Genomic DNA, 121465 nt, shown 5'->3' with positions numbered 1-121465 from the left:
AAACAAGTCTGGACCAACCCTCTCAATCTGGCCTGCTGCGCTGCCTGACTCTCGGCCAGAAAAACTCCTGGTTTCGAAGAACACACATCGTAGCGCCCCGGTTCATCTCGCCAGGTTCAAGTTACAATGTGCAAATTTTTTCTCTGGAGGCAGCTGAATGTTTTGTGAGTTCTGTCTTGTCTGAGATGGACAAGCTGCCTTGTCCGGACTGTTTTTGTCTGACGAACTCCTACGTCCCTATCGGAGAAACTCAAGTACCCCTTCATTGATACAACTTGTCATGTGTTCATTTCAATCGATTTTCAAGTGGTTGTAAAATTAAAAGTTTTTTACGCAATTGAAGCGTCAATCATTACTCTTAGCTCACTATTTATAATTTATCTGTTACTTTTATCCAACTTTTTTACCCATTTATCCACAAATTTGAGCTATTTCCACCATTCATCCATCACTTTTAGCTATTTCAGTGGTTTAGCCATTAGCTAGCTATAGCAACTTGCACACTCCGCGGCAACATGTGACTTAAAGGTTAAAGGACCTATTTGTAAGTTTTGCTATCGCTAAACAGCCAACGTTAGCATCAGCAAATGTTTACTTACCAGTCTAGAAGAAACACTGAATCAAACTTCATTCTTTTACTCACCAACAGATGTCTCCGGAGGTGGAAAGCAACGCCAACGTTAACTCTTGTCTCTATCACGTCTTTTCTTCTACAGAAATTAGCATGCTAACCAGCTAGCCTCAGCCTGTTTGTAACTTTAATACTGACTCACCGTAGCCTCCAATCTGCCCTGAAGATGTAGTGCTGCTCAGATAGGGCGTATTATTAGCTCTTGTACTATAAAGACAACAATAGCCAAAGCTCTTGTCAAGACTCAATCACCACCACTCGCTCCCGGCAAGAAATCTCACCCAGCAGCAGAGAAAACCTACAAATAGCCCCTTTCAAACGGACTCAGGTCGGTTGGAGGTGTTTACTGTGCAGTCAATCTGTTGTAGCTGTGAGCTCACTGAGTATTGTGTCGCTAAATTTACTAAAGATCAGTGTCACACTAGTTTGTAATCCTAAATAGATGTCTATTGTCCTCTGAAACACAAATATGTCGGTATATATCTTGGTTAAACCACAAAGTTAGAATAAATCAAAATGCCATCTGCAGTCAGCTATCAGTTAGACCTTGCAGTGAAAAAGTCTCTCACTATTTCATCATCAGCATTTGCTTTTCTTTTTTATCCTCCCCTCAAGGCCACATGTGGTACGGGAAGACTGAGATAGTCGAGTAGATGTACAGAAAAGGAAAGAAACAAAAAATATCACACAAAAGCTTCATTTATGCATGTTATGTGTGTTAAAGCGTGTGTGTGATACATGAATATTTGCATCCAGCCGTGCATATGTGTGTCTTTGACGGCAGTACAGGGTGGTGCAGGTGTGTGTCCTTCCACCCCCACCTACTATCCAGGACCTCTTGAAGCCACTAGACTGCCTCCACCATCCCCTCCTCCAGACACACACACACACACACACACACACACACACACAATGTTCTTCCATTCTTCTCCCTATGTCTGCACACTGCTGAGGGCTCTTATTTGATTAGCTGCGATTGGCTTAGTGAAGCAGTGGAGCATTTGGCTCACCGGGGGAGCTGTACACAGCATGCACACACACACACACACACACACACACACACACACACACACACACACACACACTTTCTGCGGGGGTTCTTGGACAAAACACACACAAAGACACATACAGAATCCATGCACTAAAGTACATGTCAGATCCAGCTCTTGCTCATGATTCCCCCCCCCCAGCAACGTCTCCTTCCTTCCTCAGAGCATTGAAGCAATAAACAGATTTCAGGAACAAGGAAAATACAATCATATATAGCTACATCACATATCACAGCTCTTCTGTCTGAATTTAGCGTTACAATGACAACGAAAGCAGAGTATTCAGATTCACACGCGTGAACCGACATGTGAGGGTCACAGACTTCACTGTAAACAGCTTCTTTAACGGTGACTCACTGACGTCTGTTAACCGACCGTGACCTCATCCTCGGGAAATCACCTCTGATTACATAAGGATGACTGCGGAGCGACACCCTATCTACCGGGCCTTAGTTGCGCTAACCAACAAACCCTTTAATAATGGATGCGGGGTCATGGTGTTGGTGAGGATGCATGTCTGTGAAAGGTGTGCGCAAAAAGACACAATACAAACACTGACTGTCATTGTGTCAATGTCAGCCTCCCTATGCCTTTGTCGTCTCTCTATTCATTAGTCAGGGAAGATGCAGACGGTGACAGAACAGTTTCGAGGCTGATGGCGGAGAGCGCTAACACGACACACCATTTTCATAGTCATTCAACCATTTAGTGAGCCCCTGTGCCCCGGGTAGAAGCATCTGCATTTGTTATATCTCTAAAGGTTTCTTCCTTTACTGTAGCCCACCTCATCATGAAGGAGTTCTTTGATCAGTTCACATTGCACGACTACATTAGATTCATTAAAAGGCAATAAAAATAATTACGTAAATGTGTCTTAAAGGGGAACTTCACTGATCTTAAACATCAAAGTCTGTCTGCACGTCCTTCATACCTGAAAAAAGGTCCATACTGTACATTTCCCTGAATGATGTCACAGGAGTCAGAATTCATGGAATAGAAAAAGCTCTGCTGTACTGAGTTTGATCATTTTCTTTAAACTGATAAAAATTGCAAAATTAGTGGAGTACTCCTTTAAAAACCTGTGATGTATACTTTGGCTTAAAACTTTCAAGCTGAGTATACTCTTTCTGCTGATGAAGATAATATGATGTGATCAAAAGCTACAGAGCAGCTACAGATTGTCAACCTGTGGTGTATAGATTACACAGTGGCTTCAATTTGCCTGTACGCACAGTGGTAAACTTCAGATTGCGGTGTTATTAGAGATGACCGCAGTGTGACCAAGTAGGTGCTTCGCTCCCGACAAACTGCATCAATACAGGATTTAATCAGCGTTATTGACCGGCCACATGGGATCACGAACGGTAGAAAACATAAACGACGTGACACATTTTCCATTAAAAGACCATCAGTCTGCTCCTCTATCAGCTGTCACCGATTCACAAACTGAAACTCTAAACGCATGTCAAACACTGAGCCTCGGCGACATTCATTGAGTTCATTCATTTAATCCTGCAGTTCCAGTGGAAAACCACCCACAGCCTTTATATCATCCAAGGCTCTGACCACATCGCTGGAGGTAACAGCTAATTCTGCTCTCTGAGCTGCCAGGCAGATTTCCTCCTTGAGATAATGACCATTTTCCACTCATTACTTTCATGACATTTTAGGCACAAAAACAATTTTTCATGTTCATTTTCCTCATAAGCGCTCAGTCATTTTGGTGAAGTTGCCTGTGTGGGGAAATCTCACCGGTGACGTCAGTCTGTAAGAAAAAAACCTAAACTTGGAGGGAAAAATCATCACATTCCTAGATTCAGTGAAACTCTCTTCGTTATGTTGGAGCGCCACAGGTGAGCTTTGGGTCCCCTGAGCCTGAGTGAGCTGAACAGCCCCTTAATGAGCGTTGTCATTGTTAGAAATGATCAGTCAGAGGCATGAAAAATTAATGACCACACCTGAGATATTTTAGATGAGATATGCAACCAAATGTGCAATGTTTTAAATTGTCCTATACAGGGAAATCTCCAATTGTTCTTGTTTTGAGATTCATACTCACAGGTATGTATGACATAACTATGTTTTCAACACAGGTCTCGAGTCTCAAAAGTAGGCACATAGTGATTATAGGAGATACATCAGCATCGGTTTGTTATTTCGGATGTGTGCAAGGATCAGCAGACAGGATGAGTTTTCTGAGAACATTTATTACTCGCACCCAACTGAGCACGTGTATCTTGTTATCGGCTAAATCTGGTCTGTTTCTGTCATTTAGCCCCGAGTGTAATGTTTGAAAATTCGACGATTTTACACAACTTCAAATTTACATTGTAAAAGTGTAGATTACAGATAATAAATTAACCAAATAGTAAATATTCTTTCTAGGAGGAGCAGGGACGTAATAACTGTTGCACCTGCCTTTCTTGGAAATATCTTAGAAATTTACAACTAAATAGCAGCTTTTTTTGTTTGTTTTTTTTTAGAAAACTATTAGGAAAGTTTCCAGGAATTACATGGAAATGTGAGGATATTTTTTTGGCTTTTTGTCACTGTTAATTCCCATGTCTCTCTCTCTCTCGCTCTCTCTCATCTCTCCTGCAATGACAAGCACAAATTTCCCTTCAGCTGGTTTTCTCTCCCTCTACTCTTGCTCTCCTGTCTCCCTCCCACACCCGCCCTCCATCCACCTTCCACCACAAGGGGTTAATTAAAACTGATTGGGTCGTCTGGGAACACACCTGCCTCTGACAGGTAAGATATCAGGCTCATATGAGCCGTTTGTATTTGTGCGTGTGTGTGACTCTGTGTGGATATGTGCTTAGCACATCAGTCTGTTAGCACATCATGTGCTCTGCTGCTCTGCGTTCAAAGCAGTCCCATTAGGGGTGATAGGTATCACTGTGTCTGTTGATTTATACATATGCATTTGTATGTGGCTTTCAGTATTGCATGTGATTTGTGTGAGTAGATATGCTTTCATGTGTGTGTGTGTGTGTCTCTTTCTCTCTCTCCTTTTCGAAGCCACTTAAGGATCTCATGCTTGATGGCTGATTAGACTGCTCGCTGGAACCAATCGCTGCTTTGCTTTAACTTCACGCCTGTCCGCCTGTCTGTCATGTAGAGAGTCACTGGAGGAGGAGACGTATACATTTTAAACCTCATATAATGATCATCTTTATGAACCCTGAGAAAACATATACAGCACAAAGTATAATCAGTTCAAGTGTCATCACAGTTCACATGAATGCTGATGGAGGAAAAGCCTGCACACATCCACGTAAACAGTCAAATGCTTGAATGAAACAGTGATTAAAAAAAAAAACTCATGTTGGCCCACATTAAGGCTCTTATATTGCGTGTGTGTGTGTGTGTGCGTGCCTATATGTGTGTGTTTATTTGCTGGCAAGTGAGGTGTTTGAGTGTAAAGGCAAGAACTTGTGTTGTATAACAGCAGCTGGCAGGGGAGAAGTGCAGCACGTTGACACGCGCACACACACACACACACACACACACACACACTCACACACACACACTCATGGAGCTCCCGCTGCTGGGTTGGCAAGTAGAACAGTCAAATTAGCCACTGGAGAACAAAGCGATCCAAGACCTCCGCTGGGAAAAGGTGAAGGGGAAAAAAAAAAGAAGCAAAAGAAGAGGGAGAAAGAGACAGAGACTGAGAGGGAGGAGGAGATGGAGCGAGGGGTGAAGAAAGAACAGCGCGGACATGACAGAGAGGAGACAGATCAGAGGCAGCACCGTGGGGCGAAGACACGACTGAGAGTTGTAAATGAGTTGGAGAAAATAAGAGTGGGGAAAATGAGAGAGACAAGAGGTAATTGAGAGAGGGGAAGATACTGAAGAGAAGGATGCTGGGAGCAGAACGAGCCAGTATGAGTGATGACAGAGGGGATACAGGTGATGGTGTAACATGGGGAGATGACACTATGAACAAAGACAGTACAGTGGGCAGCACTTTGTCTTAGGACATGATGATGTGAACATCAAGTCACTTTAAGTCAAGTAAGCTACAGTTTATCAAACAAAAAGTATGACTGCAAATTGAGCTACAGCAACAGTCTATAATGAGCTATAATAGAATGTTTACAGTTATTATCAGTAATTAAAGAATAACTTGTGAAAAAAAAAAAAAACAAGGTGAGAGTAAACATGTTGTCCCTAATGACGCGGTGTGCCCTTCATGGCCAATTAGTGGCCTAACGAAATGTAACCTTAGCGTGACCTGCAATTGTAGTGCACCCTTGGGTCAATTGTTCTCCTCTTGAACATGCTGCAGTGAATTGCATTGCTCATCAAAGTTTAATCCAAATTGACACTCAGTTAGCATGACAAATGCACGAAGTGATCCGCGGTATCGGAATTGATCGACTATCTCACAATATGCAACGATCAGGGAATGGGAGACTTAAGGTGTCTTTTGCGATCCATCTGCAGAATCCATAATGTGTCCTCCTAGTCATAAACCAGTTTGGTCGTGCACCTGATGATGATGCTAGCCAAGACGTTTCGCTGTAGACCAACACTCCGTTAGCATGGCTGAAAGCATTACGGAGCTATTTGTAAGTTGTGCTATTGCTACGTAGCCAGCATTAGCATTAACAGCTTTTTACGGACCAGTCTAGAAAAAAATGTTGCGAGTTCATCAGACTTCATTATTTTACTCACCAAGAGTCGTCTCCAGTGGTGGAAAGCAACACCAATGTTAACTCTTGTCTCTATCACGTTTTTTTTTTTCCTTCTACGAAAGTTAGCACGCTAACCAGCTAGCCTCAGCCTCTCTTGTCACTGTAGCCTCCAATCTGCCCTGAAGAAGTAGCGCTGCTCCGAGGGCGTAGCTCTTGTCATGGACAATCAACCGCCGTCTGCTCCTGGCAAGAAACCATATTCAGCCACATAGGAAACTTACAAATATCCCCTTTAAAGCAACCTAGTTAATTTTATTTTTTATTTTATTTTATTTGTTTGACAGGTTCCCTGATTACCTGCAGAGTGAGGCCGCTCCAAATAGACCTGTCTCATGTAGAAAACATGCAGATTTAGGCATGTTTACTAGTGTCCATTCACCTTTTCATAAACTCCTGTTGGGGAACTATTTGTGCAGAAATTCAGCACAGATTTGGAAAAAAAAAAAAAACAACACTGTGTTGTTGATCATGATACAAATGTTAAAAAAAAAATGTATTCATAGTAGTGGAATAAAATGTATTCATAGCAGTATAAACATGAGCAGAATCTCAAATGTTACACAACCAACTCGTCATTATCTGATGAGCTCTTATTCTCCTTCAAGCCTTGACAGTTTCCACAGTGGTTGAACACACAGACAATGGAACCACACCGGAGTAATTGTTCAGCTTTCAATGGAAAGTACAATGTATATGTACAATGCTGTGTCTGTGAAGGTCTCCTATATTTTCCTCTTGTGCAGCAGCTGTACTTTGTGATTTAAATATAATTCAACTTCATTTTTATCATGAGTTTTGTGTGGTAAGTTATTATTGCAATGCCAATCCTTTTTTTTGTTTGTTTTTTTTGTGAATTTATACCCTTGAGCATCAATTTGGACCTTCACTCTTTTATCCGTTTTAAAGATATGTGAGAAGTGGTAGCACAGTGTGAGACAAGTTGTGCCAGAGAGGCCTCTTTAACATGACACAGAAGACATACAGTCCACTGTGATGCCATGAAAAAGACACAGTTGTTGTTTCTCAGTCTGTATCAAAGCCCTCCATGCATGGTAAGACAATTTGTATGAGTCTAAGAGTCTTGTTATTGTCCCGCCTGTTGCTCCTTGGTTACATTCACAGGCCTTCATGCACAATGCTGAAGTGCTTGCTTTGTGGCTATTTTGAAAGTGACAGAAGTCTGTGGTGCCAAGATATCAAGGCATAATTCAGTCAGCAGAGAATTCAATATAGTCAGCTACTAATCGAAAAAAAAATACAGCATATTATCCAATCAAAATGTTTTTTTTTCATATTGGACAAGGAGAATGGGATTTAGATTTCTCTTTTGTAAATTTGCCTAAAATTCAACCACTGAAATCAGCCTTTTGTTGAAGTGGTATGTCTCCAAAGAGGGGCCGTTGTGTTGACCTTACTCTGAATTCTGATAAGGCAGCACCAGAACCAGCTCCCAGGAAGTGTGTAAAGCAGGACTTACAGTCTGTCTAAAAGCTGGACAGGGACTAGTCTATGTCCACCATTTTCTAAAACTTTCTAAAACCGCTTCCACCGTGGCTGTTCGGAACGAAATTAACACATTTGATTTCAAAGAACTAGTTCTATAAGACTATAAACCAACCTTAAATAATGCACTGTGAATGACATAACATGTAATCCCCAACAACGGCATATAGTTAGCTAATTATAATCTTTAGAGGTAACGCTGAATTAGCTTTACTACTAAGTACTAAGCTCATTAGCTAGATATACTACTTCAGGTTACACACAGTTAAATCAATTCCTTACACCTTTGTGTTTGTGATTGGACAATCACTTTTTAAGGGAGGGGCCTTAGCTAAGGGTCAATTTGTCCAAACAGTCTCAGACACACTTGAAAGATTTTATGCTCCATCATGCTAATGCTAGCTGGGTGAAGCTGCTGTGAAAGCCCAGTTGCATCACTCTTTAATCCAATGAACTGCCATGGTTTCTCAACATATTTCTAATATAATATGCAGGTATAGAATATTATGTGCTACCCATCTATAGATTCCGTATTTTGCCACGATAAAACTTACAACAAAACAAAATAAAATTACAATAAAAAACAAGACTGTCCCACATAGGACAGGAAATCTGAAAAGGGACACCATCAGTTCAGTGTGAACATAGCCAGTTTCTCTCTGTCTCTGTCTTTGATCCCAGAGGCACATTGTTGTGTCTTTTCACCATCTGAATCCACATACTGACCCTGTATAGACCCTGACAGTAAAGAGACAGAGGAGGAGAAGGAGGAGGAGGAGGCAGGACAGACAGACATATTCTCCGTAATGAGCCGGGTTGAGCCCGAGCCAGACCTGGACCAGACTCACTGCAGCTCGGTCCAGCTAATTATGCAAGGCTGCAGACAGCTCTGGCAGACAGAGGGGACGGCAAAAGGAGAGAGGAGAATATGAAATAAAGGAAATGAAGGGAAGGGAAGATCGAGACAGAGCGACTGATACATTTAGAGAAAGCAGATGAAAGACGGGATATGCGAGCGGTGAGGAAGGTGGCAGTGAGGGGAGAGATGCACAAAGAGAGGATGAGAGGATGAGAGGGAGGGAGGGAGGGAGGGAGGGAGGGACGCAGCAGAAGGGCTGAGGTTTGTCCTTTGGCCGATGGTCAATTAGTGGTGGGGAGAGTAACAGGCCACGGCGATCTGTGTCTACGGCCGCAGAGAGCTCTCAGCTTGTTTACTCTTCTACTGAAGGAGACAGCTGGGGCACCTCCAACACTGAGGACGGAGAACGTCATTAGGGGAAATGTTAATGAAGCAAATGTGAGACGAAATGTTTCTTGTGTTTTGCTGGAGGAAACAAGGGATACTGCTCTAAAATTAGATATCCAGTACCTGAAAAACCTGTTATATCTTAGTAAATATCACAGTGACTATACCATGGAGTTTTAAAGGTTGTTGTTGTTTTATTGCAGTATTTTAGTATGTCAAGGACACAGAGAGTGAAAACTAGTTTGTAAGAGGTTAGAGTTAATTAAAAGTAATGGATTAGCTGTCAAAATATCTAAAATAAATGGTGAATAAGCTAAAACAAGTAGAAAACTGGTTGGAGTGGCTAACACTGATGATAAACAGCTGAAATAATTAGCCAAAAGTAATGAAAAAATGGTAAGTAAGCTAAAAACATTGAGTTAAAAGTGGTAGATTCGCTGTTAAAGCAGCTGGAACAAATGGATAAATAGTTAAAACAGGTTAAACGTAGTGAATAAACAATGAAAGAAGTAGGATGGTTGACAGCTTTATGCTAATGGTTACATTATTGAAATAGTTAGCCAAATGACATTGAAAAATGGTAAGTAAGATAAAAAAATATATATATAAGTAAGCTAAAAGTACTGAGGAAATTATTTAAAACAGCTGAAATAAAAACTTGGTTAAAAGTATTGGAAATTGTGAAAAGGCTATAGGTTATTGAAGTAATTAATAACATCCATTTGGACATGATGGGTGGCGCTGATGAAGAGGTACTGAAGTGGTACTTGAGTTCATCTGGGACAGGGATGTGGGGTACATCAGACAGAAGAAGGTTAGGAACCACTTCTGTCGCTCCTTCTTATTGGTTCCTTTCTTGTACTGTATCAAGAAACAACAACTCCGGCTTACAGCGCCATGCTTACTGCCCACGAAGCGTAACAGTAATGTAAGTAAATGTTAAAGCTTTGGGGCGAGTGTGAGACACTTGTTCACGTTCCAGCATTTTCTCTTTCAGACTTGGGTCACACAATGAAACAGAAGAAGAAGAAGAGAAGCCCCATTTTACTATTTTACTCCTGCGGGGGCCAGTTTACGCGTTCCTGGCCAATCTCTATTGAGAGCTGGCTGATGTGGGCAGACGTTCGGTTTGCACCATCCTCTCCTCAGCATTCCTCTGTTTGTCCGCACCTCCTTTAAGGACATGTAGTCTGGCTATTGTGTGTTTGTGTGTCTGGCTGGCTAGCTGGCTGGCTGGCATGGGCCGGGCGAAGGAGATGTGTGGGCAGAATGCTAACTCTGTTTCATTGTGAAGTAGTATCAAAGCATGTGAAGGTCTGTGACTGTGTCTGCAAGACTTTTGCCACATTTGAGGACACCAAGGTCAAGATGTTCGTATATTTCCTTAGAAAAATGACAATAAATTGCCTTGACGGTGCACCATCGTTCTACAATGCAGCAATTTGCCCCTGTTGCACCGCTGTGCTTGTCTCACTGTGGTTAGTGTGGAAACCCCTTAGTCTGCATTTAATGGACAAAAGAAGCAAACACAAATGAGGCAATGACAAATAAACCTTCTCAAGCTTTTGAAGGGGATGGAGGGGAAGGAAGATGAAAGGATGTCAGGAGGCTGTATGAGAGAAACTGTGGACAAAAAGCTTCAGAGCAAGATAGAGACAGACAATCACAAGTGAAAGGGACACAGTGATATGTCTACATCTACAAATGCCTACATTTAAATTTGGGATAATAAACAGCATGCGGGTACTGTAGTAGAAAACTGTCTTTTACTTTAAATATCCCATATATAGAAGATATAAATGACGCATCATATACAAAAAAACTCAAAAATGTTCGGACCTTAGCAAGAACTTAGCCAAAGGCTCTTTGTGTTGTTATCACTGACTTCTTCACCACTTATCACCACAACAGGTACTTGTAAGATCAACATGTTGGAGTCGTAGTAGTAGAAGAACTCTTCCAAACTTTCCACTCAGCGGCACAGTACACGTACCGGGTGAAACGCAGCACATTTCATTTTCTCGATTTCCTGTCAGCAAACAAAGGGGAGACCTCTTTTGTCGAAGCTCCAGTTCCTCCGCTAAACCCCTTCTGTGCTTCCCTGTGATTAGGTTCAGAGAACATCATGGGGGTGAGGGGCGTGAAATCATTTGTGGTTGTAATTATGGGCTCCCCTCTCCAGAGTAATCATGAGCTATTAAAAACCACCCTCGGCTCAGCCCCCCAACAATGCCAGTTAACATCAGTGTTCCTCTGGGAGGCTGCAGGGAAGAGGCCAACTACCCGCAAACTGCAGTGGGCACAGAGCTGTGTGTGTGTGTGTGTGTGTGTGTGTGTGTGTGTTTGAGTGCGAGCGTGTAACGCAAGTGCGTAAGCCAGGAACATGCTTTTGCCTTTTTGAGCACATACAGTAATACAGAAACTAAAGCTAAAAATGCTAAATGTAGACTTTAAAACAAAACAAAGATGCTAACGGGTAGAACAAAAAGTAAAGAATTGTGTTCAAACTGAGAGCAATTCTCAGTTCTTCTTCTTCAGGACAGATTTGAAGGCAACAGTGAGTGAGTCGAGAAATGGGCCGGAGCTAGCTGGTTAGCATGCTAACTCCTGTAGAAGAAAAGACATGATAGATGCAAGAATTAACATTGCTGTTGCTCTCCACAGCTTCGATGAGTAAAAGAATAAAGTTTGATTCTGAACTCACGTTTCTTCTAGACCAGTAAGTAAACAGCTGATGTTGGCTGTGTAGCGACAGCAAAAACGTACTGAAACTGAAACGTACTATAACATAATAGCTCCTTTAAGTGTCACACTATTAAACAATTTCCAAGAAAAAAACAAACGACACGGAAAATTTTAATTTCTGCTGTCGTACTCTGACATCATTTACCTAATCTAAAAAACAGGCAGCTTCAAATTAGTATCGTAGTGAACAGAAAGCTGGCGTGTTAGCTTCGCATTTATGTCCTCCATTTTCTCACTGTGTTGTTGTGTCACAATATCATCAGCACGGGCAGGAGGAATGATAACAGCGACTATTGTTGGACTTGGTGTTGGCTAAACATTTTCATTCACCTATGTTACTAACCATCGATATTTCCTACTTAAATACTAATTATGGAATATGTACTTTAGTGGGAAATGAGGTCAGTGTTGCCTCTCTACCCTTCACTCCCTCCCTCTCTCTGGCAGTTTCATGGGCTTTGTGCTGCCTCCCGTAGCACTCAGGTTGAATGAACACAATCCCATTATCAGTGACAGTCAATTTAACATCTAAATGCCAAGTTTTGAATGCTTGATGCTATGACACAGAGGGCAATTGAAGATCGTTTGCCACAGACTGATTGGTCCACCCCAGCCGGGGAGGGGAGGAATTATGGTGATGACAATTTCTGAGTGAATATATTTGGGATGAAATGTCGAAGTCACTCCTGTGGCTGCAAAAAGCAGAGACACAGAGTGAAAGGGTGACGTACGCCGTAAGATAATCTGCTTCATTACAGCGGGAGAAACCCCAGTCGTGAAGCCTCCTTTCAGTCACATGACAGTGTAAGAATTAAGCTTACGTTATCTGGAGGTGACAGACAGTTTGCCGCTATGCCGAAGTTTTTCAAAAGTTAACATTTACTCTAAAGCGCAGTGTTTTGTTCCACCTATAACTTTCGAGAGGCATGTTTTTCTAAATTACACGTCATCAACGGTGGAAAATGCCAACAGAGTGGTTGGATAGAAAATGTTGGTAATTTTATCAGTATGGTCACGACCGCAGAGAGAGAGAGACAGAGAGAGAGAGAGAGAGAGAGAGAGGTGTACCTCACAAGGTGGTCTGACTGCCCACAAAGACGGCCTACAGCGAACAACACAAGTAGAAAAGGAGAGAACAAGAAGAAGGCCGACGAATACAAGACCGAGAAGAAAGGAAAGGGGTCATATCAGGAGTCCTCGGATCCGACTGTGTGTGTGTGTGTGTGTGTTCGCTTTATTGAGAGAGGGAACTCTGGTGACAATTTCTGTGACATTGTATTGACACAGCATGGAGTGAGAGAACGAAGAGGAGGAGAAAAAAGGGGCTGAGCGAAAAAGAGAAAAAGAAAAGGAGTGAGAGGAGGAGTGTTTATTCTCTTTTCCTTCCCTCCTCAAGTCAGTCTTTTCCCTCCCTTTTTGTCCGTTCAGTAGTGTTTGTGCTTCTGTGTGTGTGTGTGTCCGTGTGTGTGTGTATGTGTGTGTGTGTGTACACACTCACTGCCACACTTGAATCTTTTACTGATTACCTCACACACGTCACGTCTTTCTGGAGGGCTTTTAACGGCGGAGGATTATCAGGCAGCCAGAGCCTTTTAACCCTTCCTCTGCCCTCCCTGCTCTGAGCAGGCAGCTGAAAAATGCTCCTATTATGCTTCCGTCCAAAAATGTGCAACAGCGGTTTTACCTTTATAACAAATAAATACAAGGTTTTGGTGTGATATAAATCAGCCAGAGGAGTGAAGTTCTGCAGCGTCAGCAGCAACAATAAACACCTTGTGAATATATAGTGGCCTGTAACATAACCCCCCCCCCCCCCGGATGCAGCTGCGCAGCATTGTGGTTTTGTCTTCATCACGTCTCCTTCACAGTTTGAATGTCCACTGGAAGCGTTGCAGAGCTGCAGCACTGTCAACCCGCTCTGCCTCAGCAGCCACATTACTAATACATTTCGTTTGCCAAGGTTTTTGGTGTTCTACAAACAGACTGTATACTCATCTGCCCATTTATGTCTGATGTGGTAACAGATATTTTATAGCTGTAATTAATACATTTTAATGATTGTACAAAGCAGGCAAATTAACAACCTCAATTAAATGGGACACAGCTGCGTCGGCTGGACCTTCAGTTTAATCATTTCATCTGAGTTTGCACATGTAATACAGATTGCACTGTGTTTTCAGTGGAGGTTGTTCCAACTGTGTTACAGTAAAAGCTAATGTTACCTACTTGGAACCTGTCTGCTTATCGACAAAGTCAACATGGCAGCGGAGGCTAACCTGTATAGTATACACTACGATAGTAGTAGATAGCATAGTCAGGGTCATTTTTGTTGATCATTAGTGCTCGGAAGAATAGCAAGAGTTTTCTACCTTGGCTTGAAGGTTTGTGTTTGTCACAAAGGGAGTCAACTTGGTAAGGACGGGGTGATGGTATATAGTGTGTTAAATGGCTGAAGTGAAGTCTCATAAAGGTAGATGTTTAAGACCCCTCTGCTAGCTTACATGTGTGCCATCTCTGAGGTGGTCGAGTGTTTGTCTCCTCTCCCTCCCTCCCCTCCTCATGTTTTCCTCTGTTTTATGTGTGTGTCCTGCCCATCCTCTTCCATTCAAACCCCCGTTTACCATTACAATAGCTGCCTGCCGAGACCCTCTCCCATGTATAGCCCTGACCACCGCTGGCTACTGGCAGGGGACCATTCACTGCTGCAACCCACCCCGGACCCATAAAGAGCCTGGCAGGACCGGCTAGGTCCCCCTCCCCGTAAACACCCAGCATCACGCTTGTTGTGTCTGCCCGGGTATAATACCAGGGGAAGGAGGCAGGATGGTAGAGCTGTTGGGTTTATGTACTTGGTTTTGTCAGGGGTGAGGAGGGAGGGGTTTGGTTTTATGTACCCAATAGGATAGAGCTGCAGTTTGAATGGACAGGAAAACTGTTAAGGACAAATTGTTCTGTGTTTAACTTCGAGAGGAAGAATAAAAGAAATGGCGATTATGACCAGATTGTTTCAAAACCAGACATGGTAATAACAGGCTGAGTGCTTCCAATCAGCATGTTAGTATTTTATTTTTCATCCACCTTTAGAAAGATTCTAACTGAAACTTGTGACGCTAAATGTCCAAAAAAAATGTTTCATCCACCTTTGAACAACAGCCGTCCCCACAAACTCTAGAGATGATTCTGCCTCGCACTGATGATTACTAAATTAGAGATGGAAAAAAAAGAAGAAAAAAATAAAACCGCTGCCACAAAATGTTGCCCCCTCTCCTTGACGATGGCTGGAGGTCAGACGGGTTAGCAGGCGACTGTTGCCTCTTTAGCAGAAGCCACACATGATTGGCCTCGTCTGAAGAGCTGTGTTCTCTCCAAAAATCAGTAATTTAGTTGTAGACCATTCACAAGGTCTCCATTTGATTGGAGGAGAGGTTGTGTTTGCGTGTATGAATGTGTGTGCATCTGTGTTTGTGTGTGTGTGTGTGTGTGTGTGTGTGCATGCCTCAGACCTTGGGAGGGCTGGCTGTGCAAGCCCAAGCTTGCCCCGGCGATGCCACAAAGCCTGTCAGAAATGAAAGATGATGGCAGCGCAGAGCCAAGACGCAAAAGGAAGATATTCACCAGTAAGTCTTATGAGAACAAATACACATCCAACCGTCGCACGAAAAGCTGTGATATATGATACAGTCACTCTTATTGGCATTTTTCTGTTACAAAATCTGCGCCTCCGTCGCTCTGTTGCACAGACAGAGAGAGAGAGAGAGAGAGAGAGAGAGAGAGAGAGAGAGAGAGAGCGAGATGAGGAAACAAAGAGCGAGGTGCTTATCTTGAGGAAGAGGCGCATCCAACCATTATTGACGCAGGTGACCCACAGTAAACAGATTGGAGAGTTTGAGATTAAACAGCTGACAAGTACAGGTTGCGTACAGAGCGGAGTGTGTGTGTGTGTTCTCTCTACTTGACACAAATAGAGCTCCTATAAAAAGACACATGATAACAATAACAAACCCAAGTGGAGTTTGCAGATGTCTAGCGACAAGCGATGAGAGGAAAGAGTCTTCTGTTGATTTAACCTTAATCCTTTTTAAAACGTATTGACAGAAGCCGTGGCAGAGGTAGTGATCTGTTGGAGGCGCGGGGGTCGCCTGTGGAATTTTCCACTGGTTTCACCCGGCGAACACAAGATCCTTCATCCTTTCACACCGAGTTCCTCCCTAGACCGTTAAGACACTCGAGTCTGATTCCTCTCAGTTATCAGAGAATGATTAGCTGATTGCTGAAGTTCAAGATCAATTTTAAACTCCCGCTGAAAAGGCTCTTTTCACAAAGGAAGGAGACCAATCAATAGCGTAGCCCATCAACATGAGAATTTTCAAGCAAGTTTCAGAAACAGAAAGTAAGGGAGAAAATTGCACTTTATATGGACGTTGATGATAGTGTTTAGTCGGGCCTCATCTTATGGCGCATTGGTGCCTTCCTGAGACAGTGATTTGGTTGTCAAATTGTATCTCGGACAGGGGAGGCTCTGATTTGTTCCTCTGGAGGAGTAATGGAGGAAGATGAGGAAAGAGAGAGATGGGATGTTAAGACATTTCGAGAACTGGAATCGCGATGATTGAGGTTTATTTGCATTGTGATCAGACAGGATGACTGCTTTCTCTTTGCATAAATTTGTTAGATATCTAAATAGAGGCAAACATACAGTGCATGATTTATTTATTTTTTTGGAAGTCTCGGGATCGGATCCTATTTCACGGTCGTCTTGCTGCAGAAAACGCTGATGATTGACCAACAAAAATGGCCCTCGGCCATGCTCAGGCAAGTGGAACACCATGTCCTGCTGTGAGACGTGAAGGTTTATAGAAGTTGAAGTTAATATAATTTAGTTTGGGGAGGAAGGACATGTGTGAATATGTGTGTTTGCATATTTGCGCTGGTTAATGTGTTGAAGAGTGCAAGGTATGTCATGCTGCATTTACACCAGCCCGATGGAGTTTTTATTTGAACATTTTCTCCTGGAGTTTCATTGGGTCATGTTGAGAACTACCCCCCCAACAACAAATTCAACTGGTAACCATGAAGAGACATAAAGGAATGTGAGTGTTTGTTCTTGCAAGCAAGCAGTCAGTTTGGAGTGAGCTGTTTGTCATGCTGTGTCACCAACAGCTCTCTCTTTGATTGTTGTATGCCAATACAGCCATTCATGAATTTCCCCTAGGGGATAAATAAAGTATTTATCTATCCATCTATCTATAGATTTGTGTCATGATTACATTATTATCACAGGTGCATTCATTTGTAAGTTGCATATACTGTTGTAGTTGTTGGAGCTATTCTTAACTACTGTATTTTAAATACCGTTGAGTAAATTAATCTGTAACAATGCTACATATTTTCCACATATTAAATCTAAACTAAACTTAATCAGGTAGTAACTAAAGCAATCTACAAATATAACCAAGTGAACCAAGGTGGAAATACTCAAGTACAAGAACTTCAAAGTTGTACTGAGTATGTGTGTGTAGTAACATCCCAATACTCGTTATAAATTTTGCAGTTTTCCAATAAAACGATGACAAACAATAGAAGAGAAGTGGATTGTTATGTGTCCTCTCACTGTCACATGGGATGTTGCATGAACAGAAATGTAAATTATAATAATAATAATAATAATAATATATAATAAACTTATATAGCACTTTTCTTCACAAAGTTACTATGTGATTTACAGTAAGAAATAAAAACAGCAATTAAAAACAAGTTACATGAAAATATAAATTATCCGTGTAGTGGGAAAATAAAACAAAAACGTATCAAACATTCAAACGTTGATGAAAACTTTCCGATAAAAGAAGAGTTTTAATATACACTAGAATAACCAGCAGTTATTCCTGGGTCTTACAAATGAATGCACCTGTTGTAAATGAACTATTACGGAGCCCTTAACCTAAAAAAAACGAAACTGCAGAAGCAATATTTAGTTTCAAAGAAAACCAACTGCACAGTAATTGTGATTTCACCTTTACTGCGTGTGCATGTCACTCTCATCCACCTATGCTGAGTCATAATACCCCATCACACCATCTCGACTGACTGGTAACAGCCAGCGAAACCGCTCCTCGGTTCAGACAGGCCCAGACTCGCCTTGTACAATGATTAGTCCTGCTTGTCTTACACTGGACACAATGGCCCCTTCCTCACAGCTATGCATCCCTATTGACCCTTCGCTAACTTGGAACAGAATGAAACGAGGACGGGGGAACCAGACCGTCTCATTAAGAACAATAAGAGAAAGTGCAATGTGGGAGAGCCACATTCCACCGACGACTGTAAGGATTGTGTACAGTGTTGGAAATATGACAGACTGTGCTCATTCACTTTCACCTCACAGTGTAAAAACTACATGTGGGATCATCTTATGAAAATAACCATCTAGTGACCACGACACACTGTCTAACGTGAGTCTGTCTCTGCAAAAATACACGTCTTTAAAGCCATTTTGTAGGTTGTTGAGTTCAAAATGTCTTTAAAAAAAAAAAAAGCCAAACAGTGCGGTAAAATTATTGTTTTTCTTTTTAAAGAAGATAGAATAAGGCAGATTGCTCCTTGAGTGTTGAGAAAAAGTGACTCTTGTTTCAAGAAACATTTTAATCAAGTTGATTGTGCCTTATTTTGGAGGGAGTAGATTGTATGGAAGGTTTTCTGGATTCATAGCAGAGCAAAAGTATTGCCTTTCAATGCAGACACCCTTGTGCCTTAATGACAATGTTCACATGGTGGGAAGCCAGTGAGGGATCACATCTCTGTTGCTGCTCTGGAAACATCTACTGGGTGGAATTATGTTTTATATGGAGGTTCAGTATCTTGCCTAAGGAGCCGGGAATCGAACGACCGACAACCCATCCCCCATGTTTTTGTCTTGCCAATAATCAAACTAAGACATGATTTTGTCATCAGCATATATAATCAATTCTATCCCATGTTACTGTTGTGGAAGATCAGCTCTATAAGCTAAAAACTACGGGACCTAACACCGAACCCTGAGGTACACCCATCGTACTCATTATTAACTTTAACACACTTCCTCTTTCATCTTATCTTTTCTCACTTCATCTTGTTTTTGTTGACATTCTGTTCTCTTCCTGTCCTTCCTCCTGGAGTCCCATGTGTCCTGTGTGAATATCAGATAACAGTTCCATGAAAATGAATCCAGGGAGACGTAACCCACACGGGGATGGTGGGTGGGGGGGGGTTGCGTACACTAACATACATTGAGTGCAAGAAAGAAAGAGAGAATTACTAACCATCAGAGAGATTCTGAGAGGGCATTCAGGGAGAGAGTATTGTTAGAGTGATCGCTAATGAGGTGTGTGTGTGTGTAGGTGCACCTTTGTGTGTGTGTATGTGTGTGCGTGTGTATGTGTGTGCGTGTGTGTGTGTGTGTGTGTAATTAGTGACTGGGAGCCAATGAGTGGAGGATAAGAGCAAGTCTTCAGGACGGCTGGAGGACACATGGTAAGGAAGAGGAGGATTGTCCTCTGGAAATGACAGGGCAATATGTGTGTGGAGGGTACGGGGGGGGGGGGGGGGGGGTTCAGGAAGTAAGTCATATTACAGTTCAGTGCAACATGACTGCATATGACAATCTCTATATCACCTACTTTATGTCAGACAAAGCCAGCACATCCTGTCAAAGCATCTTCGGTTAAGATGTCTGGATTTCCCAAAAAAGAAAAACAAGCACTTGTGTGTTGTGAGAAACGGACACTCAGTCGTTCCTTTCATCGTGTCTAATTGGATACTCGGACTTAAGACGGAAGGAAATGCAAATGAACTGCGACTGAACTTACAGTGAAATAAGATGGACCTTTAATGATGTACTTCTCCGGGGGTTTTTCGAAAAAAAAAAACCTGATATACTGGAAAAGCAAGAACTGAGCAAACTCTACAAGTTAAAATGACAACCTGTAATAATACCGTCTGCGAGGAGCTTGGAACATACCCAAATGTGCTTCAGTTAAAAAGGAGATTTACTGGCTTCTGGGGGACGCTGCTAGAAAGTAAAAAAAAAAAACTAAATTCAGTCAGATAATGTAGAAGCATCTGATTCACTTGCAAATCTCTGGTTTAATGGGTTTCGCAGATTAAGCAGACAGAAAGATGAGATATATTCTTTATCTGAACTGTTTTCAATTGGTGTTTTTTTAGCTCTACAAGAGAAAAGACTTCAAGGATGAAGACTGATGAAGCTGGTTTGCCAAATGCGTGTCTGGTTAACTTCACCACCTCGGATAAAAAAGAGTTTTTTCTTTAGGGAACCAAAAGGGACTGAGTCAACCGCAATGCATGAGACAGTCCTAAACAGGGCAGGTCCTGTATGTGGCTACCTCCTGGAGGCAGTATGTATCAGTGCAGACCTGTTAAGTACTGAACTCGAAAATGAATGTGTTAGTTTAATAGTTTAATACAGAAGAGCTGCAGAAAATATAAGCATGTGACCTTTATGGAGAATTTAAACAGGGATTTTAATCAGAAAGTACCTATGAAATTTAAATTACAGTCAACACCAGAATCCTGAAGGTCATTGGAAGATATTAAGCCCTGGATGGGAATGTAATGATAGTGAATAATAAGAGAAAGCTACTATTTAAACTGTTGTAGTTAATTTGTTTTATATGGACAGAAAACTGCAGAAACATGCTTCATTTTTTCAGAAAGACCAGAGGAAGAAATGCTGAATAGACTGAAGAGAGTCACAGAAGCCGGTGAAACAAAGGCGAGTCCGGACGTAACAGGCAGCCATCGTCTCGAGACAATAAAATCTGAAGCTACATTTGAAAAGAAAAAAAAAAAAGATGGCGGCAACATTCAACTCTTTTTCCAGGTAAAACTTATGTCATTAGACTTAAACACTTCAATGAACACACACAAACACACACACACAGGCAGGAGGAGGTTTTTCACTGTCAGTCCAGGTGGTGTATAGGACCATGTGGTTTTCAGGGGGAGGGGGCTATAACATTACTCTCCATCATCTCTGCCATAGGTGGGCTCATCCGACAGGTGTGTGCTAGGCCTGCCTTCCCCTCCCCCATCACTCTCACACACACACACACACACACACACACACACACACACACACACACACACATAAACACAAACAATCCCCCAAGCCCCCACCCTTCCACCTCTTGGTTGGCCTCCTTCACCTGATGTGTGCTGAGACTGAGGAGTGTGTGTGTGTGTGTGTGTGTGTGTGTGTGTGTGTGTGTGTGTGTGTTTGTGTGTGTCTTGTTCCAGGCACAATGAAGAGAGAGGGTCTGTCAGTGGCCACCTGTTGGCCAGCTGTCAGGGTCCCATTTCAGGGTCGTCTTTCTAGGCAGACACAACAGCAGCTACATCTATCTATCTATCTATCTATCTATCTATCTATCTATCTATCTATCTATCTATCTATCTATCTATCTATCTATCGACGTAGGAAACCTGACTTTCATTTTGTCCCTAAAAACCAACCATCCATTAAAAGATGAGTTGAGGAGGAGGGGGAGGACTGCGTTGTATCTAAGTGTGTCTCGTTTGATTCTGATCAATGGTTCGTAGATACCCTCCTCTTCATGTCACATTAACATCTCTATATGAGCCGTGATGGAGGGTCGGGGGGTGCAGCAGAAGCGTGAGTTGGAGGTGGGGGCTTTGGAAAAACCAAATGATGAATGAGTGATGGAAACATGAAGGCATGAAATGGACAGGAGCAGGAGGAGGTCGTGAGCGGATGGAGTTGGATTGGAGAAGGGAGACGTGGGAGGAGACGGGAGAGATAATTTCCTATGAGCAGTCGGCAGGGGATGGGGGTGGCAGTGAGCGGGGGGAGGAGGTCTAATGGCTTTGGGTGCTGCCTCTATTAGGCCAAGCAGCCAGAGATGATTTTTCAGGATCTTTATGTCGGCAGGGTCATTAATTTGTCACTATTAGCTGCTCCACCAGCTTTTATTGTGACAAAAAAAACGGGGACAGAGAATATTAGCTCACATAGTGTTGTACGCGTAATCTATGGTATTTAGATCTTGCTAAAAGATGCTATGATAAATATTTTTTATAATAAAATGTATGTAAAAATGTAAATGAGAATCTGAAAACAATGTCAGTGTGAAAACGGTGACTCAAAGAAGATCCCGGCCAGAACAACAGAAGATTAGCAACAAAGTTAGCAACTAGTCGGTGAGCACAGCTAGCAGCTAAGCTAGATATTCCCGTTAGGAGTTGAGCAAAATCAAAAGGAGAGTCTATATTGTTATTAGGTAACATTTGCAAGGTCAACAGAAACACGACTCCAAATAAATGCTAATGTTGCTGTTATTGTTATGCTAACATCTGCTGGAAAGTGTATGCTAACAAGTTTATCATATCAGCCATTGTCTGAATGCTAAATATGAAGCTATACCTAGCAGCTGGTTAGCTTAGCTTAACTATGGCGGCCTTGAGAGCTCAACGCACTGCAACTTAAGAAAACACACGCACAAAAATCACAACACAACCAAATACAGGAAGCAGCTAGCCCGGCTCTCACTAAGTCCACCTACCATTATCTCTAAAGCTCACTAATTAACACATCTCCTTTGTTTAATTTGCACATAAACACAAATGTAACAACATTCGTATTCAGCGTACGTGTCAGAGGTGAGGGTGGGGTCAATTCACTCATTTACAGTAACTCTCAATAAGAAAGTGAATAAATAAAATTTCTTTAAAAAGTTGCAGTGCGACTCTTTTTGATTCATCACCCAGGATAATAAAATTTTACAAGTAAATTGTAATATGTGACCACTTGTTGAAGATGAGCGTGGACTTTGGGGAAAACCTAATAGATACCAAAATGACCTAAATGCAAGATTAATAGAATAAGTTTCAGCGTTGTATTTTGAATGCAGATCAGTGCTGTCTGTGTTTGTGCTGTTCAGCCTCTCAGAGCGCCTCTCTAACATAAGTACACACTCATTTAGACTCAATTACAGACAAGAATTAACGAATGCCAGAGCGATTGCGCGTGTGCCTGTGTGTGTATTTGCATGCAGATTTCAGTGTGTGTGTGTGTGTGTGTGTGTGTGTATATACGCACACTCAGAGAATGGGAGGCGAGCAAGAATGAACAGACCCAGTGGTACAACAACACTGGGAGCATCTGGGGGCACCAACAAGAGTTCTGCACGCTAATAAACCTTTCTGTTTGAATTAATGGAATTCAAATCCCAAAGAACAATAAAACAATGTTGTTGTAATTCAAGCTTTGTACCCTGAGCAGCAGTCATGTTTTACTCTTGTACCAGGTTTAACACAGGAGTGCAAGGTCCTGTGTTGCCATCTAGTGGGCATTCCTAAAAAAAAACAACAGACATCTTGACTTACACAGGTATGATAAGCAATAAAGAGTCAGCAATGCAGGAGGACTGTCAGGGATTGCAGGCGGGCGAGGAAACCAGAAGGAAATGGTCCTCAGAAGGAAAAAGAAAAACACTACTAAACTCTCCGCAGAACCCTGGTTAAGAATTATGGAAGAAACTTACTTATTACTTCTCGAGGATGCTGTGGGTTAACTTTAAAAAGCCCTGAAATACCTTATCATTTTAGAGTGTGTGATGTGTACAAGGTAAGCTTTGGTAATACACGATTAGCATGTTCGATCCATAGTACCTCACAACAAATGCTACAGCAGTTCTGCCTCGGTTTCTTTGCACTCACAACCAGAACTTTAGTAGCTGCTTTTTTTAAGTTGAGTTTTAAGTTAAATCTAACATTTATGCTGCTAACTTCAGTAATGTATTCACTAAATCTAACTGGGAAAAAATAAAAAGTAAAACTTTTTACTTAAGAAATTAGAAAATGAAGTCACAAATTCAGCTCTTGGCCTCGATCTGAAAATATCACCTTGTAGACCCACACACCAAGTTCATCTTGAAGGTGAACATCAACAGTAGTTCACCTCTTCTTTGAAAAGGCCACACACACACACACCTTGACTTTAATCACTGAGTGAAAGCCAAGGCCTCTGGTCTTTGTAGTTCTTACAGGAGGTAAGTCATTCAGAAGAGTAGAGTGATCAACAGCTGTGTCTTGTCTTACTCCTCAACCACCACAGTAAAACTCTGCTGCTCCAGGTGAGGCTCGAACTCACAACCTCGGCATCACTCTGCAGGTTACTGTCTTATAAGTACCACGCGCTGACCGATTGCGCCACTGGAGCCTGATGTCAACCCCACAGTGAACAACACTCAACAACAGATTTAAATATCCCTGAAAAAGAGGCCGATTGCTTTGGCCGGTTAGATGTGTTCTCATGCTGAACTTTAGTGGAAGTTTGCTGATGTCACCAAAAATCAGAGAAGAGTAATTACACTGAAGGTCGACCCACCTTAACAGTGATGACAACAAAACAAAACAAAAAACAAAACAAGACAAAAAGCATCAGGAATTCACAGCCAGTTCACATTTACATTTTCACACAGACCAGTCACAAACTCAAAGTCAGCAATCTTTACTCAGCTGTTGTGATCCTGTAGAAACGACTTGAAGCCACTAGAGATCACTGTATCTGAGGGTTTAACTTGAACCTGCTGCACCCGCACGCACGCACGCACGCACACCACAGACACACACCTCTCTCTCTCTCCCTCCTTTCTCGACACACTTCGCTGTTATTCCTCCTGCACACTTGGTTGTCCTATTAATAGTTACGCATACATTCACATTCACATTCACACGCACATTCGCTTAACGACGTGTTGCTTACCTGTTGTTGGGGCGCGCGACACGCCGTCTCTCTCCCCCGCGAGTTCGGCAAAACAAGGCCGTAACATTTTCCTTTCGTTAAATGGTTTGTTTTCGCGCGCTTATGGGAGTTTCCTGTTTGTAATGCTGTTTTCTGCAGCAAACAACTTGTTTCGCTGATGTAGAAATGTTTATTAAATTATTTGGTTAAAATATATTTTTATTTCATAAACTGTGAGAGCTTTATTTAGCCAGAAAATGTGCTTTATAAATATACTTGTTTTTTGTTTTTTTGTTTGTAAATATTAAGCCTGGTGGGCGGGGCTATGGGTTTATAAGGGCCTACCTGGGCCTAGTGAAGTCAGTCTGTTTTTGGTTACAGAGCAGGTAACATGGAGTGACTCTGTAACATATATAGTGCTTTATTTTTGTTGTTTTTTCTATTTTTATGTTTGCAAACAGTTTCATAATTTGCACTTTGGGAGGCTGGAAAATAAATTACACAGACACACTGTCTTCAACTATGCCTGTGTTTTTTTTTAGGAGTTTGGGACAGAACACCCAACTTATCCTCGTCCTTTTCAACATTCACATAAACTTACAAGTGTTGATGTTTTTATTTTATTTTTGGGACATACTCCAGTAAGTTGTTTTCTCCAAGCATCACGTTTAAATTTAATTAACTGTGAATAGATGAAGTCTTCAGCTTTTTCTTTAAGGTAAATTAATAATGGTTTTCGATTAGTGAAAGATTTTAACGACTTCCCTCTTCTTGTGCTGAGGTTAGTGGTGGTTAGCATCAGTGTCAGCGGTGTAGTTTGTTGTTTCTGTTATTCATGATCAGAAATATATCTTCATAACCTTGGTGTTTTTATTTGGTTTTGTCATATTCCTCTGCTAGAATACTCAGAGCTATGTTCAGAAAACCAGTCATCCCAAATTACGCTTGTGATGACCGATCCATCTGTGGGTCAGTTTGGTGTTCACCACAACAATATTAATTCATCACATTTCAAACAAATCTACCCCAATCCTGCTAAAAATATTATTTTCTAAATTATAAGTCCTCCATAAATCCACAAGGTGGAGATGAGTGATAAAAAAAAGGAAAAGATAGTTATGTAATGTTTCCTTTAATACCTGATTAACTGAGGTGACTATGGAAAATGTACATTTTCGTTGCAATATTCTGGTGTGGTGTGAGTAGATTACAAGCTCCAGTGGTACAACAGATAAGTGTGTGGTACAAATAGGACAGACACCAGCACAGTGATGCTGAGGTTGTGAGTTCAAGCCTCACCTGGACCAGTGTGGTTTAAGTGTCTTGACTTCTGAAGGAAACACAGACTGAAAAATGAGCCAAATTGAGTGTTTCATTGTGTTTATTGTTAGGTAGCTAAAACGCGACCACTATGAATAAAAAACAAACAAACGGAAAAACACAAAAATTCACCTCCGTAACAGCGATTCACAATGCAGCAGATTAATGTATAACTGTGTTCTTTACATGGAACACGGTGAATATAAAAAAACAAACAAACAAACAATCCATCTGTGAAAGAAGTGCATTAAAGGCTGTGTAAAAACATATTTTACATAATTTTGTCAGATTGTGAAATACAGTTTCTACAAAGGTTAAGGAACACGACCCATAATGCCAGAAACCGCTGACACAAACTGACACATGGCACTATAAAGACATCGTGTGCGTGGGCGTGTTTGTGTGTCTGTAAGGCACATTTAAGCATTTTAGAGTCTCATTTGTTGGCGAGTTTTAACTCTAAGAAAATCCAGTAAATGGACAAAACAGTTTGGACATCAGTAAAAAAAAAAAAAGCCTCAGCTCATCCTCTGCAGCCTTGTTAGGTTGTAACGCTCCCCTTTGGCCACTGGGGGTTGCTGTCAAGTCACGTAAGAAGAGAGGTAACTAATCCTCCAGTGTGACTGGTCACTGATTAGCCCAGCTAGAGATCAGTCACACATATAAATCAATTGTTAGTCCTTTCAGTCAAGTTTTGTTCCCGTGCACGTGAATATTTTTAGTCAGATGCCTGGAGGCTTTCATGCCTTTATTCATAGTGGGTCTGTTGTGCCTTTCCAAACGGTACAACAAACAAGTTTGAAATTCACTGGTCCACATAAGAAAATCCTGAAATGCTGCAGCCGTAGTTCCAGGAGAAATGTTCCTGCTCAGTCACAAGTTGCACTGCGGCTAAATGTGCATTTTATTTTTTTTTTCAGTTGCCTCAACGTCCAACATTTTAGAAATGTTGCAACCCGGTCCAACTTCAGCGCTCTCCCAGAGACAGTCCAGCTGACACTTCGAAGGCCGGCGTTCAGAGGAGGTGCGCGTTCAGGTCATACTTCTCACAGAACTTGTCAGTGATGGGGATGCAGGTGAGGTACTCACACCACTCGCACTTCACGGGGTAGACGTAGAAGAGAACAGCCAGGGCGGAGAGCAGACCCAGGAAGACCAGCAGGAAGACACAGATCTGGACCCGCTTACGGTACATATCAGAACGCCCGAAACTAAAGAGAAGAAACCAAGCATTATTTATCTCTATCTCTCTGTATCTATTTATTCACAGGGAGGGTACAGATACAGTCTGCATCCCTCTCTTCACCTACCTGATGTACGGCAGGAAGGCAAAGGACAGGAAGAATCCAGATATGAATCCGCAGATGTGGGCAAAGTTGTCAATCCATGGAAGCAAACCAAAGGAGAAGAAGAAGACTGAGATGGCCAGCAGCTTGGCAAACGCCCACCATGGTCGCTCGAGGATCTGCCAGCTCTGAAACAGCTCCACAAACAGACAGGCCAGGATACCGAACTGGCTGCCTGCAGGACCCACCTGAGAGAGAGAGGGATGAAGAGGAGGAAGACGGTGAATGCAGGGACACAGAGATGTTATGTCTTACATAGCTCAGTTCATCAAAAAACAAAAACTAGTCCCTGATAAAGTCCTGAGAGGAACATAAACTGTTAAGAGCTCAGGGGCTGAAGTGAAGCCCTCTGACACAGCTACAGTCTTTTTCCCTGTGCGGCACATGTCTCTCTTAAATGCTACAACTATTTAAAGTGCAATATCTGTTTAAATGAGACTTTTAGTACATCCAATAATGAAAAAGAAAAACATGAAAATGCACAAATAAAAGTAAAAATTTTACAGATTTTGCTAATTTTTTTGTAGCAACCCATTTAGCCAGTTATCTCTTATTATGCAGAGGTTGTTGTTGTAAACAAACACAGTAACAAACATCTCTTTTTATTCATTTAGCGTAACATGGCTCCACATGCTACTTACCTAGCTGGCTAACTAGCTAGGAGGGGGGTTGCACATCTTGGTTTATCAGCAACAGCTAAAGTTGGCTAGTTAAGTCAGAGCTGCTTCAACAGCCTGAAGATGTTTCTTAAGGATCAGCTGTTCTGCTAACAGCCTGTTAGCTAGCCAGTTAGCTCCGGTTGCTACCAGGAGCTTACCTGGTAGCACTTGTTTAGCTTGCAAGCTTGAGTGAGGCAGGAATTATGAATTTGAGAGTATTAAATTTATTAAATTAAATGTATTTATTCATGAATTAATTTATTTACTTAGTTCACAAAAGGTTTATTTAATATTGAACACCGTGGGGTTCCAGAAGATGCCGGATCATGTGTATAGTTCTGTTTTAGGGTGACATTGTACCTCCGCTCTGTAGGGCAGGAAGATGGCTGAGGCCAAGTTGCCAGTGATGCCGCTCAGCATGTAGATGATGGAGATTCTCAGCCAGCCGGCCAGCTTCTCTATGTCCCTTAGCACCGTCATCTGGAACAACACTGACACCAGGCAGTGCAGGATCCTACAGACACAGATAGCCAGAAAGTTATTTTTGAACGTTATAACTTTTTACTCTTTTAACCGATTTGTGATTTAGGCATGTAAAACAGTTGTACTCTCATGTCTAAATACCGAGGCCTGTTCTGAGATAGACAAAAAGAAGAAGGGGAGTTCAGTCACCCAGCATGAAGAAAGAGTGACAGCCACAGTCTGGAGAACTGGTCTGGGATCTCTGGATTGAGAAAAGGCAGCAAACCACACACATCATCCATACAAGCGACCTGGTGGAGAAAGACAGTCAGGAGAAAAACAGTCAGGACTGTAGATCCACTGCCACCCTGTGGAGGAACATGACATGTTGAGTTCAGTCCAAAGTCACAGGAAACCACAGGCTCCAGTGGTGCAATCGGTCAGCGCACAGTCTTTATTCAACAATAACCTGCAGGTTGGGAGTTCAAGCCTCAGCTGGTGCAGCAATGTTTTAAATTCAAGTGCATGCATCACAGATACCGTCTGGGCTGAAAAAGCCTTTAGAATGAATAAAAAATAGCAACTGTTGTACAGATTCATGAGGATTTGAGGAAAAGAAAAGGTTGTAAATACAGTAAAAATGACTGTGTCCTCTCTTTGTCCTACCTGTGAGCAGAGAGTAGCCTCCTCATGGAAGTAGCCGTGCATAAAGTCACAGTATTCTCTAGAGGTGATTTCACATCTGCAACACCACACACACACACACACACACACACACACACACACACACACACACACACACACACACACACACACACACACCATAAGCTTCATCAGCAAAAGCTCACAGAAAAAAAGAAAAATCCAGGAATTAATTATTCAAAAACTTTAATATACTTAAGATTTTCTTTATCATTTAATTGAGTGCTGGGCGACGTCGCCTTAAAGGAGTTGTTCAACCGTAAGAGTTTCAGTGCAGTTTCACTGATCTATGACTGTATAGACTCTGTGCCGAAAACTTCTCTGTTCTGACATCAGAGAAAGTGGCGAAAACACAATAAGCATGAAAGTGCTCAAAAATGAAGGTAGTTAATATTGGTACATATGCAACACGGCGACTCCTGCGGTGCCCGGTGACACTGATGCTCACCGTCCTTTGGTTCCAATGCAGCAGGGCCGGCCTGTGATGGTGCAGTCTATGTGGGGGAGGTTGGTGTGATTTCCAGAGTTGTACCTTGTACAAACCTACAGGGAAAGTTTAAATTTAAATATAAAAATGCCAAAATTAGGATCCGGGTGAGGGCAGTCTCCTTTGTGGTCAACTTTTATAGGCTCCCCCTTCACTCCCTACTGCAGTGTGAAAATTCGGATTATGTCGATACACATTTATGGTCTTCAGACATGAGCAAATATAATTATACTCACTGGCCACTTGGTGATGTCATCAGGCCACTCGTGAGGTGAAACCGAGGCTGGCTCCAGGCAAATTCTACAAATCACAATCAAGTTCAAAATGACGCACACGGAGGAAAACGATGTCACAGTGCCGTTCTGAAACATAAGGATGATAATCATTCAGACAGCATTTCTTTTAATGTTACCTGGGGTCCTGATGGCAGACTGAACCATGCTGGCGTAGTTCACCGTTCAGATGGGGAGCACTGGGGTGCTGAGGCCACTTCACCCACACTGCCAGGGTGCTCTGCAGTACAAGACGAACAGAAGTAGCTCAATCATCATCTAGTGGCTACTTGAACAAAAATACTGCAACAAGAACCTTTTTAAAATGCTCTATGTGGAGTTTAACTTGCTACTGTACTGTCAAATATGCCTTCTGTGTATAAGTTCCTCCAGTGACACCTTTAAGATAGACATGGCTGAAAAAGGCCAAGTAACAGTCGGTCTAGAAGTTTGACTGTAAAGACTCTGGTTTCACCGACCGAACACTCCTCTTGTAAAGTCTGCAGGCAGCCGGAGCGATCGTTCCTCACGCAGCAGCCGGACTCTCTCTCTCTCTCTCTCTTCTCCTGGATCAGTTTCTGGATCTCTTCGTCTTGACGCATGCAGGGGGAAAACTTGGCTCCCAGGTGGATCAGTGCCTCCTGCGGGATAGTGACATTACAGCTTGGTGAGGTCACGGAGACGGGCCTGGCTATGTGAGATTAAATGAACTCAAGTGACCTTTCATCAACACCACCACTCATCATGTTAGAGACCGACATTGTTACGATATCTTTCTGTGCACAATTGAATAGTCAATAGTCTGCTCGGAGCGGCAGAAGCGAATATTTCGACTGTTTATCCTTATTCTATTTGTAATTCATTTCTGCCATTTCAATCATTACCATCAGTTTATCTTTTTAATTGAATGATTTTTGTTAATTTTTTCATTGTAAATAGTAAAGATGGTAAAAAAGAAAATACTTACCGAGCTCGGACCCACCCAGAAGTTTTGTTGTTGCACAAACTTAACATTTTCATAAACTCCTTTGTTCCTCAGCACCTACAGAAGGTAGTTGTATCACTCAGTCATCCATTTTCAGAGAAGATTCAACACAGATTCACAAACAGAACCAATCTGAAGATGACAAACATTGTGAACTTCTACTTACAGAATCGACAGTTTCGTGTTGTGTGAAGCCCACAGGGGCGATGCCGTAGATAGCCACAGCCAGAATGGTGATGAGCAAATGGACAAATGTGATCCAGTAGGTAAAGAAAGGCCTGAAGGAGAGAGAGGAAAACTATTTCAGGCTCCGTTTGCTGGAATATTGATGAAAAACTATATTTAATTTCACATCAGAGGACAGGAAGGAAAAAAACAGAATCATCTACTTTACCTGTGATCATCCATGTCCTCAATCTGCCTCTTGACAAAGCTGTCAATGCGCTTGCGGTACGTCCGGTTTGTGAGACGGCCGACCATGCCGAGCCCATACGGCCTCTTCTCTCGGGCAAACAGCTTCTTAACGGGAACCACGATCCTTTGTCCCCGCTGCTGATGGTTGTTGACACTCACCACCTCCTGTTTCAGGCGAACTTTAGGTTGCACCAGACAGCCATCTTTTGTCTTCCGCCATCCTCGCTCTAAAGGCCTTGATTTAGGAAGAGGAAAGAATCGCAAACTGATACGTAAGATGGAGAATTTAGTCAGTACGTAGTATCATAAGACAGTGTCTTCAGTGCTGCTGAACTTGTGTGAAGGGTGAGAGGTTCATGTGCCTATGAAAAAATTCTGTAAAAATATAAACCCACAACATGAGGTGACTCCTCTCCAGTTCATTCCTATCCAGCGCACTTCCTGTGAGCTCGCTCTCATCCAGCTGTTTGATGGCCGCCTCCGATGGTGTCTCAAAAACATCATCCGCATAGGTGGACAGCTCATCGTGCAGGCCCTCCTACAAAGACAAACAAATAAGTGAGCAGGAATTCAATATAGTAAATATTTAATAAATACGCTCAGACCACAATTAAGTGCTTTGAATTTTTACTTTGCTTTGCCCAGAGAACAAGAAAATACTTATGAATGAGCTTAATAACTTTAGTGTAAAAGCATTATTCAATCAAGCTGTGATGTCATTAAAATTCAACTCAATAAATGTGTAATTCATTTGTTAATAGCACTAGTTTTACAATATTTTATACCTGAATTCTATAAGTCAACCACAAAAAACTAGTGGAGACACAATCTTCTGTAATTTTTATCTTGTTAATTCAGGTGAAAATAAATGAAAGGTTAGACTGGCGGTGTGTGGAAGTGTGTCCACTGCTCACTCTGGTGAAGAAGGAAGTGTCCAGATCATCAGGAAAGTCTACAGTGTCGTCTTCGAAGAAACTAGGAGGCATGAAACTCCGTCTACGATGTCGCCCTGTGGTGCTATCACCCAACGTCCGTCCCTAACGCACAGAAGAAACACAAACATCATCATGTACCGGTGTCACACTGAGCTACGATGATATTTTCTCTGATAAATGATGCCAATAATGGAACATTATTGAAAAAGTATATCATTGTGACAGATACTTACTCAGGGTTTTTACTACTGTTAGCAAATGAGACCATGTCTGACATTATTATCAGACTCTGCTCACAGCAGTGGTGTTGTAGGAGAAACACATGAGTATACCCTGAGCCTGAGCGTTTATCTGGAGGAATCCCCAGCAGCGCGTGCCACTCTCTAAATACACCAACCTATGTGTGTCACTGGATTACCTCTCTACTTAATATTCTGACCACAACCCAGCAGATATCTGAGCATTCGCTGTGTATTATCATGGACCATCTGTTGGTGAATCCCTGCTCTCTGCTCAACATACACTAGTGGATTCTACTCCTGTAACATATATGTAAGAGTTTAATCCACAACACGACAGCTGAGCTCATGTTTTACATTACATGCCGACGCACACACATGAACACACGGACAGAAATGCAAATACGCAGAAAAACACTCAGAAATTAATCCCATCCATTCATGTGTGTAGGAGACAGAGACACATCAGCATATAACGGATGGAGTTATTCAAAGAATCTCTTCACAGAATCATAATATAATGGACATTAAAGTGTGTGCACATGTATGGAAACTCAGTGGGATTAACTGTAAAGCATTTGTTTGTCTATCTTGAGCTCAATCTCCTTTTCAGAGAAAAAGATCACAGTCAGTTATAGCCTATAATGTAAATTATAGCTGGTCCTAATGTGCATCTACATTGTGCAGAAAAACTAGTCATTTCAATTTCGGGGAAAACTGGTGTTTGGCGGCAGCTTGGAGCTTGAAGCACAGGCTTTGCAAAGCAAAAAGAGTATTTGGTGATTGAGAAGTCTTTAAGATTAATTCTCATTTATAAACAACAACAACAACAAAAAAAAAAAACACCTTCATAAGTGCGGCTGCTGCCTTGAGACTCATGACAGCAACAGACTCCCGCTTGCGTCGTCGCGGCAACCGGTTGAGGGCGGAGCGGGAGCTTGAAAAGGAGCAGAGTGAGGCGGTGCCGGGTGTGATGGGAGTTTGCGGGACACTGAAGCCGTCTACATCTTCCACCATGCGGAAGGCACGACCCCGGGCCAGTGGGTCTACGATCTGCGCGCACGCACACACACACACACGCACATACACACACACAGGACTTTTCATACTTGGACAAGCCACATACAACAGTAAACACACAGCGAAAGAATAGTGAAGAGAAGGGATGCACATAACACACATCTGTACTAGGGTTGGAATGATGTATCCAGCCGAAAGCAGCTTTTTCTTAATTAATAATTAAATATCTAGTAATCAACATTATTTTTTACTGATTAAATTATTCACAATAGCAGTAAAAGATTTGTCTGTTATGAATTTGCATCATCACCGGAGCCGCTTCATGCAACAATCATTAGGCTAACACTGAAACGCTTATTAAATGCGCTTATAATAATGAGCAAAAACATTAGCTCCTAGTATTAGTCGTCAAAAACCCATCAATCGAACCCTAGGCAAGATGACCGAGCTAAGAGGTAAAGCAAGCACCGTAACTGCAATGTGTAATGAGGAAAGGGAGTGAAAGAGTGGAAGAAGTTAAATGAAAGAAGTGAAACAGGAAGAGGTGAGTAACTGTCCCGTTCGTTCCTCGATCCGTGCAATGTGCCCCAGGCGCTAGCCTACCCTCTGCATGCCATAGTGGTGGTGACTGGGGTGGTGGGGTGGGAGGTAGAGGGGAGGAGGGGTCTCAGTGCTGGCCAGGGAAAGGTTGTCCTGGCTGTGGAGCTCCATTTCCCTCATCACCTGAGCCTTCAGACCCCCATACAGATGGCTGCAGTGCTGCAGGCTCTTCCTCCTCCATCGCTGGGTGCTGTCGCTGTCTTTGCTCACCCCGAACCAGTCAGCCGTACCTCTGCAAAGACAATGGACTGTGGTTAGTAAAACTTAAAATCTGAATATTCTGATATGTTAGTCGGATTTAGGGCATGAGAAATTACATGTTTTGTGGCAGAAATCAATCCACAGGTATCATATTTAATCTGTTCACAAGACATGCTACTGGCTCTGTGAGACACCGCTTACTCCAACCTCTCCCACCGGGCGAACAGAATGACAGACGTGACAACAAACTGTTGACAGAATAACTGCAAATGGAGCTAAATCAGTTAAATCACAAGTATCCAGTATTAACACTAAAACCAACAACAGAAACTCAGATCATTTTATTAAAGCTACACACTGGTTTCACTTGGTAACAAACTGGTACAAACATAACACACACATAACACAATAAAAGTAGCTATTGTAGTAGTAGCATAAATGCTAACGTCAGTATGCTAACATAATCACGGTGGCAATGCTAACATGCTGCTGCTGAGCAGGTATAATGTTTACCATCTTAGTTTAGCATGCTAGCTTGCTAACTTAGCTAATTAGCACAAAAAATGATCTATTGTACAATTTATTCTCTAGCTATTAAAGAATAAAAAGTATATGTATGTTTTTAAGTATATACATGAGCTGTTTTACCATTTTATTGCAACAACACTTCCTCATCCAGTTATATCTCGTTATCAAGCATGTAGCTAATTCTGAAAGTCATGAGGCAACTAACAAATAAAATAAAATAACATATACTTATTGTCTATTTCATATTATTTTTATTTTTGTCCATAATTTGCTTTAGCCTTCTGAAGCTGATTATTCTTTAACGGATTGAAATGTACATCCCTCCTAATTAGCAGGACAATATGCTGATTAGCTGATTGACTGCAGCTGGTCGTTGGGGGGTAGTTGACTCATAAATTGGGTCATTTGCTGATTGCTTTCTTGTGTGTTCTGTTGAAGAGCGCCATACATCTAAAAAGACAGACATCTGGTTTCGCAGTCTTTAAATATGGAAATCATTTTCTACGGAATAGAAAGCCAAAATAAATAGTTTAATATAATTAAGACAAAAACTTTGACCAGTTTGAGCGTGAGTTTCGTGTGTTAAAAAGAAAGAGTGAACTGAAACAACAAAAAAAAAAAACCCAATAAAAACAACCTTTGGCTACAATACAAAGAAAATTTACCAACGCAGATTTACTTCAATAGCACAGATCTGCTTTCCAGATGAAGATAACTGATAATGAAGAATCAGAACGGGATATGGGTCCATCTACAGCTGCAATCCAGCTGATTGACAAAAACATTTGAGACAAAGAAACCCTCATGAATTCAGCTCCCTTCCAGCATTTTCTTCTCTCATCTCTCCTTATCTCTCTCTGCGAATACGTGCACGGTGCATGTTTGATTGTGTGCACGGTGTCGGCCCAGCTAAGAGAGGATGGATGAAGAACACTGTCTTGTGTCGAAACGCGACCTACTGTGTTCGGTCAGCAGGGAAGAAGCAGATGGACGACCTGACATGACTGTCGGTCTGTGTTTTGAATTTAAACTCAATAAATATGAATTCACCGTGCGCATCCAGGTACTTTTTTTTTTCTCTTTCCATTAACAGTGCCTGCGTGCCAGGCTGTGTTGACCGATCAGGAGGGGGGAGGCCACGCTGGGGAAACTGTTTGGAGAGCAGAGGACTCAGTAATAAACACTCAGCCCTCGTCATCAAGACAGACGCCAGCTGGGGAAGCCTTTTAAGGCTGCGCAGGGGCAGGCGAGGGGCGGCGTGGACCTGATTGTTGTCCTTCAAGAGAGGAATGTCTTAGGAAGAAGACACAGGTTTGGGAAAGCAGAGACACATGGGGGTCAAAGTGGGCTCTTTAACAAGGAGAGGGGGAGATGCAAACAGAAAGGAGGAGGGAGACAGTGAGAACCGGAGGAGGAGGAGGAGGAGGAGGAGGAGGAGGAGGGGAGGTCGTAACATGAAATGAAAACGATGAAAAAAAAAAGAAAAATACAATTCAAGATTGAACTGATGGTAAAACATGATGCGGCCACATTTCAGGCTGGATGACATTTGTTTGTGTTTGTTTAGATAAGCGGCTGTTTGTCTGCGTGCACCAACAAGCATGTGTCACATTCGCCCACACGAACCTCAATAAAACATTCAGCACTGCTTGACGACAGCACAAATCCATCACACATCAAAGATTAAAGCGTTGTTAAACCACATGAATTATTAGCTTCCAGATCTCTTCCAGGTAAGGCTGGTGCACACACATAGCAGCAATCAACCGTACTGTAATTACAGGCTTAGACAGCCTTCGTTTCATCTGTGAGAAAAGACCAAGGGGCAAAATCTCAGTAACAAATGCTGCCACTGAACAAACACAGATCGCAGCAAATAGAAAAGATAAAAAATATGAGCATGGATGATAGGTAATGAAGAAAAACAGGCAGAGCGCTGCACAGGGTCAAAAAGCTACTGTGGGGAATGTAAAAAAGAAAACTGAAACCAGGTGCTCTACCAGGATGATGCCGGTGATCAGGTAAACTAGAAAAACAAGTTGCAACCGTATAATGGCAGTCAGAAAAAATGATCTGATTGTAGATGTGAAACTAAAAATCCTTTATTAGTATATGGATACTCTCGGAGTTTCATCAGGGCATGAGTGCAATGAAAAACAGGTGTGCATTTAAAGGCTCAACAAGTCACATGATGTGTGGATTAAACCACTTCAAAACAATTATGACAATAGAAACAACAAGAAATTAATTGAAATGTTTGTTTCTTGTTGTTTCGTTTCTCTTATTTCTTGTCTGTCTATGTCTATATCCATGTACTAATAAAGGATTTTTAGTTTCACATCGATCAGAGTGCCCTGGATATTTTTCTTTTTACATTTTTACAAGAGTTATTACACTGGACAGATGTTTTTTTTTCAGTTTATCATGGATAATAGGTATTGAATTTACTGAATGGATAAATCAACAAATGAGCAGGTTTTTTTTTATTATTCCTTCACAACTGTAAAAATATATACAAAAGTACAAATACGATGTACTACTACTATTTTATACTTCTACTCTAATTTTGTATGACCTTTTTAAAAAAACACAATTTGATCAGCTTCAACCTTAAAATGCTGTTTACATGTTAAAGCATCAATAAGAAAAATCTACTATATAATATAATGTACATTATAACACGGGGCCGTTCTGCTGCATAAGAACTTATTTTGGTACTTTAAGTACATTTTGCTGCTAACACTAATATCTGCCTTTACCTGGGTACATTTCAAAGGCTGGACTTTTACTTTGAAAGTATTTTTAAATTGTGGCATTTCTGCTTTTACTTAAAATAATAGTTAATTTTGGGAAATACACTTTCTAGCCAGCAGCTAGTACTGCTATACTGACAGCAACAAAACTCATCAACTGGCACCTTTAAAGCTCAGTAATTAACATGTTATATCTTGCTTTCTTAATCCGTCAAAAAAAGGAAAGTAATCGACGCTCACCATCTCTTGGCTGTAGTTTCATATGTGACATAAAGATATGAGAGTGGTGTCAGTTTTCACATCTAACTCTGCAAGAAATTGAATGAACACATTTCCCATATTTCCACCACTGCTAAAAGAGAGCGCTCAGCAGTATTACACGTATACATGTGGATGTTGTCAATCATGAAAGACTAAAAACTATGTAACATATTGTCTTTTAATCTCAGCTAAATTCGATATTTTAGTTTAGGAAAATCTTAATCCTTGCACGAGGAATGCAGCTTTGTGCAGTATTTCCACTCACTGGCCAACGTGTCACATGTTGACTCAAATCAACGTTTTTTGATCAGTATCTTCTGCTCTGGTTGAGCAGAATCACGGCACACTCACCTGTCCAGAGAGCTCCAGGTGTGGTTCAGGGTCTGGGTCATACCTGAGTGGGGCTGGGACTGTGGAGCTGTGTCGCCTCCATTACCAGCATCACTAACATCCTGTCCCCGTTTACCCCCTGACCCGTATTAAACCCTGATCTGCTGAACGCAAACTGATCCTCCGCAGATCACACATACGATGTTCCATGAGGGGATTTCCTGAAATCCAGGCCAGCGGTACCTTGTAACGGTCGCTGTTACGCAAGGAGAGGATGATCGCCACATGTGCAGACCCTGTGTAAGATCCCTGTCCTGCTCAGTGAGCGGCCGGTTAATCAACGGTTAGAGAAATGCTGGCATCGGTATCCTTGGGTCAGACGGTGAATGTCCTGATGTAAAGAGATCCACAGAGGGATTTCCACCGGCTGGACCGACTCATTCAGGGCGCGATGAGTGGGAGGACCTCAAATCTTCTGACCTTGTGTCCTGAGCACACAACTGAAGTTTCCATATGACTGTGTTTGTGTGAGAGAGTGTGTGAATGTGTCAGTGTCTGGCAGGCCTCCCAGTATCCATCCTCAAGAGGTTGCATAAAAGGATGTGACCTACTGGGCAAAGACGACAGCGGCTCTGGTCCTTGTCAAACTGAATATTCTCCCCCATCCAGAGCCCCAACGGTCACCATCAATGAGGTCCTTCTCTCTCTCTCTCTCTCTCTCTCTCCCTCTCTCTCTCTCTCTTTCTGCCTTGTTTTGCAGGAGTGTGTGTAAACACCAGTTCTCCCTCTAACATACCAGCACTCCACAGGAAATGGGAGATTAGAAGGAGGGAGAGAAGAAAGATAGAACATCATACACATGAGGAGGGAGGAGAGATGGAGGAAGGGCGCTGGGACATGCCTGAACATGACACACACACACACACACACACACACACACACACACATGGAGTAGGAGTACCACGAAGGTCTAGCTTTTTCAAATCATAGCCCGTAGTGCGAACCGCACCTTGCTTTGCAGCGAAGACCTTCGTGTCAGCAGTTAAAAGAATTTCAAGATGAATGGCGCCTTGACATGAAAAATGACTCATGCAAAGCCTTCCTGTTGTCCTCTGGATCGACAAACCCCAGGGCGCCCTCCCAGTTACCCTACAAGCCAGTAGGGTAGCAAATCACACACAGACAAACACTTTGTTTGACTAGTAAAAGATTGATCCTGTATTTATAACCTCCTTCAAATACCTCAGCTAACCCCCCAACAACTCATGTACACATGCACAAACTTCCCCTAAATCCCATTAATTCTCTTGCAAACATCAAATGAATTAACTCACTATCTCTCTCGCTCACACAGACCTGGCCAGTAAACCTCGGCGTGATTAAGTTAAGACGATAAGACACTCCTTTGAGGACAGAGTCTCTAGGTTTTAGTCTCGGCTCCGCGTTCAAACATTTACATTCAATTTAGCGCCGTGGGAGAGGCCCCGCTTTGATGTGGCCCTCATGCTCTGTGAGGCACACATCGCATCTGTATGAGTAATTGTATTATTTTGTCTGCCTCAAACCATGTGGCGCTGTGTGTCACCTGGACTGACACAGATTACACCACTTACCGTGCATTCCTCAAAGCATCACGGCACAAAGGCAAATGCAACAGTGTGTTTCTGGTGTGCAAAAAAAAAACTGAGTCAATACCAACATCAAGGGGAGAAAAATCATGGTCAAATGTGTCATTCATCATCAGTCCTTCATGTGTGGTACACCTCAGATAATAGATTCCTCAACCCGCCTTGTGCATCAGTACATAGTTCATTTCTCTGTTTTTGTTGCCGCTGGTCGCGTCGAAGAAAGGTCTCGTCTTTAGAGTCAACAAAGAAGCCACTGCATCTATTCTCTCCAACAAACTTCCATTTTATATGTTCTGAAAATATACGACAGCACATTCTTTACTTTAGACCTGCACTGACAGATTAAGCTCCACACACAACAGCGATGAGTCACCTTTTAAGTTAATGTGGCGAACTTCATAGAGAAGAGTTGCTTGTTTACATATCTAGCTAGTTATAGAGCAACATTAGCATACGTTTGATTGAGTTGTGTCTCCACCAACTCCTGCGGGAAATATGTGGCTATTTAACCACTAAATGAATCACTATGTTCGTCAGCTGGTCTCCAACTAGCTTTGGACCTTTGGTGCTGGAGAAGTCTTATAATCTTAGTCCCCACTGTCTAACAATCAGCATGATGTTTCTTTCTGTGCAGTATATTCAACAACAACATGCTGTTTCAAACAGAAGCAGACACCTTCGAACTGCTGTCATCACATCCCTCCCTCCGTCCTCCACCCTCTCCTGTACCTGATGATCTGTTTGGGTATAGATGAGCGTCGTCGCGTCAGTATTTTGGGGATGCAGGACCGCCTCCGAACAGTCGACACCCTCCTGGGGCTCCTCTGGCCCTTTGGGGGAACTGTGTTGACGCGCTCAAAGCGCACCCTTTTCTCACTTCACAAACACCACAGCAGGAAGGGGGGAGGACGGGGAGGCAGTGGGGAAACATAGATATAAAAAACAAAAATGAAGCAAAAGGGGGAAAAGAGAAGAAGAAGAGAGAAGAGAAGACAGCAAGATTAATTTGTGTTAAATCAGAAAGGAGACCACAGCTCAAGTTAGTTTTGTTAAGGAGCTAATGCAGAGAATTATTGAGATTATAAGACATGCAGAACTCACAGGAAACTAGCAGCTGGATAAATTCAGCAGAGGAAAGAAGAGAACCTCTTAAGAATCTGTGTGTGTGTTAGTGTGTGTGTGTTAGTGTGTGTGTGTGTGTGTGTTAGTGTGGGTCTAACCTCTTGATAGACTGTGTGATGGAGGGCAGTCTCTCCAGAGGAGGTCTGAGGTAGTTGTTTGAAGTCTCCATGGCAGCGATGCAGGTCTGAGGGTTTTCCCCTGGCATGCTGACACTGCGCAGACGCTTTACTGGCTGCAACACACACAACAGATGAATATGAGGATGATGATGATGATGATGGTGCAGACACACTCAGTGCCTGGCTGCACAAATGTGAAATAAGTGGTTTAAAGATCTAAACAACTCCTATGAATAGTTTTGCAGTTCTGACTTGAATGTGATTGCTGTGTTTTTACCTGGGTGTGTGTGGGCGAGTCGTCCGGCGTCAGCTGGATGGTGGGGATGTCCAGTTTGAGCCATGGTGGCTTCTTCCTCTGCAGACTGCTGTTCCTGCTGCCCGGTTCATCCATGCTCGCTGCCTCTCCCTACTCCTGCCAGCTGGACAACACACACACACACACAAACAGAGAAATGGGTTTATAGGACAATTCACACAGTCAGAATACATGATACACATGAGGGCTAAAAGCTAAAATCCAAAACTTAGCAGCTTTGCTGAGTAATTACAGACAGAATGTGCATAAATAATAATCAACACTAATCCATGCCTCCCCATGGTGCTGGGGTTGGCACAGATAAAGAGGGTGCAAACACATGCCTTATTATTTTCACTGCTGAAGTCCAGGTTTTTTAGATAAGCTGTGATAATGGGTAAATTTGATTTGGATTGAGCCAAATTGACTGTGGTTCAATAAAAATATGCTTGTTATTTGTTCAATAAACACATGCAGACGCTGCATCTACACGAATAAGCTTTTATTTGAATAAGTCCATAAGAAATGCAGCAAAATTAAAACATTAATTTCATATAAACCAAGATGAAATTAATGTGCGTTAATAAGCACCAGAGCTGCACCGCCGTCTGTTGCTCCCTCAACAACTACAGACCGTGTTTACTCTGATTATCTGATTAATCTCACTGATGAACTATTTCCACTGCGGTGGCATTTCCTACATCGAAGTCCCTTCTGCGATTCACAGCCCCGGTTAAAACTTCACTGCTCCAGGTGAGGCTCGAACTCACAACCTCGGCATCACTCTGCAGGTTACTGTCTTATAAGTACCGCGCGCTGACCGATTGCGCCACTGGAGCCTCTGTTGAGCAGATAATGGGGTGGTGTTTTGGAGGGTCAGTGTAGCGCAGCTGTGCCTCAACGCCACAAGATGGCGCTAGGATCCTCAAAGGCCAGGCTTTTCCTGTTATACTCAGGCAGACACTCGCATGAAGAAAGACACAGAGGACACAAAGGGATGCTATTCCCCGCTGTTGAGTGTGTTCCCATCCTCTTTAAGAAGAGTTTTCATTCAAGGATGTGGTCTGAGTGCGGCAGGCCGCCTATTAACATATAGAGCCCGACAGATCGAACGACTGCCACACAAACTGAGGGAAAGCCACGGAGCAGAAAGCCGCAGCCTCCACTCATCCTGTTGTTTGCTGGTTAATGGGTTTATGGGTAAAGGGAGACATTTGGAGAGTGAAAGGGGTTTTCCTGGTGAAACTATTTCACTGGAAGTTGTTTGGGAATAAACGCAACATATTTCCATTTTCTATTTCAAAATCAGTGAAGTATCCGTCACTGGTGCCACATAGTAACAAGAAGAGGAACAAGAGGAAGAAGAACATAAGACGACATGAAATTAAACCGACTTTTTATGTGTATTTTGATTTTTTGTTTGGCCCATGTGCCATTTGATAACATGAAGGGGACGAGGTCGATGACCTATACTGCAGTCGGCAAACAGGAGGCGATCCAGATGTTTCGGATTCACCTTTTGGGGAGGTGTCATGTCCTGCGTCTTTTTACACAGTCATCATTTTAGATGATTTTAGACACAGAGGCAAATTTGCAGCTTATGTGAGATTATGGTCCAGGCAAAAGGAATATTCATCAACCTCTGGTAAAGGCCTGTGGCTGAGCTGACTAAAGGCCATGATTGATAGTTTGCAGTAGCTGGCATGTCTGCTTCTCTCTATCATCTGTCAACACAAGTGGGCTTTTCCAAATGTATTTCTCCATTCACCTCCCTGAAATGACATTTAATGTGAAAGAAATGTCTCCGTGCTGCAGCCTCAGTTTGAGAAAACATTAGTATTTCTCCTGTCTGGTTGTGTTTTATATGTTCTGTGGGCCAAGGGGAAGTCAATGAGCGGGAGTGAGGGGACTATTACTGGATAATAAGACATCTGCATGCGGTTCTGGTGAGGTGTAATGAGCGACCACCGAGGAGGAGCTCCCGTAGATCTCAGCTGTGAATCATTCTGTGATTCATGGCTGTGAATAAAATTACAGGCTCCCCTCTCTTGCCATAAAGTCATTAGCTTAACAATAATCTGTTCCATCGTACGTAGACCTGGAGCCCATGTTCAGACTTCATGGCCAAAGTCAAGTCTAACGAGCTCAAAGATATTCAACACTGGCAGCTGGAGGACTTCTTCATACACATCGACACGGACAGTACGGCGTGTGCTTCCAAACCAAACAGTCAAAACAGACACAAACACACTCACAGTTGCACTACGTCCTTGAGCGGAAAATCCCCTTTCGGTTACTCTCACTTGTCAAACACAATCAGCTCAGGTGTCTCTCCACAAACTGGCTTGTCTATTTAGATAGTGATCTCCTACATTTCCCAGGAGGCAATGCCCCAAAGAACAGGTGTGAACTTGTGGATCTCAGTCAAAAGGAAGGCGCTCGGACAATTAAAGAGTGTGATTACTCATCTACAAATAGGTGTAGGTGTAGTAGAACAGCAAGAGCATCATATGTCATCATTAATTTTTTCATGCAGTTTGCAAACACATCAAACAAATGTTATATACTGATCTACTGAGGTTAATGGGGGTGTGTATGACTGTAGTTCTGCAACGCATCGTGGCATGATTCTTTAATGTCAAAGTTTCATACTGGATTGTTTTAGTCTCATCGTAGACAAAATCTTTTTAGCTTCCTGGCTTTCATCAGTTTGTGTGAGAGATTAGTTATAGAGGTAATACGTTAAAAGTTAACCTAACCTAAAAAAACTTAACATTAAAGCTACTATGTGTAGCATCTAAAAAAGTCCCACTTTTGCACCCCCAAGTGGTGGTATCAAAAACTGCAGCGGGAGAACAGGCAGGACTAGCACAGAGTCACATGAAAGTTTGCACAGACATTCATGTCCCCCAGAGGACGAAGCCTTCTACCTTTGGTAATCCCGACTTTTACTTTCGTGTCATCATGTGGATGAAATGTTTGTTTTCGTCCTGAAATATCTCAGTTCTCTACAACTGTTTGATGGATTGCTTTTAAATTTGGTACAGATGTTCATGGTGCCAGGAGGATGAATCCTAATGACTTCGATCATCCTTTGTCTCGTCCTTTAGCTCCAACATGCATCTGACAAATGTGGTTTGAAGTGAAACACTGTGTCTTGAGAGCGATTGGATGGACTGACATAAAATTCAGAACAGAACTATAATATAGATTTTTTTCTAGCATTAAAATTTCAGTTTGACAAATACTTTGTTTTATGACTAAATAGCTACAAAGCTAATGACATTCCCACCAGCACATATATCACATAGCACATAGCATAGCAGCTTTAAACTCTGAGTCAAGGCTAAACAAGTAGCATGTGAAGAGATGCTAAATGCTCTTCTTCTGAATTACCTTACACATAGTGGTAGGTGTTAGCACACACACACACACACACACACACACACACACACACACACACACACACACACACCCTCAAAGGATGAGTGGTACAGCTATTGGATGGATGGATGAATGGACTTTGAGGATTCGTATCTAGATACACTACATACATTATGTAAATGTAAACACACAAACAGACCAGCCCGGTGTTTGGTCATGAGGAAAAATGTAAAACTAAAGGTGGATTATACAAAGTTGACTGTCCATGTCAGTGTTTTGGTCTCTCTGTGGCCACATGTGGAAGCCCTGCGCATTCTCCTACGGTCACTGAGGATAAACACACCCCTGCAAATAGAAACTTTCACCAGAACAATCCATAACCACATCCTTTGCTTATTCTGCGGTGATGATACACACTCTGTGTTTGTGCGAACACTGACATGAACAGAAACGCTCTTAAGAATGTACAATACAGCATGAATATGGACCTGCAAACCTATACACGCTCTCTCCCTCTCTCACACACACACACACACACACACACACACACACACACACACACACACACACAGTGTATAAACACTCACTTGACAACCATTGCTTCAGTCTCCCACGTCAGATTTTTACAATCCTCCATACGGCTGAAGAAGAAATGCCGTGTGGTCCAAAACCAATCTCCTCTTTTTTCATCTTGTTTCCTACATCCACCATTTGCTCTTCCATGATCATGATCTCGTTTTTTTTTTTTCTCGAGTTGGGTTTTCATGCCAGATTAGGGGCTGTAATCCCTGTGCTGTACACCACATGACATCATCCTGCTGTCAGGCCTCAGAGGCTCATACCGACCCCTGACTGGACAGCGACACCGCTGCGATGGTGTCATCAGCACCCAGCAGGAAGCGGTGTCTCGGATACCCGCACACGCATTCTCAAAGCAGAAAGACTGAGAGTTAAAGGGCTTTAACATTTAAGTAATGCCATTTTTATTTTACTTGGGTTGAGATTTATCAGCCAAAGATAGAAAATCGTCTTGCACCTTTAAAGCTATCTTCCTCACCTTTCCTCTCAGATTTAGATCCATATACTGTGCATGGAAGATTCAGTAACACAATACCGAGGCAGAAAGGGCAAAGGTAATTTATCATATTGAAAGAAACTCTAATTTTGACTCATTTATCTCATTTGCACCACCCATAATGTTAAGTTACAGTTGTGACCTTTCGAGAAAATATCACAGGAAATGTGAAGCTTCTGTGCAGCGCTGCAGCCTGTGGTGTCTATAGGGGGACAGAGCACTGGTGTAATTGGATCCTCTTTACATACAGTGACATTTCCTGACATGCTGAGACAGAATGAAACAAAGGCATCACTTTGGCACTGAAGCGAGACTTGTCCCGACACTGCTTGAGACTGAGGCACCAACTCACTGTGACGGCATGTCAGAAATCTTTAATATTCAAAGGATCTTTATGTTAAGTAGTCCAAAACCTAATCTCTGCTCTGTGTCCTTTTATTCTCTAAATCTCCAACCATCCCCCTCTTGTTCCTTCTCTTTCTGGTTTTCTGTTTCATGTCTGCACCTCCTTGCAAACTGAAGTTACTTTTTTTCTGTAAACACTGCTGCTTAAATTTTAATACTGTCAGAATAACGGTAGGACAAAGCTGGGTTTCGGCAGGGTAGGTTATTTTATGGTGTATAAATAAAACAAACTTTTTCACGACTTGTAATTCCTCAGTAGTTTGTGAAAAAGGTCCAGTCAAACAAAAGAAAGAGTCAAAGTGAATGAATTCTTGTGTCTTTGTGTAATATTTGATTCTGATAATCTGGTGACTGCTCACAGAGCTAGTTGGCGAGCTAACCACCAACATGCTCGCCAGACGGGCTAATGCTAATCAATCGCAACAGCGCTCCAAGCTTTTTTCTATTTTCTCTTTGCCGGTCCATTTACTCACCCGTGGCAACGTGTTCATTACTGTGCACCGTTTCATTCAGTACAGAATTACTGAGGGACAAAAAGACAAGCTTGCTTCGAGTCATTCAGCTTAGCTAGCTAGCTTAGCTCGGTTGCTCACACAGTTTGTTCAAAAGTATTGTGTGTATTTGTACCATCAACTCCTGTCTCACAACTGTCAACAAATAACTGCTTTTCTGTGAAACAAAATCTATACTCTAATGCGTGGTGAGGTTTGATAAAAGTGAAAGATGCAACACAGAGTAGCTTCGACGCAGCGTGTCTGTCAGTGACCTCAGAACTTGTTGCAATTGTTCTTCCAAAAAGCATCTACAAAACAAGACAACATGTTGTTTTTGGCATTTTCTGACAGAAGATGAGGTAACCAGCTCTTTTCCCTGTGCCCTGCTGTCATGCCATGTCCAGCATGAAATCACATCACGATTTCTCATTCAAAATAAGTCAGGCAATCAAAATCATAATAGTTTGTTTTGCTGCCTCCAGGATTCTGTGACCCGTGTTAAACTGCTGTCACCACCAGTAACAAACATGGTGGAAAATCAACAGTATTTTTCTGTCCAAATCTGTTTCTCATCTGATCCTCATCAACAGCTGCCAAAATCTTTACTGAAAAGACTGTTTTAAGTCTAATATGAAGCAGAATAAATCCGAACGGCCTTGGATACTTTGGCTTCATTTGTGCAGGCTCTGTTCAGAAAGCCAGACTTTCAGGTCCGAACATATATTTATTTTGTTTTGGCAGGTAAATGGTATATCAGTGGGAAGATTCACGCTCTTTTCTTTGCTCTGAAAGAGGAAGGCGGTGTGAAGCTGACAATTACCAGTACACTTCCTAGTTAATTGGTTGGGGACTCGGCGGCAGATTAATGCCCAGACAGCCCAGGTAGGTCTGAACCTCATTACGCCGGCATTGCTCTGCTCTAATAGGCACTACAACCTGCCCAACAGCACCTCTGGGTGCATTTTAACTTTAGTGTTAATGCACTTTTTGTCAAGACACTGATTTCAGCAGCTGTGGTCATGGGAACTGACTGATTGCAGCCTTGAGAAAATTGCCTGCTCCAAATTAAAGGTTAAGTCTTCAACTTCACACTGGTAAGCACACTACACACTGCGCTGATGGCTGCCTTTAAAACAGACGACACTTCCTCAAAACTTACTTTGTTTGACTGACAATCAAAAGATAGGCAAGTGTATTCAATTAGCAATTAAAAGAAATGGAGAAAAAATACATTCAGTGTTATTTATATAATGGGACAATGAACGAGGTCAGAGATTCGATCTTGCTTTACATCGGAAACTCATGAAGAAATAAACCTAAACTGTTGCATTCATGAAAATTTTGGCTCTGGAAGCTTCTGAAAAGTCTGTATCTTCATCATCCAGTTTGTTCTGACGTAACAAAGCATGAGTAGGTCGCATAGATTAAAAGTGAGTTATGCCGTGTGCTCCCTCTTGCCCTCCACCCCTCCCCCCCTCTCACCACCACCACCACCACTGGACTGTGTACGCTCTGGGCTCTCATCTGTGCCAGATGTTACAGTCATAACACAGTGGGTCATTTCCTTTCTGTTTGCAGAGTCCTGCTGCACTCTGAGTGTGTGTGTGTGTGTGTGTGTGTGTGTGTGTGTGAGTGTAATCTGCTGCTACCTACGCAAACAAACACAAATAACTGATTAAACATCTGCCACAACAGAAGCAGTATGTCAGTTATGGAAATCTCCATCTCTGAGAGAACAAACAATATGGAAAGAAATGATATCAACAGAGAAAACCTGGGAGCATTTATCATTTCCTGGCCAACATTTTCATCTAAATTCTACTTTTTGATTTGCTGAGGCTTTCATGACTCCACATTATCTATTAACCTTTTACTGATGATGGGATTTGGGAGCAGACAAAGAGCATGATTAAAGCTTATCTCTACAGAAAACCAAATGTCGCCATATGGCCTCGTTGATTCTCAACTATCTCACAGATTTATCTCTTAACTCTGGTGTTATAGGAAATTTGTTTCTTTGATACTTACTAAAGGTGCAGCACGTGCACTGGTGTAACATATGCTCCGGGCTTTAAGACTATTAAGCCTGAGCCACCCAGAAACCAATGTTTTGTGGACATTTATACAATAATTGACGCAGATACCAAACAGCCAGCTAAAAGCCTTACAGGGCTTTTAATGATGAAAGAAAACAGACGCTGACTGTACATGACACAACATTGATTGGTTCAGTAACTCAAAACGATAACATCAGTCTGGAGTTTATTCACTTACATGTTTGTACCGACAGACACGTACAGTGGGGGGTCTTAACGAGCCGAAGCCATCTGTCTAAACATGATTTTTATTGTCTTGTGGTGTCTGTCTTTCATCTCGTTACCGCAGATTACGCGACAGTGAGCGATTCATTAGTCAATCAGCCACTGTGCTGCTACTCTCCCGCTCTCGTCAGTGTGCAGGGATGCTGGAACATGTGGCCACCCAATTACACACACACACACAGTACAAAACCACACATGGAACACACACACACGCGCACACACACACACATGCACAGGATGTGTGGTACTGTATTTTTATACCACTTTCAAATGACACCTTGGAATAATTCATGGTAAATAAAAAAGACTGTAGTCAAGCTGATTTAAAGCTTTGTACATGCCAGGATCTGTGTCACTGCTTGTCTTTCTTCAAATTAAGCCCATATTTCCAACCCCCCCCCCCCCCCCCCCCCGTCACAAAATGCCTTTGAAGGCAATGAAGGCTCGTATCCACTACCCACTCGCTGGTGACACTTGGATTTCTCATTCACTTCACTGAAGAGGACCAACATTTACAAAGTGATTTTTCCAGTTGCCTCTCAATCCGTGCACCATCTGCCATTGTGAGAAACTCTGTGCTGTAAAACAGTCAACCAACTTCAAACGCGACCCGGTGGCATTGTAGAGACTGTAAGTCTTGATTGATGGTATCATTTGTTTACAGTAAATAAGAATGTAATGGTTTATTGTTGATTAAATACTAAATCTAAGCATTAACAACAGCAATAAAACGTCGTCTGTCATTAGGAGCTACGATGCCACAGTTGGTCAGTGTGTGCATCTTGGGTTGAGTTCAAACCACACCTCGAGGATATCTGTGCAATCATCGGTAATTATCCTGCAACATCATGCACTGATCAGTAATTGTGGGAATTGTAGCTGCTAACTTCTCGGCATATTAAAATGCACCATGATTAGCTCTGCAGATCCATCATTGATTCCTCACATGCTGCAACCTTTGCCCAACCTGCCTCCACTTGATGCTTGGAAATACTGCACATTCCTGTGAAGAGCCCAAGTACCTTGCAGCCCATTTCACCCCATTCAGTTCAAGCTGCTACAGCGTCACAGACATGAGGTCAAGCTGGTTGTGCTGACTGGTTCCTATGTGGCCGAGAGTGCTGCTGCAGTTGTTTATGAAGCCACACAGTGCCGTAGCATAACACGTATGCAACCATTACCCCATAAATAATACATATAAGTGTATGAAATATTTACACTATAAGAAGCAAATCACATATAAAACCTAAACAGGCCTAAACTGTACTGTGTATGTATAAATATATACCAAAGGCCAATGCATAATTCAGTTATCTGACTCAAACAGCAGTTCAAACGTTAGCAAGGCAAGCTAGGTATTGTACTCTAGATTGGCCGGTTTGAGCAGCCGTAGAAAAGCTGGTAAAATTACTGAAATTACAAATAAAGCACATGTTTTCATTTCAGCAGTTTCCTCACAGAAAAGTGAAATCAGTGAGTTATTTTTTCCAAAACTCAGGATTGAACTAGTTGAACTGTTCACACAGAATCGTTTCGTTTACTGACAATTTTCGAGCAAAAATGACAAACATTTGAAGTTTCCAGCAGCTGCTCACCTGTGAAAATCTGCTGCTTTTCGTTGTCTTACCATATAATAAACTGAATATCTTCGGGTTTAGTTTAGCTGTTCTGATCTGATGAAACTTCCCTTGGGATTTGTGACAGATATTTTTCTATTTTTGTGCATCAAACTGTTAGATGCAGCAATAAAAAAAAAAAAAAAATCTTTTTCAGTTGTGGTTGAAATGAATGTGAAGCTTATATGTTTAAGGAAGGTGTTTTTCTTCCTACGTTAGACTGTTCTCTGGCCTTAATAAATAAGGGAACAGCAAAAAAAAAAAAAACAGCTTAAATATACAGAGATAAACAGTTGCACAGACAATCAGAGCAGATCAGAGGTCGGGCATACACGGTTTGTCTGCCTTAAGCGCAATCATGTCTCTCTACTACTCAGCCGTCTAAGCAGGAGAGATTTAATTGGCAACTTGAAACCAGGGCAAAAGCAGGGAAAGTCAAAATCCACAGCTACACTTCCCCCCACACTTGTCTTTGCATAATCAGAAAGTCTCAGATCTTTCTCACAGTCAGAAATATCTCCCATGAAAGTCATTAAGGTATGATTAAAGGATTGGCATAGGCTACTGCTATCAAGTGTTTCCTACTGCAGATTGACACGTTGCCTGTGGGGAAGCTGCATTTAAATTTCACATGCAGGAGAGGCACTTAGTCTGGCATTCATTCAAACCTCGAACCACTGCACCATATATTTCTGACGAAGCAGTCTGCGAGTATAAAAACCTTGAGGTAACTGCTGCGAGTGTTACAACACCTCAAATGTTCATGGCATAAAAAATATTCAAATATCGAAGCTTTTCAAAAGGTTCTGTGTGCATTCATCATGGCTGGTATCTTCTAACACAGCGTTAACATGACGATAAAGCCGTGGCCTCAAGCCTCACACTGCCTCTTGTCTGCAGATGACCTGGGTATATGTGACGGCAGAGAGAAGAGGAAAACACCAACAGATGGAGAGAGATGAATAAAAAAAAGCAGAAAAGGGACTTGATGTCATGTTGGGAGAAGATGAAAGGAGCGAGGGGGTAGAAAGCTGGGAGCAAAAGTGGAAAAAAAGAAAGACATGCTGCACCAAGTCAAAGAGCAAAAAAAAAAAACAAAAGGAAATCCACTGCAGCAAAGTGGAGAATAAAGAGCAGGATACTGTGCGGAGGGAAAAGAGAGATGGCTGCGGAAGAGACAACTTTTTATTTCTCCATCAAAAACAGTTGGCTACCTCGCACATGCATGTCTAAACAACATGTGACAACCATTTGCATAGTTTCAGTGTGTGGGCATGCTGCGTGGTTAAAAAATGCGGGACTATGTGCGCATGAGTTTGTGCTTGTTAATTCATACCTCTATGCATGCAGTGAGTGTGTGAGTCCGTGTCCGTCTGTCTTTCTGTGCCAAACATCTGCATCAGTTTACCTGTTTCTGCCTCTGAGTCACGGCGCACAGTTTGGTTTTGGTGAAGCTGCGGAGGTTAACAGTGCATGAACCTCTGCCAGTCCGTGTATCATCATGAATGATGGGTAAATGTTACCTGAAACCGATTTTCAGACACTTTCCTAGACACATTAGCACAAAATGCTTTTTACCTTGCAGTGCAGATGGTTAAACAAAAGCTTTAAGCTGCATGATGTTTGTGCCGCTTCAGGGCATCGGAAATAAGCTGCAACCACAATATCGACGTATTATCACCTTTTAAGTCGACCTGATGACGCTAAGGCTACGTCCACACTCCTGTTTTAAAATGAAAACGATCTCTGTCTGAATGAACGTTTTAGATCTGTATCAGAAAAAAACTCCATTCACGCACACGCTGATGTAAACAGAAAGAGAGTTGTCTACTCTGCAGTTGGTTAGTTGCCGAAAATACTACGGACGAGCAACAGCGAAGGCAGCTGTAGCGTTAAAATGCAGAACAACAAAGTCGGTAACACTTTAATACATTATTCATGTTGCATTCACCACTGGTAGTCATGACTAATAAGACCCAATCAGCCAGCCGCCGTGGGCGTCTACATGATCGTTTCCAGACTAAAATGCAACCCTGGAGATTCAAAAACTCCAGGTGTAAATGTAGCGAAAGAGACGTGTGAAACTAAAACTAAAATCGGTTGATAATTATCTGTCTATCTAATTATATGTGGATGTGTCACTACAAGCAAGCACCTTCATTTTACACGTAGTCATCTGTCTGTTGACACGTCTCACTGTTAATATAATACTACTGGTTATAGCAGCTTTAACTTTTCTGATCTTCCTCACAAAACATAATTATCATCATCATCAAACAGGTTTTACAGTATTTTATAATGTTATCAGATTTGAGCTACAAGAAAAACATGTCAATAAAAGTTTTGGTTAAAACAAAAATAATTAATTGTCAGGTTTAACAGCAACAAACCACTGATAGCTGCAGAAAATCCAGCAGCAACAACTTGATGGAAAAAGCTTAAAAAGCTTAAAACAAAACAAGCTCATAGCGCAGTCGCCTGCCACAAAATGCCACTGGAGAGAGTATAATGGTTCCTCAGCGCCAGTGCCAGGTATAAGTCTTAAAAGAATCGCTGAGTTTTCTCAGCAAACAGGACATCTGGTGACGCTAGCCACAAGAGACTGCAGGATGAAGTGACAGAAGATGAGGGGATGAACAATAAAGGGGAAGAGAAACAGATCAAAAAGTAAGAGACACAGAGCGTAAAAGAGATGGAGGACAAATCAGAAAGAAGCACAAAGTAATGAGCAGAAACCTCGGGAGAAGGAGCTGAGACTGAGCCGCTGCTTCAGAGCCCGACAACAGCAGGTGCAGGACGCTGTAAAAATTTGATTTTTCTCAGCTTATGTGCACTGGAAGTACAAAGGTCTTTAAATTTGTATCTAAAATCTAGTTAAGCAGAACCTCGAGCCATCGTGTAGCTCTGTCACATGAGAGGACAACTCAGGATGGTTGTGTTGTTGCAGAGGAGATTGTGTGAGAGTTAAAGAATACTGTGCGTGGTCAATATAGCTCAACATCTAGCATTTAATCACCTTTAACAACAGAGTTTGGCGTCCATGTATTTGCGATTTTAAGCACTTCCTTATTATTAAGCTCCAAAGAAGATTTCAGGAAAACGAAAATATGGTAATTATAGTAATGTCCGTGTGCAACGTTACATGAATAATAATCCTAAACCAAACATTCATGGTGATTAATACATTAATACATTTGTTTGCAGACTGCAGGTACTTCAACACAGGTAACAACAGTTCTACAACCTCTTTGGTATTTCAGTATTTTTACTCCAAATAAGCTGTAATGAGAAAACAGTACAGTTAGCTCAATTTAAATGGAAAAAAGCCCTTTTTTTTAATCCTGCTAATCAGCTGCAAGCTAACAAACTTAAACTGAGCACAAACTGATGATCAGAAGCAAATTGGTCCCTTTGAGCCAAAAACAACTGTCCCAAGCAACTGTGGCAATGTCTTTAGATACAGAGGAGTCTTAATGTGAGAAACCTTATCACCTGTTAGCATTGCTAACGTTCAGCACTTCCAAAATGGCTGCCTGAAGGTGTGTTAGTTCCCAATCACGAGTTAACAGAAATACAAGAGTGACGTGAACTTTGTTCTTTCACATGCTTCGTATTGTGTGCAGCCTCTTCCACTTTTCTAGTTTCTGTGTGCTCTTCACATCTTTGTTTTTATTTTTTTCATTCTCTGACCCTCTATTCAACTCATCAAACATGACAGATTTAGCTGTGCTGCCGAAACACTCATGCACATCAATGACGATGATATAAAAAGCAAGTTCATACATGCGTGCTATTCTTACTTCACAGTGAACCCTTTTGTATAAATTTTTTTTTTCAAATTCCTTGTTTTCAAAGACGACATTTGTTAGAACAAAAATAAATGTGACTGAAGTGAAAAGGTTTTTATAATATTTACTTTCTGGAAGTTAAGTCTCTGCACCTCTGATGAAATGTACAAAGCATTTTGTCCTTCAGTTTCTCTTCTACATAGGGAGGGACTTGGTGCTGAGAGTAAAGAACAAAATGCTAAGTGAAAGTGGAGCAGCAGAATATCCCCAGAACAAACAGACAGACACTACAGTTTCACCTGAATAATATAGAGTAAGTAAACAGTAAACGTTTGCACTCTCTCATCAATCATACAGGAGGCTGCAAGAGACACAGCAGATCTCTAAAAGATGCATCATTGCTTAGGTCCATGTTCAACCTTCTGGCTGACTGCTCCGCCAAGGACTACAGACTCACTTCCAAAACATCCATGAAGAACTCCAAAACAAAACAGGGCAAACTAAAGTTGTAATTATGAGGTTCATGTAATTGAGGTCAAGTCTTTTTTTAAGCCTTAATGTACTTAAGTACCATTTACCAAGTACCATGTTTTTACCCAAGACTAACATGACCATCAAATCAATAGTGAACAACAACTGATGTTATGTTTGTTTACTACAGGAATTATCAACCTCAAGTTAAAGATGGAAAAAAAAAAAAATCCTTGCCAAACTGCAGAAAAGATAACATTAGAGGCCACATGTTGACCACATCTGCAGAATTAACATTGGAGTTCACTGAGTTATAAGAAAACAACACTCTGAACGACCCCATTTCAAAGTCTACCCAGAATTACGCACTCCAAGGATGGATGTTGTTTATCTAAGGAAAGTTGCCTGAGCACAGAAGCAAAATCTCCCTCATCAATCACTCAGTTGCAACAACAGTTACATCTTTACAGAGTAAAGTGATGCAACCACCACGTTACAAATTCAACATGAGGAAGATTTCCATAAAGTTCAATATATTTTTCATTTGTTTTTCCTTCAGTACCCGTTCTTGCGATGCGATATCCACTTGTAGCATAAAACAGCAATAATCTTTGTATTAAACAATGGATCCATGTCTTTCTCAGCAGGCGACCAGCTACGGTCAATCTCAGCCTTGTACGTGAGAATTGTTGATGTTGATTCAGTCCCATGGACACAAGCATCATAACTTCTTACCACTAACTGTCATGTTATTGCGTCTTCAAAAGACTCAACAGGGCGGATGACCTGAAGCTTCAGAGTTTACTCATTAAAGCCATGTGGTTAATTAACGAACTTTCTTTTGCTCCCCTGTTGTCACGTTTTGTGTTTGTCAGGGGAAAAAGGGATGAGGTAAGGCAGTCCTATAAAGAATTATACACAAACTGAATCATGCAATGTTATTTTACTGCACAGAGAAGAAACTGGAAAATACTATAAAATGATGTCACTGACCCGGGTTTTGGGTCACAGCAGCTGTGTGAAGCATTTCTATCAAAGTAAATGGTTTTGTGGTAAAAATGCGTCACTAAAACTGTTAAAAACGGACATTACATCATGTTATACCAAATGTAATGTTTCATCATTTTACAGAAATATTTCCTGGGTCACAGAGTGAGATTGGTATCAATAAACCAACCCCAAAATATAAAGCATCCAGTACGCTGCACTTTACTTTAACTGCATAGAAATGTCTTATTGTCCATTCAACGGTAATGACAGGACATCCTCTGATTATCCCACTTAAGGTTAAAGGTCACACAACCACTCACGTTGTCATAGCATGAGTCTAAATATAAACTGTACCAGCCATAAATGCTGTTTTAATCACTTCATCAAGTTTATCTATATATTTATCAGCAAACATCTTCTAATGTGAGTCAGTCAAACCCGGAGACTTTAAATTGCTTAAATATGTCACTGTAGTAAACAAAGTAAACATGAAATAACACCGTAAAGAGAAACAGACAGTTTTGTCTTAGCTGCGTGGTGACAGGAAGGTCACCGTCACAATAAGTGTCTAGTCAAGTGTGGCCTCGCCTGGAGAAATGAATAGGCCTCCTCAGCAGCCATTCATCCCTCCTGCCATCCCTCCTGCCATCCCTCCTTCCTGCCATCCCTCCACGCAGCCAGTAAACCCATGCTGTGAACTCCAATACAACAGCTTCCTCTGTTGGCTGGCCTTGTATGAAAAGTTAATGGTAATTGCCCACAGATGCCACATTAGGGTAAGATAGCGGGGGGAGAGAGAATTGGCTCTGAAAAGAATACTCGGAGGGAAAAATGGAAGTCATAATTGTGGTTTCAAAGAAACAAGAGAGGAGTTATTCAAGATCATCACAGAGAAGTCTGCGGAGTCCCTCAGGACAACTCTGTCCAGGGGACTGCATTGTCATCAGAAAGACATTGAAGACGGGTTTGGAGACCACTTTACGCCACATAATGGTCAGATTAAAATTCCTTTTTGAAAGAGAGTTTGCTATTCATCCAGAACTTTTGTTACAAGTTCAAGATAAAGATCTGTTTCTATTGAATAATTTCTTTTTAGGCAAAATGAAAGAAAAGTTTTAATGGACAAAATCTCTGCAATGGTTAAGTCAACTAAAAATATTGGATGCATGGTTAATATAGATTAATGGTGAAATTGTTATAAATAAATGGTTAAAAAATCCAGTTTATGCCAGTCCAAATGGAACCTTTATATAGTTATAATATAATAAATAAAAATAAAATAAAAGTAGACACAAACAGCCCAACCAGGTGTGTGAGGGGGAGGGCTGTGTGTGCATGTGTATCTGTCAACCACGACCTTTAAAAATAAACGACCTGCTTCAGGTCATATGTATATGAGGAGCTCAGAGTTCGTTACACTGTGCAGCCATTTGCAGACACAAGCAGCTTCAGATACTCTTCTTATGTTTGTCAGGAATCCCGTTCATGCAGCTTCAACCCCGCAGATTGAAACCTAGTTTGCATTTTACTGAAAACATTCATAAGATGGATGTTTTCAAAGTAACTGCGGGACTGTAAATCTGCTCATTATGCATCATCCCATACCCTTATGTAAATGATCCACTTGTGACCTCTCAGTGACCCATGTGTCCACTGTACAGTCAGTGATCCTCCAGCCACAGTTTAACCTTCCACAATCTGTCTGATGTGCAGTGCTTTTTTTTTTTTTTTTACTTCTACAATCCCTACAGCCGTTCTATTTCTGTCTCTATCTCTAGGCTGGAAAAGGAAAATTAAACCAACAACACGGAAGTGAGTGTGTGACTTTAAACACTGAGGAAAGATTACAATAATACTGGCTCTCAATAAGAGGATAAGTATAACTGCAATCTATAATTATGTCAAGGAAATCAGTAAAGACAGCCAAAAAATGAGAATGTGATTCCTGAAATATAAAGATTTTTCGGGTTCCCGCTTATTTTGTTTCGTAAAAGTAAAAATAAAACACACGCGTGAACTTGCTTTGTATTTTCATCCGTATCATCTGTGAGTAATTTGCTTGAGTGCTCTGGCAGCGCAGGTGTGACTGTCACACTGATAAGTCCCTCCTGGTTTTGATTCAGCGTGACGATGAACAAAAGTGAGCGTGACACAAAAAAACTGAGAGAGAGACATGATGAGACACAGAGACAAGAGAGATGCAAAGAGGGAGAGGATTAGAGAAATCCTTTTCCAGATCGCTGGGGATCAGGTCAAATCTTCATCATTTTGTCTTTCGGGGGACGGAGGGTAAAACTAACTGCACGACAGCTTCAATTACTCAAGCCATCACCTGTCAGTCAGAAAATCCTGTGAGTTGGAGCGGAGCACAGTCCTGACACTGCTAGTCTTTCATGTAGCAGCTCAGAGTTTTGAGCTGTTTGCTGATTGTGATCTTTAACTATCCAGGTCTTAAAACCTGTATTAACAGTTACCTCTGCAGGTGCAGGTATCTCTTCCATCTGCAGTGATGATGTCACTGTCAAACCACAATTACGCAGAGCAGATGTGCTGGTTATATTTTATGTGCAGCTACCAGATTATTGCAACTTAACCACTGAAACCTCAGCGCGTATGTGCACATCGAATTTTTCTTTGGTTTTGAACGACATGCATGACCGCAAAGTGCGAGTCGCATTGTGCAACCGGGTCCAAGAAAACAGCTGTGAGAGTCTACGGGTATGATAGGTGCTGCTTGAGGCTAAAGGTTAGCATGCTGATGTTTAGCAGGTATGTTTATCATGTTCACATATCGCTAGCAGGCTAATGTTTAATTAGCACTAACCCCAAAGCTGAGACTGACGGACCTGATGATGGTGCAAGAGTTTAATTCATAGGACTATCTAAGTGATAGTGATAGAGTACGATGAACATCCGTGCCATATTTCGTGGCAATCCTTCCGATAGTTAGACATTTCACTCAAGACCACAAATGCTAAACTGCTAAAGGAAACATCAAAGTCATTAGGATTCATCCTCTGGGCACCATGAATGTCTGTGCATCCAATAGTCAAGGAAATACTTCAGTCTGGACCAAAATGGTGGAGCACCCACCCGTTAGACTGAGGCCACGCTACTAGTACGCCTAAAAAACTATTCAAATGAACTGGTTACAGCTCAAAGCCTTGTGGAGCCTGTGTTGAAGGGAAGACATTGCTTTGCTTTAGGGGGCCACATGCTTAACGACTGAGAATCTCTGTAAAAAGATTGTGTTTTACATTTTTGTAAACTGAATATCTGTGAGTTCTGGACCGTTGGTCAGTTCCCTTGAGCTCTGCAAAGTTGTGAAGGGCATTTTTCACAATTTTCTGACGCCATCTGACACCATTATAACTGATACAGCAAGAAAATGAAAGAGAAATATTCATCTGAATGCCTCAGTTTTATCAAAACATGACTAAAATGGTCAAAAAATATTCTGTCAAAAAGACAGAATGTGAAAATGGGTTATACGCCCAAACTGAAGCAGAAAACAATCTGATATAAGTAGCAATTTCAAGTTGTGTAAAGACTTTCAGATAATGCTTTTATTAGTTTCTTTAGTCAAAAGCACCCGTCACTATTCTATGCAGATTTCTTGACTAGATGAAAGAACAACTTGTGCAGTGACAAGTAGCAGCACAAAACACAAGAAAGATAAACAGTACAGCTTGTAGGCACTGGAGAAGATCCACTCATGGGCGTGCTGCCATGAAAAATGCATTGTGAAAAAGCTGGAGGGCTCCTGTAAAACCAAACCAGTTTTCCACCCTGATGCACCCAGAGGAGGGCTCCGTATAAACATGAAGGTGCATTGCTCTTCTGAGAGCAGCGGCCCAGAAATAAACCTGCTATTGTCACTGCCGTTTTCCTACCCAACCTGTTCAAACACGCTTAACATGGTAACCCCAGCGTGCCAGGGGAGAGAAACCAAAGAAACACACCTGCAAAATGCCACCGTGCTTACAGACGCCTACTATACTTTCACTGGTGTACACAGAGCAACAGATGAAACATCTTCCAGGATGCTGTCAGCTTCCTGTTTAGAGGTTGAGGTTGTGTGTGTGTGTGTGTCTGTCTGTGTGTGTGTCTGTGTGTGTGGGTGTCTGTGTGTGTGGGTGTGTTCTTTTACTCATGCCTTCACACTATGTGTAGCACTTTCAGTTGTAATTTAGAGAGTCAAAGTCACCATTTACAGTTAAGATTATAATTAAGATTCGTTTTAGGTTCTGGGAAGGGTGGTTGAAAGATCACTTCAAAATAAAACTAATTAATTGAAAATAAACACTTCCTTATTAATATTTTAAATACCAAACAATTAATCAATTAATCATGACACTCATCACATTAATCAGAGATAATTTAAATTTTAATAGCTTTGACGTGCCAGAATTACAGATATTTTGCCAAACCTCTCAGGGCCATTCACCCTCATGTATTTCTTAAAACACATAAAACAGCTGGAGATTTGGTTGGTAAATAGAAAAAGTCCATCGCTCTAAATAGAAAGCAAGTAGTACAGCTGTCGCAAAGTGGTGAGAGAATGCTATAAAATTTAATGTTTCGAAGGGAATATTCCAGTGTTCAGTCAGGGATACTGCGTTTTCCCTCCAAAATAAAACATTCAATCAGCAGTTAACAATATGTGCAGTCGTGTTAGTTCCATTACATTCTGTTATTCAAGATAAAAACACTGGAAAATAATGCAGTCACTAAATAAAGGAGATAATAATAATAACAGCTATAAGCTGAAGTCTAGAGTCTGGAAAGTGTGTGTATGTGTGTAGATATGAATCTTCACTAATTTCTTCTTGGCACACTCCATTAACTCAGCACTGATTCTCCACATACAATTAAGTACTGCAGGTCACAGGTTCAAACCCTGGCCTCCGGTCTCCCTCAGTAGGAAATCTGAACGGCTACTCCACATGTGTGTGTGTGTGTGTGTGTGTGTCTGCTTCCTACCATCTTTCCAAACAGGAAGCCAAAACAAATCCTTGATGCCACAGGTCAGTGGTTTAATTGTCTCTGTGGGATTTCTGTGCAGCCAGCAACCCAAATGGTCCCCTTCATCTCCACAGCACCGGAGCAGGCAGCACTTTGAAATCGATTTATCACACTCACAACCCGTTCATGTGTGTGTGTCAGACAGAGAGAGAGGGAGCGAGAGAGAGAGACTTGACACCCACACACACACACCTGTTCTCACTTTCAGCAAACCCATTTGACTCCTCACATGACAACCTGACCAGAGGCTTCACAAAAAATGCCATTTTAAATTTTAATTGAAAGGTTGGAAGTTAGTCCAGATGTGCAAAACTCTCCCAGTAAATACAAATCACATACACACCTAACAAGGTTACCCCATGCCCCCCCCCCCCATGCAAGACTCAGGAGACCCCACCCAGAGACCCCCATGTGCTGCAGCGCCGTTTCAAACCTGCATATGTGCAGTGAGAGCGAGATGCTGACGGCTCGCCTTCACACCGGGGCGTGCAGTAAATGACAGCCGGTGTGAGAGGCGACAAGACTCGGTGTGACACACAACTGTTCCCCCGCTTACCTTCAAACTGAGTCCGGTTCCCGTAGCCCAGTCCAGCACCGACGGCTCCACCGGTGAGATGCTAACGCCGGTCACTTCATAAGTTATCCCTGCCACACATCACGCGGACACGAGGAAGAGTAGTTTCACTATCAAGCGCGATGTGAACGAGGGTAGTGTTCACGTGACATAAAAGATGTGCGATATCAGTGAAGTGAAACCTCGGTTTCTGTATGAAGCAACACCGGGGGGTCCTCTGTCTGTCCTTCCCGCCGCCCACGGTGCTGCTGCTGCTGCTGCTGCTGCTGGATGACAGGTCATTGACTGACTGACCGACCTATGCGACCGACCGACCGAGTGACTGCCTCTCCGCCGGCCAGCGTCACACTGCCGCCTAGCGGTGATACCGAGCAACTACAAGCCTGCAGAGTTCCGTGCAACCTGTCTGAAATCTGTTACTGCAGGCTTGTTGTAATTATAAGACTCTACACAATTGAGTAATAGCATAGTATTGGAGATATCATCTGCTGTATTTCTAAGCATTAAATACTGATTTTTACTGCCACACTATTTAATTAAAGAAAAATATACTGGATATTGATGATACTGACGGATGTTTTATCTCACAAAATCTACAAGTGCGGAACACAACACTTCATGGTGACAAGAATAATAAGCAGCAGTGTTTGTACATGTGTGGGTGTTTAGTCAGATACTTCACTACCACTAAAGGAAGAAATACTGTCCCTGAGCTTTTATCATATCCCAGATGGCGATTTTCACTAAAATATAATGCAATCTAGAGGAGGGAGGGCGAGCTGGTACAGAAAGGTATTAAACCTTTATCTCGTTCACTGGTTTTGGTTTAGTTTGGTGGTCGGTCCTCAAGAATCTGCAAACTGCATTTTAGGCAAGAGTCTCTCAAACATTTTGGCTTCATATTCCCCAGTGATATTGGGGATTTAGGAAAATTGTAATGAGGGGAGTCAACCTGATTATTTATTAATCTCATTGAGAAGTCTTTATGTATTGAGATACATTAATGTGTTGAATATTTAATGGGGCAGGTGTGTGTTGAACATCTTTTTGTGTATTGGCGTTGTGAGTGTGTAATTTATGTGTGTGTATAAGCAAAAGTGTAAAACAGTTTGTGTGTTTCCTGAGTATTTGACCATATTTCCTCTTGCTGCAGGTTTAGTTGCAAGTTGCTTGGTTACACACAGCTCTGCATCACTTTAACACCAACCTCCTCCTTCTGCTGGAGGCCGGGACAGGAAGCAGTGCTGGCAAGCTTTCTGACAAAATGGCCCATATCTGGGGGGGAACTAGGCCTAAACTATTATATATGTGACACCAGTAAAGACAGGAGAAGGATGCCTGTGCTAGGATCCTATTTTGGAATTTGAATTAGTTTTCAGTTTTTTTTTGGAGGTGTAGTTTTGTTTCAACTTTTTTTTTTTTTTTTGCATCAGTTGTAGTTTCATTATGTTTTGCAAGTTGGTGTTTAAGCTAATTTACAATTCACACACAGTCTCGCAGGTGCACAAGCACACACAAATGTCTGTCCACATGCAGTCTACACAATGAATTCTTGTTTCTAAATTCTATTTACTCCAACACTCTTTGCTCTTTGTTGTGTGGCACACTGAGTGAGAGTCACATTACGTGCAGGACATACAGAGAGCTGCTTTCCCTTTTGTAAGAACTGATTACAATGCGTAGCTGCAGAAAACAAGCTTCGAGGATAATCAGTGTGGGCAGAAATAGGAGGGATTTACAAGGTGCGTTCACGCTTCAGGAGGCTTTTATAGACATTAGAGGGAAATCTGTTAATTCAAATGAGGAATTAATTACCCTTTCTTGCTGCTCTCCACATTTTTTCTTTAATGTTATTTACACTTTTACTTTTAAATCCTGTGGTTAACAGACTAATAATGAATTGACCACTGTTCGCCCACAAGTTCCTAAATTGTCTTGTCAGTGTTACTTACAAGTGTAATGAGTAATCTGAATCTTATGAACTGATCCAGTGGTATTAGAAGAAACAGTATCTATACTTTCTTTTTTAAACCTCATATCTCCACCTTGTGGAGTAATGAAGGAATTATAATTAAGAAGAAGATATTTTAAACAAACTTGGAGGTGGGACAACTTCCATCTTTATGCTTCTTTTCTTATTTTGGTGACCTCATCCAACCCCCACCATATCTCCACCTGAATTCAACTTAAGAACTGATCTAATTGGCCAAAACGATAAGCCTCACTTTCCAGGAATTTTTACATCAGTTGTTCGGTGTTGCACGCAGGTACATCAGGCTCCAGTGGCGCAATCGGTCAGCGCGCGGTACTTATAAGACAGTAACCTGCAGAGTGATGCCGAGGTTGTGAGTTCGAGCCTCACCTGGAGCAGCACAGTTTTAGCCACATGGTAGCTTAGGAAAATAAGGTGGTGAACTCTAGACAGCTCACAACAGTCAAAGAAACACAGTCCAAGTTACTAGTCGTCAAAGGATAAGCCAATAGATAAGGTTAGCTCAGTTGGATAACTGGACGTCTTTGGCTACATGTAGCTTTAACTCTGAGAGCTCAATGCACTGCAACTGCAAATAGACAAAACAAGCAAATTCACCAAACACCTTAATCAATTTGACAAACACGTGTGCTGCAAATACTCATAACACAAGCAAAGACGAACACAAGATGCAAGTAGCACAAAAAAAGTGATGAACCTGGCTGGGACTCAGTTCTTTGTGACTTTTTAAAAGTTAAAAGCATCGAACAAAAATTGCGTCCCAGCCAGGCTCATCACTTTTTTTGTGTCCCCTGGAAACACTTACGTTATCATCTGCACTACTTGCAGCGCATTTGTGTATTTGCTTGTGTTGTGAGTATTTGCAGTGCGTCTCTGTATTTGCTTACCTCACGTGTATTTGCATGCGTTTTTCTTAAGTTGCAATGATTTGAGCCTTCAGGCACAACGCAAGGTTGAGCTCCAGTGGCGCAATCGGTCAGCGCGCGGTACTTATAAGACAGTAACCTGCAGAGCGATGCCGAGGTTGTGAGTTCGAGCCTCACCTGGAGCAGCAGAGTTTTACACACATTGTAGCTTAGGAAAATAAGGTGGTGAACTCTAGACAGCTCACAATAGTCAATGAAACACAGTCCTAGTTGTCAAAGGATAAACCAATAGATAATGTTAGTTCAGTTGGATAACTGGACGTCTTTGGCTACGTGTAGCTTTAACTCTGAGAGCTCAATGCACTGCAACTGCAAAAAACAAGCAAATTTACCAAACATCTTCATCAATTTGACAAACACGTGTGCTGCAAATACTCATAACACAAGCAAAGACGAACACAAGATGCAAGTAGCACAAAAAAGTGATGAGCCTGGCTGGGACACACTTCTTGTTCAGTTCTTTGTGACTTTTGAAAAGTTAAAAGCATTGAACAAAAAGTGCGTCCCAGCCAGGCTCATCACTATTTTGTGTCCCCTGGAAACACTTACGTTATCATCTGCGCTACTTGCAGCGCATTTGTGTATTTGTTTGTGTTGTGAGTATTTGCAGTGCGTTTCTTTATTTGCTTACCTCACGTGTATTTGCATGTGTTTTTCTTAAGTTGCAATGCTTTGACCCCTCAGGCACAACGCAATGTCGAGCTCCAGTGGCGCAATCGGTCAGCGCGCGGTACTTATAAGACAGTAACCTGCAGAGCGATGCCGAGGTTGTGAGTTCGAGCCTCACCTGGAGCAGCACAGTTTTACACACTTGGTGGCTGAGGAGAAGTTAGTGAACAACAGACATCTCACACCGATCACGCCAGTCAACACAACACTTGTTCAAGTCACTGGTCATGAACTTATAGATCATAATAATTCAGTTGAATGACTAGATGTCTTTGACTATATGTAGCAGCTTTGATGTGCCTGCTCAACTTAAACTTCAAATACTTCTGTGATGTTAATCGATGTTTGCCGGTGAAACTGAATAACTGACGGGTTGTTTTCTATCATTAGACTATCAACAGTTGGTTAATACACACAACTGTCTGTTGAGCTCCAGTGGCGCAATCGGTCAGCGCGCGGTACTTATAAGACAGTAACCTGCAGAGCGATGCCGAGGTTGTGAGTTCGAGCCTCACCTGGAGCAGCATAGTTTTACAATGGTGACTGAGGAAACGACACTCCTCTAAACAACTCACACTGATCACGATAGTCAACACAACACAATCCAAGTGACAAGTCATCAAAGAATGAACAAACAGATCACGATAATCAGATTATCCAGTTGGGTGACTGGATGTCTTTAACTACATGTAGCAGCTTTAATGTTGCTGCTCAACTACAAGCCTTAGACTATGAAAAACCAACCAAGGCATTACCTCAGCTTTAAGGGGAAATACTTTAATCATGTTACTCAACAGTCAGGTAAACAAACAGAGAGGTGTGTCGAGCTCCAGTGGCGCAATCGGTCAGCGCGCGGTACTTATAAGACAGTAGCCTGCAGAGTGATGCCGAGGTTGTGAGTTCAAGCCTCACCTGGAGCAGCACAGTTTTAAACGCAACTTAAGAAAACACATAGAAATAGACAAAACACAAGCTAATGCACTCACAACACAACCAAAGACAGAGAGGTGCTGCAAGTAGCACAGACATAAATGGAAGTGTTTCCAGGAGACACAAAAAAGTGATGAACCTGGCTGGGACACACTTATTGTTCAGTACTTTGTGACTTTAAAAGTTAAAAGCATTGAACAAAAGGTGCGTCCCAGAATTCAATTCAGTTGAATTCAAAACTCGCCACAGTTATGTTAGCAGTGACGGTTTACCGGCAGCAGGTGATGTGATAACACATATCACCAAATGATCACTCAAGACTAATCTATATTAACTCATAAAAGTTATCAATAAAAGTTAAGACAGACCTCCACGTGTTTCTTTTAAGTGACCCGAGGTCAGCATGTCTAAGGTGGGCATGATGGAATTTCATTAAATCACATTCAGTACTACAGTAAAACATTATTCACTCATTTATCATGTTTTGTTCAGTTCAGTTTCTCTATGAAGACCAGCCATAAAGTCACATCACTGCCACCTATTGGACAAACATGTTCATACTTTAGACCAAGTACTGCAGTGCAAATGCTCAACACTAAAATACATTTTAAGGCCTCAAAACAACATGTTCTTGTAAATAGTAGTAGTATAATATATAATTTAAACAAACACGTCCTGCTAAACACGGCTATCCGTGTGTTTGTTACATGGTAGATATAAAAGCATGGCTGCACATTTTCTTACATGGGCCACATGAGATCTTGTCAGGCCCTCATCGCTTCACTGGTAATTCTGCAAGTTTATATATAAATATATAAATCAATAAAAAATGCAATAAAAGCCATTTTCAAAATCAAATACTGAATTTCTGTTGGATCCAAAACAGGAGTCACATGATTTTAATTAATCTACTGAATTTCTAAAGTGAGAATAATTCAGATTATGAGCGTATTTTGTTGCTGTTGTAAACATTACGCAAACATTAATAACTTTGTTAGTGTGTTACAAGCCAAACACCAGTATCAAAGCACCGTGAAACAAATCTCACAGGAGTTTTAAAACAGAATCTGCTGCATGTTTTAGGCATATGGCTTGGTGGGTGGAGGGGGGGGGGGGGGGGGGGGGGTCGCGGTCGCGCAAGATCAACATAAATACTGTACAGCCTTCCTGGAGGTGATGGGAGGTTCCTATATGTGATAACCTCAGAGGCACAGACTTCCCTCTCTCACCCACCCTGAGCCTTTACTCTCTTCTGTCAACAGCAGCCAAGTTTCCCAGGAGGTTGTCAACCACCAGAAAAGTATCAAGAGGCTGTTGGTGCCAGTTTTGATCAGCGATGTTGAGTCAGTTTTGTGATTTCTCTCAGTTATCTCACTCCAGCTTTAAACCCATCCAAACCTGTGAGCAGCTGTGTTGTGAAACATGTGGAATTTCTTTCTTTCTACTTTTGACAAAACACCTGAAAAGTGTTGCCTCTACAACTTGTTTTATTATTGACAATCAACTATTGTCCATCAGATCAGTTCTCCACAAAACCATCTTTCGTAACAAGAGCTGATCACTTTCCTGTTTGTGCAGGTTCACTATTTGGGCTTTGGTATGTGATAATATGATTAATTGTATGTTTTGTTTGGGACAATATAAACTGGCATGACACAGGCTGGTTTGCCTGAGTTTGAGGCCCTGTGTGAAGACCTTTGTTATTTCAGCTGACACTGGTGGAAATAGGTCACATTTCCTAAATTAACATATGTTCAATCAGATTATCACACTGCAAACCTTCGGCCTGGTGCCAGCATTATATCATAGACTACCTCTCATGTAAATAAGCTTATCACTCAAAAACGCAGCACTCCTTTTCTTCACAGCCACTTTATGGGTTGTTCTCAATATCCCCCTGTATAGTTTCAAATGCCTCATTAAAAGACAAAAGCTGGACTTGGACAGCAAAGGTAAACTTCTCTATAATGCCATGCTATATTGATCACAATGGTATCTAATGCATTCTGACCTCACGCCAACTGTCCTGTAACCAGCAGCTTATGGAGCTGCAGATAGCAGCAGCTGAGGGACTTTATCTGCAAAAGCCTGCTCCAAACTGCAAAACATCGTCTGCATTGAAACCCCAGACTCATATACAGTATAACTACTACTGCTTTTCACACTTAATGTAATATTCTGTTACGAAGTCAAGGTGTGGAAAGGGAAACTGTCAGAAAATAAAGAGGAATATTTAGGCTGAGAGTTTTTCTCTCTCACCAAATCCCTGTTTATTTAACAGTAATTAAAGTTTATTGTCTGAGATGAGAGGAACAAGTAGGGAAAATTCACTTTATTTAATTGTATTTTTATTTTTACATTAATCCATGTTGTTATTGAGTGGCTGAGAGGAACAAGCAGTATCTAAACCTATTAAATACTCTTTAAAAAAACTGAACCTGGGGAACCCCACACCAGCTGCACTTTCAGTGTCAGCCGCATGAATGATATGGTAGAAATAGCCAGTGTGACGCACGTTAAGCAGCAGATAGCGCGGTGGTGTGCAGCCCCCGCCCTGCCCTGGCTGCTGTCCGATAAGGCAGAGGAGGAAAACAACAAGGCTGATGCCTCAGACTTTTACTATTACACCTCCTTTTCTTCACATAGGAGGAATTGTTACTTGTTACTGCTTTTACTCAGCATTCTTGTCTGCGTTTGGCTTAACCGCATTAATGTGGTGATAAAATGGTTGATTAACAGCTTCGTCACCTGTTGTGAACCTCTCTCTGACCTCAGCTGTAAAGCCGTCTCACACTCTGGATATTCAGCTACAGTTAATTCTCTGTTGTTCAGTGCAATAGGCTGCAATGCTCTCAAAGAGGGAGAAAGAGCTAATTGCAGAAATATGGGGAAGACTGACTCCTGTGGCTGAAGATATTGGCTCAGATGCGCTTCTTAGGTAGGTTCACACTCTGTTGTACAGGCATTTCTAAAATGTAAACTAGCGTGTATTTGGAATAAACTCTCAGGAGATGTCATGTGTATCTAAAATTATTAAAGATATTAAAATGATATATGGTTAGAACAGATCAAACAGAAGTAACCTGCCGCTCTTCCACAGAAGTATTGCTTAGAAAAGTCTGATGTGTGTTGCTAAATGCTCATCAATGAAGATCTAGGCCCCAACTATTGATCCGCTTACTTTTGATGTTGTATTAAAAAGTGAAAATTGACCATTTATTTATGACTTTATCAACATGTTTTCCTGGAGAACTGATTGACTATAACCATTTATTAACGAGTTATTAATATCCATAACTTTAAAAGATGGTTATAAAGCATTGGTAAATTATTTACTAACAATTGATAAAGTAATTAGTTCCAGCATATTTGGGGAAGTGGGACGATGGAGGACATGCAAGTAAATTACAATTACACTAATGCTGATGCACAAATCAGAATTTGCTAATTCATCAAACCTCAGTGGTTTCTAAATGCTGCCAGTGATCTACAAACAGTGATGTGAAATGTTCAAATGAGCGTGCTGTGATAATGCTGATGGTGACAGTGATGATTGTTGCAGTAATGAGAAGCAGCTTTTGATGCTTTTAGCTTTTCGGTCACAAACATGGGCAGAAATCCATTAGCAGCCATTCAGATTCATTTCACTGTTCCCGTCTCCTCCTCATAGGATGTTCGCCTCTTACCCAGGAACCAAGACGTACTTCTCCCATCTAGACATCAGTGCCCGCTCTGCTCACCTGCTCTCTCACGGGAAGAAGATTGTCCTGGCCATAGCCGAGGGAGCCAAAGACATCAGTCAGCTCACCGTCACCCTGGCCCCTCTGCAGACCCTGCACGCATACCAACTCCGGATAGACCCAACTAACTTCAAGGTGCTGGTCCTTAGACAGAGTAGAAAATATACAGATTAATCTCCACTGAGAAATGGTTATTTACTGAAATGTGTGTCTCTTAGTGTCCAATGTTTTTTTACTCTTTAGGTTTCTCTCTAGGTTTCTCTTATGTAAAGTCATTATCAGTCCATATCAGACCAAATCACACTGAAGTTAGAAGGACTACTTGTTTAGAGATTCAAAAACCACCTGTCAATCAAACTCCTCCTCAAAGCCAGTGTTTATGTGAGATATCTTTTCTATAAAGTAAACTCAGGTTTCATATATTAAGTATTTGCACAACAATCGAATGATTCCTATATAAAATACTTGTATCATGCTACTAGATTCTGCCTGATCTGCAACCTTGTTGTTAGAGCATTGTAGACGGTCTGTCTGATGTGAGTGGTGGTGGGGAGGCCCAAAAATGGGGGCTCGAAAATGACACATTGCTTCAGGTGGACAGTAAGAAGAGGTCTGATACAAAATGCTGTGAGTGGTCACCTGCTGTTTGTTTGCTGCAGGGATCATTGTTATTCTGAATCTTATTATAGATGGATAGGAATAGTGTTTTCTGATTCACTCCCTGCAGCTGCTCCAGACCACAACATTTTTTTTTGTATTTGTAAGCTTTTAATTGGGCCTGTTTCCTCATCACCGTGAAAATCAAGTGTATGTATTGATTCACATTTTCTTTATTAAAGAGATCTAATGACGGGCATGAGGAGTGTGTGCCACTAACAAGCTTTTACAGTGAAATACCCACAAAAAGAGTTGATTTTAAACCCTAAGTCAATTACTTTTGACATATATATATTACAGGTTAACAAAACTGACAGCAGCAGCCATGTTAAACCAAGGATCCTCGTGTTTTATAATACACATTTATTTACTCTTCATCCATTCTTTGTCAGTAACAAAGCCTCACCTCTCCTGCAGCTTTTCTCACACTGTATGCTCGTCACCCTGGCCTGTCACATGGGCGAAGACTTCACACCAGTTGCACATGCAGCCATGGACAAGTACCTGTCGGCCTTCGCAGCTGTGCTCGCCGAGAAATACAGATGAGACTCAGCCACGTGTTTCTAGGAAGTATACGAGACATTTATGATGCTATATGATATGAAATATTTATGTTTGTGTAGTTGTTGTTATTGTGTAAGGTTTTGTAATAATAAAAAATGTGCAATTAATATACTAGAGTTTGTTATGCTGTATAACAATATATCTTCAAGGACTTAATAATGCATAAAAAATAATGTGACCATAGACTTTATATGGAAAGTATCTTTACATATAGTTTATAGCCATGTCTCAGGCACTCAGGGACTTGCACAGACATTTTGGGGAGCAGGGGCTCAAAAAAGGGCACCTCTCATAATGTTTAATACTCAACATATTTCTACAAAATTATCAACTCACACAGAGACAATGGTCTTCTTCAATATTCACTATTTCTAGTTTTATCACAAGAGCAAGCAACAACAAAGGAACCTATGGCACATTGTGCATGTTTTCTAGTCTACTAGTTTCTAGTATATATTTAGAATAACTGACTGCACCAGGGAGAGGGACATAGTGAACTAAGGATTTTCAAGAATAACTCGTTTATTTTTGCACATCACACAAAATGACTTAGTTACACTGTGTACCTGCAATTTCTTCCTTTCATATTTGAGGGAGGTCTGTCTTTACCATGTATCTGTTGTCATTGATGACGATCTATTATATAACAAACCAACAGAATTAATAGTTATTAAATTAGGAGCCTACAATTAAAATGATGCAGTTAATTTTTAAGGCAGGACACTACAGGCAGGTTTTTTCATGTACTGGTCAATTTTAAGACTTCAGTCTATTTAGCATCCATAACATGTCTTCTTTCACACCAATGGAAAGAAAACCTCCAAAATACACATTAAGGTGGTGCTTGTTTTACCCTCTATCTGTTTACATGTTTAGATTTCCCCTCAATACACTGAACAATCTGCATTTTTAAATATAAAATTTCAGGGGGAAATAGTGTCTTAATGTCAACAATTAACTGGGGTGAAATCTTTTAGTTCATTTTTTTTATCCTATTCACATGCAGTGCCTTGGCAAATGTATGCAAATTGGCGCATTTTAATTGGTTAACGCCTCATTTGCATATAAACGTGGTTATTAGATACAAATTTTACTAAGTTCACCTGTAGTGTCTCCCCTTAAGTACAGTACATTAGCCTGTATGCCTACCACGATAAACAATGATATTAGAGAACATTTATTTTTCTTTAAAAGGACTGAACGAGTGAGAAAGAGAGAGCTAACCTTAGCTAATTAACTTATTACATTAGCTTAGTAGCTAATGTGTGTACGTTGGCAAGACACAAGTTAGCTATATTTGTTTTAGTCTTTTGGCTAATTCGCTGTGAACTCGAGGCACTGGCAGCTCAGTCCCCTCGTTCATCACCACTCACCTCAACACAAGCCAAGGAAAACCAAAACCGCAACAACGGGAAAAGTTTAGGCGCTGGGAGGTTCTGCCTCTCTGACGTGACGGGCTGTGACCGCGTGCTCACGGCTGTGCAGGAGATGTGGAGGGAGGGAGGGTTACGTTTTCCTTTTATAACTTTTAGACACCGATGGAAAATTGAAAAAAATAAAATAAGATAAAATATTTTAACTTAAAATGACAGCTTTTATCAACAAAAACACGTTATGAAAGACTAAATGGAACAGGTGGGAAACATTCAGAATACTGACACTTCACATCAATCCTGTAGATGGCGGTATTGAGTCTTCCTACCGCCAATTCAAGCGACGAAGAAGAAAACGAGGAAGTCGCTGTAGAGGAGGAGTTCACCTACCGTACTCGCTTTATTTACAAATATGGAATAAATGTCTATAATTTCTTCAAAAGTGCATTTGCCACAAATTGTGTGTATAATGTTAACAGTTTATAATGCGTGTTCAGAATATATAGTATAATATATCGTTGTTTTCGTGTTTAGGTCAACTTTTCGGAGTTGCAGTGATGGCAACAGTTGTAGTGTTGTTAGCTTGTTTGGGGAACTGTAGCATGGTTAGCTAGTAAGCCTCCCGCGGTTTACCGGGATGGTGACCTCATGTAATTTCCCGGGTTGTAAGAGCACAACCAAGCTGCTGTCTTTCCCCGCCGACCCAGTGCGGGCTCTCCGGTGGCTTGCAGATCCTCGGGCTGCCAGAGGACGCTCGGACCACCAGGCTGAAAGTCTTCATCCTCCACTTCTCCCCGGAGAGCTTCACCAACTACACCCAGGCTCAGATGGGCTTTGCCGTCCGGCCGCACCCGACGGAAGACAACCTCTCCGGAGGGTTTGCCGGTGAGTGCTGGGGATGTGCCTGAAGCTGAACCAGTCCATCAAAGTGGATCGAGAAAAGCTTAATTTCTTTATGCTTCATTTGAACATTGCGACATCTACTGGCCACAATTTAAAATACATACACAAACATTTGTATAGTACAAATTAGATATCAGTATAAGGGAAACCATGATTGTATTTTTATTCCAAGCATATATTTATAGTAATTACTGTAAAGGCAATCAATATCTTTTCTACACATCCAATATATTAATATCAGTCAAGTTAGGCATAATATTTGTGTTTTAACTTATTTGAAAGTTCTTAGTCTAAAGTTCATAAAGATGTGGGTTGCCAGACTGAGGAGCGTGTAAATCATTTCATTCCAAGTGAATGTGGGAATCCTGAAACATGAGTAATTGTCTCTTCTTGCTCAGCTTTTACATATTTGTGTTGTTTATTCACAGCTATACATTTACACTTTTTCCTCTTAATTTTGTGACTGCAAACTACACACTGGTCAAGAGTTTTAGATATGACCCGTGCTCTTATCCTGGTAGAGATTCAAGCAGCTATTATGACACTTAGAGAGCTACAGATGCTGACAGGTACTTGGGATAACAGAATAAATAATTGTTTTATTTTGGCACTTAAGATTTTCATTTTCCTTTTGTATTCCTCCTTTTTTTTTCTATAATTGTTTGTTTAAGATCAGAGTCATATCAGGGGCCTCTGGAGTCTCAGAGGAGCTGTCCGTAGACTCGGTGTCAGAAGAGGAATCAGTGGAGTCGGAAATAAAGACTGTGACTGTAAAGATAGAGACAGAAGAATATGAGGAGCCTCTGAGCTAAAGTTGTGAACCTGAAGACCTGCCTCTGCAGCTTGACAGACAGCAGGAGAAGGTGACGAGGCATTAGCCATGCTGCTGACAGCCAAGCAAAACAAGGTAACTCCAATTTAAGTCCTGATGCTATTTCTAATCATATTTTCCATAATCTACTTTGCAAGTATTTTCAGTATTCATTAATCTGTCTTTTTTCTCCTCTTTGTTTTTGGTTTAGTTCCAGCTGTTTATTGCGGTGTTGCCTGTTGGAAATGCTCCTTTCAGGGGTGTCTGTTTCCCTTGTCTCAGAGAGGAGGCATTTGCAGTAATGCAATACTCTTATATACAATGATCACGTAAGAAAGAAAAAAAACTCTTGCTCATATATTTTTAATGCCACACATAAAGAAGTTGTAACTTTCTGTTTTCCTGTTTAGAGCCCCATATCATCAGGAGAGCTGAGACATGAGAGGCTGCAGGGACACGTATGTTACTCTTCAGACTGCAAACAATGCAATTCATATGTTCACCTAAAGCAACAATATGCAACAAAGCAAAGACACTAGCTCCTAGCATCTGCATTTTAGCCCACAACGGCTGTGGGTTCAGAGGTTTTTGGTCAATCACATTAGCTGAATGCTGACTTGACATGAGTCTGTAGTCGCCACTTCTGGCTGCAGAGGCCGCTGTTCACCAAGAGTTGCATTGTCTTGCTTTGAAGTAGATGTAACCTTCCACTATTGCCTGTATTCACCTTTAGAAATGTATTTTTTAAGTGCAGGTCTTGTTTTCAAACTTGGTTTAAAGAAAATTAACAATGTTACATACTGAACTGTCTCTGGAGCTGAAATGAAGTTGTAATAAATACTGAGCTGTCGCTCGTGCTTAAATAAATGTGTAATAAATTCCGGAGCTGTCTCTGGTGCTGAAATCAACTTTATAAATGCTGAGCTGTCTCTGGTGCTGAAATAATACACATGTGATGCTCTCGGGAAAGAAGCATACTTAAGACAACCTTGGGATCTTCTTATTTCCTAGTTTTTCCATTAAGAACTCCAAACCATTAACATCAGAATTACTGCATTTACCACAAGAAGATTAGAAACCGCAAAGACCAGTAAAATCAAACACACACTCGTGTAATGTGACTTATGCCTACGTGATTGTGATTTTGTGGAAGCATGATTCAAATATGCTTAAACATTTCATTTTGCCTTGGCCGACTGCAAAAATAAAAAGTGAAATGCCAACTAGTCCTCAAGTCCACCTTCATGAGACGTTCAAATGGGGCCACCTGCTGGTTTCAACAGGAAGTTACACGCTGTGACTTACTGCTACACCACCTTGTCTGGGTGTATTGATAAATTTGAAAAACAAATCTATGGCGGCCGGGGTCAAGAAAATATTGCTGATTTTGCAATCAAGTATTGAACATTTTGATTTTAATGTCCATCAAAGTTTCCATGGGCTAGTTAATTAGAATTGAATTAGGTTTTAGTTTTTGAATTGTTTTTGTTTTAGTTTTACTTTCCACTAAGACATTTTTCTTTCATGAAGTCAGCTTTCTCAAACCTCTCATGCAGCCACAAATCATTCGGTGGTGAGAGGAAAGCACAAAGAAAAGATGGTTTAAAATAAAATGCATCAACATTCAACATGGCAGATAATATGTCCAGCTCTCTCTGCCTGTTGAAGTTAATGATTCTAGTTTCTTCACCTTATTTGTTTTTCTCTCGTGGGTCAGGTGTCGTGTGGCTTTGACCGCCATTCTTCACACTGAGGCTTCGGGAGGGTCGGAGCTCTTATCGGCTTTGAACTGCAGTCTGAGATAGTCGAAATGTGTGGTGAGTTCACGTGATCCCCTTTGTCCTCAGCTGACCCTGAAAAACACAATAAGTATGAGGATTCCTTCAGTCTGCATATACAAAGAGCCTGCGCCCACAGTCTCTAATCATTCTTATCATTTTTTAATAAAAGAATAATTTGTTAAAAATATTCTGAAAAATAGCTCGTTCCAAGAAATGTGATCTAACAAGTGAGAACACCTTGAGAGGTTTATTTGCGCAATAAAAAACATACAATGCAATGTAAATATAGAAGAAACAAATACACATTGTCCTAAAAAAACAAACGTAAGATAAAAAAAAATTAAGTTTTCTCTTGCCCAAGTTTAGAGAGATTCTCATTTCATATTTGAAATGTTTAAATATCATATTTAAACCTAGACACAAAGAAAAGTCATTACAGGTTGAGAATGACTCGTGAACTCTTGTGAACTCTGGTTCTCGAGAGTTCAAACTGTGCAGCATCGAAACAAGTTTAACTTAACATCTAACGGTTGATTTAAAGTCCTTAGCTGACGTTGATGTTAGTTACACCTTCAGTTGTTTCTAATTCCTCATATTTTAGCGCAGTGATATTGAATATTGGGATGAATGACATGGTGCTTTCTACAGTAGATGTGATATTGGTGAGGACGTGATGCATATGGAGGGGTGTTACCTGTGTGGACGAGTAGTTTCATATCGTCAACTCCGTAGTATCTTAGGCTTTACCGCTATGATGCGCCCTTTGACCTCATACCGATCCTCCAATATGTTGCCTAAAATCAAAGTTAAGTCCGTTTAATTTTTTCTTGTCATCTGAGCCAGTACAGTGAATATTAGGTGGATTCGCTAATATAACATGAAGGAAAAGGCGACGTTGTCTTCTGCAAGGCATTCCAGTTCAATGAATAAATACAGAACCTGAACCACAGTAGCTTACACGTGAATAATTTAACATTAAAAACTGACGCTGAGATCAGCAGAGGTTCACTGTTTGAGGCCCCCAATGGCCCCTCACACTGCAATGCAATGACAACTATAAACCCCCTTAAACCTCCAATAAAGACACTATAAATCCTGTCAGTATTACAAAGTATCACTAATCTGATATATATATATTTGATTTTGATAATGTTGAATTAGTATTATGGCGGTTTAGGGTCCAGCCATTACCAAAGCTATGGCTGTGCGTAATTACGCACTCATAAAAGAAGAAATGGCGCAAACAAGTGGGTTCAGCTTTGCTTTAGTGGGCTTTTATTTCTTCATGAAGGAGACACATAACACATGTGAACAGACGTTAGAGATCTCCCTCGGGTGACCAGGGGCGGAGGCTGCTGGGGTTTAGTGGTACTGCCTTCCCAGAGCGGACACCACCACGACCAGGAACTTCTGCCAGGCGGCCTGGGTGTCTGGGGTGAAGCCGGCTCCCATTTTGGCGGCGATGACGATGGTCAGACAGTCAGCCAGCAGCTGTTCAAAGAGGGGGGTCATTTTATATTCGTTTACGTGGATTTGTGTTCATAAGTGAATTTAGCATCATGGAAAAGTTTTTTAAAATGTTTGTGCATAAGCCAAGATTTAAATATGAATCTGCTCCCTTTGATTTTTCTGTAATATTTTCTGTGGTGTAAAGCTTTTTTTTTCTGTGATGATAAAGTGAAGTGAAAGATTTTGCATTAGAGAAAAAGTTTCAGGATGGTGAAACTTTACCCTGAAGTTGTCGGGGTCGACGTGCAGCTTCTCGGAGTGCAGCACGCTCAGCTCGGCGTAGGTGGCCTTGATGTTGTCCATGTTCTTCACAGCCCGGTCCAGACCGTGCAGCACCGTCACTCCATGGGCTGCGATGTTGGGGTTGGTCTTGATGGCCTCAGCGTTGTAGAGGTTTCCGAAGGAGCCGAAATACCTCTGAGTCCAGGGGTAAACGATCAGACACCTGCGGGGGGGGGGGGGGGGGGGGGCAGGTGAGAAGTTAGCAGGGAGTTGGAGGATGAAAGAATTCTCAATGCATTTTTCACAAAATGTGGCTACAGGCAAATGATTGCAGTTGCATTTGAAGAGCAATGTTGTCCGTACCTGCACAGAGCCTTGGGGCCGATGTCGTTATAGTCCATGTTGGCAAAGATGCCGGAGATGATGCCGCGCTCCTGCTCAGTCCAGTCAACCATGGCTGCTCTTGGTTCTTTGTGTTCAGGCTTAAAAACAAAAACGCTGAATAGTGCAACTGTCCGAAGAGCGTTTATTTAAATGTCTCCGAGCCCCCCCCCCCCCCCCGCCCTGAAGGAGAGGACGGCTGTGATAGGCTGGAGATGAAGCGTCTCAGATAAACCGCAGAAGTCACCAGAAGTTTCTGGATGTTTTGATATTGGTTTGATCGCATTACAGATTTGTATACATGCCAAAAAAAAAAAATTGGAGTCAATGTCGAGCGATATGAGCACAAGTCAAATTTGAGAGGGCGATTACTTTTGCAAGATGCAGCTTTACGGGGCGATTAGAAGCTGTTAGATACAGAGTCAAACTACAGACGGATCAAGTCTTTGTGCATGTGAAGGAAAAACTGCAAATTAGAACATTTAATATATTTATTCAATTGTATTTTCTTGTTTGAAATTAATACGTTTCCAAACAGAATTTCAAATCAGGACAAACTGAACATTCAACTGTTTAAATTCAGTTTTTGGCAAAGTCTTTGCAGCCTTCGCTCTGCTCCTTTAACCTCATTTAACTGGCAGCACAGGCCTTGTGTTCTGCACTACAAGAACCAGAACTGAACCAGAAACTACTTCACCGAGCTCTTTTAGCTGTATTATTGCACATTAAATCATCATTTATTGAAGTTAAGGCCATAACTTTTCCCTCATAGGGAAACCACATTATTAATGCATTCATTATTTGTTAAAATACCAACTTACATGTGTTAATATTTCAGTGAAAACAGCCTGAGAAACAATGAATAACAAGTGTGAGAATCCAGATTTATTTCAATATAAATATCAATATCCATATTAGTCTAATATTTGTCAAAGATTGTAAAAATTAAATAGCTGAATTGCATTTATTGCTGTATATCACAAACATAAGAGGCTTAAAAAAAAAATCAAATATAGGCACGTGTTCTTCTCTTAAATCATGAAAACCAACTTCAGTGAGTCTGAATTTTTAAATGTGAGTAAATTGAGCCAAACGTGCGTGTTTGCCAGACTGTGGCGGAGTGTCGCGTTATCTCTGAAGCCACACTGGCGTTATCTGCAGCAGCGCCCCCTCCACCCACACACTCGCTGCCCACATCCACAAATGTTTTGATTAAGAAAATACTTGAGCTCGGTGATAAAGGTTTGGAGCAATATTTCACCCCCATGATAGGAAACACATTAATGACCAGAGCCAAAAAAAAAAAAATGGTCGAATTAAAAAAATTCAATCACTGATAAATCTTGTATGATTTACACAGCTGCGACATGATACGGTTGTATCTGTCTTTTTTTAAATTGATTTCCTAATGCAATAATTAATGCGTTGCAGCCTGCTGTGGTTAATGTAAAATACATGTTTATTAGCCGAATAGTTTTGCAGTCCTTTGTTTGCAGCATTTCCAATCTGTCATCTGATTTTCTGAAACCTGTATCCTTAAATGACCTACAACATTTTTCTGTCTTAATAAATAAAACGCAGGTTTTTTTTTAATGTGGGGATTAAACAAATCCCCCAACATGCACCTCGTGGGTCAAATGTGTGGATTTGGTCTGGAACCATAGAAAAAAAAAAAACAAAAACAGAATTAAAACCTAATATCTTGTGTTTGGCCTGTGTTGGAATCAAAAACAACACTTCAAAAACAAGCTCGTCAACAGAGAGTTCTCACTCTGTACGAAAATATTGAACTTTCCTTCTGTGGTGCAAGAGTTTCTGCTGACTGATATTTGGTGAACAAGCACCCAAAGGCCTTTAGCACGTGGAAATGTAAAATCATGAGTTTTTTGCTTACGCAGTTTTTTTGTTTTTGTTGCATTTTCATCTGAGCTTAACTTGTTTCAGGTGGAAAATGTGTCTGAAAACTTAAGTTGGGTGTTTAGTCTTGTAAATCCCTCTGTGCACGTGTGAGCTGCTAATTTGATTACTATTACTATTTTTCCCGCTCTGTTTTATGTCTCTGAGTTTCTGCACCTGACATCTCTGCTCCTGACTCCTGTGACCTTAGATGTCCTCCCGGTGAACCCTGCCTCACCTCTAACTTCTATATATCAGACCGTACGATCACATGTGCAGACTCTTGCACTTGATACGTAAATGATCTTATTTTTTGCCAACTGACGCCCACGATGTGTCCAGCTGATACCACCTCTCCGGCTGGCATCCGGCCACTGAAGGTTCTTTTGGGCGTGGATGAAGGGGTCCCATCTGCGTCAGGGGACGCGGTTTGGCATCCGTTCCCGTGGGTGGGACTGCGGAGCCAACTGAATTTAAGTAGAAGTCCAAACTTACCGGGCATCGCCATCAGGTAGAGAAAGAGAGAGAAGCAACATGAGTTTGACTGAGAAAGACAAGGCTGCAGTCAAGGCACTGTGGGGCAAAATCTCCAAGTCAGCAGATGCAATTGGAGCTGATGCAGTGAGCAGGTGAGTGTCCTGTTTACCTGTATTTCAAATTAAAACCAGAGATAGTTTATGCCATGTTTTTTTTTATTCTTTACTTTGATTCTGCAGACCTCATATCACGGCTCTTGTTAATGGAGCATCGGTGCAACAAAATCTCGGGTCCAACCTGTGATATTGTCTCACTTAGGAAAACTTATTAGGTGAATTATGTTTCTTTGGTGACTGCTTCACTTAGATTATCTAGTAACAACGTGAAGTCAAACCAAATTAACAAAAAAGAAAAAGTGATAATCCTGTGCATTGCTCGTGCGCTCTAAATCATTAGATTAATTTGAGATCGTTAAGGAGTAAATCATCGTAGTCATTAAACATATTTTCAGACCACAGATACAGGATGGGCAGACAAGGATTTACGGTAGTGTTTCTTTTTTGTAATTATAACCAAAGGAAACCCTATGCTCCAGGTGAGGCTCGAACTCACAACCTCGGCATCACTCCGCTGGATACTGCCTTATAAGTACCGCGCGCTAACCGATTGCGCCACTGGAGCACACACACTGTCAAAAGGCAGTACAGAAAAAGTGATTAGAAGTCGCAATACCGTCGTTAATGTAATGAGTTCAGTGCTGTTGCTTTGTTTTACGCTCAGCTGACTCAGCTCTCCAACACACCACTTCACTTTCCCTCCATCTCCACAGGATGCTCAGCGTCTATCCGCAAACCAAGACCTACTTCTCCCACTGGCCCGACCTGAACCCCGGCTCTGCATCCGTGAAAGGCCACGGAAAGAAGGTGATGAGTGGAGTAGGTCTGGCTGTCTCCAAGATCGACGACCTGACCGGCGGCCTGCTGGAACTCAGTGAGAAGCACGCCTTCCAGATGAGGGTGGATCCGGCCAACTTCAAGGTGAGCCAGGGGTCACTTACATCATATGCACATCGGGATATCATGATATCAGTTTTGTGCTAAAATCATATTCTAGTAGTTACTTTCAAATTTTGCAAAAGTTATAATCTTCTCTCACTAACATTTGTGCGCACCTTTACGCGCGGGGGAGCTTGGTTTACGCACAAATTACGCATGAGTGCTTGGGAGGGGAATATATTTAACAAGCCATTCAATTTCAATCGCAGTTTTAAGTCTTAATTTCTGTTATACAACCGAAAGAAATCTGATAACAGACTGAAATGTTCCAGACACATATTGGGATTTTACTGTTGTTCTATTGAAATTATCTAAATTGTTAAGATCGATCTTTGCAGTGGAGACCAAATGTTTTTCTATGAAATTGTTTCCTCTGTCCACAGTTGCTGTCCCACTGCCTTCTCGTGGTGATCTCCATCATGTTCCCTAAGGAATTCACTCCTGAGGCCCACGTCGCCTTGGACAAATTCCTGTCCAACTTGGCCCAGGCTCTCTCTGAGAGGTACCGCTGAGCGGGGGATGCGGTCTGCAAAACACGACCATTTCACCAATGGTGAAAAATGAAAGAATAAATAGCATGCCGCCAAAAACTCATGCAACGGTGTCTTTTATGTCTCCTGAAATGTTTTATCACTTCAAACCTGCACAAGGATCAGCAGCCTATAAAGTCTACAGGTAGTTTTTTTTTTGTGTGTGTTTTTATGAGCAAAGGAACAAATGAAGAGATCGACCATGTTCCATCTTTTATTTCATACAGAAAAATCCACACAGTGATCATACAATTTGACATAAAAAGAAAGAAAACTACACATTGAGAACATGACATTATGACATGATTCAAAACTGATGACCGGACAGACATTGTTCACAGGTTTATTGTCGCCTGGGCAATAAACAGGCTAGAAGGTGTTATGATTTCATAACGACTCGTAAATTATTATCACCGAGTATGAGCCTGAAATAGAAGAAAGTGAGACACTGTAAGTCCTCTGTTTTCTCTCACGTCATTTTATTTATTCATTTATTCAATCGCAACATCCAGTGATACCTGGCTTCTCTTACCTGAGCAAAGCAGCAGCCACCAGACCTCCTCCTATGGGTCCGGCCCAGTAGACCCAGTGGTAGGTCCAGTAGTTTGCCATCACAGCCGGACCGAAAGCCCTGGCAGGGTTCAGACACGTCCCTGATACATCACCCCTACACCGTCAAGAAAAGCAGGCGACATGTTAATCATTAATATGATTTGACGTTTTTGTCTGTTAAAATCTAAAAACGTCTTTGGTGACTCAACTTTAGCAGTAAAAACGACATAACGTTAAAATGTTATAGTACAATCTATAATAATGTGGTTATATAAAAAATATATTCATATACAGTCAAACTGAGCTAGATTGTCATGGGTACACATTTGATCATTTTTCTGGTGGTAGGATCAGAGATATTGATTAAAAAAAGATACCTATAATATGTAATAATAATATTATTATAATAATATTATAATAAATATATAAATCAATCTATAAATTAATGATTTAATGATTTAATTAAAGTAAGAAAAAAAATAGAATTTATGAGGGATTGACCCCTGAATTAAATTATATTAGATTAAATTAAATTAACCTAAATTCCTGTTTGTCTCTGATAAGATGAATGTTAAAGAAATCTCAAATTTTTAGTTTGTAAAAGGTCAAAATTCTCATCTCATTAATCTGATTAATTTTTTTTAATTTTTTTGGAAACATTTTACTTTGAAATAAATGTCAGTCATTATCATTTGGCTGATAATATCATGACTCTGGGCTGAAATGATCTCGAAGTAGTAACTGACTTTTTGAGGGGGAGCTGGTCACTTTTAAATCAAATTGGGTGTAAATGTTTAACACGGCGCAGGCTCAATAAACCCTTTATCTCACCCTGCCAGGATGCAGATAATGACGGTGCAGCCCACCAGGAAAGGAGCCATTGGGGTTTTTGTCTTCTTGTTGATTGCCACCAGCAGCACCACCATGGTGACCATGCAGGTCATAGCCACCTCCCCAAAGATGGCCCCGGACAGCTGGCTCTCTGACTTGAGGATATCAAACGCTGCTCCTGTGGCATTGTGATAGCGCTCTGCAGGGGTCATTATCTATAAGACACGGATAACACTTTTAATTACCTTTCATATGTTAGTGCACAAAAGAGCCTGAATATACATCCTTGCAGAAGTGTCACTCTTAGTATGTGGTTCATTCTCCAATGACCTTGGACATTCCAGCTCCAAGGACTCCTCCAATCAGCTGGCTGACAAGATATGGCCCCACCATCATCAGCTCCATGCCCCCGCACAGGTAGATGGCAATAGTGAAGGGAGGGTTGAAATGGGAGCCACTGGAAGGAGGGAAAGAAGCGACAAAGGAAAAGTTGAAAGCAAAATTGGAAGCTGGTTTTAAGAAGATGCGATCAAGCGAACTGCACGAGACCCTTTCCACTCCATGTATGAGTCCTCTGAACGGCCGAGGTTGATCATCATGTGGCGAATAACACAGCAATACTCCGAGTGGAAATGCAACAGCAATTTGATTCTGTTTTTTACTCTCTTACCTGATGTTGTCCATGACCGCCACCATCACCGCCACAGCCAGCCCGTGCACCAGAGCCGGCTGCACCCGTCCAGCTGCTGGCACGTTCTCGATGACGGACACGCAGCCAATGAAAACAAAGAACATGGTCCCCACTATCTCGGCCAGGCAGGGCTGGAACAGCGTCTCATATTTGTTGGGGGGTCTGGACACAGGTGGTTTCTTGCCTTTCTCCATAAGAGTAGAGTCTGTGTCTTCCATTTCCATTTTCTCAACTCCCATTTTTTTTTTTTGCTCCCCTCTCGTTGGACTCTACCTCTGTTCCAGGGTGAACGCTCACAGATGGCTCAGAGATGTTGGTGCTAGCCTGCCTGTGTACCTGCAGCACTTAGACCGGAGCCTGTCTGCAGGAGACTATATCAACTGCAGTGCGCAAGGTGATGTGGTTATTTATAATCATCACCTGCAGCTGACACGCTGAACTTGAGTTGCACCACACGTCATAAAAGAAATCAAAGGTGAAGATTCATTATGTCAATACAATCTCTCTCTTTGACACCTGCCAAGCTCCTTGAAAGCGACCTCAAATTGACCTTTTGTAAAAGGGATGATAGGGTGCAAAAGGCATCAGCCGTTCAAGGTTCAGCACAGTCTGTCTGGTCAGGACGTGTCTTTTATTCATCATCACCATTATTTTATTTTATTTGGATGCAGGAGTAAACCTGGAGCAACCCGTAGTAACCTACATAGATAAGATAACCCTTGACCAAGGACTTTACACTGTTGTAGGTTCGTGCCGTCGAGCGCTTTCCACTCTACACATTTACTCTGCACAAATGAACATTATATCAGACTGAGTGTTTTCACATTTGAAAGTATATTTTCCATGTACATTTTCCAGTATTAGACTCCAGTATGATTTTCAGATCCTGGTACTTTACTTGCATGTTTCCTTCTATGCTGAGAGAACTATTGTTTTACACCACATTTATTTAATCATCATCATCATTAATTTATTATTCCTTATTAAAATAAAATACATTGTTTGAGATCCAGTTGTTGTTGTAACTTTATATTGTTGCGGTGTACGGTATGTATCATACGACAGTCCTTCTGCTTCTGATACTTTAGAAACATCTTGCTGATATGTTTTACTTCTATGCAGTGCTTTTACACTTTTACATTATAGTGTTGCTTTTTTTTTTACTTAAAGGGTCTCACCATACTTTTATCACCAGTGATGCCTAATAAGGGAATATTTTTTGTGAGAATGGTGTTGATCCCTTTGGGGTCATAGAGGCCAAACTCCGTATTTTATGATGGTTCGTCCCTTAATTTGTCAATTTGCATTTAAACGTGTAACTTTTAATTCTTATTGCAGTATTTTTTAAATAAGCTGCTGCTGTATGTATATGATTTTATCCGTGACTGCATTACTTTATCATACATCTTTAATGCAGCAAAAAATATTACATGCAGTGTGTGATTGTTTCAGTCTTGCATACTAAGTAGTACAACCATTATCATCCATTTTCCAGGATGCATATAGTATGTATAGTTTTGAAATACTTCTGTTTTAAACAAAAAAAAAGAAGCTTTTCATTGTAACTTACTGCCATGTTTTAGTTGATTGAAAGACACCAGTTTATGATTCTAATCTAGCTTTATTGTATGGTGTGGTGCCCTGTCCTTGCACTCTCTTTTAAGTAATAAAGCTATCAAAGCACGGTTTTCCATTCAGGACTTTGACCCAAACAATGAGTACAAAGAGACTATAAATAGATAATTATAGATAATCATTTGTATGAAATTGTAGGAGATTTATGACCAAATGTCTGTGGACTTTTTCCAGCCGACATCAAACATGTTAAGTCCAAATTTGGAGTAGCGATCAAAGCCCTGTCATATCATCAAACACTTTATTGAATGGTGAAATACAAACATGTCATTGCCAACAGTAACAGCTGATCCAAGTACAAATACATTTGCACACATTTTGCTGACGAATTAAAAAATGTTCTAATCTAATAGTTGGAGAAATGTTCGTTAATGTCAAAGCTGTCATCAAGTCAGTAGGATTTTCCTTTCTCTCTTTTAGATATTCACTTCAGTACAACCCGAGTTTTCTGGTCACCAAACAACAACCTGCAAAAAGAAGCGATACTTCAATTACTGGTCTATCATGACGGCACCGCACACGATTCATTATCAGGTTGAGAACATGATGGATCACCAAACGGGCACACTATTACCACATAGCTAACGTTAGCATTAACAGCTGTTTACTTACCAGTCTAGAGGAAACGTTGAAATTTCAACATCAAACTTCATTCCTTTACTCACTAAGAGCTGTCTCCAGTAAAGTAACGCCAATGTTATGTTCTTTTATTCAAGTTAGCATGCTAATCAGTTAGCCCCAGCCCGTCTCGTCTTATCTGCCCTGAAGACGTAGCATTGCTCAGAGGGCGTATTATGACCTCTTGTCTTATTAAACGCACCGATGGCCGAAGCTCTTGTGAAGCAACAATCACCACCCCTCGCTCCCGGCAGGAAACCATATTTGGCAGCAGAGAAAACTTACAAATAGCCCCTTTAAAGGTAACCTGTGGGGTTTTTATCATGGTTCGGATTCAGCAGTACCAAAACGCAATGTGCATATGCTTGAAGTCTTACAAACATGTTGCATTTTCTTTTGCACAAAACATTTGTAAAGCTTTTCTTTTTAAATATTTAAGATCCAACTCATAACAACATTGCTCCATAGCAACACCAGTGGTCATAAACTCCACAGGGAACCTTTAACTGTCATCACCAGCTATTTCTGCATATAACCTCCTTAAGGTTTTATTGTGTTCAAAAACTGTAGAAAGCCTGTTAAGCAGCATCTGAATCTTAACCTACCAGTGTTTCTCTGACATATACACACCTGATGAAGCTGACAGTGAGGAGTGCACCGCACGTGGGTCCAACCCAGTAGATCCAGTGATGGTTCCAATGGTTGGCGACCAATGCAGGACCGAAGGCTCGGACAGGGTTCATACAGCCTCCAGAAACCATCCCTCTGAAACAACAGACAGCGCAGGCCGACACTGAAACACCAGCTACTTTCAAAATGTTAACACACTTTTTGTCTATAACAAATAAAAGTTGATAAATAAAGTTCATTCTTACGCTAGCAAAATAATTTTATGCTTTTAATGTTAACAGTGCAGTGTGCAGAAACACACAGTATTACCTGAACAGTATTCAGTGTAATGAACTGTAATATGAAGACAGTCTGGAAAATAACTAAGTACATAATATTTTTTTTCTATAGTTAAAATTCAAATTATCTATATAATTATTAAAAAATAAACTCAATATGATGCTTTGTACAACAGTAAAATACTGCTTACACATTCATGCATCAATAATAACATAACCAGGAATTAAATGATGATAACATTGCACTCAAAGGGACAAACTTTGGATCAAGTGGAAACACAATCAATCTTTGCTGTTGAGTGATGGTTACGTGAAAACTGTCCCTCGACAGATGTTAAACATTAAACTGACAGTGAGCCAGCTCGGTCAAGGTAATAAATAAAACCTTTAATGAATGTTGGCATCCATCTGATAAGTGATGATATACACACGGTAGAGGAATGTTGTCGTCAGAGCTGTAGCTGTCATTATGTCATCTGTATTTTTTTCTGGGGATCTAACTGAACGCCCTGGAGGAGTTCAGATGAATCAATGATTGATCGGTATGTCGCCACCTGGCAGCATGCAGCAGTCAGTTCATGTCTTCATTTCAATGGACTCATCATTTTCTTGTATAAGTATTTCTCTCGAAAAACAATCTATATATCTGTTAAAAAAAGGAAATATAAACAAATTTCCTTATGTGACGACATGCATCAGGTACAAGTAAATACATATACAGTTTATATCTTTTTGCTCTTGTGACCTTTAGTATGTATGAAATCCTGGCTGCTGTCCAGGCTGTGAGAGGACTGGGAGTGACTCTCTGGCCCTCAGCACCAATCTACTGCTACTGATTCCTACTGAGCCACTTACCCGGCAAATATGTTGGCCGTCACAGTGAGGCCGATGCAGAAGGGAGCCCACGGTGAGCGGGTTTGCCTGTTGACGGCCCCCATGCACACCACCGTGGTGAGGAGCAGAGTCATTATCACCTCTGCCAGCGTGGTTTTACCCAGATCAGTGGTGCCGGGGTGAAGGGCTCCTCCGAGGGCAGCGCTGTAACTGCTGGTGGGGCAGATTGCCTGAAAGCAGAGCGAAATGAATATAAATCATCCAGTGCACGAGGAACATGACTGGAGAGAGAATGGTTTTCACTTTTAATTATTTATTTCTACCAAACAAAGTCAGGATTAAAGGTTTATTATCGAACATTTTAACATTCTTACTATACAAGTTAAAACTTTAAACCTTTTTTTTTTTTTCAATTCTGGCAGAAATGAGCTTCCATAGATATTTCCTTACCTTGGCTAAAGAGGCACCAATCATCCCTCCACACATCTGAGCCAGGATATAAGGCACCAGCCGGAGCAGCTCCATCCCTCCACACAGGCAGATGCTCAAGGACACGGCGGGGTTAAAGTGCCCCCCACTACAACAAACATAGACAACTTAACTCTGTGTCTCTGAGCTGATAACAACAACATGAGGACTTTGTTAAATCAAGACTAAACTAAAACATCATGGAGACCTTTCTAATATTGTAAAAAAAAAAAGCTCACAAAGACAAAGAACACTGAGCATTCAGAACACATAAAGACACTGACTGTCATCAGTTTTTACCTAATTTGTCCAAACACCGTGATGAGCACGGCCAGCACCAGCCCGTGTGCCACAGCAGGCTGGAGGACGCCACTTATTCCCACGTTCCCCACCACAGACGCACAACCCACAAACACGAACAGGCTGGTCCCGAACAGCTCGGCCAGACACGGCTGCACATGCTGCTCATACAAACATCTCTTCTTGTCCTCGTTGCTTGAGCTTCTCTCTGCCTCCTGAGCTTCCAATCCACCGACCGTGAAGACCTCTGCTTTGGTTTCTGTCCCGGACATGTTGATGTTTCTTTTTCTCAGGATCACTTGTTGCACTGGTGGACCGCAGCCTGCACTGGGTTTGTCTGATGAACGTACACTTATGTATATAAGCCATTCTTGGGATGATGCATAAAGGACATACGCACATCCACATTTTTTTTCTGCGATGCCACAACTTCCTGCAATTGTTTATACTCCCCAGACTGTTGGCACTCCATCAGTGGAAGCTCATAAAATGATTAGTACTGTCAGAGAACAAGCACATAGAGATAATTAGATGAGGATGACCTGTGTCTTGTTACTCAGAAGCGCAACAAAAACATTTGTTTGGTTTGGCTGATCCCGAACATTTGTGGGGGTTTTTTAATCAGTTAACTCAGTTTAATACATCTGAAGAATGTGAACTTTAAACTTTATGGAAAAGTTTTGCGACATAAAACCAAAACAATGAGATGAATAATACTAGAAACTGTGAGTAACTCAATTCTGAGAAAAGCTGAATGTAAGATAATTAATAAAACACTTTATGCATTATAATCAATTGTCTATTGGTAGATATTCAGTAACTAAAAACCAGGGATGGACTGTAACAAAGTATAAATACTTACATATATAAGTATCTGTACTTTACTTCAGTATTTTTTCTTAGGAAACATATGATTTTTACTCCGCTACATATAAAAGACAAATATTGTACTCGACACTGTGAAGCAGAGCTTTCAGTCAGTGGAAGGAGTTTTCTTTTTATTTGGAAAATGTGACAGACCTGTCGCTGTGTTCATCACAGGAGAAAACACAATCACAGACGAGGCAGAAGATTCTTCATCAGAGCACCACGGCCTTATCCGAAGTCCATGTTGGAAGTTTTAGAAATAAATAGAAATGAATTTCTTTCCTTTTAAATATTTGCTGTGTTTACTGAGACCAAACGTCATCACTGCTGACAAAAAGAGAAATATTAGAACGACAACAGGAAACTCTTTCTGTTGATTCAGTTGTGTTTTCACGGCCATGTCTACGGGCTTTGTTGTATATTTATAAGCCTTTCATTCTGCAGGTTCTACAGTTGGTCACTTCATTCAGTCGGTTGTTTCAGAGTCATTATGTTCTGTAAATGTACTGTGGATCAATACAATGCGTTGACGTTGTATTTCTGAATACTTTGGTATTTTTTTTAAAAGTAAGCACTTCAGTACTTTAACTCAAGTAAAACTTTTACTGAACAACTTTCACTTGCATTAGGTTTGATCAGGATTATCTAACACTGTGTGTACTGTACGTTCCCTCAGCTCGTCCCTTCCACTGCAGATAACCCAGCTAATATTAACGGATATTAACTGATATTTTGATATGAAGTGCAAAACAAAACACATGAACGAAGATATAGACATTGTCTTACACAAAAGGAAACTTTTATTCAACCGCACTTGAACAGCATTCGTCAAATATAATCTATTACAAACTAATCTGTCATGTCCTCTGTACTGTTTGAAAACTAGTGGCAAGAATAGAAAAGATCTGAAAGGCCTGTAGATGGATGTGATGTATTTCTTCTTGCAGTTAGACACGAGTTATTGCATGCGCGGTGTGTTTGTGAGTAAATGAGCCTGGAAGTGCTAGTTCACCAATAAATAAAATTAAAATGGCACATGAAATCCAAACGAGGACAAATGAGCAGAGTTTGAAACAATATTTCTGTGATTGTTAATTTGCCTGTAAACAAATTAGTAAGAGAAACATGATCGATTATACTGTTGGTAATCCAGTGCCAGTGTAGTGACAAACCTCTTCACAGTTCTCGACCTCGTCACCTCTTTATCTTCAACACGGACTTGGTTACAAACGACGCTTGTGAAATCACATTCTGCTGATGCCGGGAGTTTTTTCCAAGCGGAACAACTCCCAGACAACTGAGAATATGGGTTTCCTCTTTCCCAGTAACTCCTTTACAACATCTTCCCCCTGCTGTTGATTTTGGCGAACACACTCGTTAAGCGCGTCCTAACAGCGGAGCAGCTCCACACTCAAAATGCCAACTGCGACAGACCTGAGGAAACAGAACATGACCCGTTCTTGTAAATGACCACAACAGACACGCCAACTGGGCGGCTGGATGGAAATATGAAAAAAATGTGACACATATGAGTAACACAAAGTAAATAAAGTGACAGGCAACGTGGCGCCGTACATGTCAGAAATGATCCTTGAATTGAGGGACTTACTACATCAGCTTATGTATACAGTAATTAGCATGCCTGAGATGTAAGAGAAACATAATGACCCATTACCCAGGTTGAGTTTGTCCTTGGCGGCCCAGCTGATGCTGTAGTGCTGAAGAAGCTGCTGCAGCAGCTCTTTCTCGTCCAGGAACTCCAGTCGCTCAATTCTGCAAGGAATTAAGAAAATGTGGTGTTTCATTTCATCTCGCGTGAAAATCTTGCTTAAAATCTGTGGAACGCCCCTTTAAGCTCACAGCGCTCTGGTACACAAAACACCCCTCTGAACAATCATATATGATAAGAGGATCAAAAAGTGAGGATGGGACAACTGTGGTGGGAAGAACTGATCACAATGTGCGAGATGAAAGACGAAAACGTATAAATCGTACAGTAAATCTGACAGATACGGCAGATACTGGGCGATGTCAAGTCTCTCGTTACCTTGCCACGTCGTCCTGACGGAGCATGCTGTAGATCGTCATCATGTCCAGAGCATCGGCATGCTCCCAGCCGGCCTTCAGGAACCGCTCCTTCTGCAAACACCACACATGAACAGTATGATATCTAGATGTTCTGCAAAATAAATCACCGAGCAAAAGATCTATGAGCAAGAGACCCTCAAATCACTCTTCACCATTAGTTAAAACAGATCGTGTTTTCTTCATATCTTAGTATCTGTTTGTAACTTCGATGGAGATCTGATCATATTTTAAGATAAATCTACACATAACTGCAGGTAGCTCCAAAGGGTTCACTTACTTTTCTTGTATTGAACCCTAGAGAATACCTGAGAGTCCAGGGATTGGCAGAGCTCGACTCCTGCCAGGGTGCACTGTCGGCGCTGCAGGTTCTCGATCATCACCTGGCCAAATCGATCGCTCATGTTCACCTGGAGACACGGACAACGTTGAACGGATGAAGTCTTACGTGATGTTTCTGAGAGAAGCTACATTACTGAATCTCAGCTTAAACACACAAGCGCTTCTGTCCTTTCAAACACCTTCCCTCGTGCAAACTGCAGATAAGTTTGTTGAAGTTTTATCCACTAACAACTGAATACAACCATACTACTACCAGGTACTTCCTTGTGTTGTGACATGGATAACAGAAGCCGACACCTGTGTTCTTCTGCTGTGGGTGTTTGTTTTGTTTACCTGTTCGTAGTTGATGAACATGGCGGTGTGGAAGGTCTCCGCCGCCCAGTTAACGAGGTTGGAGGACTGGGAGGGCGTCATGTAGACCAGCACGCACTCGGACAGGAGCAGTGTGGGTAATCTGGAGATGAGAACGTAATATATAAACACATCCTGTGACTAGAAAGCGCTCGGAGAGATCATACCGTATTTTAATCTAAATTTTTTATAAGAAATGCGTGAAAGTAAACTAATTATATAGAAAACAGCGACACCAAAGCCATTTCCTTTCCACCAAATGTCATTGCGATTGGTCAAGTTATATAGCACCTAATTAATAAGCAGATAAACATGGCATCCTTAGTGAGTGTGATTATCAAACTGTTACACTCCCATCAAACAAACTGCCTTCAAACCAATAAAAACTTTTTTATCTTTCATACTCTTGTTATCTTAAACCCACTTGCACTTCAGTGTCTGTTATAGTCACAGGGGAATATTCCATTTTCACTCCAGTCTTTAGTGTTGGCAGGCAGACAGAAAGATTCACACTCAGCAGCTTCCTGAAACAGAGAGCCTCGCTCTTTGTGAAACCTCCACGGATAAATAAAAATTACGTAAAAATGCCGTTATGAGCTGAGATGAGAGAGTCCGGCAGCGAGGCCTCTCCTCGCCATAGAAAACTTCCTCTCATAAAAAAAGAAAAAGGAAAAGGCCTGTGCCATCCAACTTCCAAATTCATCTTTGTCCATTACTACTGGTAAAATAAATAATACTGAGGGCTTCAAAGGTTTTTTGAACTAAATTTAACTAAGTTACAATGGATTCCAATAGTGCCAGTTTTACAATAGAACAAATGATCAAAACCTCCTCAGAAGCTTTGATTACAGACAATGCGTAGGTGGCTTTCAAACCTACGGGGTGGGGGTGGGGGTTCATGTTTGATACTCAAGACGTACATTTTAGGTGGGGTATCCTTTCAAGTGAGGCTCCAGACAGTCAGACATTACATCTGAATGACAGCCATACAGTCACTCTGTAGAGTAAGTCTGTTATCTAGAGTTACTTACAGTGAGAAAACACATAGATAACACAGATAAGCTTCAATTCTTGGATTTCCAAAGACATGCTGGGAAAAAAAGAAAACTGGTAGAGAGCAGTATAATGACCTTACACTTACACTTCGTTCAAATTCTAACTCATTTGCTTAGTATGACTTATATGGAATATAATATTGAGATCAGACCCGACAGTGTCTATCACATACTCTGGGTTAAGCTGGAACTTCTTCAGTTTTTCATCCAAACTAGAGATGTCTCTGAGGTCTGCTCCAATGATACAGTAACGGTCTGAGTCCAGGCTGTGGGCATCTGAACCAAACAAACACATACGCACAGTTAGAGAGATTTTCTCACATGGAATGAAGGATGTTTGGAGCTAAACCTCATAGATATGTAAAGCTTACGTGGTTTGTGATGTATGATTGTAACTTATGTTATACCTAGCAGTAAGGAGTCTGTTGAGTGGGTTTCGATGATGGGTTTGGACAGCGGTGGTTTTGTCCTGGTCAAAAGAAAACAACATAATTCACGATTAAAACTACTTATCATCAATTAACCTAAAGCCATTCTACAGTCAGGCCGTTTACATTCATCAGGATACATTTATAGTCCTGTGTCAAAAGCTCCAACAACCATCGTATTTATACAATTAGTTGCTACTTTATTAGGTTAACAGCTCAAACTAAAGCAGTCTAACACAACAGTCCCACAATAAATCCTTCCTTTCTGAAGTTTACAATGTGTTGTAACTGTTGTAGAGTGTTTCTAATGTACCCAATACACTGGCAGCTAAGTATATGATGTAACAGGCTAAAAGCTATTACACTGAGCTCATAATAACACAAATAAGTTAAAGTTTTTAGATTTTTTTTGCATGTTAGCCTCAGTTCCATGATAGTAAATGCAACACACATTTTACAGCAAACAAGCACTTGTGAGTGAACTATGCAGCTGCTTATACACAGCTTATCCCAAGTCACTCTTGTTTTATTTTATATCTAACAGACTTAACATAAGCTGTTACTGCAAGACACACGTGTGTTTAGCACAGCGTGTAAATTTATTACCAAAGCTGAAGGAATTCCTCTGTACAGCAGCTGTAAATGCTGAGATGCTGTTTCCTTTAACAAAGACCTTTGTCTCCCTCTACAGTTCTCTACGCTACATGACAACACCAAAGCTAGAAAACATGAAACACTGGTGCTACTTAATGTCCTGTTGTGTAGCAACAATTAAATATTAATCATAACCTGTTATGCATAACATTTTCATGAATTAAAGTAACTACAACCTAAGTTGTAGTTAATTTACAAATGCAGTGAGACATGTAAGACAGTAAATCTACAAAACTAAAACTACAGAGAGACCCTGTGGCTGTTCTGTTTCATGTGTGGCCCAGTTCGTCTTACTTTATATTGTGTATTTTCCTGGCCACAATGGTAGGAAAGTCAACTTCAAAGAACTTCCGTGGCATGAGATTTTCATCCTAAAACACACACATAGTAAAGATGTGTTTTTTGAGGATAGATAAATTGTATTTTGATGCAGTCGCATCAAATCAAATAGAATCAAACTCCACTTTAGAGCGACGGAGCTGCAACGCTGCGAACCTTCAGTCTCCAAAATGTGGTGTCCAGCCCAGCTCCCAGGTTGATGATTTGACAGTCACATTCTGCTTTCTTTATAAACGCATCAAGTAGATGGTTCACTCCTTGAACACGAGCATAGTAGCCTGTCACATCAGACAATGAAAATAAAACACATACCTTAGTCATGTTACATACAAAAAAAAAAAAACATTCCTTAGATCATTTTAGCACTGTGGCATTTAAAACACTTAAAAATGTACAAGATCACAAATATGGAGGACAAAAGGATCAAAAGCCAACAGCATGACTGGGTTAGTGGGAGAATTTACTGCTGACAACTCCTCACTAACAACATTATAAAGTGAAGCGTTAATAGCTAGTTATACTGGATATTACACAATAACCTTGTGATTATTAACTGCTCTATTAAATGCACTGCGGTGTATTGCTTATGAAGCTCTAGTAGCTACAGGCCAGGCTCATAATATTTACTTGCGATCCTTTCATTTACAGTCTGTCATCTTAATGTGATGACAATGAGATGTGTAACTCACCCCTGTTGATTTCAGGTGCCTTCCTTTCTCCTACAGATCTCACAAAGTACTGGATATATGGGTCCTTCCAGTAGCCTTTACTGGTGGCAAACCTAAACACAGATTATATACAGATTATATAACATTATATATATGTATATTATGAACAGAATGAGGAGGTGCCACATAATTGATGCTCCCTTAACTAATATATTTTTTTATAGTGATTGCTATATGGTCAGATCCATCCATAAATCTCACCAAGGGCCTAATAATAAATTATGGGGAGCTGACTCAGTGATACAGTGATTGAAGATGATACTGATGCTGGTTACCTTTTACATGTGGTTGCATCGTCACATGTCGTCCTCACTGCTTCATCTGCAGTATCCGTGTCTGTGAAGGGTTGCCGTGCTGCCATTAATGATCCTTCTCCTAACGTTATTTGGTCAACATTAAAACTGTAAACGTTGCATAATCTCATCCACCTGTTTTAGTCCCGGTTTTAGCTGCTACAAGCTAACTGGCTAACTCAATTTGAATTTGACAGGTTTATTTAACAAAACAAGGACGAGAAACAATGAAAGTGAGAGCATAGTCGAGTAGCTCAGGTTCTTGCATGCAGTAAATAAACTACGAGTTGGATGAAAATAAGCAATTTAAGAAAATGTAACGATATTTTCCGGCTGAAAACAAGTTGCTCGCGGCTAGAAATGTATTTACATGTTTGACCGGAAGCAAAAGATCAGTGCTTCCGGTTGGTATTTTTCACATTAAAAGTATCACTGGAAACATTCATATTTTGCACAGGAATAAAATAAACCTACAACTAAATGCGAAGACTTACACAATTACAGCAGTATTTCTTTTTTTAGGAAAACAATTAATTCAAAACAAATTTTTTTTTTTTTTTTAAACCCACTCCATGTATGACTTGAGGTTACAGTATTGATCATTGATCATCGTCTTTTGAAATAACTTCCTTTCACCTTGCACAGATTGATTTTTAACTTAAACTAGACAAATACTGTCAGTATGTCTGCCAAAGAACAGACAGTGGAGTATGTCTTACACAGAGACTTACTGGCATCACACTTTGTCTCACACTGAGTTACAAAAAAGGAGATGGGAAACATTAAAAAGGTTCAGACATCCACTAAGTCCCACATGAAATATCCAAAGCCACTCTGACACACGTCTTTGCAAATTGTGTGGGAAATAATACCACCACAAAGCAGGGGCGGAACCAGACGTCGTAAACATTCGGGGCTTGGCACAACTTCAAGTTCAATATTCAGGGGACATGTCCCCCTCGGGAATGTTTTTCCCCATTCACAGCAGCTACATGCTGTTTACTGTATCAAGCCATTTGTAAATCATTTGGGAAAAACATGAAAGTTGCCCAGGAAAAAAAGTCATCCTAAGCCTGCATCATATTTTGAATCTAACTGTTCTCTATCTCCATCGCTCTGAAACCACAACACAACAGATTTTAACAATGACTAATTTTCACTACTGTCGCATAAAATTGTCTGATGTTACTATTTTGAATTATATGACATAGATGGGGAACTACATTTAAATCCAGACCATAATAATATGTGCTGCTCTAACTGAGCAGACATGGATCCACAACAAGACCAAGTAAATGTCTTCATGACTCTAAACTGAATATTAGACCAACAGAAGAACATTTACTCTAATGATATTAGATTTATTTAAAGAATAGCATCATAGGATAAACAACATGGACATGTATACTGTCTGATATTATCAGACAGTATTTTATTTGATCTTTATTTGATCTACTCCGGATCACTCTGTTCTCATTCCCTCCTCTTTTGCTTTCAGATGCTTTGAGGATGGAGCACTATCATAATCATTGATTGTGCATTTAAAGGAGAATCCAACCCTTTTTAAAAATTCACATTTGTTATTCCTGTGTCCCAGAAAGAAATGGTGAATATTTGTGAATGTGCAACACTCTCCTCTAAAGTAAGAAACCAAAGGGAGAACCTTAAAATGTGCAACGTCATCCCAGTTTACTCTATAATAATGAATGGGGCTCTGATGCTGCAAGGCCTTAAAATATGTCTAATTTCTTACACTACAATGAGTATTTTAAATTTTAAGCTTTATATCCAATTCAACATCTGGATGAGACCTGTTTGGGGGGGACTCTACACAGCTACTGTAGATAGCTGATGGATTTCTGCTGCTGCTTGTGGACTTGATGCTGGTTTACTCTGTGTGTAAATGTGTATTTTAATAAAACAGCATGTTATGTAATCTGATTCCTGACGTGGGGAAAATATCAGGAAATTAACAAACGCCGTTGAGGCCCAGCGTCAGAACAGTAGGTCTAATGGCCGTCCGGCACGGGCGGCTGCTTCCGGCCTGGTTGTGGGTTGTTGGACTCGGAAAACTGGTCGGACCGCATTTGAGCCGGATCTCTGGGCCCAGACCCGGCCGAGTCTTTCTCCAGAATAATGTGAATAACAGCAGAAGAAGAAAAGTAAAGTGGGGAACAAACAAACGCAGAAACTTTTCGTACCTGTGACAGTTTCGGAAATCGGACGAACAGGAAACGGGGAGTGGAGGGAAAAACCAGAGATGCGCACATCTGTCTGCTTTAATGGTCTGCGCACATACGGGCATTTGGCCGAAAGGCGCCAACTTTGCTTTAAATACGGAAGACAAAAAGCAGGAAGGCTTAGCGCGTAGTGGGACTTCTTGTAGCCAGATAAATACATTTTGCAAACACACAAATTACATTTTGAAGAAATAATATTTGTGAGCAAATAATAACGTAACCTGAGCAAACTAAAATCTATTCTGTGCTCAATAAATCTATTTCTCTGTTTGCTATTATCCTCATAGTCGCACAATACTAATGTGTATCACTCAGTTCTATGAGAAGCTGCTAGGCCAAAACTGAATACTTCACTTGCACATACATGCATATCATCAGGCATATACTGTACATACATATATACAGTAATGAATGTGTAGGGCAGTGGCCTAAATAAGCCACTGGGTGTCGCAGTTGTTATGTTTATTCCTTTTTATATACAGTCTATGGTTTATTCCCAGGTGAATCCTGGTTTTGGTGTTGTTTGACCACTGTGGTACACTGTAGTTTTGAGCTGTGTCCTGAGCGGGACGCCATCTTGATTTTTTTGTTTTCTTCCCTCACAGTACAAGGTAAGCAGCGTTAACAGCAGCGTGCATCATCTTACAATAACTTCATTTCTCATAATTATCACACTTCCAGTCTTCTGTTTAAACTGTGTGTAAACAACATGTTTGCCATGGGAGTGAGCTCCTAACCGCCATACAAACTGGTAAAACGGATCCGTTACATCTTGTGATCACTTGTTTTCCGATACAAGTCGTTTTCGTTCAGACCGGCAGAAGATTTGTCCCAAAACTCTGTGTGTAAAACGCAAATCAAGAAGCGTAGAGAAAAGAAAAGTGATTCAAAAATGTTTGTTTGAAAGTTGTAGATATTAGGAAGATATTCACTAATGCTTTTCATTTATTTGTAAATTAATTGAATGTTTGTATTTGTGAAATTTGTTTGTAGATCCGTTTTATATTTGCAAGATATTTTAACCCCTTCTTTAACCCTAACCCTTTACAGATCTCACCTTTACTCACTGATTGTCAGTCAGTTCACATAGATAATACTGAGACAAAATCTACTTTAGAGCTCCATTGATTTGCTGGTCCAGTCAGAGAGACTGAGGGGAAATGACACCAAGTTTTAATAAACTTCATATAAGATTCGGGACTTTTGGGAAAACATCCGGAGCTGGAGCCCCATAAGCCGCCCCCCCCCCCCCCCCCCTCACTCCCTTTATGCTTCCATCCAAGATTAACTAGTCAACTAGGTCAGCTTCTTCTCTCGAGTACAGGAAGCTTCAGTGAAGCAGCTCTCAGGAAGTGCTTTCCGTTCCATGTGATCACCCTCTTAATGACTGTTGTTGTTGAAGCTACTTGACAGCAAATAGCAAGTCAGCTGTTACTCAAACATTGCATGTGTGTCAGTTGTATGTCAACCAATTTTGTCAATGAATGTCTCGTGTGTGTGTGGTGCTGATAATAATTTTTGCAGCAGCTCTTGCACAACGTGGAGATAATAGATTCAGTTAAGAATGATAAAAGTTAAAATATTGTGCTATCTCTGTTTTTAAAAAAAAATCTTTTTTCCATTTTCATTTTTCACCATGCAAAAGAGTAAAAATGTTAGTCCTGATGTGAACCACAACAAAACCCTAAGACTGTACATGTCAGTGTTTTGTACAGCAGGTGGTGTTACCACACAACCAATGGTGTGCAATCATTCCCCACAGTGGTTTTCCAACAGGACAGGATGCAGAGGGAGAGAGGTTAGATATTAGCAAGCAAAGCGGACACTTATTTTATTGTAATCTATTTACTGTATTCCCCACGGTCCTATTCCCCATCATTCGTTTTTTTTTTGTGGCTTTTTCATGTTGTTCAGGCGACAAAGGAATTCTCCTTTTTGTTGTCAATTCAATCATGTTCTATATAGCGCACATGTTTGTAGCACATCTGTGTGGTGTGTGCATGCACCAGTTGTAGTATGTATAGAAGTACATGTGCATCTGCTGCCCATGTGCAAGTCTGCAGCTGTCCTTGCTGAACTGTGTGCTCAAGCATGTGGATGTTGTGGTGGTGGACAGTCGTGTAAAAGCAAGAGTTTTAAAAAATGTTGACACTGAACATAATTTGGGGTTTCGCAGAATCGCCCAGAATCAAATTCTTGTCCACCAATCAGAAGCTCGGTGGTTCGATCCCTGGCTCCTCCGAGTCCGTAGGCAAGACACTGAACCCTAAACTGCCCCTGATGGCTGCTCCATCAGTGTGTGTATGGGTGTGATGTATGAATGTGTGAGTGGACGTGGCAAGCGCTTTGAGTGGTCGACACGACTAGAAAAGTGCTGTAAGTGCAGTCCATTGTGTTGTATTAACATGGCAGCACACAACAAAACGTGTGCTGTCTTCATTTTTTTTCCATTTGAGAAATATATTCAAAATTCAATTTATTTTTATCAGAAACCATTTCACAAGCTTTTACCTCCTCACGTCTCGACTGCTGCAACAGCCTCTTCACTGGCTTCAACCAAAAATCTATTAAAGGGCTCCAGACTGTACAGAACTCAGCTCTCAGACTTTTAACAGGATCCAGGGGAAGTGACCACATCACACCGGGTTTAGCCTCCTTGCACTGACTCCCTGCAGGTTTTAGAGTTGATTTTTAAAGCTCTTCACAGCCTCTCGTCATGTCTTATATCTGACCTTTCAACAGCATATGAAGCAGCTCCTCAGACCCTCGGGCCGAGGTCTCTTAGTTGTTCCTGACAGAGTTGACAGAGCTTCCACAGTCAGAGCCTCGAGACTGTGGAACGAGCTGCCTGAAGTGGTTCCAACATTTCCCCTGTACATTGCATTCTATCAAAATTGTATGTAAACAGCACACTGAGGTGGGACACTGGGCTACTGTAAGTGTGTGTGTGTGTGCGTGTGTGGTCACGTGTCTTTTTGTGTTTGTTTATCAATTTAAAAAGGTGTTTGTCATCATTCAGAGACCCACACAGTGACTCATTTCCACCCGTAACACCAGCTCGGTATAGAGCAATGATTTGTGTTCGGTGTGTCGCTCTCTGGTTCTACTGTCAGACTCGGTGACAGCCATATTTTTTCATTATGTGTCATTTTACCTGGAGGCAAAACAGTGTGTCATGCTGACTGATTTATATTTAGGCCGCTTTCTTTCCTATAGATCTCTCTGAGCTAACTTCAGCTGTTTGTACTCAAGGATGCTTAACCTTTAATTAATGCTTCCATGTTAAAAAAAATTTAATTAATCTTTATTAACCGCAGGCTTCTGAGGTTACAGTAATTAAACCTCTACTGAAAAAGCTGAATCTTGATCCAGATGTTTTAGCCAAATATAGACCTGTATATCCAACCTCCCGTGTTTATATCCAAGATGCTTGAAAATTATATTGGTTTGTATATGTATCAGGATTCATAGCACAGAGACGGCACTGGTGGAAGTTACTAATGACCTCGTGGCCTCAGACGACTCTATACTTGTCTTACTGGATCTTAGTGCTGCATGTGGCACCGTCAACCACAGGATTTAATGACAGAGACTGGAACATGTCATTGGGGTCAAAGGAAGTCATATTTAACACCAACACAAATGTTAGTCATTATTATTCTTCTTTTTACAGTATTATTAATTGGTGCTGCAGTACATACAGCTGTCATTGCTCACTCTCTTATCTCTCCACCATTCCTCTCCTCTCATCCCAACCAGTCGAGGGGGGAGACGGCTGCCCACTTCGGTCAGAGGTTTCTTCCTAGTAAAAGGGAGTATTTCCTCTTCACTTAGGTCAAGCACTTGCTCATGATGGGAACTTTTTTGTTTTTCTCTCGACCTTACTGTGTAAAGTGCCATGAGATAATACATGTTATGATTTGGTGCTACTGACAGGGTGGTGTTTGGTTCTTCTGCTTCAAACAAACAGAAGAAGAAAAATCCCCTCCGTCACTCCTCATCCTTATTTATTTCAGTGTTATTGAACACTGCTTCTACTAAAGCTTGATCGATTTTAGTGTTTAAGGATGAAACATACAATTTTTAGAATAACCCCACTTTTTTATTCAGTTATTCTTAAATATTTCTTAAATTCAGTTTAAGACTCGTCAGGGTTGAGACGCCTTCTAATCACTGGGACCCTAAAAACTCTTTAGGAAAACCAGTCTAATGAAATTCTTAATTGTGCTACAAGCTCTTTATACAAAATAGTATATTTGGACTTTTAATGAGGAATAAATGCGATTTAATTAAACATAATTAATAGATATGAGTATTAACAAAGAAAGCATCAAGAAAGTTTTATGAAGTAAAAAGTTATATTGCAGTATTAATTGTATTTTGGCCAATTTAAGGCAGCTGAACAATCAAAAACACAATGTTTGATGTAGCAGACGTGTTTTGACACCTTTCTCATCGCATGTGAAAATTGAACCCACTGCTGGTATGAAAATTTGGATCGGTGCAGCTTTAAACATTGCTTTGGATAAGGGGGGGGGGGGGGGGGGGGGGGGTCAAGGTAAACCCTTGATCCTAAATACAGTGTTCCAGTTCATCAAGAACACAATAAAAGCAAACGTATGGTGTTTCTTATCAGAAGTAGCCCTGATCAAACGTCTATATAGAGCCTTGGATTAGCGAGTACAGCCTTGTGTCGACTGCACACTGTGCAAAGCTTCGTCCTTACTGAGTAACTGTGTCACAGTCCAGAGGAAATCCCAACAGAGCAGTAAAACTAGGACCGAGCTTGAGTTCCCCTTTGAGATTAATAGAGAGTTTCTTCTTGGAGTGTGCTCATATAGAACATACTAAGGGAATGTCCTGTACAGCAAACAGCTTGTATTGTTTGTGCTGTTGAGATATAATGTGCAAGAAGTCCTCGCTGTAGGACAGAGTGGGGCTTGTAAGGTCAGCCCTTATGGTCAGTGTTACGCTTCACACGCTGCTAATAGTAAAGGTTAATGATCGGGGAGCGGTGACATATTCCATGGAATCTTCCACGGTTCTGTTCAGTGGAACACACGCCATATGTGTTTGTTTGTGCATGTGTCAATACAGGACACGTACATTTCACGGGGAGAACAGCACAAATACATGACCAAAAAAAAAAAAAAAAAAGGAAGCACATAAAGCACCATCAAACACATAATATTGAGAGAACAGGTCAGGTGGAGCTTTCCCTGTTTGCGAACTTGTTTTTGTTCCTATCGTCACGGGTCCCAGAACACCTCCGCCCGTCTCACACGCTCTGTTATCCTCTCCGTCTGTTTGGACTGTTCTCCTTCTGTTTGTCTAATTGCTTTACAGCTGAGAAGGAAAGACACAAGCTTAGAGTGTGTTGAAAAATCTGTTCCAGACCGGATCATCTGCACATCATAGCTATCTTGAACATCTGGTTTCACAGGCTGCAGGATGTTCTTTATTAACCAGAAGCTCAAAGTTCCCTCGTCACAATTTACACTTTTGTTTATCTGAATTACTCATAAAAACCACAAGTACATTAGTGTTTGAACCCAGTCGGTGGCCTGTGGGTAATATTTTGATTATGACATAATGGCCTCTTTAAAGCTGCTATAAACAATTTTTGTTATATAATGACAATGTTACAAAGACAATGGGAAAACATTGTGAAAGGGGTCGTTCTGAATCTGCTGCTCCACTTAGCTTTAGCTTTATAGTGAGTTTCAGCTCATTGTTCAGCTGTCTGGTTCATGAATTTACTGTTTTGGTTCATTCTCACTGCTTATTATTATCATTTATTATTGTCATTCATTTTAAACATGTCTAACGTCACATTCTGGGAAATTGGTCTCAGACTTTTGGATCTTACTGTTTATAATATCAACATCCGTTGTCAGGCTTTGGGATTAATATATATTCATGTAACATATGTCTACAATATAAATACATACATACATACATAAATGTATATATTTGTATTGGCTAGATATATATGTCAATATATGAAGTTGTTCCCATTTCTAATAGCATTTAGCTGCTAAAGATAATCAGATGTTCCCTCAGGAATTGATAGAGACCACAGATAGAACTAAATGTGAGTGAATATTGGACTTATATCCACCAGGTGGCAAGAAACTCAACTCCACTGCTAGATGTGTAAATGGACAAATAGGGAAAATGTTGAATTAATTTATTTGGGCTACTACAGGCGACTGCTTTCGAACTACATTTTTAATATCAACATATTTACACATCATCAGCCTCAGCCTCACAGCAAATACTGGCAACATCAATAAAAATCCCGTGTCAGATCAACTGATATAGCCGTATATATATATGCTACTGTATGTAGCTAATAGTATTTTCTAGTGACAACACTACAGTTTTCTACGTCTACGTGTGTGTGTGTGACTCTGTGCTCGTGCACACCGTATGATTCCCCTTGTGTTTGCGTGAGTGAAATATCCCAGATGCTGGTATGTTATATCCCAGCCAGTAGATAGCACGTTTTTACTCGTGCGTCCACAGGCAGCATTCAGTCGGTGTGTTGGTGCAGCTTCATGTCATGTGTCAGTCCGTCTCTGTCCGTGCATCAGTCGTCTGTCCATCTCTGTTTGTGGCTAAAAGAACAGGACACTGTGTTTTGCTGAGCTGGTGTTATGGGTGGAAATCAAACACAGCAAGTAATTACTGAAAAAACACACGCCCACACTCAGTTAACACAGATAAGCTTATTTTATGGTATCTGGTTATGTTGCCCCAAAGTCTGTCTCCTGTCCAATGTATTTACAGCTTGTACTGGTTCTGGTTTAGTTTGAATAGAGTTGTTTATGTTTCCATTCCTCCTATACTATCTGCTATGCCTACTTCTGAACAGTTGTTTATTTCTGTTTTGTTTCACAGGTTCAAAACTGGTCTTTATTTCTGCTCTTTACACACGCTTTTCTATAATTCATGCCCATAACCCGTATCCCACCGAAAAGCTGTTTGATCTGATGGACGAGTGATGCAACTGTCACCAGGAAGGCAGATGAATGTCGAGTATCGAGTTTCGAGAATAGACATGGCAAATCTTATGTGTTTTATTTCTGGGAGTCCAGCAGAGTTACTGGATATTGTAAGGACTGAAATATGTAAGAAGCTTTTTATAAATGGAATGCAAATATTACGGTTATTGGCACCAAAATCATATTCCCAGCAGCAGCCTACATATTTTACTCAGATTAAATTCTTAAGGATGGAGTATGTTGAATCACTAAAAAATGTGATGTTATATGTTGATTGCTGTGCAGGCTTCTACAGATGATTTCAGCCTTAAAAGAGCATTGCACCTCTATAACATTCTCATACTTGCAATGAAAACTAAGAAAAATAAAGATAAAAAATCAGGACTTTTTTTTTGTGTTGTGGGCTGGAAAACCAAAACAACGAGCTTAAAGGTGTTCAGTCGTTCAGTAGAGCTAAGGCGAACTGCAGAGAGATAATTCTCAATAAAAAATATTGTAAAAAAGGAAAGTTTTTCTCGAGCTGTCATTTTGCATCAATGTGCAGCAGAGTGAGACCTCCATCAAGAACAACCGATCCCAGTTTGTATGTCACACCGTGTTAGTTAAATGATTATTATTTTCTCAGTGTCAACACTTGAACGAGGAAGGTCAAAGACAAGTGGATCACACAAGAAAGAGAAGTTCATCATCCCAACGTTGATAGGACTGAGCTGAACCAAAAGATTAAATAACAATGTACTTCTCCTTATCTCTCACTGCTGGTTCGTAGGGCAGACGAAGACTTTGTAGTATTTCTGTGAAAAGCTGCTGTTAAGAAACCATTAACCCGTGTCAAGCTTACAAAAGATTTGACTTCATTTTCTTTTCACAGTAAGACTGAAGTTTTCATTAAATATTGGAATTGAACAAGCTGTTAATTAGATTCAGATTTAAAGCGCTTCATTCCAGGTTTTTTTCATTTCAGTGTTCCTTCCTTTTTTTTCTTCAAGGAAGGAACAGTTCGGACTGCCACACACTTATTCACGTAATCAGTGCGAGTAAGTCCTTCTCCGCTGAACGTCCCTGGAAATATGAATCATTTCTGAGTAAAGCTGAACGTTTTCTGCAGAAACGAGAAAAAATGAAGGGGTGCAGGGAAATAGATTGGTATGTGAGCCAGTGATTGAGTTGAACATTACGATTTAACAGAAGTTAAACGCGGTTCAGCTGTAATTTTGTTTGACGCACAATGTCAATTAAAAAAAGAAACAGAAAAAAGAAACAGACGGCCTGCATGTCGGCTTGGGTTGATAAGCGGCGTGTAGCGTACTGTTGATTATGATTAATTTCCTATGTGTTCTGCTGGTACAGGAGGGACAGCGCGGCTTGTGTGTGTTTGTCAATGACTGCCTTCATGTGCTGTGTGTGTGTGTGTGTGTGTGTGTGTGTGTGTGAGAGGAAATGGAAAGGAAGAGCAGGTAAATTTCCACAGCAGTGGACCAGACCACCACATCACTCTGCCATCCATCTTCACAGAAGAGCAGATATTGCTGTTGACGCGCTGATGGCTGTAGAGGGAACATCTCTTTATAGTGCTGCTTCATTTCCAGGCACAGGACTGAGCTGGAAAATTTTCACATTAGGCGGCTCACGTCACACATATACACACTGGTGTCCATTTCATCCCATCCAGTTCAGTTTTGGTATGTTAAACTATTATTATTATTATTATTATTAATAACATAGTTTTTGTTAGTTTAGCCTGAAATGAAAGGGGAATGGGAACTTTTGGAAAGTTTGATTTTAAAGCTGCATCACTATTTTTTTCTCTGAGACCTTGTTTCTTTGATCTGAAATGGAAGTAGGTGTTTTTATTACTTTGCTTTGTGAAAAACTCTCATTTTGTAGGCTACAACACATACTGCAAATACTCACTATGTATATGTCCCATATGGTCTAGCGGTTAGGATTCCTGGTTTTCACCCAGGCGGCCCGGGTTCGACTCCCGGTATGGGAACTGCTGTTATTGATGAATTTCCCCAGAGGGGATAAATAATGTATAATGCATCTATCTATCTATAAAATATTAAATATATATTGTAAAAAATATATATAAAACCTTTTTAAAATTGGAACAGTTTCATATTTTGACATTGTAATGTAGAAGCTGCCTCTCCTAAAGAGAATAAGGTTGGGCGCCAGACAGGCAAATGGTAATCTACCTTAAACCTATCAAATGTTTAAATTAGTTAAGTTCCATTAGAGAGAGCACAAATACCCAGCTGCTTGCTTACTTCAGTGCTACAAAAAATAACACAACCAAGGTGTCTCATTGTTCCTATATTAAATCGGTCAGCAACCACAAACGATGTCACGTTTCGATCATCATCATCATTTGAAATGAATCATCAATACCAGTCTTCAGAAATCAGTTTACAGAAATGAAACAAATTAAATTCACTCAGTAATCAGGCTCATAATAATGATAGTCAAAGACTAGAGGGTGTGTGTGCAAGGGAAGGAGTGTGAGTGGCCAGGTGTGTGGTTTATGAATGAACACAGAGCAGTTCAGCTCAGTTCAGTTCGTAGGAGTTCTGTGGGGGGTGGGTGTATGAGGATGGGGTGAGAGGGTGTATGGAAGAATGAAAGCAATTGAATGAATGAATGCAATGGAAGTCAGTGGGGGGGGGGTTGAGAATGAGTGTAAGTGTGTGTGGGCATGTGAGTCAGCTGGAGAAGCCTGGAGAATGAGGGGTGAAGGGACTTATCTGAAGGAGTGTGACCTTTGACCTGGACAGAGAGAGGTGTTTCTCTGAGATCCAAACCGGCCTGAGACTGTCGCCTGTTCCCCGGAGCTCAATCCTCTTCTCCTTAAACCGATCCTTTGTTTTGTTTTTCTTTTGCCACCTCCAGTTTACTCAGAGTTTTCAGTTCTAGATCCCAGTACTGGTTTCTTTTCCTTCCTTTCCTTGTCTCACTTCTCACACTGTTTCTGCTTCAGCCTCCTTTGTTCTCCTTTGCTTGAGCTTCCTCCCTCTCCCAGCTCAGGTGTCTCTGATGTGTAACCTCTCCTCCCTCCTCTTGTGTGTGATGTCACTTCCTACTCACTGTCCTGCCCTGCTACAACATATATGTCTAGTCCATACAAATCTGTTTGTACTTATACTTCTACCACAGATATACATTATGATTACTAAGAAACTTGCACTTGTATATATAAATGATATATGTATTTTAACATATCTGCTCACAACATGGTATACAAATTAAAATTCATCATAAAAAAATAGATATATGTGCATATATACTATTGGTATTTCATATATGTTAGAAACTTATATCTTCATATATCCACAGGATGTATATATAATAATAATATTATTGATTTTCTGTTTCAGTAATTACACCAATGTCACAGAATTACTCAGACATCATGATTCCTCACTTTGAAATATATAAAAAAGTCTTTATTCATTCATTACACATATGATGGCTGATTACATTATTAAAATCAACTACAGCTGCTTGACTAAAAACAGAACGTTCATTTTCTCATTAGCTTTTTTTTTTTTTAGCAAATTACATTTTTTAGAGCCAGCCATGTTAATGCATGTAATGTCTATTTGTTTAGTGATCCCCATATTACGTTCAAAGAATGAATCAGTGAGCTGCTAAAAAATTTTTTTTTCTCTATGTACGACTTGATTAATGAGCCATTCAGTGGTGGTATTTCTCTCATAAGCAGTATGCTCCGTGACTCAACAGGCTGTTGTGAATTTTTAATATCAGTGGGTTCAATTTGTTTTCCATCATGTGGCCATTTTCCAGGAGCTATGTTCAAGGCAGCGAAGTTTTCCACAGAATAAATTAGGATAAATAATGCAGTGAGATCGGAGGCAAAAGAGACTCAGAGCACACCAGTGCAGGAGATGTGGAAATAGAAGATGACGCAAAGAACACAGTGCACATTTATATCTTGTGTATATGTATGTGTGGCCTGAGAAGAGAGGTGATAAAGAAGGAAAGCTCTGTGTTAATACGCTGATATTGGCTCACAAAGTCCCTCTCCGGTGTGTGTGTGTGTGTGTGTGTGTGTGTGCATGAAAGCGAGCGAGAGAGGAAGAGCTGTCACAATAACTCCTGCATCACTCAGCTCTGAAGTGAGATAAAAGAACTAAAATTAGAGGACAAAGTAAAGAAGTGAGAAAATTTAAAAGCAGAGAAAATATTACAAAAATACCTTCTTCTTCTTCTTCTTCTTTTGTTTTTTTTACATTTCTAGGAATATGAATGTTTGGTGTGAAAATATGAGCGCATGTCCATCAAGCTGCTGCTAATGGACTTTCACAGGGATGTCCTGTGGATTTTAAACCTCAGGAGCGACGGAGTGAGACTGAAATAGCAGCTTGTTCGGGGGGTTTGTGTCGCACCAGTCTGATAGTTGTGTCCTGTTCTTGTCTGTTTCTCTGGTTGTCTAATATCCTCTGTCCGGTCATTAAAAAGTGGTGAATATTACACTTTATCACATTTGGAACTTGAGTATTCGCTGGTTATTACTCTTCACCCGCTCTAACCCACTCCCCTTTGTCTGTCTTTCTTGTGTGTATTTTTATGTGTGTATTGTGAGCATGTGTGTAGGAGAGGGAGTGATGAGCGACTCTGACTACATGTGTCTGTGCCAGGAAACTTCACACACTGACGTCTTTGCTGAACAGATTGAGGCTGCTCTACACAGAGGAAGGCTCACAGTATGATGCTGTGCATTGATGCCAGGTTGTCACTCCTCAGTCAGAGTCAGTATGGTAATCCTTACATGGCGTTCCAGTCATTCCCCTGGTGTTTTGTTTGTTTTTAGACACAGCCTGACGCCGCGTGTCGTCATTAGGCTGTGGGAAACCCGCTCTGTCACATCCGCAACACACATTTTGTGTATCTATGGACTATACACTAAAGTTAAAGGGTAGCATATGAGTAAATACTGAATACTTTGACATACCTTTATCCTTATGTTATATTATTTAATCTGAACTGATCTGTGTCGTTAGCGCTGCCTCAATTATTCAGTGTGAATAATCTAAAAAAATAAAGTGTGAAATACGTCACGTGTGATGAAATTAATTATTTTGAGCCTCTACTGTACGCCGAAGTAAAGGGAGAGTAAGTGATTCTAATCTACTACACTTTTTGTGGTATTCAGTGAGTATCTCCTCATGGCCTGCTGTAGCTGTCCGCTCTGCGCGCCCTGGTTCTCCAGATGGGAGATAAAGAAAGTGGCTTGGACCAACAATTTCAACCAGGAAACGGGGGCAAGAGAAAGAGCTAGGTGCAATAAAATAAAACAAAAGTACAGCACATGTAACAAACAGTTAACCCAAAGGTAAATCAGCAAGGCTATTACAATACAAAACATGAATACAGTCAATATTATATAGAACCTAAAGTAAACAAACCACTGTATTTAACAGATGATTTTATCTTGGCAGTGTGGGCTGAGCTGAGGACAACTTAAAGAGAAAAGCAAGCAGACAAAAAACAAACACGATCATTTATGTAATAATACATGAAAGATAAGTGTCTCTGTTTGTGTCTGATAAACTCTGAGTTAAATCAAATTTGCTTCGACTGAGGTTTATTTAAATATCATGCACGTGATTTTCCATTTAATTTAATTAGTATTTATCAAACATTTAGTCAATTATCGATGGTCCAACAGCCTCGTGGACGGGCCCCTCATGCTTAATCAGTGCAATAAAATCAATGTTTGTCCCCGGGGCCAGTGGATGATGTGTAAAAATCTGTGCGATTGTCTTGCCTCATGCCTCAGTTTGTACAGACGTTAAGTCCCTCTTCCAAAACACAGAATCAACAGCAGCTACAGTCAAGTGGACGGGTGAGATGCGGAGGATGAAGTCTCATTCAGTCTGGCATCTCAATCCCTCCTCACTCCTCCGCTAACTCAGACAATTTCCTCAAGTGTTGTGATGTTATTTTAAACTGGCTGTGTTTCCATCTTGTGCGAGGGATAATTTAGTTTGGTAGATGATAAAATATAGACCATCACTTTCACTTTTCTAAATTTGTAATGCGTATGTCTTGCGTTTGTGGGTCCATTCTGTTGTTTGATATAATTGTCTTTTTACCGGAAGCTGGTTAAATATATAAATCACACATTGTTCTCAAATGAAGTTATTTCCACAGCAGCCATGAAGACAGCAGAAAATGTTTCAGCTATAAAAAAATGTTTGATGTTTTGGGATGCACTTATTACATTTTTGAGCTTATTCATTTCTATCTCCAGAGATCTACAATGGCCAAGATGTGAAACGCTGTCTTGGAGCCTATGTCCTTTGCAGGAATGTTAAGAGTCAGAAGTCACAGCATCTGGTCCGTGATAGACCCAGGAGAAAGACAAAAGCCTCCCCGGAGGAGAATGGGAGAGTTGACGGTATCACTTTGAGTGGTCAGTAAGACTAGAATAGCGCTAAATAAGTGCAAGTCCATTTAACAGCAGAAGTTTTTCGTGCCTTTGACAGTTTCGGAAACGGGGCGTGCAGGGAAGAACCAGAGGTGCGCACATCTGTCTGCTTTAATGCACTGCGCACACACGGGCATTTGGCCGAAAGGGACCAACTTTGCTTTAAATGCGGAAGACAATGGCCGTCCGGCACGGGCGGCTGCTTCCGGCCTGGTTGTGGCTTGTTGGACTCGGAAAACCGGGCGGACCGCATCTCAGCCGGATCTCTGGGCCCAGACCCGGCCGAGTCTTTCTCCAGAATAATGTGAATAACAGCAGAAGAAAAGTAAAGTGGGGAACAAACAAACGCAGAAACTTTTCGTATCTGTGACAGTTTCGGAAATCGGACGAACAGGAAACGGGGAGTGGAGGGAAAAACCGGAGGTGCGCACATCTGTCTGCTTTAATGCACTGCGCACATACGGGCATTTGGCCGAAAGGCGCCAAATTTGGTTTAAATACGGAAGACAAAAAGCAGGAAGGCTTAGCGCGTAGTGGGACTTTTTGTGGCCAGACAAATACATTTTGCAAACACACAAATTATATGTAAAGAAGAACTTTTTTTTGAGGAAATAATACCGTAACCTGAGCAAACTAAAATATATTCTGTGCTCAATAAAGCTATTTCTCTGTTTGCTATTGTCCACAATAACTATGTGTGTCACTCGGTTTTAGTCAATTCTCTGAGAAGCTGATAGGCCAAAACTGAAGATTTCACTTGCACATACAAATATACGGTCAGGCATATACTGTACATACATGTATACATACAGTTACACATGTGTAGGGCAGCAGCCTAAATAAACCACTGGGTGTCGCAGTTACGATGTTTATTCCCAGGGTAATTGGGTTTTGGTGTTGTTTGGCCGCTGTGGGACACCGTAGTTTTGCGTTGCTTTCCGTGCGGGACGCCATCTTGGTTTAATGTTTTCTTTTCTCGCGGTACAAGGTAAGAAGTGTTAACAGCAGCATGTATCATCTTACAGCGGCTTCGCTTAAATCACACTTCCAGTCTTTGTGGTTAAAACTATCTGTTTACAACATGTTAGTTAACAGTTTGCCATGTGTCTGAGACGTGAGCAGTTGTATTTCCTGTCTTAAGTTGTTCGTGATATTGGCTAGCCGGCTAGCTTTCTGTGTATCACTGTATAGGATGTCTAATCTGATACACACACACAAGCTATTCATCTGTTAGTTACTTTAGCTTAGCCGTTAGCGCTAGCGTCTTTCTCTCTCTCTCTCTCTTGCTCGGTGTTTCTTGGACCAACAGAGTGAGCTCCTAACCGCCATGCAAAATGATAAAAACGAATCTGTCGCATCTCATCTCAAAGTGTCGGAGCCTCCGATCGGTTAATATGTGTTTTTAAAAACATGTTTTTACACGAAAATCTGATTGGACAATGAAAGTCAAACTTTTTAAAATCTTTTTTACCTTTAACAGTACCTGCAGTCGGAGCTGTGTGGCCGATGGGAGCTTCCTGCATAACTTGCACTTGAGTTAATAATGGTAAGTGTAATGAATTTTAATTAAAAACGTTACTCAACACTGTATTGTGAACAGCTGCCTAAAATGTCCTGGTTTGCCGTGTGATGGAAAGCTTATTTTATTTAGTATAATTACGTGGTTTCTTGCCGGCAGACCTCTGAGCAGCACTATGTCTCTGGTTAGCATGCTAACTTCAGTAGAAGAAAAGACATAATAGAAACAAGATATAACACAGGCATTACCTTCCACCATTGGAGAGTTTTTTTTACAGAACACAATAAGTACATCTTAGTTGCTTAGAGCTACTGTTTGAAAATACATTCCTGTGTCCTATTCCTATATTCCAATACCTAATTCTGCATTACCACTTTAATCATTCAATGGAATTCTGTTGTCAGCATATTTATTTCCTGTCAGCTGGTACAGCTGTGACATTAGAGCGTGGGACACTAGTCTTGGATTAGCGGGGCTGCTTCTATGAAAGACGTTTGTAAATTAACTGCTGGAATGATCTGATCACATGCAGAGTGGTGATAGTAGATAAGAGGATTTTCAGTACAACGTCCAGATCAAATGAGTTGATGTAAAGCGCCCTTGTGATTTCATGCCGTACTGTAGCAGCTGGGGACTGTTTAATATGAGCATATTTCATAATTCTCCCCACTGTACTGCTGTGGATAAGTAACACACTTAAATGTGAAAAGAAATTCATCTATGAAGAAAGAAGCCTGCAGGCTATAATAATAGTGACTGTCGGAGCCATAAAGCCACAAAGGTATATACAGTAACACTGCTGTCTCTTTGAGGGCACTTTATCAATGTGACATACAATGTAGATAAGATTAAAGGAAACAGAATAGAGCGAAGATGAGAGAATCTGTTAAAGAGGCATTGATTTATAGGAAAATGTCATAGTTTGAATGCAAATTTCAGTACATGTGGAACTTACATAAACCAGAGTCCTGACATTTAGGGATTTAATTTCCGTTTTTATTCCTTCTTTATAGTATATGGTAAAAAGTAGATCATTTTCTCTGTGTGCAAAAGTAATACTTGCCTGATAAAACCCCACCCTTTTTTTTTTTGGTACTCACTACAGATAGTTAGCTTTGATATTGACATCACCAACAGCAGGTTCAAGCATCAAAGAAAGACAGTGGGAAGGAGCCATGACTCATTCTACATCCGTCTCGAACATGTGCTATATGGCAAGACTTGAAGAGGGGGAACGAAATTGATCAGATGCACATTATAGTGACATCACACACTCATCACACACTCATCACACATAGCCACAGCGTGATAATTATGTGTAGGGCTCCTTGTTCTTGTTTTTTTTGATACTGCAACTCTGGAAATTTATGTTGAATATAAAATATCTGGTACATTTACACATATGTTGCAAGTACACACAGAGTTGTATGGAGACTCCTCTCTCTCACACACACACCCTGACTCTGTAGTCATGCTGGTGGCGTGGCTCTGGCAGTGTATGGTAATGTTGTTCTGTCAGTCTGTCCATCCACCACTTTGGTTCAGACTGAAATGTCTCAGCAGTCGCTTGGACGGATCTTCTCCCTGTCGAAACTTGTCTGTTACTGCATAGCCACTTTGCCTTGCAGCCGACCCTTCACTCATTTCTCAGCATGTCTTCTCATCTCATTGCTCAGCTGCTTTGTGCTTTTCTCCGTTCCTTTTTTCTCTCCCTTTTTTTGGCAAGTTTTGCACGGCACATAAGAGTCCTTGATCCGATCTAATCCTTCCAGCGGAGTGACTGCTCTCTTCTGTTCAGATCGTGTTGTCTTTGAGCAGCAACGGCCTTACTGCGGTTCTGTCCCAGCTGTTTTCTCCTTTTGCTCTTACGCACATGGATGCTTATCAGTGTGCAGGAGTAGCAAAGGGCGAGAAACAGTTAGGCCTAAGATCTCCCCAGTTTCTTTTTTGGCAGGGATTATGATCCGGCAAAGCAATAGTTTCTATGCCAACCTTGCTTTCACAAAAGATAATTACACCTGTCATTCGCTTTTGTTGCCACTCACCTGCTGCAAAATACACATAGAAAAAATTCCAGCCATTCATGCTGCAGAATATTAAAGAACATCCTGAATCTGCTCGTAAATGCAAATGAATATTCAGTTTTCTCACTGTCTGCATTTAGATTGAAAAAAAACAAAACAGGAATAGATGACACTACAGACACTGTTGTCCATGTTTCCACTTATGAAAAGGTTTACAAGCTGAGAGGGAGACTCATTACATCTGATCTCTGTTCACGAGTTTACATAGTGGCCATGAAAACAAATACTGTGTGTGTTTAATTTGGTGTGAGTGGTAATATAATTGATTATTGCCATATGGTTTATAGCACACATTAAAAAGGTGTGTGTGTGTGTGTGTGTGTGTGTGTGTGTGTGTGTGTGTGTGTGTGTGTGTGTGTGTGTGTGTGTAGTACAGCTGTGGGAAGCTGAGATGTTGAACACTGTGGGAAGGTCACAGGGGAGAGAGGATATTGGGAGGGAGCATTCTGTGCCTGGAGCTGGGTTACGCAGATAAAGTCTGTGACCTTAAATTACCAATGTACAGCCATACACACACACACACACACACACACACACACACACACACACACACAGAGTTATGAGTCCACTACCAACAGCTAGGTGTTACTGTTTACAATGGACTCTCCCATCGACTTAGAAAAAATCCTCACCGATGACATTTCAACTTATTCCCAATTTTACGCTCAATATGTATTGTTGTAATTTTTTAAGAGTCACACAGTAGTGGAATTGGCAATTGCCCAAATTATGGAAAATATAACAAATGGTGCATTGTGTGACGCTGGATGAGATTCTTCAACACTGTGATATATTGAGATATTATGTTAACCACTCTCTGTCCTCCCAAAACAATCTGAACCCTCCCTTCAGCAGAAACTGACCCGCCTCCCCTTCTAATTATTTTGGTACAGTCCCTTACTAAGAACAAGTCTCAGTTAGAGCAATGTTCATGAAAATGATAAAGACCCAGTAAGTCGTCATTATGCAGAAACTCAGATGACTGAAAATATAAAAAAAAACAAAAAACAAACATTTTATTATCCCAGTGTGAACTGGTCCAATGATACAGCACATTCTGCAGCTTTCTCTGGACAGGTATGATGTCATGAATGACCCCAGTAATGTGATGCACATGGACATACACACACGTAAATACAGTATCATACCCAAGCTTGTTATGTCACTGATAAAGACACTGTCAATGGAGACTGCATTACAATCTCTGCCCCTCCTTTGACACTCTTACCTTGTGCCCACTGTTTGCTCTTGTAATTGTACTATACTACACTGTGTGCACACTGTACGCAAGTCTTAGAAAACACTATAACCCTGAACTATATGCGCCTACTTCGACTATTGGTGACGGGGATAAACTGGGGAAAGTACACCTTCTCCATTTGTGAGCGTTTTAAGCGGAGCAGTGGAAATGACATTAGTCCGGATGAAGGTTAATGAGATGTGACAAATTCAGGACATCAGAGGGGATTTTTGAAGTGAAGTTCACAATGACGTTGATTGTGTTTTTTCGCAGTCAAATGACTGGTCACATACAGGGGACAAGAACATCCCTCTTTACAAAAGTGCGAAGAAAAGTTCAAACAAACCGTTAACTGTGTAATTAATTTCTTTTCGTGTTGAGCGTGACGGGAGAAATGGGGCATGACGATGGCTTTTGTCACAGAAGGATGCAGACACCATATTTATTTGTACTACACTTAAACGTTAGCATTAACAGCTGTTTACTTAACAGTCTAGAAGAAATGTGAGTCCAGCATCAATCTTCATTCCTTTACTCGCCAACAGCTGTCTCCAGCAGTGGAAAGCTATGCTAAGCTAACCTAAAGTTTGCATGTTAACCAGCTAGCCCCAGCATGTGTCAGCCTGTCTGGTCACTTTCTGATAGCAACTCGCTGTAACCTCCAATCTACCCTGAAGACATTGCACTATTATAACCTCCTGCTCCTGGCAAGAAACTTAAATTGTTTTCTAAAAACTGCAGATGGTAAACACATGAAAGCTAATATTACAGAAGAAATCTCCAGCTTTTCTTCCCAAGGTCTCCTTCAGCAGCAGCAGCAAGAAGTGATTGAAATTCTTGTTTTACCAGCTACTAACTAAAGTGTGAAAGCAACCTGGCTCATGCTGCTGATTGATATCCATGTATCCACATGTTGATCCAAGTGTGTTTTGTGTTTTGTGTTATGTATGTAAATGGCGTTGTCAGCAGGACAGATGGAGAAGCCACTACACAACATTTCTTAGAAGCAGACGAAATTCGACAGTATTTTGAACATCTTGACCTCCTTTCCAGGGATCTCAGAGCAGACTGCAGAAATACTCTGCTTTCGATCAGCTGTCAGTTCACCACAGCAATGCAAATTTCTATAACATCACATGTTCTGACACTGACTTTAGAAAAGCAGTTTTATACTTTCATAGTTAATTGGTTACACTGGGCAGTTATTCTTCCCTTTGTAATGTGATCAAATTAGTTCAAACTTTACTTGAGTTAGATGTAAAGGATGGTACTGACTGAGTGCGACTCTCACTGTGATCAACAGTAAGAAAATAGTTTATGAACAATATTGAATACACTGTTCTTTTCTTTGTTTTGTTCATTTCAATCGCAACTTTGTCTTGAACTTGGTCAGAAGAACTTAAGTTTGTCTTGGACTGGACATAAATGTTTTTGACTGTAGCCCTGGAGTTTGCCTTTAAACTTCTTCAATTGAATCCAATTCTATGAAAGCAAATAATATCTATAAGGAATTCGATTTTGTTTTTGCGTCATATCCTAGTTAGTACATCCTGTCCAAAGGCTTTCCACATACAAGGGAGGAGATCTGTTTGCTAATTGGTTCTAATAGATGTTGAAGCACTCGTCACACTTGAACACTGCAACACCACAGCCAGCACACAGGACGGTACATAGCAGGATGTTTCATTAGCACCGGAGTGAAAAATAGAGAGTACACCAAACTCCTTTTTTTAGCCAGCGAGAAAAAGCAGTAAAACAGCATCCCATCTCCAAAAGCTGATTTCCCCAGAACAGCGGCATTATTTCCTGCAATTTTCCTGCACTTACATTTCTCTGCAGACTATCTCAAATCAAAAGGCCAGCACGCAGAAGAGCTCCTCATGTGTAGTGACGCAGAATCTCCTTCTTAATGCAAAGCAATTAGGCCCTAACTACCAGTATTTGTTTGTTTTGCACCAGAGAAAAGAGAGAGGGTGGGGAGAGGAAAAATGTCACCCAGACTGACGTATGTGACACAGAGAGAAACTTGCTTGTTAAAAAACAAAAATAGTGCTGTGATTGGGCAATTTACGCATGTCACGTGATATATTTGCATATTTAACAGAAACATATTTTCAGTCACTTGCTAGATGACTCCACTTTTCTTTTGTATTACAAATAATGAAATGACTTGATTAAAATGTGCAAAAAAGTGAAAAAACATTTAAACTTTTAGTTTCATCAGTCCGTAAAACATTAAATCGACGTCCTCGATTTCACCAACAACGTGTAGTCAGTACCAGCCTTTCCTCGCAGATGTAAACATTAGCACATGGGTTGTAGGATATCCTGTCCCTGCGTGTGACACCATCCACCTGCAGGTATTTACTGAGGGAGGAATACCAAACTAAGAGTTACTGATTAATCCCAAATGATCATTTAGTTGTTGACAACTACACTGGACCATTACAGAATAACTGAAGAACAAACTGACCTAGACAAACAGAGAGAGACATTTCAAATACGTGCACATTACCATGTTATTCTCTTATTTCAATCTCAAGAAACAAGGTTTTATTATATTACACTTGTACATATAGTAAAGATATCTATATGATGGATTTTTATATGGGATAACATGTTAAGACCATATCTTTCCATTCTGGGAAAATGATCTCAAAACTTTTACAAAATACATAAATATTTTTCCTTTTTCTTTCTAAAATGTTTAATTTCCTTAATACTCTATTATGTATGTGTAAGAGTCATTGTGGACTTCTTGACTAACACAGCCCGCTCAGAAACCACAACTTACTAATATTTTATTCTGTTAAATATCAGCGTTTGTTCAGTAGTTCCTGGTTTGAGCTTCGGGCAATGAGTCATCTAAGATCAAGACTTGATTTTCACAGCTCGAGGAGATCACGTGCGGCGCTAGCTCGGAGACAGCTGACGAGTGTTACTCTGACGCAAATGAAAGTCAGCAGAAGTTCAATCACGCTGGATGACATTCACAACTTCAATGCATTTTCTGTGCAAAACACGTGTCGCTGCTGCAAAATGTGGCCACCCAAAAACATTGATGTTAGTGTGAAGAATGGCTATCTCCATGCTAAACCAACTGAAGGCTGTGGGGAAAATAATGGCCCTGTGTTTTCATGTCTTTGATTCAGACTGCCTCTAACTGTTACGGCTGCGACTCTAATGTATTCCTTGTGTTTCTGCTGTTTTTCCCCTCCCCCTGTGTTTGCTGTGTCTCCTCTTACTATCTCTGTGGATTTGTGTATGTATCTGTGTTGTGGGTGTGCCGCTATCCATCTACTCATCAGCTCAGCAGTATATCATCACCAGACTGTTGTTTCAGCCAGTTTCAGCTTAGACTCTTGTTTTCGGAGTTTGTTCCTCGTGTTTTTCTCTGAGCTAACCTCTGTCTCCCTCTGCTCCAGGATCACTTCATGTTTGCTTGCCTCGCTCGCAAAAACATCACCCGCCACCCAGAGCAGCTCAGCTTCACCGGTCTCAGGCTTCCCTCTGCCCTTCACCCCTCCCGCCTGCTCCCCTGGTCATTCCCTGCGTTCAGCTGCCAGAGTCCTCATGCCCTCACCATCGCCTGACGAAGGCGTCCTCGTGAGACAACACGAACAAACACTTTGAGAATCTTTGAAGCTGTGCACACTGCCTGCGTCGATGATCTGCTGTGGCTCGCACGTGTGTGTGTGTGTGTGTGTGTGTGTGTGTGTGTGTGTGTGTGTCTTCAACTACCAGCTCTGTCTCTATATAGAGTTTGCAGGTTACTGGAATGTTTGATTTCTTTTCAATATACATTCCTTCCTGAATTATTCTTGACAGAAAACTTCACTAAAATGCCACTGTCTCCACAAGCAGCTGCTAAAATGCTTAAGAAATATGTTTATATTTTGTCGTGTTTGTGTCATTTTCAGATTCAGTCTAGATATAGACAACTGTAGTGGAAGGTGTCCGTGTTGCGTAACGTTGCTGCTGTGATGTCTATATGACAATCAACAGGTCTTGTCTCTGTGTATTTTTGCAGATGGTGTGGATAGAACTGACATTTCTTCATCTTCATCCTAATCTTAAATGCTAACGCTAATGACCCAACTGCTCCGCTTACTACAACAAAGTTACAAGACATTTACTGTATTTCTATGAAAATACTTATTAATAATTTACAACTTTAAAAATTTACAACCTTAAATGTAACTTTGTTCTGCCTGTAAACTGAATACAACAATGCTTCATTGTGTTTTGGCCTCATCTGAATTTTGTGAAAACCACATGAATTAAGCACATGCTGTGCAGTTTATCAAAGCCATCTTTAACGTTTCATAACTGTGTCGTAGTTGCAGTCCGTGAGATGGCAGGCAAACAGAAGGCAGATCCCTGTTTGTGTCATTGCCGATAGCTGAAATCCTGCCTTGACCCAGATAGTAGCACCTACGAGACACTAAACACAGAAGTTACCTCAGGGGTGTTTCAACAGGTGACCTAAGCTTCTATTTTAGGTCAGAGCTAATCCACCGTAGAATCGATTGTTTTCAGCACACTAACAAACAGGTGTTAACTGCAGTATTCTATAATACTACAACAGCTTTGAAGGTCGCTGGTCTCCTGCTGTTAATCATGGAAGCCCATTGACTTCTACTGACCTCATTGCATTTCAGGTGTAAAGAGGATCAGACCTAAAGAAAACACAGCAGGGCTGCAGAGTGACCGACCACAGCAACATGTGGGGCGGTCAGCACATGCACCACAACAGTGCAGTTAAAATCCTCAGACCTTTGAATCATCACCCACCTGCGGTGCATCAAGTCCATCAGCAGATCTGGCCGGCGTACATGACCGTAAGATGCCTGTTATATTGTGATGACCTCTTCACACACGCAAGCAGCATCTAAAAACACACATCAGAAGAGCCTTTGATGAAAGCACCTTATGTCATCGGTAATTGAATCTTCACCCCTGTGTCTTTCTGCTCCGACCTTAAACCTTTTTGGAGGATCACATAATCCACACACGCAAGACACTCAAATCATCTGTTTCTCATAAAAAGCTCTTTGTCATATAAGC

General features: G+C 41.1%; 7 protein-coding genes, 1 long non-coding RNA gene and 9 other non-coding genes across 22 annotated transcripts; 9 read left to right on the top strand and 8 right to left on the bottom strand.

Moving 5' to 3' along the window:
- Positions 1-24018: 24018 nt before the first annotated feature.
- On the bottom strand, positions 24019-24112 carry trnai-uau (transfer RNA isoleucine (anticodon UAU)). The gene is made up of 2 exons: positions 24075-24112; positions 24019-24054 (listed from the first exon to the last, which is right to left on the bottom strand). It is a non-coding gene; the product is annotated as a tRNA-Ile (tRNA).
- Positions 24113-26000: 1888 nt separating this feature from the next.
- rhbdf1b (rhomboid 5 homolog 1b (Drosophila)) lies at positions 26001-61735 on the bottom strand. Of its 6 annotated transcripts, none has more exons than XM_056366615.1 (20): positions 61441-61735; positions 41298-41439; positions 41000-41133; positions 40509-40655; positions 34082-34310; positions 33305-33511; positions 32199-32321; positions 31680-31822; positions 31265-31519; positions 31037-31148; positions 30853-30927; positions 30365-30526; positions 30026-30126; positions 29850-29913; positions 29575-29669; positions 29091-29166; positions 28635-28735; positions 28323-28476; positions 27268-27491; positions 26001-27168 (listed from the first exon to the last, which is right to left on the bottom strand). In XM_056366615.1, the coding sequence occupies exons 2-20, from the start codon at positions 41409-41411 to the stop codon at positions 26973-26975; spliced, it is 2712 nt and encodes a 903-aa protein (XP_056222590.1). In that variant the 5' UTR covers positions 41412-41439; positions 61441-61735; the 3' UTR covers positions 26001-26972. The 6 variants fall into 6 exon arrangements, with proteins under 6 accessions (XP_056222590.1, XP_056222592.1, XP_056222591.1 ...); XM_056366617.1 differs by having other exon boundaries at positions 34202-34310; XM_056366616.1 differs by lacking the exon at positions 61441-61735 and adding an exon at positions 60843-61111.
- trnai-uau (transfer RNA isoleucine (anticodon UAU)) lies at positions 42061-42154 on the bottom strand. The gene is made up of 2 exons: positions 42117-42154; positions 42061-42096 (listed from the first exon to the last, which is right to left on the bottom strand). It is a non-coding gene; the product is annotated as a tRNA-Ile (tRNA).
- A 1999-nt stretch (positions 61736-63734) lies between the features above and the next one.
- trnai-uau (transfer RNA isoleucine (anticodon UAU)) lies at positions 63735-63828 on the top strand. The gene is made up of 2 exons: positions 63735-63772; positions 63793-63828. It is a non-coding gene; the product is annotated as a tRNA-Ile (tRNA).
- A 580-nt stretch (positions 63829-64408) lies between these two features.
- Positions 64409-64502, top strand: trnai-uau (transfer RNA isoleucine (anticodon UAU)). Its single transcript has 2 exons — positions 64409-64446; positions 64467-64502. It is a non-coding gene; the product is annotated as a tRNA-Ile (tRNA).
- A 576-nt stretch (positions 64503-65078) lies between these two features.
- Positions 65079-65172, top strand: trnai-uau (transfer RNA isoleucine (anticodon UAU)). The gene is made up of 2 exons: positions 65079-65116; positions 65137-65172. It is a non-coding gene; the product is annotated as a tRNA-Ile (tRNA).
- A 303-nt stretch (positions 65173-65475) lies between these two features.
- trnai-uau (transfer RNA isoleucine (anticodon UAU)) lies at positions 65476-65569 on the top strand. Its single transcript has 2 exons — positions 65476-65513; positions 65534-65569. It is a non-coding gene; the product is annotated as a tRNA-Ile (tRNA).
- A 303-nt stretch (positions 65570-65872) lies between these two features.
- Positions 65873-65966, top strand: trnai-uau (transfer RNA isoleucine (anticodon UAU)). Its single transcript has 2 exons — positions 65873-65910; positions 65931-65966. It is a non-coding gene; the product is annotated as a tRNA-Ile (tRNA).
- Positions 65967-68547: 2581 nt separating this feature from the next.
- On the top strand, positions 68548-71049 carry zgc:163057 (Hemoglobin subunit alpha-D-like). Its single transcript, XM_056366848.1, has 3 exons — positions 68548-68914; positions 69647-69851; positions 70791-71049. Exons 1-3 carry the CDS (start codon positions 68823-68825, stop codon positions 70917-70919), a joined length of 426 nt encoding a protein of 141 aa, XP_056222823.1. The 5' UTR covers positions 68548-68822; the 3' UTR covers positions 70920-71049.
- A 4704-nt stretch (positions 71050-75753) lies between these two features.
- Positions 75754-78111, bottom strand: LOC130162925 (hemoglobin subunit beta-like). Its single transcript, XM_056366823.1, has 3 exons — positions 77900-78111; positions 77537-77759; positions 75754-77296 (listed from the first exon to the last, which is right to left on the bottom strand). Exons 1-3 carry the CDS (start codon positions 77989-77991, stop codon positions 77168-77170), a joined length of 444 nt encoding a protein of 147 aa, XP_056222798.1. The 5' UTR covers positions 77992-78111; the 3' UTR covers positions 75754-77167.
- Positions 78112-79855: 1744 nt separating this feature from the next.
- Positions 79856-81924, top strand: hbae5 (hemoglobin, alpha embryonic 5). The gene is made up of 3 exons (XM_056366824.1): positions 79856-80442; positions 81120-81327; positions 81729-81924. Exons 1-3 carry the CDS (start codon positions 80348-80350, stop codon positions 81855-81857), a joined length of 432 nt encoding a protein of 143 aa, XP_056222799.1. The 5' UTR covers positions 79856-80347; the 3' UTR covers positions 81858-81924.
- trnai-uau (transfer RNA isoleucine (anticodon UAU)) lies at positions 80878-80971 on the bottom strand. The gene is made up of 2 exons: positions 80934-80971; positions 80878-80913 (listed from the first exon to the last, which is right to left on the bottom strand). It is a non-coding gene; the product is annotated as a tRNA-Ile (tRNA).
- Positions 81925-82071: 147 nt separating the features above from the next.
- Positions 82072-84881, bottom strand: aqp8a.2 (aquaporin 8a, tandem duplicate 2). The gene is made up of 5 exons (XM_056366353.1): positions 83929-84881; positions 83589-83715; positions 83259-83473; positions 82408-82542; positions 82072-82300 (listed from the first exon to the last, which is right to left on the bottom strand). Exons 1-5 carry the CDS (start codon positions 84186-84188, stop codon positions 82255-82257), a joined length of 783 nt encoding a protein of 260 aa, XP_056222328.1. The 5' UTR covers positions 84189-84881; the 3' UTR covers positions 82072-82254.
- Positions 84882-85859: 978 nt separating this feature from the next.
- On the bottom strand, positions 85860-89171 carry aqp8a.1 (aquaporin 8a, tandem duplicate 1). Its single transcript, XM_056366782.1, has 5 exons — positions 88713-89171; positions 88395-88521; positions 87966-88174; positions 86833-86967; positions 85860-86051 (listed from the first exon to the last, which is right to left on the bottom strand). The coding sequence occupies exons 1-5, from the start codon at positions 88982-88984 to the stop codon at positions 86009-86011; spliced, it is 786 nt and encodes a 261-aa protein (XP_056222757.1). The 5' UTR covers positions 88985-89171; the 3' UTR covers positions 85860-86008.
- A 1179-nt stretch (positions 89172-90350) lies between these two features.
- On the bottom strand, positions 90351-96250 carry lcmt1 (leucine carboxyl methyltransferase 1). The gene is made up of 11 exons (XM_056366781.1): positions 95837-96250; positions 95523-95614; positions 94990-95111; positions 94789-94865; positions 93820-93881; positions 93586-93688; positions 92340-92460; positions 91973-92074; positions 91627-91718; positions 91255-91352; positions 90351-91013 (listed from the first exon to the last, which is right to left on the bottom strand). The coding sequence occupies exons 1-11, from the start codon at positions 95983-95985 to the stop codon at positions 90991-90993; spliced, it is 1041 nt and encodes a 346-aa protein (XP_056222756.1). The 5' UTR covers positions 95986-96250; the 3' UTR covers positions 90351-90990.
- A 10775-nt stretch (positions 96251-107025) lies between these two features.
- Positions 107026-107097, top strand: trnae-uuc (transfer RNA glutamic acid (anticodon UUC)). The gene has a single exon. It is a non-coding gene; the product is annotated as a tRNA-Glu (tRNA).
- A 5936-nt stretch (positions 107098-113033) lies between these two features.
- Positions 113034-120600, top strand: LOC130162828 (uncharacterized). The gene is made up of 3 exons (XR_008826309.1): positions 113034-113101; positions 119824-120004; positions 120429-120600. It is a non-coding gene; the product is annotated as an uncharacterized LOC130162828 (long non-coding RNA).
- Positions 120601-121465: the final 865 nt, after the last annotated feature.

Source organism: Seriola aureovittata, chromosome 21 (assembly GCF_021018895.1).
Source record: "Seriola aureovittata isolate HTS-2021-v1 ecotype China chromosome 21, ASM2101889v1, whole genome shotgun sequence".
Taxonomy (NCBI): Eukaryota; Metazoa; Chordata; class Actinopteri; order Carangiformes; family Carangidae; genus Seriola; species Seriola aureovittata.
This window is presented reverse-complemented; position numbering and strand designations above follow the sequence as displayed.

Coding starts and splice junctions, on each gene's coding strand:
- LOC130162925 (XM_056366823.1), bottom strand. CDS start 77,991: ATGGTTGACTGGACTGAGCAGGAGCGCGGCATCATCTCCGGCATCTTT. Junction 77,760..77,899: donor GGCCCCAAGGCTCTGTGCAG/GTACGGACAACA, acceptor CCCCCCCCGCAG/GTGTCTGATCGTTTACCCCT. Junction 77,297..77,536: donor TCGACCCCGACAACTTCAGG/GTAAAGTTTCAC, acceptor CTCTTTGAACAG/CTGCTGGCTGACTGTCTGAC.
- rhbdf1b (XM_056366615.1), bottom strand. CDS start 41,411: ATGGATGAACCGGGCAGCAGGAACAGCAGTCTGCAGAGGAAGAAGCCA. Junction 30,928..31,036: donor AACACGAAACTGTCGATTCT/GTAAGTAGAAGT, acceptor TACCTTCTGTAG/GTGCTGAGGAACAAAGGAGT. Junction 28,477..28,634: donor TCACTCTTTCTTCATGCTGG/GTGACTGAACTC, acceptor CTGTGTCTGTAG/GATCCTGCACTGCCTGGTGT.
- hbae5 (XM_056366824.1), top strand. CDS start 80,348: ATGAGTTTGACTGAGAAAGACAAGGCTGCAGTCAAGGCACTGTGGGGC. Junction 80,443..81,119: donor GGAGCTGATGCAGTGAGCAG/GTGAGTGTCCTG, acceptor CCATCTCCACAG/GATGCTCAGCGTCTATCCGC. Junction 81,328..81,728: donor TGGATCCGGCCAACTTCAAG/GTGAGCCAGGGG, acceptor CTCTGTCCACAG/TTGCTGTCCCACTGCCTTCT.
- zgc:163057 (XM_056366848.1), top strand. CDS start 68,823: ATGCTCTCAAAGAGGGAGAAAGAGCTAATTGCAGAAATATGGGGAAGA. Junction 68,915..69,646: donor GGCTCAGATGCGCTTCTTAG/GTAGGTTCACAC, acceptor TCCTCCTCATAG/GATGTTCGCCTCTTACCCAG. Junction 69,852..70,790: donor TAGACCCAACTAACTTCAAG/GTGCTGGTCCTT, acceptor CCTCTCCTGCAG/CTTTTCTCACACTGTATGCT.
- lcmt1 (XM_056366781.1), bottom strand. CDS start 95,985: ATGAGATTATGCAACGTTTACAGTTTTAATGTTGACCAAATAACGTTA. Junction 95,112..95,522: donor GGCACCTGAAATCAACAGGG/GTGAGTTACACA, acceptor CTGATGTGACAG/GCTACTATGCTCGTGTTCAA. Junction 91,719..91,972: donor GCCAATCCCTGGACTCTCAG/GTATTCTCTAGG, acceptor TGGTGTTTGCAG/AAGGAGCGGTTCCTGAAGGC.
- aqp8a.1 (XM_056366782.1), bottom strand. CDS start 88,984: ATGTCCGGGACAGAAACCAAAGCAGAGGTCTTCACGGTCGGTGGATTG. Junction 88,522..88,712: donor ACGGTGTTTGGACAAATTAG/GTAAAAACTGAT, acceptor TGTTTGTTGTAG/TGGGGGGCACTTTAACCCCG. Junction 86,968..87,965: donor ACGGCCAACATATTTGCCGG/GTAAGTGGCTCA, acceptor CTGTTGTTTCAG/AGGGATGGTTTCTGGAGGCT.
- aqp8a.2 (XM_056366353.1), bottom strand. CDS start 84,188: ATGGGAGTTGAGAAAATGGAAATGGAAGACACAGACTCTACTCTTATG. Junction 82,543..83,258: donor ATTATCTGCATCCTGGCAGG/GTGAGATAAAGG, acceptor TTGACGGTGTAG/GGGTGATGTATCAGGGACGT. Junction 82,301..82,407: donor GTGGCTGCTGCTTTGCTCAG/GTAAGAGAAGCC, acceptor CTTCTATTTCAG/GCTCATACTCGGTGATAATA.